Here is a 119090-nt window from a genome sequence, read left to right on the forward strand (position 1 = left end):
AGTTTGAAAGAGAATACAATGCAAGTAAAACCTGAATTGATTTTAGCCTGATGTTTTCCCATGGAACAGGGACTCATAAATCACTCCATGTGTCAAACTCTACCCTTCCACCCCGATTCAGTAATCACTCTCTTAGTAACTTGGGAGATATAAACTAGACATTTGTATCTACCAGGGGTCCTATCTGGCTTATTTATTTAATTCAGCTGAGAATTTGGGGTGTTATGTTTCATTAATTCACCAATGACCTATTTTAAATCAATGATTCTGAGCCAACTTCTTTTTGAGATATTGGACTTGATATAAATACAATGTGGAAAGAAGTAATTCTCCATTCTGGGTTAACTTTGTTATTGTGCTAAGTATTCCCATAAGAAAAAAATTATCATATGCTCTCAAGCTTCACAGACATATTTTTGTCTGTATGTTTACTAAGAAAGGAGATCAAGTCTACAGTTTCATTTTCATACTTTTACAGCAAGATTCTAACCCAATCCAAAAACCCCAGCTATTTTGCATTAAAGCTAAAATTATGAAAATTAGTTAGAATCACAAATTATGTCTGACTTTCAAGCTATCTGTAATGCACAGATGTAATGTAGCAACACGTATTTAAAAAAAAAAGAACTTAAAGGTTTTAAAGGAAGGTTGGTGTCTTCTTCCTTGCTTTTCAGACCGAATTGTTCAATTTCCATGGTGCTAAGACTTGGAGTTCAGTTAACTACTATTATTCATAATGGATTTTCAAAAATTCTAATGCAAGGAGAGGATAAACCTCTCCACCAATGTTTACTTACTGGAGAAAGAGCAAAAAAAGTGAGCAAGCAGATAGAGCTTTGTGATTTAAAGCAATAGCTTGCACTAAATGCCCCATCAAAAAGTAAATCCTCAAGAGTCACCTTTCAATCCAAACCTGGAGGATGATTTTGGATTCACCACTAATGTCATCCATGATCTCATGACTCAGAAATACTGAGCCACTTCAGGCACATTGGTTTTCCTAACTAAATATCCATGTCTCCATCTTTAAAAAGTATAAATTCCTCTCGTGCCTGTAATCCCAGCACTTTGAGAAGCCAAGGTGGGAGGATTATTTGAGCATCGGCGTTTGAGACCAGCCTGAGCAACATAGCAAGACCCCACCTCTACAAAAATTTTTAAAAATTAGCTTCGCATGATGGTGCATGCCTGTAGTCCCAGCTACTGGGGAGGCTGAGGCAGGAGGATCACTTGAGCCCAAGAGGTCAAGGCTGCAGTGAGCCATGATTGTGCCACTGAGTTTCAGCCTGGGTGATAGAATGAGACCCTGTCTCAAAAAAAAAAAAAAAAAGTGTAAGTTTCTTTTCTATTTTCACCACTCAACTTTAAATGACCTCTTTTGGTCTGAGCTATGAAGTCAACAAAAACCTATCAGAACTGAGTTTTCAGCTATATATATTTTTACATCCTTGTGACAATACTTTGACGAAAGTGTTAAAAGATAAAGTTGGCCACATTAAAATTTTATTTGAGCAGATAGCAATTCATGAATCAGGCAGCTCCAGATTGCAGGTGGTTAGTGCTCTCCGCCAATAGGGCATGAGGGGAAGATTTTCAAAGGATGAAACTTTCATAGGGTGAAACTTTCATAGGGTGACTCTCAGAAGCAAGGTAAAGAAAATACAATTGGTTAAAATGCAGCAGAAGTCTAATTTGGACGATTCCAGTGGAAAGTCGCTAATTAGAAATTAATTGGCAGTTCAGGTTGGTTAAGCTTAAGTTTCATTTTCCTAGAATATGACCATTTACACTGACTTGGGTTTCCATTTGCTTACATAGGAGCCAGTCTAATGGCCTCCTAATTAATTATTTTAACAAAAAGAAAGAATGCCTGTTCTCAGAAAACCATTACTGTAGAGGTTTCTGAGTGCTCTCCTCTCATGATGTTCCTTTCACTTCAAAGACCACCTCTCCATTATCCAAGCCCTTTTCACATTAAGGACTGTTCTGACAGACACTTCTTCCTCCCCTAATACCTAGCAGAGCCTACCCACAGGAGCACTAAAAACAATTGTGGAAGAGGGATGCTACGCTTTTCTGCTCTTGAAGGAGCTCCAAACTGTAACCTTTCAAGACTTTCATGTGCCCACAGAAATGTAGCTCAAGGTAGGGTAGAGACTACACTAGATGCAACAACTTAGGTTAATACTTGGTCCAAAACTTAACTGTAACTGTTGTCTCAGAGGAGGTATACCTATGTACACAAAATGGACTTCTGCTCACCCTTCCCCCCCTTAACCTGAGAGCTACCCACTATAGTTTAGATGTTTGTCTTCCCAAGCCTCATATTAAAATTATCCCCATTGTTGGAGGCAGAATCTAATAGGAAGTAGGAAGTGTCTGAGTCGTGGGGATGGATTTTGGTTTGTTGTTGTTGTTGTTGTTGTTGTTGTTGTTTTTAGACAGAGTCTCACTCTGTTGCCAGGCTAGAGTGAAGTGGTGTGGTCTCAGCTCACTGGAACCTCCAGCTCCCAGGTTCAAGCAATTCTCCTGCCTCAGCCTCCTGAGCAGCTGGGACTACAGGCACCTGCCACCACGTCTGGCTAATTATTTTATTTTATTTTATTTATTTTATTATTTTATTTTTTGTATTTTTTGTAGAGACGGGGTTTCACCATGTTGGCCAAGATGGTTTTGATCTCCTGACCTCATGATCCACCCACCTCAGCCTCCCAAAGTGCTGGGATTACAGGCGTGAGCCACCGTGCCCAGCCAGGATGGATTTTTATGAATGGCTTGACACTGTCTTCACGGTCATGAATAAGCTCTGGCTCTATTAGTACCTGCGAGAGCTGGTTGTTAAAAAGGGCCTGGTACCTCTCCTCTCTCTCTTGCCTCCTTTCTCACCCATGTGATTTCTGCACACGCCAGCTTCCCTTCATCTTCCACCGGGAGCAGAAGCAGCCTGAGGCTTTCAGCAGATGCCCAATCTTCCAGCCACCAGAATCACAAGCCAAATAAGCATTTTTTTCTTCATAAATTACCCAGCCTCAGGTATTTCTGTATAGAAACTCTAAATGGACTCAGACACTATCCACAAATGTTTAATCCTGGCTTGCTGAAATTGTTCGAAGAGGAAGTTACAGCTCAGTTTCTTTTCCTGAAAGTACAGTCTGTTACATCAAAGAAAGTGTTACTATCAGACAACCAAACATATATAAATAGAACCAAAAAATGTAAAATACTTGGAAATGGACCAAAGTTATTATAAGGTGTCTTCAATGGAGAACTAGGCACTGTCTAAATACATCATTTCAGGTTATGTGATTCTTTGAGGTCTCTGTGCCTTTCCTTGACTTTCACTGTTTTACAACTCTTTCAGTTGTGGGTAATTGGTAGTGACACAAACAGTTCTTTGTCCATAGACACGAAAGTCAATTTTGTTCTCTAAAAATACACCATTGGTTTTCCTCCCCCACTGTGGAATGAGACAGTTTTACATCTATTTGTAAATTTATTGCAGCATCGTTTGCTGGTTCTTTAAATTTTCCTTGGAACTAGTTGTAACATCTTACTAGTTCTCTCATTAATTAATGATTTAAATAAGATCTCTAATGTGTATTCATTTTATATCTGAGATTTGTGATTGTATTCTATTTTTAAAATTATAAAACCCAGAGAACAGTACAAAATTGATCTTTACTTTCCTTATTGAAGAATCCATGAAGTCCGCCTCAGGTGGGCCTCAAATCGCCCCTCCTGTCTTGTCTCTACCTTGTTCTCTTCCCACTTCCACTCCTAAAGTCTTCTCAGTCTTTCTAGCATTTACCCTTATGTCAGAGATGTTTGAACCAGAACAACTCCATCTTGAATAGGAGGTGGGCAAAATGAGGCTGAGACCTACTGGGCTGCATTCCCAGACAGTTAAGGCATTCTAAGTCACAGGATGAGATAGGAGGTCAGCACAACATACAGGGTAGAAAGACCTCGCTGATAAAAACAGGTTGCAGTAAAGAAGCTGGAAAAATCCACCAAAACCAAGAGGGAGACGAGAGAGACCTCTGGTTGTCCTCACTGCTACATTCCCACCAGTGCATGACAGTTTACAAATGCCATGGCAACGTCAGGAAGTTACCCTTTGTGGTCTAAAATAGGTTATGGAGAAATACCAATGGTGTATTTCCAGAGAACAAAATTTACTTGCATGTCTATGGACAAAGAACTGTTTGTATCACTGCTGGTTATCTACATGCCTATATGGCATGAATTATCCACCCTTGTTTAGCATATCATCAAGAAATAACCATAAAAATGGGCAACCAGCAGCCCTCGAGGTTGCTCTGTCTATGGAGTAGCCATTATTTTATTCCTTTAATTTCCTAATAAACTTGCTTTCACTTAACTCTATGGACTCGCTCTGAATTCTTTCTTGTGTGAGATCCAAGAACCTTCTCTTGAGGTCTGGATCGGGACCCCTTCCCTGTAACACTTACAGCAGATTCTTAGGCAGCCAGTTCTATGTGAAAGGAGGAGAGGAGAATATTCTAATTCTTCCATTCCCTCGGCATATTACAGCTGCAAGAAAAATAAATCTTCCCGGTGCTAGTATTCATGATCCATCAGTCCAAAACTTGAGTGTGTTATGCGATTTCCGGTAGTCAAAGATTCCTTCCACGAAAGGGGAGGAAGAGCAGTTAAAACTCTTCTCTTCTGCCACTCTGTTGCCTTTCTTCTTTTATTAAAATGGTAGGTTGCTAATTTGTCCTTCCATTAATGAGAATGTTTTTCGTTTGTTTGTTTGTTTGGAGACAGGGTGTTGCTCTGTTGCCCAGGCTGGAGTGCAGTGGTGCAAACTAATAAGGATGTTTTTAACTGATCCACTCTTTCATCTCATCTATTTTTTGGCTTGAAATCAGTTCAGGTCATTAATTGAGCATTTACTATAGGGTAGGCATTGTTTTATTTGCTGGGAATTCATAGGCCTTAAAGAGCTCACAGTTTGAAAGGGTAGCTTTCACATAAATGAATATTTATAATACAATGTAGCCATGCAGCACTTAATAAACCTGTACATTTTCAGAACAACTGTCCTGAAGGAGATGTCCAGCCTGTAGCTAGTTAACTCAACTAAAGGTTCAGCAAAGCACTCAAGCGTAAGGTCCTTACATTTTTTGTCATTAAGTTTTAATAAGCCCAACCATCTCCAGACCAGAACCTCTCTGAATATGAAGTAGAAGAGGTGAGATATCTCAGACAGTAGCTGTCAAGTTACTACTTACAAGCCAGAAAATGTCAGGGCTGACCTTGGCTTTCAGGTTCACAATTCATGAAATGCAGAGTTAGGAAGGCTATCTTGATGAGCATTCTTGATTGGACCTCTCTGCATTTGGACTTGACATTCGGGGAGCTGTTCTGCTTGGGGGTGCCTTTGTTAAGTGAAATGGGTGATTCATTTCCCTGACCACCAAGAGACATCCAGAATTTGTCACGCTTTATGAGTAATTTTGAAAGTGCTTACTAGACCTCCCTCCCTTTTCAACTGCTCAGGCTCAGTAAGCTTTTAAACTTTCTATTTCATTACAGTACAAACAACTCTACAAGCAGGCCTCCTGCTTCTCCCCTCAGGCTACGCAGAATTATTCATACTCCAGGTCTAAAGAGGAACATCAGCATGAAGGAAAAACAGACTAAAGAGTAAAAACAAATTAGCAATCCAAACAGCCCACTCCCCGCCTGTCACGGGAAGGCCTTTGGTGTCTCGTTCCAGAGTCAAGGGGTTTTCTGAGTTGAAGATTAAAGGATACATTTTCAGGGCTCAGAGAACAGACAGTCTGTGAAATGTATATTCACCCAAGGCAGCCAGAACAAGCTACACATATGAAGAACCCGGATGTGCCTTCGCCCCAAACCAGATGAGCCTGGTATGGATAGTTGGTATTTTGCTTCCACTGGGCTCGGGTCTTTCATATTTTTATTCATGCTTGGGTAAGGAAAAAAGAAAGAAAGATAAGCCATTAAGCTCTCTTTGGGAATGTGGTAAATCTTATCTTAAAGTAGTTATTCTCAACCAGGGTGATTTTGCCCCACAAAGAAACACGTGACAAATGTCTGAAGATATTTCTGATGGTCAAAACTGGCACTGGGAGGTGTTGCTGGCATGTAGTGGGTAAAGAATAAGAAGGAGAAGGCTGAGCACCCTGTGATGCACAGGACGACCCCCACAACTAAGAATTATCTGTTCCAAGATGTCGTTAGTGCAAAAGTGGAGAATCTCTGCCTTAAAACGTAAAGCAGTGAAAATAGAATATTAAGAAAAATCCTCCCTCTCTCATGTGTGTATTTGTGTGTGTCTCTGTTTCCATCTCTCTTTCTCTCTCTCTCTCTCTCACACACACACACACACACACACACACCACACACACACTGCTGGCTTCATAGGGGTGAAACCTATGCACATGAGCAGGGTCCATACTCAGAACCATTCCTGTGCTTGATATAATCCTCTGCTTCACCAACTTGAAATTCTCAGTAATTTTGCAAGAGAGAATGAGAGGCCCCATATTTTCCTTTTGTCCTGGGCCCTGCACATTATGTAGCTGACCCTGCATGCAAATGCCTGTGCAAGAGACACTCAGCCATTTCATGCAGCTGAAGCATATGTTCTCCACTACCCTCTTTTTTTGCTCCTAACATTCCACTTTATCATCGTGGTGCATGTTTTCCTTCTGTTTTTGAAACCCCTCTTTGGGTTATGACAGAGCTGAAGCTGGAAAGTAGACTCGTGTCGTGGATTCCGAAGCGTCTGCATATTTTCTTCTTGCCCATCAAACTGTCTAGAAAATCCATACAGGGCACCAAGTGGCAGTCAGCATATCATGCGACATAAACATTTTCTCAAAGACGCTGGAAAGAAGCTGCAGAGGCTTTTCTTTCCTGCAAGGGCAGTAGGGCTCAGCTCCGATCGTCCTTGCAGAGATGACAAAAATGATCCAGGACAAGAATCATAATCAAATAAAATCCACTTTCATGTCCATCCTCTTCTTGCCAGTCCTTTTTCATTCAATGTTCTGGATTGTTCACAAACCTATAAATAAGCTTAAAACCTATTAAAAACCTGCAGGGTAGGCACCATCACTTTGCTTCTTGTTAATCACTTTTCATCTACTACCGTAAGTCAATCAGCAACAATTTACTGAGCAATTGCGAAGGGACGGAAGACCCTATCTGCAAACAATCTTGTTCACTTTTACAAATGGATCCCTTAAAATGTCCTGTTCCTGGAAGGATGCGGACTTCTCAGGGCACCAGAAGAAAAACCTAAGTGGATTATCTATGGGGCCTACATGAAAAACCAAACAAGAGCAACAACAAGTTTGTTTTTTGAATACTGTAAGGTGTGACAAACCCTGCCTAAGAGATCCAGGTCTGCATACACGTGTCTCTACTGCCATCTTCCGACGGGCCATCCAGCACAGCCATCCATTAGCGTCTGCCACTTGGGAATCCCCCTGAGCACTTTAGAATTGAACTTACAAAGTAAATGGGCTTTGAAAAACATATTAAAGCACAAATCATAGTCGCTGCCACACTAGTAAACAGTTGAGAACATCAATAATAATTTTTAGGTTTGCAGGCAATTCAACTTCAAACGGTACACACGGAGCAGAATTTATCACCATCGTCTGCGAGCAGCAGCCTTGACTGAACGGTGAGACTCTTCAGGGACCCAGGCCAGGACTATGGGAAAGTCCAAGGGTAGAGTCAACAGGCTCTGATCCTAACAGCCTGAATTCTTTTGGGTTTTTGTTTGTCTGTTCCTATGAAGGGGAAAAAGACCGAAGTCCCGAGCCTGCTTTAAGTAGAAATACAGCCAATGTTCCTACTTAGGCATCACCTGAGACATGCCTAGTTCTCCTTTCCCTTTTGTTCCTAACAGTACAGACCAGATTGGCAATAATAACAATGATGGTGAAAATGCGGATTCCTCAAGGGCAGAGACTTCATTCTATTCACTGCTGCATTCCCATGACTAGAACAGCAATTCATAGTAGGTGTTCAAAAGATACGTTCCTTGCAGGGACATGGATGAAGCTGGAAACCATCATTCTCAGCAAACTAACACAGGAACAGAAAACCAAACACTGCAGGTTCTCACTCGTAAGTGGGAGTTGAACAATGAGAACACGTGGACATGGGGCAGGAGGCATCACACATTGGGGGCCTGTCAGGGAGGAGGGGGCTAGGGGAAGGATTGCATTAGGAGAAATACCTGATGTAGATGATAGGTTGATGGGTGCAGTAAACCACTATGGCACATGTATACTTGTGTAACAAACCTGCACATTCTGCACATGTATACCAGAACTTAAAGTTAAAAAAAAAAAAAAAGATACATTCTTAACAAAGGGACAGTCACTGCTATCATAGCTATCATTGATTGATGATATATTTTATGCCAAATCCTGTACAGTTCTTATCTCATTCAACCTCTATAATAACGTATGAAGCATGTCTTATTATCCACGTGCTGGTTTTTTTGTTTGTTTGTTTGTTTGTTTTTTCCTTCTATCACTCAGGCTGGAGTGCAGTGGCACGGTCACGGCTCACTGCAGCCTCGACCTCCCAGGCCCAGGCAATCCTCCCACCTCTGCCTCCTGAGTAGCTGGAACCACAGGCACATGCCACCACACTCAGCTATTTTTTTAATTTTGTGTAGAGATGAGGTCTCACTATGGTGCCCTGACTGGTCTTGAACTCCTGGGCTCAATTGATCCTCCTGCCTCAGCTTTCCAAAACACTGGGATTGCAGGCATGAGCCACATTGCTGACCTCCATGTGTTGTTGATGGAAGGTGAGAGAATCACCAGACTTGACAGATGGCCAGACTGACCGGAGAGGAATGAATTTATGTTGAGTTGAATAATCTATAGCCCATGAAGAGGTAGCTACATAAAAATAATAATAAACGTCCGCTATTGAGAAATTACTATATACCAGGACAGTGCTCAGCATGATCTTATTTACTCCTAGCAACAGCTTGATGAAATAAAACGTACTTGGCATTGCCGTTTTACAGATGAAGGTCAAGAAGTTTCAGCAATCTGCCCAAGTTAGGAAGTGGAGAGCTGGAGGTCCCACCCAGGACTCCCTCCTGGCTGCAGCTTCTCTTGCCCTCATAGCTTCCCTCTTGTGATACATGTTAGGCTGTTCTCCTTCCTCCAGGAAGTCACCCCACGCTCTCATGAGCCAACATCATTCTTCACACATCAACAGTGTGAGCCAACTCCCACATAAATGCTCACCAACAGACCAACTGCAGGTGTAGCAGCTGGATACAAAACAGAAAGAGACACAAGGTGGAGACGTGAGGGTTCAGGTTGGTTTGTCTACAGTGGAATGGAGTCTCCTAAACTCAATGGCAAAGGTCACAGGATGGTCAGCTGCGAGAAGACAGCACGGAACCAAGGGCAGCAGCTTGTTTTGTCCTACAAACACTGTCCTAAAAACACTGCAAAATTCTCATGTTGAAACAAAACTCCTGGATATCTACACCAAAACCTGCACACATTCCTAGCAACATTATTCATAATACCCCAAAAGTGAAAACCACCTCACTATGAATGCAATGTCTCCAAAATTCATGTGTTGAAGTCTTAATCCCCATTGTGATGATATTTGAAGGTGGGGCTTTTGGGAGGTAATTAGGTCATGAGGGACGAGACTTTGCGAATGGAATTGGTGCCGTTAGAAGAAGAGACAGGAGAGAGATCATCTCTCTCTGCCGCAGGAGGATCCAGCATAAAGATGGCGCCCTGCAAGAGCTCCCTTACTGAGAACTGAATCAGCCAGCAACTTGATCACAGACTTCCAGACTCCAGAACTGTGAGAAATAACTGCTGTTGTTTAAGTCACTCAGGCCACAGCGAGCATTATGGCAGCCAAACAGACTAAGACAAACCCAAATGCCCATTAACCGATAAATGGATCCATAAAATGTTATAATATTGTATGAAATATTATTTCATAAAAACGAAGGAAATATTATTCCACAATACAAAGGAAAACAATCATTTTATTCCTTTTCTTTTTATTCAAACACCTTCATGCAACAATATGGTTGAACCTTCAAGACTAAGTGAAAGAAATCAGGGACAAAGGGTCCCATATAACCATAGGTTCCACTTACACCAATGTCCACAACACATAAATCTAGAGACAGAAACTACGTTAGTGGCTGCCTAAGGTTTGGTGTGAGGAGGGTAGATGTGAAGAATGAAGGAGGAGTGACTGCAATAGGGTACAGTTTCTTTTAGGGTAATGAAAATATTCTAAAATTGATTGTAGTAGTAGTTGCACAACTCTGTGGATATACTGAAAACCATTGAATTATCTACTTGAAACAGGTGAATTGCATAGTATGTGAATTATACCTCAATGAAGCTGTTACAAAAAAAAAAAATCCACAATATTCTATACGTGTTTAGAAACAAAATATATTCTCCAATTATTGGGAATCCGGGGAGGAACTCGTGGGGTTTCATCAAAACTGATCCAAAATTGATTCTGTTCTGATCCAGCCTCTTCTCCCAGACATCCTTAACTCAGCAAATGGCCCCACACTCTGCCACCGCTAGAAAGCCATGAGTGATCCTTGATTTCTCCTTTTCCTGCACCATCCCCCAGATTCAAATCCATCAGCAACTCCTGTCCATTACCTCTCCAAAATACACCTCACTCTTCACCCCTTTATGCTCCTCCTCAATGCCACCAACCTAGTCCAAACCATCATCCTCTCTCAATTCTGACTCATCTTGCTCCCATTCTTGCCATCCTCTGATCCATTCGCAATGCATGGCAAATTATTGTTTCACAACGTAAGTCAGCTCCTGGCTCTCCACGGCAGACACCCTTCTCTGGTCGCACAAGGCAGAAACTGAAGATCCACCCTTCCTCATGCCTCCAGCGCTCTGCTCATGATGACCCCCTAGGCTACTCCAGGCATGTTCTGCTCCTTTTCACCCTCAGCTATGCCAAAGCCTTTATTGCCTCCAGCCCTTTGCACTTGCTGTTCCCTCTGCCTGGGCCACTCTTCCTTCACATCTTTGCATGACTGATGACTGTGACTCCTCCTTTAAGGGTCCCACCCAGACCTCTCTCAGAGAAGAGGCCCCTGACCACCCTATGCAGAGAGGCCCCACTCAGTTCCACCTTATCTCATCCAGTGTTCATATTATGGCACTGCTTGAAACTGTAATTGCCTTGTTTGTTTGTCTACTCTGTTCTCATCTGCCTTACCCACTAGAAACTGGATCCAATCTTTTCTTTTTATTCAAACGCCTTCTATAAATATTTGCTTTTTGTTTTTGTTTGAGACAGGGTCTCACTCTGTTGCCCAGGCTGGAGCGCAGTGGTGCGATCACGGCTCACTGCCGCCTTGACTTCCCAAGGCTCAAGGGATCCTCCGCCTTAGTCTCCTGAGTGGCTGGGACTACAGGTGCACGCCACCATGCTCGGCTAATTTTTGTTTTTGTTTTTGTAAAGACGGAGTTTTGCCATGTTGCCCAGGCTGACCTTGAACTCTTGAGCTCAAGCAATTCACCCGCCTCAGCCTCCTACAGTGTTTGAATTACAGGAGTAACATTAAACATCTGTGTCCCTGTCCCCCAGAAAAGAAGACCTCTTTTAGGGTAGCACCATATCCTGGTCAACTACAAATCCTGGTTGTCTTTGTATTCCTGTGACCTGATCTTTTCATAGTGCCTGGCCTACAAAAATGTTTTTTCAATCCTGACTTCATGTCAGAATGGCCAACATTTGTTTTTAACGAAAGAGTGAATGAAAGTCATAGAAACTCCTGCATTTTAAGATTGGTTAGAGAAGGTGTCAGGCCTCTGAGCCCAAGTCAAGCCATCGCATCCCCTGTGACTTGCACATATAAGCCCGGATGGCCTGAAGTAACTGAAGAATCACAAAGGAAGTGCAAATGCCCTGTCTCGCCTTAACTGATGACATTCCACCACAAAAGAAGTGAAAATGGCCGGTCCTTGCCTTAAGCGATGATATTATCTTGTGAAATTCCTTTTCCTGGCTCATCCTGGCTCAAAAAGCTCCCCTACTGAACACTTTGTGACCCCCACTCCTGCCCGCCAGAGAACAACCCTCCTTTGACTGTAATTTTCCTTTACCTACCCAAATCCTATAAAACAGCCCCACCCTTATCTCCCTTCGATGACTCTCTTTTCGGACTCAGCCTGCCTGCACCCAGGTGAAATAAACAGCCTTGTTGCTCACACAAAGCCTGTTTGGTGGTCTCTTCACACAGACGCACATGACAGAAGGATCCAGCAAAGGAGACTGCAAAGGAGCTACGCAACTGAGAATTCCCCAGGAAGAAACATTGATGATCATGGGGAAATCAGGATCACAGCATCCCAGCAAACCTGTGAAAGACCTCACAACCATTTCTGTAGTTGCTGAACTAAAGCAATAAAATAGCATACAAAACAAAGATAATACTGATAATATTTTATAGAACTTAAATTCATAATATTGGGTACAGTACAATTCATTTCACCGTTTATTATCCAACTTTGAATTCAACATTTGAGGATTTCCCTCATACATAATTCCAAAGAGATATTTATAAATTTGTTCTGCTTGGTGTGTAGATTATATTAATTAGTGAAGCATTTTTCTTCTGGGTGTGGTTCCCCAACAGAAAGCTGAATTATTTTCTAAACTTAAATGTCTCAGAGTTCTTGAGACACTTTTCCCATGTTATAACTAAAAGAAGCTGGCAAAGCTGGCAATTCATGTATATTCTTCATTCTTCCTTTCTTTTTTTTTTTTTTTTTTTTTTGAGACAGTCTTACTCTGTTGCCCACGGTGGAGTGCAACGACAGAATCTTGGCTCGCTGCAACCTCTGCCTCCCGGGTTCAACAGATTCTCGTGCCTCAGCCTCCTGAGTAGCTGGGAAAACAGGCATGTGCTACCACGCCTGGCTAATTTTTGTATTTTTAGTAGAGACGGGGTTTCACCATGTTGGCCAGGCTGGTCTCGACCTCCTGACCTCAGGTGATCTGCCCACCTCAGCCTCCCAAAGTGCTGGGATTACAGGTGTGAGCCACCGCGCCAGCCTACATGTATATTCTTCTAAAGGAGTTGGTCACATGTCCTGGAGGATTCAGATCTATAACTGCCCAAGTCTTTGGTTTTCTTTTCTCTGAACCATGCTGTCCAAGAGCCCGACTCAGGAGGTCTGGAGGGGGCCAACATATCTGTACATTTGCAACTCCAAGGGTATTCTGACATGAAGTCAGGATTGAAAAAACATTTTTGTAGGCCAGGCACTATGAAAAGATCAGGTCACAGGAATACAAAGACAACGAGGATTTGTAGTTGACCAGGATATGGTGCTACCCTAAAAGAGGTCTTCTTTTCTGGGAGACAGGGACACAGTAATGTAAACATACATTTCAATTCAATATGATAAACACTTTGAGTACTTTTGCTATTGAAGCACAGAGATAAAGCTCTCTCTAAGTCTGAGTCATATTTGTTCTGGAAGAATCAAGGAATTTTGAAGATAAAAAAATGGAGCAAGGGCTCTCCAATTGTATTTGCGACGTTCTGTGTTTCTAAATCACTTTCAGTAATCTGCCTTTTGAGAGAGGGATTCCCTTTACCACACATTAACAAATTGCTTGGAGTCTGAAACTGGGTCCTAACTGGCCTATTTTTCTTTAGTGCCTGGTTTGCTAAAATAATAACAATAAAAGGACTGACCGGCTTTATAAAACGGGATCCAGACTACATCCTATGTGAGGGGAAGCCAACTTTCCATGATCTTCTGTGGTCCAAGGTTATGGAGTTACCAAAGGAGGCATCCAGGACTTTAATAAAAGTAAGGAGTGGTAGATAGTTTTGAAGATGGAGGGTGACTAACTATAGAGAACAAGAGTTAGCACAGCTTTGCTTTTAAAATATTCAGTTGCTATGAATGCAGTGAGATGTCCAGGGAAATTCCTATAGGGGTCTTTCCAGGTTGAAAATATGAACTGTCTCTGTCATTTACAGCATCCAATTGTGTGCCAGTGTATAGCTTCTAAGAAATCCCAACTAGATTCTGGTAGTTTTGAATTCCTTTGTAGAATACAATGCCTAAATATACACACATTTACACAATATGCACAGCTATTATAAATCTAGCTATAGCTAAATGTAACAATAAACTGTTCTCTCTTTAGAAGATTCTGCAAATATATTTCAAAAGCCTTTGAAAACGTATATGCCCGATTGGTCTTCAAAAGAGGATATAGCTTTCAGAAATGCTCTCAGATCTGGTAGAAGTCAAGTTGAAACTTTTTTGGACATAAAGGTTTGAATCAGATTGTACAATTAGCTGTATCAATTTGGGTAACTACTTAATCTCTCTAATCCTTAATTTTACTGCTTATCAAAGTGAGATAGCAAAACGTGCCTAAGAGGAAAATTAATTAGATGATTATTTAAAATTTGGTACGTTTAAAAGGAATGGATATTTGCAGCACGCTTCACTAGTCTTTCTCCTTTTGTTGTAAAAATTTGCCAAAGTAAGAAGTTGTTTTAGAGGGTAGAAAACCAATAATGACACCAGCAACCCGGAATGCAGTAGAGGCAGCTATCCCGCATATCTCATATTATAATATTCAAATACATGCCGAAGACACACACAATTTGGCATGCTACAGAACTAGAGAAACAGGTAGGCCTGAGAGTAACTTGAATTTTTTCTGGAGCAGAAACTCAGAAGTCCAAAAATGATCTTATTTACAAGCCTTTAGTCTGAGTTGACCTTTCTTCTTTAAAAGACATCCATGCCCTTTCGTCGTTTCATTTTCTGCCAATTTCCAAATGTTCTCCAAGAAAAAGACAACCTCTGAAATTCACCAAAAAATAAATAAAGAAAAACCCTCTAAATCAATCACTAAATGAGAGAAAAATAGACAGAACTTCGTAAATTGACTCAGGCTTTTAAAAATTGTCTCTCCTGATGGAGACTGGGGGATGATAGCTTGACGCTCACAGACCACAAAGTGAGTCAACAGCGGCATCTAGTGTTCAATCAGAATCCTGCACAGCCGCTTGTTGGAGATGGGAGGATCTGTTTGTTACTCTAAGACGCAAATCAGTTACATTTATCCACCCATGGATATCATTGAGAAGCACTCACCGGAGTGTTTATGGTGCTGCTTCCACAGACGTTCACAGGAGAAGGCCGCAGGTTGTCCTAATTCCAGAAAGACCGAACATCACACAGCCTTGGCATGCATCTCACGCCCATCTCAGCCTCATCTCAGCTTCCCCTCAGACTCAAACTCAAAGACAGGACTATGTGCGTGAGAGTTCCTGAAGGCGAGAAGCCCTCTAAGATGGTTTAACAGCCTTCTCTGGAGTAAACGGAATAGATTGTGTTAATTGTTGGAAATAATCCTGCTTTTGCCTTAACTTTTTCTGGACACCTGAACTCTTCAGTGAATAGTGAATTCTGGGGAAACTATTTAATCGGCTACAATCTATAAATAAGGGGTGATTTTAGATCTGTGTATGCCAGTGATTTTCAACATTTTTCCCCAGCTATGAAATTCTTTAAGGGAAAAACATGAGATATTTGGAATGACAACGTTACAAAGAATAGATACATATACATAATCTATAGCTGATCTCTTTAAAGGGGGGTTGGTGTAGAAAAACCAGATCTACAGCCACTCAGCCTTCCAGAACTCCCACCCTTCTCTTGCCTCTCCTCACCTCACTCTCCTTGGCCTCCCACCCTGTTGGCCCAGCCCCGTGCCACTCCCAGCTTCTGAGGCTTATCTGCAGAGACGTAGGTACTCCTAGCATAACACAAGCCTTTTAAACTTGGATCTGTTTTCTTTAGGAGACAAGTGACAGAAAGGCACCCAACAGACCTGGGCAAAGGATACAAGGTACATTAATATAGGTTAAGATGTAACCTAGCAGACACAGAAAGCTACAAAGAGCAGGAGGCTTAGCAGCATTTTGCCACTTGGAAAGACAAGCTTCCCTTGTTTTCCATACCCACCAAGGTGCCCTGCTTTCATCCTCATCACTTTGCTGATAGCACCATGTCTTTGGCTGAGGATGCCATCAGATCCTTTGGGAAATTCTCCTTGCCATTCCGAGAGATTTTATACCCTTCTGAGCCTTCCCAGGGACTGCCAACTTGTCTGCCCATAGATGCAAGTTACTGGTGACAGTGCCAGCAAAAATCTGAAGGGTTACTGAAAGAAGAGTCAGTGGGCAGTATCCCACAGCCAATTTTCCAGGCACAACACCCTTCTCACTCTCATCCTTCAGGTCTCCCTGTGACATCTTCCTAATACCATGTGCCTTGGAGCTTCCTCTATAATTATTAATTCATTCACTTATTCATTCACTGAGAAAGCATAATTGGACATATTCCAAACTACCCCAACCAAAAGGCCAGCATTTGTTATGGCTGGAAACTACATGTGTACCCGGATTATAAAAATAATAAGCTCAGGCACAGTGGCTCACGCCTGTAATCCCAGCACTTTGGGAGGCCAAGGCAGGTGAATCACCTGAGGTCAGGAGTTGGCAACCTGGCCAACATGGTGAAACCTCATCTCTACTAAAAATACAAAAAACTAGCTGGGCGTGGTCGTGGGCACCTGTAATCCCAGCTACTCAGGGGTGGAGGCAGGAGAAACACTCTAACCCGGGGGGCGGAGGTTGCAGTGAGCCAAGATCACGCCATTGCACTCCAGCTTGGGCAACAAGAGCAAAACTCCATCTCAAAATAATAATAATAACAGCATCTTCTCAACAACAAAAAACCTGGAAACCAGCCCTTATGGCTGAAATGTCATTTGTATGGCTTATCAGAGAATAAAATGAAGATTCCTCTCCATGTCTTTCACTCAGCAAACTATGTGTCAGATGTACGTCATTCTTACTCAAAGCTTATTCATGATAGGTAACACTGAGCAATTGCCACAAGACAGGCTTTATTCTCAATCCTTCATCTCAGGATTTCTCAATCTCAGCATTACTAGTATTTTGGGATGTATAATTCTTTGTGATAGGGGCCTGTATTACGCGTTGCAGGATGTTTAGCAGCATCCCTGGCCACCCACAACATGAGAAGTGCTTCCCCCAACCCCTGCTCCAGTTGTGACAGATAAGAATATCTCCAGATATGGCCAAATATCCCCTGAGGAACAAAATTGCTCCCCTTCCCTGTTATATAAGAATCATTGCCTTGACCAGGTGCGGTGGCTCATGCTTGTAATCCCAGCACTTTGGGAGGCCAACGCAGGTGGATTGCTTGAGTACAGGAGTTCGAGACCGACATGGTGAAACCCCATCTCTACTAAAAAATACAAAACATTAGCTGGGCATGGTGGCACACGCTTGTAGTTCCAGCTGCTCAGGGGGACTGAGTTAGAAGGATTGCTTGAGCCTGGGAGGTTGAGGCTGCAGCGAGCCCTGATGGTGCCTCTGTACTCCAGCCTGGGTGGCAGAGCGAGACCCTGACTCAAGAAAAAAAAAAAAAAAAAAAGGCACTGCCTTATAAATTAATTATATAATTCATGCAAAAACCTAGACAGATTAGATGGTTTTATTTCTCTTGTTTTAAATTGACAAAACTAAAGCACAAAAGGCTGTATAACTTTCCCAACTGTAAACAAGTAAACTCATCTTAAAGTCTAGCACTCCAGCACCAGAGCCTATGCTCTTCACCACTCTGTTCCATTCTCCTCTAAATGCCAAGCCCCAGTTTATTAACCAGAATCAGCAGAACTCTCAGAAGAGCTGGTAATTTCCCTGGCACCATCACTGTCTTGGGTGGATGTGCTGCCTCTTCCAGAGGCCTGGACAGTAAAGAGAAAAACAAGAGTTAGATCAGATCTTTCCAACCTTGCCCTCATGTGTGAAACTATATTTCTCAGGACATCTCAGCTAAGAAGCTACTATAAAGTTTCAAGAGCAGTCACATAACAAAATTTCTCTAGTTTCATCTCAACTCACTGTGGCCACCCTCACCTCAGGAATTTGGAAATTCCTTCCAAAATCTTTGGGCCCCTGATTTACTCAGAAACCACAGCTGGAACCACTTCAAGTGGTATCTTAGTGGGTGCTGTCTAAATTGATCAATTCCCATGCATTAGCTCATTTAAACTTTATAACAAGCATTTCACCCATTTAACTATAGGGGAAACTAAGGATTAAAGTGGTTAAATAACTTGCCCAAGGTCACTCACATTATTAGTCAGTATTCTTCCAAGAAACATAACCAAAAGGAGAAATCTATCTATCTACCTATCTATCCATCTATCTAGGGTCCATAAGACATTTTGATACAGGCATGCAATGCATAATAGTGACATCATAGAAAATGGGGTATCCATCCCTCAAGCATTTATCTTTCATGTTACAAACAATCCAATTACACTCTTTTAGTTATGTTAAAATGTACAATTAAACTATTATTGCCTATAGTCACTCTGTTGTGCCATCAAATACTAGATCTTACTCATTCATTCTAATTTCTTTTGTACCCATTAACCATCCCTACCTTACCCTCAAACCCCTTCTCCACGACCCTTCCCAGCCTCTGATAACCATTCTTCCACTCTCTATCTCCATGAGTTCAATTGTTTTGATTTTTAGATCCCACAAATAAGTAAGAACATTCAATGTTTGTCTTTCTGTGCCTGGCTTATTTCACTTAACACAATGACCTTCAGTTCCATCCATGTTAGTGCAAATGACAGGATCTCATTCTTGTGTATATGCACCACATTTTCGTTATCCATTCATCTGTTGATGGACACTTAGCTTGCTTCCAAATCTTGGCCACTGTGAACAGTGCTGCAACAAGCATAGGAGTGCAGATTATCTCTTCGATACACTGATTTCCTTTCTTTTGAGTATACACTCAACCGTGGGATTGCCAGATCATGTGGCAGCTCTATTTTTAGTTTTTCAAAGAATGTCCAAACCGTTCTCCCTAATGGTTGTACTAATTTACATTCCTGCCAACAGTGTATGAGGCTTCCTTTTCCTTCACATCCTTGCCAGCATTTGTTATTGCCTGTCTTTTGGATATAAGCCCCTTAGACATCTTCAGACATGCCGGAATCCTTGAGTGGACGCAACATCCACTCTTTCTCCAAAGGTGCTCCAGAGATCACCTGCATCAAGCTATCCTGGAGCAGGGAGCATGAAAGCTGTGTAGTTTCTCAGGCAGGAGATCAAGGTCAACATCATCACACTAGGTCATGTTGTTAATGTGTAACCTTGATATGATGTGATGAAAATGACACTTTATCTCTGTGGCCTTCCCCCGAGTCTAATCACAAGAAAAATATCAGACAAATCCCAATTGAGGTATATTTTACAAAATATTTGGCCAGTACTCCTCAAAACCATGGACAGTGCAAGACACTATTATGCCCAAGAGGAGGAACCTAAGGAGACATGACAACTAAATGTAATGTGGCATTAGGTAAAAACCAAGGAAATAGGAAGAGAGGATAGCCTTTAATTAATAATAATGTATCAATATTGGTTCACTAGATATGACTAATGTACCATACTTATGTGAGGTGTTAATAACATGGAAAACTGGATGTGGGGTATATGAAAACTTTCTTTTTTTTTTCTTTTGACACAGAGTTTTGCTCTTGTTGCCTAGGCTGCAGTGCAATGACATGATCTCCACTCACTGCAACCTCTGACTCCCTGGGTCAAGCGATTCTCCTGCCTCAGCCTCCCTAGTAGCTGGGATTACAGGCCCCTGCCACTACACCCAGCTAATTTTTTGTATTTTTAGTAGAGATGGGGTTTCTCCATGTTGGCCAGGCTTGTCTTGAACTCCTGACCTTAGGTAATCCACCCACCTCAACCTACCAAAGTTCTGGGATTACAGGCATGAGCCTCTGCGCCCAGCCACGAAAACTTTCTGTACAATCTTTGCAAAAAAAAAAAAATGCCTATTTTCAGGCCTCATGCTAGTCCTTCAGAATTAGATTATCCTGAGTGGGATGCAGGCACCTACATATCCAACAAGACCCCCAGTTTTGAAAACTAATGTAGGCTTAGCTGGAACTCCTACTACACTTACAAGGCAAGACCCTTGCAGCCACCTGCTCACCTGCCCAAAAGAAAGGTTCAGAAGCTTCAACAGAGACGAAGTTCAGGATACTAAAGAGTAGATACTTAGCTTCTAGAACATAGCAGCCATTTCCTTTGTCTCGTGTATTTTATTGCCATCAAATGCCTCTGAATAGAAATCATCAGTTCAATTTTTGCCCCATAATTGGATTTGAGCCTCTTGCAGTAATGATGCTAATAAAATTACCTCTAATAAGATATCTAAACTGCATTTTTGCACTCTGCCATTAACAAAGTAAAATATTTGATGGTTAATTTGTCCTGCATCTTGGTTCACCACTGTATCTCTCAAAGAGTAACAAAACCAGCCAGGCGCAGTGGCTCACGCCTATAATCCCAGCACTTTGGGAGGCCGAGGTGGGCAGATCACGAGGCCAGCAGATCAAGACCATCCTGGATAACACGGTGAAACCCCGTCTCTACTAAAAAAAAAAAAAAAACTAGCCGGGCGAGGTGGCGGGCGCCTGTAGTCCCAGCTACTCGGGAGGCCGAGGCAGGAGAATGGCGTGAACCCGGGAGGCGGAGCTTGCAGTGAGCCGAGATCGCACCACTGCACTCCAGCCTGGGCGGCAGAGCGAGACTCCGTATCAAAAAACAAAGAGAAGAGTAACAAAACCAATATTTATAAAAGTTTTCCATGGTTCCAGAAATTTTTCATCAGGCTTGAAAGAGCTAAGTAACTACTCCTCTGTAACAGATTTCTGACATGAATATAACGAAAATGCCGCCATTCCTTACTTGAATTAAGATATATCAGGACCAAATTATATTGCAAAATGTAGCGGTAACATGCAAACAGAACATGATGAAGAGGAAAGACAATTAAACTCGAGATCAGAGTCACAGGTAGTAGACCATGTTGCAGTTACTTACCAGCTTTGTGGCTTCGGAGCAGTGACCTGAACCCACATTAGCAAAATGATCAGTTTGGAATAGAAGACTTGTAAGATCCATTTGAGCTCTCGAGTTTTCACTATGGAATCTCAAAGCCAAGAGTTACTCTTGCACCCAGTATCACAGTGTTAAAACTTGTAAACTCAAAATAATTTAGAACATAATTCAGAAACTAATAATAAAAGGTAAATGTAAAACTTGATTAGTCTTAGTCCTTTAGAATGATGTCCCACAACATGAACTCAGCCAGTATCAAAGGCGTTCAAAGATGCCTTTCAATCCATTTTGCCTCTATTACGAATGCTGCCATGTGAGACAGAGACCCAAGGATAAAAGCTGACAAGTAGTAGAGAACAGAAAAGCCCCATAAAACAGATGTTTTAAACATGAAGCAGGTGTTGATGTTTATTTATACCTGGCTGCCGCATAGATTGACATTGTTAAAATTTCAAAGTAGAGTTTCTTCCCCACAGACAAGGGACAATGAAAACAAATAGACAAGTCACAAAAGAAATAAAAATGGTGAACAAGCGTATGGAATAATGTTCAACCTAACTAATAAACATGCAAATTAAATCAACAAGGAGGTACCAATTTGTTTCCTTACCAATTTTTTTTACTAGTGTATATTTCAGTGATGACAAAGATATAGTGAAACTATATTCTCATACATCACTGGTAAGTGATAGCATAAATTTGTACAGGTCTTTTGGAAAATACGTGATGATAAGCATAAAGAATGATTTATATATTCATGACCTTTGATTCTGCAATTTCACTAAGAACAGAGGACAAAGCAATATGCATGAAGATGTTCACTGCAGAGAAAAATTGGGAACAGCCTCTAAAAGTCCAAAAATAGATGAAAAATTGTAAACTTTGTTGCATCTACTCAAATATTATATAGCTTTGTAAAAATGATGTTCTCAGAGGCTATTTAGTAACATAAAATGTTTATGACTTGAGAAATGTGGTAAACTATCAGATCATATATATATATCTTTGGCTTATACAATGTTTTTAAAATTTTAATTTAGTGAACATTTTCATACTGAGAAAATTTACACAAAAATATGTTTGTTTGACTCTACTCAAAAAATCAGAATAACTGGCAAAACTGAGCCCTTGTACATGACAATTATTTGCAGCTAAGTAATAACCATTCCCTTTAGGACAAAAAAACATATAACCCCCTTTGATCCACAGTCCCAATCCAATGACTCTTGGAAGCATTGGAGTTCACAATCCCTGACCTAAATTTTAAAATCAGGGTTTAAAATTATACATATAGGCCACGCACAGTGGCTCACACCTGTAAGCCCAGCACTTTGGAAGGCTGAGGTGGACGGATCACCTTAGGTCAGGAGTTTGAGACCAGCCTGGCCAACATGGTGAAACCCCGTCTCTACTGAAAATACAAAAATTAGCCAGGTGTGGTTGCAGGTGCCTGTAATCCCAGCTACTTGGGAGGCTGAGGCAGGAGAATTGCTTGAACCCGGGAGGCAGAGGTTGCAGTGAGCCGAGATTGCGCCACTGCACTCCACCCTTGGCGACAGAGGGAGACTCCATCTCAAAAAAATAATTATTATACATATAAATTTTAAATATGCACATAAAAAAGAATGAAATATTCCAAATTGCTATGAATGCTTGGTTGTCTTACAGTTCTGATACTATAGTTGATTCTTCTTTTTTTTTTTAATTTTCTGCACTAATCTTTTGTTTGGAAAATGGGTTAGAAATTAGAAATTAGAAACCTGAGCCAATGTGACCTGTCAGTAAATATCCAGTCTTTTAGTAAATACCAGTCATCTCCAGCAACAACAAAAAAAAAGAAAGTGAAGACCATATATTTCTTTCCCCATAATCTTATAACCAGGTGGCATGTTACCATGAAAGCAAGTGTTGGCCCAAATTCTTCTAAATGTACAACTCTTATTGTTCAGAAATTCTACCTTTGCTTCCTGTAATCCCAAATAAGTCCTCCTTTCTGTTCTCAGGCACAACAATTGAAATAAAAGTTTCAATGAAACGGGAGCAAAGTTTCATTCTTTGGCAGACACAACAATATTCCAATAATAAGATCCGACAACATATTGTTAGGTGTGTGAACTAGACAGATAAAAAACAAATAGAGCTCTAGGCCTTGAGTACCGCTGGGTTTGACAGATTTTTAGTATCTTCTTCCTAGAAAAGGTGACGGAAACCAGACAGAAAAGTATTCCTAGTATCCTTTACACAGCTTAAAAAACTTTTGGGCCGGGCGCGGTGGCTCACGCCTGTAATCCCAGCACTTTGGGAGGCCGAGGCGGGCGGATCACAAGGTCAGGAGATCGAGACCACGGTGAAACCCCGTCTCTACTAAAAATACAAAAAATTAGCCGGGCGCGGTTGTGGGCGCCTCTAGTCCCAGGTACTCGGGAGGCTGAGGCAGGAGAATGGCGTGAACCCGGGAGGCGGAGCTTGCAGTGAGCCGAGATCGCGCCACTGCACTCCAGCCTGGGCGACAGAGCGAGACTCCGTCTCAAAAAAAAAAAAAAAAAAAAAACTTTTGGATACAAATTTTGATGAAGATAATTGAAATGATTAAGCAACCATCTTTAGAAAGTGGATTCCTGATTAGGATACTTCAAATGCTAACTATATGTCTCTAAAATATATGATAAAGTTCAGTTACACATATGCATATTTCACACTACTTATGTCAAAAATGTTTAAAATAAATTGTTGCATAAAAACTACAGATGTTGGCCGGGTGCAGTGGCTCACGCCTGTAATCCCAACAATTTGGGAAGCTGAGGCGGGTGATTCACAAGGTCAGGAGATCGAGACCATCCTGGCTAGCACGGTGAAACCCCGTCTCTACTGGAAAAAAAAAAAAAATTAGCTGGGCGTGGTGGCAGGCGCCTGTGGTCCTAGTTACTCGGGAGGCTGAGGCAGAATGAGTAAACCCGATGTTGGTTTTTTAAAAAGTGATGATCTATAGGCTTAAGCTTCTTCTAGCTATTATGTCATAATTTTATTTTTGTATTTCTAATTCTATTCTCTCCAAATTGATTATCTTTACATACTTAGAACATAGGTGAGAAACAATATCAAATAAATCTCCTATAGCTAATAAGTGATCAAACCATGAGACTCAAGCTAAAATCTGGTTGCCTAACTTAGTTCACAACCCAGTGTTCTAAACCCATAGGTTAAGTGACTTGAAAACTGGATACCGAAATGCCCATCCATAGTGTGTCAAAACAGAAGATGGAAGAATATTCTAGAAGTTAATAACACTTGCTGAAACATTGTAAATAGCAAGTTCAAAGTGGCTAGCTATTTTCATCCTGTAGGTGGTTGTGATTTAGAAGTTATGAGAGTATACTCTCTTCACTGCAAAATATTTCTTGTGATATTAGTAATAGAAAGTGATCTGAGGAAATGAATAAATACATTAATTCAATGAAAAGGAAGCCAGGGTTGTGCCATGATCCCTCTCTGGGCATTGGAAAGTAGTCAGATAAATTGGTTTCTCTTCCAAAAGTTACTGCCATTAGTCAGATAACACCTAGGGAAACTTACATTTAATGTCTTCACTAAAGAAAGGATACTTGATGATGGTCTTGAAAAAACCATCACATTGGAAAATATGTGGTAGTGATTGTATTGGCAACTGAGATACCGTCACAGTTGGGTTCCCTGAGGGAAATTATTTTGAGATGGAGATTGGCATGAAAGAAGTCTATTAGCAAATTCCTGTGGAGGAGAGAAGGAAGACAGGCTTGGAGAAAGGGAGAGATTTAACAAAAGCCTCAGCCAACCTAATAGGGAACTCTGGAGCAATGTAAGAGAGTATGTGTGTGTGTGTGTGTGTGTCCATCATAAATATTTTCTATCTCAAGGGAATACAGTTTTTGACCTATCATTCTGATGGGTAGAGAAAGAACACATTTGACAGATCAGTGACCACAAACCATGTAGCTGACATTGTCTTAATCTATTCTAGCCAAGGTTTCACATCTGATACAGATGCTGCAGTTAGGGTTACTACTTGGCTGAGTTTTCAATAGTCCACTTTCATCCAGTGTCTAGTTTTTATAGAGGTCAGACTGGTGAATTAAATGGAATTATGATAAGGCTCAACATTCCCACACGCTTTAGGTCTTGAAGGGTAGCACTAATCTCTGCCTTCACATGGGATGGAATATTAATTTTGGTTTACTGTCTTGGCCAGGAGGTGGGGCAGTTTCAGAGGCTTCCACATGGCTTTCCGTTTAAGACAATTCTAACACACACACCAAGAAAGGAATGGCGGTTCTGTCAACTCCCAAGTATGTTCAGTCTGATTATTTATTCTGAAAGTAAGGAGATGACAGGGAGTCTAAGTAGGGAAATGATCATTTATTCTGAAAGTAGTATCGACAGGGACCCTACCATTGGGTAGAGCCATGAATTCAGTGGACCTAGTGCTAAGTAATACATGGAAAAGAACTCCTTGTATTATCTGAATCCCATATGCCCCTCGCTCCAAAAGGTGGACTCTAATGATACTCTGGTCCTGAAGTATCAATGTCAGCTTGGACCTTGTGTCTCAGCACCCTCAGATTATTCATGTACTCCCCTTCCCCAGTGTACAGTTATCCAAGTAAATAACCATAGGGGCATCATTGCTATACACACTTGCAGTGGTTTTACAAAGACCTTCTTGAAGACCTAGACTTTCCTTCAATCAGCAGTTTCTGCATTTGGAAAATAACAAAGGTCTGAAAATTTGGCAAAAGATTACGACCTTTTATTAAGGAGGCTGTGCCCTATCTCCTGATCACCCATCCTTGAGGTCTTTTGAAGGTATCGTTTGAGCAATACTCATTTTATACCTATTTTGCTCCTAAAGATGCCATGTTCCATTAATTGTCTCCAAAGCTCTGTGCAGGAATCCTTCGACCTGGCCACTCATTGTGATAATTGTATCCATTTGTCTTCTGATAGTGACTCACTGCCATTGGGCCTCTGTTCTTCCATGTCCATTGCTGTCAGTGAGCTCACGTCTGTAACAGCATCTGGCCTTCAGAACTGCCACTGAGCTTCTCAGGGATACTGCTGCCCTCTGACCAATGCATTCCTTATCCCTTTAGTACATGCGTCCTCTGTGCCTTCCTGGGTGTCCCTTTGCCCTTAAGAAAGCATAAATAATATTCTGTGCAATACATCCATGAACTGTAAAACCAGGTGTTTGATCTACTAGTTATAGGGTTTTTCCCCTGGTGCATATTAAAATAAATATTAATATAAAAACTTCAATCCATCTACCACCCAAAATCAACCTCCATACACAGATGAGCCTTTAAGAAGTACTAAAGTAAGAAAATAAAAAATGAGTACTAAAGTAGTCGACAGGGAGACAAAAAGTGGGAAACTCTCTGGCCTCCCACACATCTGTGGCTCCTGGTCCTGCTAAGCACACTGTGACATCTCCAGCGGCCACCTGAGGCACCCCTGCACCTCTCTCATGCACTGCCATGGCCAGTGGACTTTAGCACACATCTAATTCTTGACTAGCTTTCGGATGATGGGAGGTCCTTAAACCCAAGAGTGTTTCAGCCTCTCTGCCCTTTAATTTAAAGGGATGATGGGAAAGAATATCTATCCCTTCTTATGTCAGAAATATAATACACATCCAGCTGAAAAGTAAATACAGGAGTCTTTTAATTCCTTGTAAGGAAAATTTCCTGGATAATTCCATGTATTTTAATAATCACAGAGATAGTCCTATCCTTATTCATTATCAAAATACTGTGGTAACAATTTATACTCTATAGATGCAAACAATCTCATCTATTTTGACATAAAAAAGGCGGAAAGGCAAAACGCAAATTCTGAGACAGAGATTAAAACAACACAACATCCTTAGATTTGTTTATTTTATTGTTTGTTTCACTGTTTGAATGTTTATCTTGCAAGAGCCTACAGAAGTGAGAGAAAATATCTGCAGGCTAATTGTACATAACATGAGACAAAGATTAAGCACTAAATATAAAAAATAAAACTTTTAATTTACTTATTAAACTAGGAAGAATTTTCCTGAAACACAGCAGTTAAATTGGTCTGCAATGCATTAATAAATGGAGAATACGGATCTTGCCTATGAAATATTTTAAACACTGTGGATGCTACCAAAAAGCTCATTGGTATGCAAAAATTTTCAAGTCACAATCCTCTAAGCAGACTAAATACAAGTTAGTTTTTAACCTGAATTCAGAAGTGCAAAATCTGTAAAAATAAACATATTGTCATTGTTCTCAGCAATCTATGGATTAAACTTACAAATCCTTAAAGACTTTTCAGTAAAATGAACCATGATCTCTTGATAAGTTCCTTGCTTAAGTGGCAAGTAACTTTTGAAGCTGGACTTCTCACTCTGTAGAGAAAAGCAACCTGCATTTGCAGCATTGCTCCCTTTTGAAAATTATCTTCTGAACTGAAGAAGGTCCAGCAAAGATCTTCAGTGCAATACTCTCTGCATATGTGCAAAAGTCTGCATGAGAGTTCCCCCCACAGGTGTAGCTGCCAGCCAACGAACCAGAAACAGATGAAAGACAAGAGAAGAAAACAGAGGTCAAACATTTCAGTTTACAGATGCTATTCCAGATAAAATGCCAAGGGCATGGCCGAGCATGGTGACTCACGCCTATAATCCCAGCACTTTGGGAGGCTGGGGCAGGCGGCTAACAAGGTCCAGAGATCGAGACCATCCTGGCTAACATGGTGAAACCCCATCTCTACTAAAAATACAACAAATGAGCCGGGTGTGGTGGCACACGCCTGTTGTAGCCCCAGCTACTCCAGAGGCTGAGGCAGAGGAATCACTTGAACCCCGAAGGCGGAGGTTGCAGTGAGCCGAGATTGCGCCACTGCACTCCAGCCTGGGTGACAGAGCAAGACTCCGTCAAAAAAAAAAAAAAAAAAAAGGCCAAAGGCTTTTGGAATAGAAAAGGACAATATACAGAGATGAGAGAACCAGATATCAATAATGTTGGGAATTTAAAATGCATGTACCACACATGAACACAGAACTCTTTAAATGCAGCTGTAGGAAGTTCCATTTGGGTCTCCCTTCTGAGCAGTACTCCTTGTCATTTCCATTTTTTTTTTTTTTTTTAGACGGAGTCTCGCTCTGTCACCCAGGCTGGAGTGCAATGGTGCAATCTTGGCTCACTGTAACCTCACCACCCAGGTTCAAGCGATTCTCCTGCCTCAGACTCCTGGGTAGCTGGGATTAAAAGCGCGTGCCATCACACCTGGCTAATTTTTGTATTTTTAGTAGAGACAGGGTTTCATCATGTTGGTCAGTCTGGTCTCGAACTCCTGACCTCATGATCCACCCACCTTGGCCTCCCAATGTGCTGGATTACAGGCGTGAGCCACCACGCCCAGCCACTCCTTGTCATGTCTGTCATCTGATACATCTATACTTCTGAATAATCATAACTGATACTCAAAGCGATACCCTGACACCTCCAAGGTTCTACAAGGTGACCAAATCAGAGAGGTTACATCATGTCTAGTATTATTTTGGGGTTAGCATACATTTTATAATAATTATTTTAAAATTGGTAGTCTGTTTTGAGACTCAGTGACAGCTCTCTCTATTAATCATATTGTTTTATGAACTGAAATAGTCCACTCTGTCAGTAGGATTCATGATCAGAGATTATGATACAACCAAAATCAAAGCTGGGGCAATGGGGTCTTGGAATGGAACCACCCATTATGAACTATCCATCTGACCAACTCTGTAACTTTCCTCCTAAATGTGAGATCACCAAGGCGTTTCAGTGCACCCTGCACAATTCATGGGGCAGGGTCCTCAGATTAAAGACTTTACATTTATGTAGAATTCATTATCATTTTTCACTAAGCAAACTCTCTATTTGCTCACTCTCTTCTACATGTAATTGTCCAACTTTGGTTGACTGCTGAGTCCTCATGGAAGAATTCCCATTCTGTCCCTGAGCCTCTCCTTTAGGGACTTGGAAATGGAAGGTAGTGCAGTTCTTTCTGGCCATCTGCCAGGCATGGAACCCCAGGCTTCTTGGGGTAAGTTCGACGAGCAAGCTTAAAGAACTCTTCTGCAGCATCAAGTGCAATGAGACGGTCCTGCAAAAACAAACAACAAACCAAAAACCTGCTGGCAAGATAGGAACCAAGACATGTCAATAGGAAAAATCAATCTAACAACAACAAAACCCACCCTGGAAATGACAATGAGCACGTAAGACGTTTATTAATTTTTTCCTAACAAATGTAGAGACACACCTTAATCCTTTACTTACATTATCCAAGAAATATTTCCCCACTCCTTAATGTCCTTTCAGATTATTTTTTAGTCTTATAGGTTATATAAACAATACTTCTCACGTCTCTTTGACCTACAAATGGTTCAGAAAACATACTACACAGTAGAATCCACTGAAAAAATACAAACTCTTGAGCTGGAACCCAAGCCTCAGTAGGTCTATGTGTGATACGGAAATCCGAACTTTTAAAGCTCTTTAGGTGATTCTGATGCTGCGGGCCACTGGGAATCAGAGTATATAATGCCAGCATCTGCCACCTCATATGTGATAGTGATGGTGGTGCTGGAATAAGTAGGATAGTGAATAGTTTTTAAAAGGCAAACAATTGAGGCAGAATTAGGGCAGATGAAAAAAAGCATCCACTTACCACAACAAAGAGATATCTCTCTGAGAGCTCCCAACTTGTTGGGAAAATATTGGTTTCTTCAGCCAGTTTTAACAACATCTCTCGAGCTTTCCTTGTGTTTTTCGAATCACTGATGGTGCTGAGTTTAGTCACTGACAACAAAGAGTCAGCTTCCTTTTGAAAACCTAAGGTAGAAAAATGTACCACTCATGTATAGTAGTCCCAAGTTAACAAGTGTCCCGCAATACGGTCCCCACAGGAGATTACAAGCAGACCCATGTGGATTCTGTACAAGTATAAAGCATCAGAAAACTGAAGCCAAAGGCACCATTCCATGTGCTGCCTCCCAGATCTCTGTGATTGCCTGGATATTTAATTACAACTCTTTTGGTATTTTTTTTTCTCTTTGTTAACTTTTCCCTCAGAGCCTCAGATACTCATCCACCAGCTGCTTGCCACCTTGTTTCTGGTTTGAAGCCCTCTTTCCTGTCCTCCCTACTGTTTTACCTTCTCCCCTGTCCCCAGAATTCCTACCTGCCTCCCAGCCTGCAAAGTGGTTCCCTCCAGGCTGTCCTTCTCCAAACCTAGATTTCCTTCCTCAGGGTAATATGATTAGCTGGTAAAAACCACTTACCCAAAAGTATAAAGAACTCAAAGACTTAAACCCACTTGGAGTAACTTACATTGTTTAAAAAAAAAAAATGGCTATTAGCTCACAACAATACTGGATGTGCAAAGAGGGCAGAGGTCCCATCCCATCCCACTGCATGCCAACCAAAGCAACAGAGACTGGTCACATGGCACCCCATGCTTGAAAAGTGATGATGCCAAGATGTCATGCTCTCTTTCAAAGCAAAAGGATCAAGGACTTCAGAACTGATCAATTCACTTTTTAAACACTGAAGTAGGATTATTTTATAATGTGGGGGTCACATTTATTACATCACAATCCTGGGACAACTAAGAAAAATCATTATCATTAACCATTAGTGATGAGGGCACGTATCCAACCTAATGTCACAAGTATTTTTGCCAACCTTGACAAAGCTTTTCTTCCATACTTCTTCTGAAATTCTACACTGAGTTTTGCTGTCTGTCTTGCAAACAATATTTCTCCCAACCTGCTTCATCTTACAAAGCTATGACTAATTGGTCAACACCCACATCTAATTAAATTAATGTACAATGCCAAAAATAAATAAATAAATGGTAGTGCCTATATGACTGCACTGGCCTGTGTACCCTATACTAGGGACAGATGGAGTAACACATGGCAGAGTGTATCCAGAAGACATGGACTGGTGACAACAGAAACATCAGGCATTTATGCTTGAGGATATAAGAGCAAGATTGGGAAAATAATTAGTACCCAGTAGCCTTAATCAGTCAATTATTGACATTCCTTTTATAAAAACTATGGTGGAGAAATTGAAGAATAATGATCACAACTAGTTATTTTTACCATTTCACAATCTCTTTCAGACTTACCTAAATCTTCTAAGATGCGCTTCCATCTGTTTCTTACTTCCCTTCGAACCTGCCGCAGGGTATGGATATCATAGTTGAGTTTCTGCCACTCCTGTAGGAAAATAAAAGTTTAGTTTTGTTTATACCCCTTGGCTTAAACCTCTATCTCATTCCCAAACCTCATGTTGCTTAAACACATGGCTCTTCTCTTTTATTAATCTTCAAAGCATGCCTAAAAGAAGAGAAGGAGACGGATGAGATAAAGTTGATAGGAATAGTATCAGCTTCCACTGCTGGAGAATCTGCTCTGCACCAGGTGATATGGCACCTTGCATAAACTATCTTACTGAAACTCTTCACATTACATAGTCTCTCAACTTAGTGATCTCACTTGTAAAGTGGAGTTAACAATGATAAATATTCCATTTAAGAATGTTATAAAGACTGATGGCATACAGAAAGCACAATATCTGCACACAGTGAGCACCTAATAAAATCTATATATTATTAAAGCCATTTTATAGATGCAGTAACTGAGGCCCAAAGAGCTTCATTGGCTAATCCAATGTCATCAGCTAATAGGTATCAGAATAGATATTTGAACCCAAATCTGGCTCCAAAGTTCATAAGAAACTGACACACACAAAAATCTATGTCTCCTTTTGTAGTCAGAATAAAGTAGACCTGAAAATCCCAAGTTTCTTGATTCCTGGGCAATGTTTCCTTCACTATATCTCAGCAACATTCTTTTTTACTTATATTCCTTTGATAGGATGAATCTGTCACAAATTCAACTTTATCAACTGATTAAAGTTCTTTATCAGTCCTATGTATAGGATGCCATCATGTTGTTCCAATATAGAACTTGAATCTTTTAGGAGCATTAGGATCTTTATTGAGATAAGTGTGCCTTTAAAATGTCAAAGAAATTTGTTTTTAACGAGCCTTGTCACTACGGAGCAGTCATTTTATAGAGTATACCTTTTACTGTTTCTTAGCAAAGACATTAACCACACAGCTATCCTAATGCACAGACCAAAAGAACATCATTCTAAATGCTCAATTTAGGACTCAAGTTATATGATATTTTGACTCCTCTAACTGAAAATGTTTCAATGATGCCATTATTTCTCTACTAAGTTCTGTTCAAGGCTTGCCTTGTTGATTGCTAATCAACTCATGACTGGTTAAGAAAACCCAATTTAGCTGCCATTTCCAAATGTTTATAGATATCACTTTGAAAAAAAAAAAGGTAGCAAAATTTTGTTATGACTGCATTTTAGATCTTGAATCTGCGGATGGCACATCCGCAGGCCATGGGCTTTCAGCTATTTTCTAGAAGTCAGGAAGTGGCAAATTTGAACACTTTCACCCAGTCCTCTTGTATTTTACCAAAGACATGTTGAATGTGCATGTGCACGTGTGCATGGTGATTGGGGTCAGAGACAAAGTCTGTGACCTTGGAAGAGGGCAAAGTTAACTAAGTCATATAAGAAATATGCAACCCTGGCCATATCTTTAGCATCATGTTAAAGCATACCTATCTCATCCCCCACAGACTATGTAAGTTGTAGGGGAAAAAACTCAAGTACTGCTGTCTTCATTGGATGGGCCTTATTATACTTACTTGGCCACTCAGTATAGCATATTGGAAAATACTGTGGGTGCTGAGCCTGAGTGTCTGGGTTTGAATCCCAGCTCTGTTATTTACTGACAGCCTGACTTCAGAGAAGTTCTTAACCTCACTGTTCCTCAGTTGCTTCATCTGCAATATGGGGATAATAAAACTACCTACCTCATTGGCTTATTGTGAGGATCAGATGAGTTAATGCAAGCCCTTAAAATGGAGGTTGGTCCACATGCTCCTCCAAATCAGTGTAGCACAATTAAGAAACAATCCTAGGTCAGGCCCACTGGCTCACACCTTTAATCCCAGCACTTTGGGACACAGAGGTTAGCAGATCACTTGAGGTCAGGAGTTCCATACTAGCCTGGCAAACATGGCAAAACCCTGTCTTTACTAAAAATAATAATAATAATAATAATAATACAAAAATTAGCTGGAGGTGGTGGCGCACACCTGTAATCCTAGCTACTCAGGAGGCCGAGGCAGGAGAATCGCTTCAACTCAGGAGGCAGAGGTTGCAGTGAGCCGAGATCACACCACTGCACTTCAGCCTGGGCAAGAGTGAGACTTTGTCTAAAAAAAAACAAAAAAAATCAGAGGGCCAGGTGTGGTGACTCACACCTATAATTCCAGCACTTTGGGAGGCTGAGGCAGACGGATCACCTGAGGTCAGGAGTTCAAGACCAGCCTGGTCAACATGGTGAAACCCCGCCTCTACTAAAAATACAAAAAAAATTTGCTGGGCATGGTGGTGTGTGCCCGTGGTCCCAGCTACTCGGGAGGCTGAGGCAGGAGAATTGCTTGAACCTGGGAGGCAGAGCTGAGATCGTGCCACTGTACTCCAGCCTGGAAAGCAGAGCAAAACTCTGTCTCAAAAAAAAAAAAAATCCTCCAGGACTCAGAATTATTTCTACTATGAGCATGGAGGACATGATACATTACATTATGTAGTATGCAGTTTGTGAGGACCTCCAGAAGAAAAATTTATCTGCTCTAAGTATCAGATGGTTTTATCTTTCCTAAAAATTATTTCGTCTTTCTGGATGCTGTAAATTTTATAACTGATCCGTTTCCATTTGTGCCTGAAAATTTCAAGTACTTTCATGAAAAAAAAAAAAATACATATATATATATATATATATATATATATAGGGTTTCACAAGCATTTTTGAATTACTTCAATTTCTGGCTGCTTTTTATGTCTTTATTCATATTTTCCTCTTTCTTTCCTGTCTTATTCTAGTTTATCTTATCTCACTATACTTTCATGTGAGTCGCCTTAACTCCTTTTAGATAAAAAGATGGCAGTAAAATAAGAGAAATATTAGGAGGAGTTACACTGTGCTTATTCTCAATGAAAATGACCCTGCTTTCTGGAATTCATGAAAAGTGACCAGATTCTTAATCACACTTGATTAGAGACCCACTCAATCCACGGATGAGTTGCCTCATATGTTCACACAACTTTAACTTGTGAAACGAACCACTAGGCGGCTTCGCCAACTTGCAATTAGAGGTCTCCACCAATTTTCCTTGTAGCTCCATAGGCTGATGTCTTAGGCCTTGTAGGCCTTATTCTAAGTGCAGCCAAATCTCCGTTTTTCAGAGACCCATTCATCATTGGATTATCCAGGCTTTGGACTTCTAAAACATCCTTCCCTTCCTGCTGTCCACCTATTAATCATTTTGCTATTCCTAAATATCCACAATGAATGTTACATGAATTCATTCAGTTTCAGTGCCTGTTATTCTGATAAAACATTTTTTGGGGAAGTAACACACAACTAGTAATCAATACGAGATTAAAGATCTGCTAAGGATGAATCCATAGTTGATGCATCTTTGGATCCCACCTTCCCCTACCATGGTTTGGGGACAGCTTGCACATGACAGGTGCTTGTTAAAATTAGTGGAATGAAAATATGGATGTCATACTTCCATATTATTACTGTCTTCTTTTGACAGAATAGTCATGAATAATCATACATGAAAGTATCTGGAAATTTTATGCAAAATTTAAAGCTCTAAAACAACTAGAAGCATTGGTAGGGTTTTAACTAAGAATAGGCACTTGATTAAATAATTGGTAAGAGGAGAATCTGGATTCTTCTTAAACAAGTGACTCCAAAGAATTGGATCTTGATATGGTTTGGCTCTGTGTCTCCACCCAAATCTCATGTTGAATTGTAATCCCCATGTGTTGAAGGAGGGGCCTGGTGGGAAGTGACTGGACCATGGAGATGGTTTCTAATGGTTTAGCACCATCCCCTTGGTGCTGTCTGTCTCGTGATAGAGTTTTCACAAGATATGGTTGTTTGAAAGCATGTAGCGCTTCCCACTTCTCTCTCTCTCTCTCTCTCTCTCTCTCTCCTGCCACCGTGTGAAGAAGGTGCTTGCTTCCCCTTCACCCTTCTGAAATGAGTGTAAGTTTCCTGAGGCCTCCCAGCCATGCTTCCTGTATAGCCTGTGGAACTGTGAGTCAGTTAAACCTCTTTTCTTCATAAATTACCCAGTCTCAGGTGGTTCTTTATAGAAGTGTGAGAACAAGCTAATACAGATCGAAATGCAGCAAATGAAAAATAGTGATGTAAAAAATTTTATCCAGTTACGTCTCTCCACAACTAAAGAAACTAACTCCCCTACTCCCTGGCGTTAGAGCAAGTCTTCTGATTTCCCTTTCCAATTTTTAAATAGTAATGATCTATTTTTTTAAGTTTGAAACAAATATTTTGAAAATAACAGTTAAAGGTCAATTACCTATTCTTCCCAAGTGACTTCAATGCAATTCTACCAGACATCAAAAGCTAAAGTCTTATTTTCTAAAATAATATTATTTGTTTCTCCTTAATTTCTGAAATAATATATTCTGGTCAATGTGATGCCGTGGGCCTGAACTTTAACAATGGGTAAATTAGCAAAGGTGTAGCAAAAGAAAACATACTGAGCTAATTTCATAAGATACCTGAGAACAAGTCAAACTGAAAAACATAATTGAAAATCAATAACTGAAGATGTTTATAGCTGAATTCTTGGGGGTTTTTTCCTCATCAGTTGTTGGCCAAATCAGATTAGGGTTGCTAGATAAGAAGGTTGAGGCAACAAGATGAAAGGCAGAAAAAACTCAATGTCCTGCCACCATCAATGGCTAATTCTCCTCCAGCTTTCGATCCCCAGGAGCTGACCTTGACCTTGACCTTGAGTCCTGATTTAAGCTCCTCAGATCACTTCCTCATGCATAAAACTAAAACAACATTTGATTCTTTGACCAGCATCTTCCCATTTCCCCCACCCTTTATTCCCCGGCAATGACTGTTCTATGTTTCTATGGGTTTGATTTTTTAGGTTCCACATATAAGTGAGATCATGCAGTAATTGTCTTTTGACGCTTGGCTTATTTCACTTAGCACAATGACGTCTAGGTCCATCCATGTTGTCACAAGTGGTAGGATTTCCTTCTTTGTTAAGGCTGAATAGTATTCCATTGCAATATATTTAATAAATTATCTTTATCCATTCATTCATCCAGAAACACTTAAGTTGTTTCCATATCTTGGCTATTGTGAATCATGCTGCAATGAACATGGGGGTACAGATATACATCCCCATGGTGTATATATGGTGACTATAGTTAATACTACTATATTGTTTACTTGGAATTCAAGATGATTTTAAGTGTCCTTACTGCATGCACACACGCGGGCACACACACTGATGGTAGTTATGAGTGGTAATGGATGTGTTAATTAATTTGACTGTGGCAATCACCACACAATGTATATGCATATCAAAGCATCATGTTGTATATCTTGAATATATATAATTTTCACTTGTCAATTAAATATTTTAAAACACAACATTTGATTCTCATCTATATTATTGATTGTAGATAAATGGGATAGTTTAAAAGTACTTTTTATTTCTTATAAAAAGGTGACTTACACACTTAAAGAAATATACTCTAACAATAACATATACATTTTAAATCACCTTAAACTCTTAGGAACATCTTCAAAAGAGATCAATTCATTTTTAATTATAAAAATAATATAATCACATACAAATACAATAACAAAGAGAACAGAAAGATACAAAATGAAAACTAAAGGTTTTCATTTTTCATTTACTCCTCTTCTTCCAGTCTAATTCCTCAGAGATAGCTACTGTTCAACATTTCTTCTTCTTCTTTTTCTGATAGCTACTTCCATAACTCCAAGAATAGGCTTATACTTCCAATTTTCTCATGTGTTAACTTTAAACTTCCTTGTACTCCCTCTATGAACAAAGAGTAACTTAGCTTTTCCTCTGTGCACATGTGCACTCTCTCTCTTTCTCTCTCTTCCTCTCTTTCTCTCTCTGCCCTATCTCATTGCACGGGAGGCTGGAAAAGTGAGGAAGCAGATTATCAATAGCACTTTGGACAACCACAATTCATCACCTAAGGTTGGCACCTTGCTGCCCCAAACAAAAACTGGGTTCTGATGGCAAGGAAGAAATAAAGGGCATGAACACCAGGGCAGCTAATATGTTTGCCACAAGTAATATGATGTTTTCTTTGCCAACATCTGTTATCCCCTTCTCCCATCAATCTATTAAGTACACCCAGACTTTCCCTTGCAGAACAGTTATAGTCTTAGCTATCAGAGCAGACACTGATTGGCTTATGCCAATAAACTCATTTGGCTGAATCATCCAAGGAGTGTTTTAAAATAGCCATGGATGGGATTCACTTCCCAGACCAATGACATCAGAATCCCTTGAAGGGATTCCAGGTTTGCAATCCAATGACCTAAGCCAACTGGCATAACCTATTGGTTCAGGGATGGGCACATAACCCAACTCAAGCCAAAAGAGAGGCAGTGAAATCCATGAAGCTTCTGGAGCAATCAGAAATGGTGTTTTCTCTCTCCTGCATAATGTGATATGAAGCTGCAAAATCAGGAAATGCTCTCATCACTTTGATTAGCCTGAGAAGAGCCAGATTAAACAAGAAGTAACACTCAGAGAACAAAGTTGAAACAATCACAGAGATATAGAGCCTATGGATATTCTGAGCCTCTGGGTCAATTCTCGTCTGAAGTCAGACCTACTTCAGGAACTCTCTGTTATCTTAGCCAATCCATTTGGGTTTAGACAACTGGAGTTCTTTTTCTGGCCCTTGCATTGGAAAGATTCATGTTGCAAAGCCCACTCATTGAGTATATAAAGGACAATATAGATACCACACAAAATGTTAGTTTCATATTTTCCCACCCTCGCCCTCAGGAAAAATTTTCAGTGCGTGGATTTATCTAGCTGGGAATAGATAGGGCTTACAGAGGATGCAGTGTTAATGGCTCTGCCTAGATCCCCATCTTTCTGTCCCAAAAGTGTCTTAGGCAATGACACAGATATAACAGCAGCCCTTGTCTGTAGCCAGGGCTTACTTTATGGTACCTCCCCTGAATTCTGTCCAGCAGAGCAAAGCCTCTAACTCTCATGAGATGTTGCTATAACAAAGGAAAGAGGTGGCTTATATCTAATTGGCTAATTTCTTCCGAAGATTCAAGCAAGAAGGGTCTAACTATGATTGACTTAACCATTCAACTCTCGTATAAAGACAGGTTGAATCCTTCTGGCTGGATGTAATGACCAGTTCAAAGTTCACGTTTGATTAAAAACTTGGAGCTAAAATCTATTCACCATCTGAAGACCAACCATTAAGATGACTTTGTCTTTTGTCTTTCTTGGATGGTGAAAAACCATCTTCAGAGGAAGATGTTCAAACTCAGGCTAAAATGATCCTTATTGTATTTGATCCGTGCGCGAGCGCACACACACACGCACACACACACACACACACACACACACACACACACACACAGAGAGAGAGAACAACTGAAAGAGTACCACTCAAAATGTTATAGATGACACTCTGGTGAAGTTAGGTAATTTGTCCCATGCCCAACTGCAAACAGCAGCTAAGCCAGAACTCAAATCTAAATGCATCGAATCCCAAAGCCCACAGACCCTATAAAAAAGAAAAAAACAGAAAAGAATGACTATTGTTGTTTCCTCAAGTCCTGCTTCTTTTTTCTTATGCATTCAATTGTTTTATTTTATTTTTTTAGAGAAGGAGTTTCACTCTTGTTGCCCAGGCTGGGGTGCAATGGCACGATCTCAGCTCACTGTAACCTCTGCCTCCTGGGTTCAAGCAATTCTCCTGCCTCAGCCTCCCAAGTAGCTGGGATTACAGGCATGCACCACAGTGCCCAGCTAATTTTGTATTTTTAGTAGAGATAAGGTTTCACCATGTTAGTCAGGCTGGTCTCGAACTCCTGACCTCAGGTGATCCACCCACCTTGGCCTCCCCAAGTGCTGGGATTACAGGCGTGAGCCACCTCGCCTGGCCACATTCATTATTTGTTAAGGTAATACATTTATATGATTCAAAAAGTACTAAAGGCTCTGTCCCCCAGTCACTAGTATTCTCTCTAGAGGTAATTAATGTTACCAATTTTAGCAGCATTTTCCCCATAAATAGTAGCATATTATACCTTGCACTTTTCACTTTATAATATGTTTTAGCAATCAGTCTTTATGAAAATGTAAGATTTGGGCTCTTTCTTTGACTTTTTTACCATTTGGTATAGACAGAAAAATATTTTCTTACATGTGTCTTAACACTTGAACATTCCTTAAGATTTTTGGCTTCCTAGTCATTCTTTCCAGTATCACCGTTGAAAAGCATTAAGCTTTCACATGGATTCATGCACTATATACAACCCTTCGGGAATTTTCATTTCAACTCAAACCACACACTAAAAGAATATGCCACATGGCTGGGATGCTGACAACACTGCTTTACAAAAATTAAATACATCTAAATCACAGACTAAAAATTAGAGTTGTTAAATACTTTTACTTGAAAGTGGCAACTTCTTGGTAAAATGAATTCTTTGAATATGATGACTGTTGTCGCTTTCCTTCCAGTTTTCACCCATTGACATCATCTTATGCTGCTTCTACTTAAAATGAAGAGGGATCATCTAAAAGATAGAAAAACTGTATTGACTGCTTCTCCAGTTTAGTCTTCTCTCGTTTTGTAGGTAGTGGGAAATATCAGATAAGGTGGAGAAAGACATATAATACACGGTGGGGATCTGGATTGCCACCAGCATCTAAGAAATCCTCTCATGTTTGCCTTTCACAGAGAAATGTGAAACAGATGATGCAGACTAGGGTAGTTCTGCCACTACTAAGGAGTACACAGAACTGTTGATGTCAGTCTGGAGAAAGGTCTCCAGTAATGCACCGTGGGGCTCAATTTTGGAGCTGATTTTTATCAGTGACTCGATGAAGTCAAAGATCACAAAAGTAGAAAGGATTACTACTAGTACATGGAATTATAATGTCAAACGTATAACAAATAAAGCCTGTGAGGCACAATCTAAAGACCAAAATTTATTAGGAATAAATAAAAATACACTCTATTTTTAGGTTGAAAAAAATCAACACAGCCAAAGCAGCAGAACTGGCTACACAGCAGTTCATGTGAAAGAAAGGCTGAGGGCTTGGATAAACCAAACATTACAATCTATCCAAAATGTGGCATTCATGAGGATTAATGAGTTTAAGAGATTAGAGTGGTCCCTAAGAAATGGTAAATACTCTGCAAATATTACATCTATCTATCTATCTATCTACCTTCCTACCTACCTACCTATCTAATCTATCAATCACCTATCTGCCCTTTTTTGCAGATGCCTTTAAATCCTTTTTGGGTTTTGTCAGGCGATACAGGAAATAACATGTTATATTGAAATAGCCTGTAGAAATTAAATTTCTAGAAATTAAAAATTTTATAGTACATTTCATTTCTTTTGGTGTTGCTCATTGTTGTTTTTGGGATAGTGTCTCACTCTGTTGCCCAGGCTGGAGTGCAGTGGCATGATTGTGGCTTACTGCAGCCTTGACCTCCCAAGCTCAAGCAATCCTCCTGCCTCAGGCTCCCGAGTTGTTGGGACTACAGGTGTGCACCACCACACCCAGCTAATTTTGTTTATTTTTTGTAGAGATGAGGTCTCACTATGTTACCCAGGCTAGTCTCAAACTCCTGGGCTCAAGTGATCCTCCTGCCTTGGCCTCCCAAATTGTTGGGATTACAGGCATGAGTCACCATACATGGACTAAAAATCATATAGTGTGTTTCTATATAAAGTCTAAAAATTATACTTCAGTGTTCCAGTTGGGGAGCGCTATGTTGCCCTATGAGACGGATACCCTTATAATCCATCTTAAGATGAGGAAACTGAGACTGAAGTAACTTCCCCAAGCGCACACAGCAGGTAAGTGAAAAGCTGGGATATGAAACCCAAACAGTCTGGTTGTGCCACCGACACATTGAGCCACCGTCCACCCTGCCTCTTCAAACAGGACGGGAGAGGGTGGGCAAGGGAGGAAGGAAGGAAAAGAAGTAGAAAAAAGAGAGAAAAAACAACTGATTTGAGAAAAGATCAACCTGAAGCCACGCTTCCTCAGCTACGCCTGAGGAGGAACTAGGAAGACACGACTGAAATCTGGGGAGAAACAGAACTTTTCTAGAGGCAGAGATTCCCCGCATCCAGCAAAGGATGCTGCCAAACCCAGGGACGATCTTTTTCTGAAGGGTGGATTCACGGGACACAGCGCCCTGGTGCTTCCTCTGAGGACCTCAGCGCTCCTCTTCCTCCTCAGAGCCAGTGGCAGGACCCTCCAGCCCCTCCTACTTTTCCCGTCCCTCCCTCCCCCACACCCTCCTCTCCACTTTGTCTCCACTTCATCTCTCAAGGAGTTTGATGAAGGTAAATCATTCCCCTCAAGAGGAAGAAAGAGAGGAAGCGGGCAGGAGCCGCAGAGGTCTGAGATTCTAAGGACGGAGGAGAGAAGGTAAATATTTGGGACTGAGCTGTGATTGTCTGCAGCAGGGAGGGCTGTGAGACTCCCTGATACTTTTCTGAAATGAGGTTTCAGGCTTCCAGACTGAGAAACCCCCAGGAAGACTTACCTAAGGTACTTCCTCTGCTCTTCCCACTTCCTTCCCCCAGTTCTTATCTCAAAAGGAAGACTCTCCTTGGAAACCTCCCTGGACAGCATGCACCCTTCTTCCCCCAGGCCTGTGAGATTACAGCGTTTCAAGAACTCCTGATTCAGAACCCAGCCAAGTCGTCTTCAGAGTTCGTGCAGCAAACCAGTTTCACTCACTCACATGATGGGCCTCTTCCTCCCACAGTTAATCAGCTGCACATTTTAACAAACATCCAAATGCTTGACGGCATTTGCCAAACCCAAGAGAAAAAGGATTCTGCAAGAAACAAGCTCACTTTTCTTCATAGGACAGCTGGCTGCACTGATGCAAGCAGCCACAGCCCCCTGCCCTTAACGAACTCCTTGACCTCCTCAAGCTCCAGTCCATTCTCCATCCCTCCCTTCACTGCCAAATGGCTTAGACTGGGAGCCTCCGTTGCTCTTCTCACTTCCTCCTACCCGCTGATCACCAGCCCCCAGCAATCTGCCTTCTTCAGGCCTGCTCTCTATGGAAAAGGCTAAGGTATTAATACTTCTCCCCATCCCACTAGTGACCTGATTTAGGGGAGTGTTATAGTCCTTTCCAAAGACCCTCACCGCCTCTGAAGTATTTAATCCTGATGGCCATACCCTTCTTAACATGCCTTTCTAGGTTTCTATGGGAAAGGGGAAAGGAGATGAGCATTTATTAAGTGCCCACTGAGCGCCATGGGTAGTATTATTATCCCTATTTTGGGGAGGAAAGCGACAGTAGCTTGCCTAGAGTCTAAGTCAGGAGGAGCTCTGGGATTCGGGATCTGCTGCCTCTAAAGCACATCCTCCAGCTGATCCCCCTCACTCTCAGCTCTCTTCCTTCTGCTGGTTCCTCTTCCTTCATCTCTTCCTTTGCAGTCCTTTCCTAAGGCTCTGTCTTAGGTCTTCTTCTCACTTCTCTCTCCCTAGATAATTTCCCCTAATGCCTCAATTTCTGTTGTTATTACTTCTCTCTAGTGACACCTAAATCTCTTACTTTAGTCCTCACCCCAGGCCTCGGCTCCAGGTCTCAGTTTCCACCTTTCTGCTGGATGTGTCCAAGTGGATGGGCTGCTGACATGTGCGTGAGCCCAATCAGACTCCACCATCCTCCCACAAGTCACCCTTCCACCTTATGTTCCCAACTTTGTCAACTGCTGCTCCCTCCCTTAATCCCATCTTCCAAATCTAAGCCAGCCACCTCAACTTGTTGATTTTCCCTCTGCACAAGATTCGTACTCTTTTCTGCCTTAATTGGCCTGAATGCCTGCAGGAACTGGTTCCTCTGCTTCCAGAAGCTAAATTCTCCAATCTCCTCCCAACCTGCTGTCTTCCCAAAGATGAGACTGGGTCACTTCCCTCCCTGCAAACTTCAGTTGTTCCATACCGCTTACTGAATAAAGTTTCAATCCCAAGAAGGTTACCCACGATCTGGCCTTTCTGGTCTTATTCCCAATGACAGCCCTCCACACATAGTCTGCCTCTGACACTTGGGATCACCACTCTATCCTCCAGCACGCCTTGAACCTGCATGCCTCGACCATGTTCATTCATGTCCTTCCTCTGTGATCTAAATCCTACTCACCCCTCAAGGCTCAGCTCAAATGCCACCACCTCTGAGAAGTCTCTGCTGTTCTTACCAACTGAAAGTAACTGCTGCTTGCTTTGAACTTCCTCAGCTCCTTTACGAAAATTGTTGTAGAGTTACTGACTGTATAGATACTCCCTTTTTTTTTTTTTTTTTTTTTTGAGACGGAGTCTCGCTCTGTCGCCCAGGCTGGAGTGCAGGGAAGACGAGGGATGGGGGATCATGCAGAAGAAGCTCCGAGCTTCCTTTAAACACACCTGGGCCTGGATGGTGTCATCTTCTTCCGGCACTACAAAAGCTGACTTTCTGCATCTACCAGCCATGGTGTGCAAGCGAAAAAGATAGGATCGTATTTCACTGTTCCTAGACAGCTGGTGCACTCGTTAACTGTCTGCCCTCACCTCAGCCCAAATGGAAAAGGATCAAATGACACAGCAAAGAAACATAGTGACTTAGAGGATAAGCAAGAGACTGGACTAACTTTGGAGTAGCAGGTGGGAGGGGGTGGAGGCCAGGGGGAACCTGTGCCCAGCGGCCTGGCACCTTCAGGACTTAGAGGGGCCCTCAATAACTCCCATCAATGGTTGCTTTATGCTTTAGCTTGGATGTCTCATCACCCTGGAGCACTCACTTTAAGAAAGGTTTGTCTGTTGGTAACCAGAGCTGATGAAAATGAGACTTTTTGGCTGGGCAGGTCAAACTCAGATGTAGGTATCTCTCTCCATGCCTCATTAGACCTACCCATTCAGTAAGATGAGAACCAGCTTCTAGGTATAGATTCACACATAGGTCGGTTTTTTTTTGTTTGTTTGTTTGTTTGTTTTTTTTTTTTGAGACAGTGTCTTCTCTGTCACCCAGGCAGGAGTGCAGTGGCACAATGTTGGCTCACCGCAACCTCCGTCTCCTGGGTTCAAGTGACTCTCCTGCCTCAGCCTCCCTAGTAGCTAAGATTACAGGTGCCCGCCACCATGCCTGTCTAATTTTTGTATTTTTAGTAGAGATGGGGTTTCACCATATTGGCCAGGCTCGTCTTGAACTCCTGACCTCAAATGATCTGTCTGCCTCAGCCTCCCAAAGTGCTGGGATTACAGGCATGAGCCACCGCACCCAGCCTCTCCTCCTTTTTGACCCAGAGCTATCTACTTGCCCTTTCACTGAATCCCAGGAAAAACTGGGTCTTAGCGAAGTTCACGATGCCCCCAGGCCTAGGACTACCTGCTGCTCCCATCACCAGGCCCTAAGGCCCCACCCCAGATGCTCTGATACTTAAAAGATTAATAAAGTGAAATTTGGGGGGGCAGTTCATCTCTATATACCATGCAGAGCCTCAAATCCCAAATTGCACCTTGGAGTTACTGCTTAGAGCACCTTAGACAGGTACATGCATAGCCTGGTCACTAATGCAGTCCCACCACTCTTTGCAATGCTTATCTGTTTTTACTCTGAATCCGAGCTAGAGTTTTGACCTAGAACAGGTCAAATGCGAAGGCTGAGTAATGCTTTTCCAATTCTATTTATTTTTATTCCACGGCTCCACTTGAGTTCTGGAAACAGACTGCTTTGCAGCCAGAGGCCCCTGACCTAATTCTTTATCCTGGTTTTAACCAGATTAAGCCAAGGGAGAGCTCACAGCTCCTGCTGCCCAAGTGTGTCTGCAAAGCCATGGGAAGGGGCCACTAAGCATAAGATTCGAGCTAGTTTTGTCTAATTTGGGGACTCCCACCTCATGTACAGCTTTAGGGTTAAAAGAGCAAAACTCAAGATGAGATTTTGCTATTGCTGTCAGTGGGAGGGCTGGGGCTTGCCATTTTCCATGTGATATTGTTATTCCTAATCAACTAGTTGGAACCACCTCCGAGTTCTGGGGCTCTGCAAGGAGGAAAGAGAATTAGTTACAGCAAAGACAAAGGATAACATGACTAAATTCCTGCTCGTGAATAGAAAAAGAAGACTTACATTTCTAACAAGGCAGAAATAGCCAATTCGTTCAATTAGTTTAAGCATGTACCATTGGGAAAGGCCACTTCTTCAAAGTAGTGACCCAAATTTAATTTGAACTCTGAATCCAGGGTAGAGAAAACATCTCAAACATTTTGCTATGCCTCCACATCCAGACCTGTGCTGTCCAATACAGCAGCCAATAGCCACACATGGCTACTGAGCACCTCAGTGTAGCTGGTCCAAACTGAGATGGGCTGTAAGGGTAAAATATGCATCAGATTTTTGAAGACTAAAGAAGAAAGGGCCAAGCATGGTGGCTCATGCCTGTAATCCCAGCCATTTGGGAGGCCAAAGCAGATGGATTGCTTGAGCCCAGGAGTTCAAGACCAGCCTGGGCAACATGGTAAAAACCCCACCTCTACCAAAAATACTGTAGCCCCAACTACTCAGGAGGCTGAGGTGTGAGGATGGCTTGACCCTGCGAGCGGAGATCGCAGTGAGCCGAGATCGTGACCATGCCACTGTACTCCAGCCTGGGTGATAGAGTGAGACCCCATCTCAAAAAAAACAAACAAAAAATGGAACTTTTATATTGATTACATGTTGAAATGATAATTTTGTTATATAACTGATTAAATTAGACTATTAAATTTAATTTCACCTATGTTATTTTTACTTTTTTAATGTGGCTACTAGAAAATTTAAAATGACTTATATGGCTTACATTGACTTTTTATTGGGCAGTGCTGATCTATACAACATTATACTCAATCGTTTCATTTTAAAATATGGCAAAACTTGCAAAGGAATGTCTCTTTAGCCTAATACCACCAGAAAACACTCTCATGTGGATCCTTCAGGATTTCAGGCCCTCTCCAGGTGATAGTGGAGGTGAAGATTCGTTGCCCTTTTAGTTCTATAGTTGAAGCATGTCTTTCAGTTTACAAAAATGCTTTCATAACCCTAATTCGTTAACTGATAACTACACCTAGACTAACGTCATTGCTTTGAAAAGACCCCTAAGACAAGAAAAAAGATAAATAAATTTGACTAAATACAAATCTGAAACTTCTATATGTGAAGGGAAAGAAATAATAGTGTCTTTCGTTTTACAAAAATGTTTTCATACCCATAATCTCACTTAACTGACAGCTACACTTAGACACACGTCTCATTACTTTTAAAAGACTTCCAAGACAACAGAAAAGATAATCTTGACTAGTAAAATTTTGAAACTTTTATACAGTTACGGAAAAAAATCACAAGAAAATGGCAAGAAAATATCAGAAGTATTTGATATAAATATAGCAGGGGGTTAATATAGAAAGAAAGTCAGGCCAGGCATGGTGGCTCACACCTGTAATCCCAGCACTTTGGGAGGCTGAGGCGGATGGATCACTTGAGGTCAGGAGTTCAAGACCAGCCTGGTCAACATGGTGAAATCCCGCCTCTACTAAAAATACAAAAACTTTGCCCGGCGTGGTGGTGCGTGCCTGTAGTCCCAGCTACTCAGGAGGCTGAGGCACCAGAATCGCTTGAACCCAGGAAGTCGAGGTTGCAGTTGAGCCAAGATCACACCACTGTATACTAGCCTGGATGTCAGAGTGAGACTCTGTCTCAAAAAAAGAAAGAGAGAGAGAGAGAGAAAGAAAGAAAAGAGAATCACACTAATGAGCAAAAGACAGTGAGATAATTCACAAAAATATCAATTAAGATATAATATCCACCCTATAATAATCAAAGAAATTCTCAAACAATGAACACTGTTTTGCTATTGTTGTCTAGCCAAATTTTCTAATAAAAATAAAACGAAGTTGCCAGTGCTTGAGAGGGTCTAGTGAAAGGTGCTATTTTGTATTATGATTGAGTCATAAAATTTTTGTCGCTTTCTGTGAAAACTATTTGGCAGGATGTATCAAAGCATATAAAAATGGGCAAAATCTTTAACCCAAGAATTCCAGTTCTAAGAATCTAGGTAGGTAGGTAGATAGATAGATAGATAGATAGATAGATAGATAGACAGACAGACAGACAGATAGATAGACAGACAGATATTTCTTTTCAAAATACCAGAAGAAAAATGCAATAAAATAGTACAATAGTATTTATCTCGGCTAGGATTACGTATGAGTGACTCTTTTCCTCCTGTACTTTTCAAATTTTCCACAATGCTCACATACTTCTTTTATAATCAGAACAGAAACTTTAAAATCCCTAAGAATGATTATTTTTAAAGCTTCCTTTGTAAACCTAATCTAGCATCTAATTAGCTCAAAAATGGAAAAGTCTAGGTCTGAGTACTATTATAACTTACATTTATTTTAAAAGGTATTTGCTATGTTTAGGATGGCAACTCACAGGCCATAGCTCATTTGATTTCAAAGAATTTTGTTAAACTGAAAGTCCTATTGATAAATTTGCAGGTTCCTGTGCATGTCCCCGAATTCAGCCGAAAATACTGTTGCTTCTGTGGGGCATTGACCCTGTATTCCAGGATCCCTGCCAGCCTCAAAGGGGAGGAGGCAGACAGGGAGCATGGCGACAGCAAGAACAAGGTGATGACAAGGACAGGAGCCCCAGCAGAGTTGAGGTCATCTCAGGGGGTAGGGGAGAACATTCAGCAGAGACAGGCAGGGGATACAGAGGGAGGAAGGAAGAGAAGAAATTAGAAAGTTAAAATGTGCTTTTTTAGAAAAACCAACAGTCCTAGAAATCTGGGTTTCTCATTCTTTAGCCCAAAAGCTTCTTGTTGTAGTGGTGAACCCTTTCCTAATTATTCTTCAGGAAACCTATCACCATGGACCCTACTTACATTTGCTCTTCCTTTGTTTGCAAGCTGTCAAGTTGTTTATTTCTGCTTGACACTGAACAATGCCAGTCCTTTTTACCTTTACTCTCTAGGAGGAAGAAGTTTAAGCAGCAGGGCTGTGATCCATTCATTCACCTAAAGGGAGTAGGGGACTTGGTGGTGAGAAGGGATGAATGATCCTAGGAAGAAAGGAAAGAAGACAGGTGATCCTATCTAATTTCTCATCAACTGCACCTCCAGGTAATGAGAGGAATGATCCTTGCTAGGAGGAAAAACCTTGCCTACTGAATGCCCTTAGAAGGATGTCTCTGGCCAAAGGATTTCTTAGAGTTGCAATACTCAAAATTTTTGAGGCATGGCTCCCTGGAAAATGTCATGTAGCCAACAAAATAATGAGGGGTATCAAATGGAGTTCTTTTATAACTTAAAAGCTTTGCATTGTATACCTTACCTAGACCCATTTAGTATTATGAGTCAGAGGGACAGGTCTAGGGAGGGCAAGGGGGTCCCAGGGAGGCATCCTCAATGTCCCAGACCTCTCTCTGCTTTATCTGAGCCTCTCAATTGCCTGCTTCTTTAAAATTATTAGTAAAGCTTAATGATGGGTAAAATTTATGATCTGTGTGGATCCGATTTGACAATGGGTTTTGCTCATCCCCCCCCACTTCCATAGTTTGATTTCTACTTTCTAATTTTTCCATATTTTCATGACCTACCCCAGATCTTCTCAAATTACCTATATTCTTTTTTTAAGACTTAGAGCCACAAATTAAACCACTTCCCTAATCACCCCAAGCACATCTAGAGCACACTGTGTCCCTACGAACAAATCCGGTCACACTGATCCTTTAATAAAAGGGACAGTATGTTGTGCTTGTCAATGGCAATAGGATTCCTTTAACAACTAAGAATTATTAAGTTCAAGCCTTGTAAAACATTTTCCCTTTTATATTTTTATTTTTTATTTTTTTGAGACAGAGTCTCACTCTGTCACCCTGGCTGGAGTGCACTGGTGCGATCTCAGCTCACTGCAACCTCTGCCTCCCAGGTTCAAGCAATTATCCTGCCTCAGCCTCCCAAGTAGCTGGGATTACAGGCATACGCCACCACGCCTGGCGAATTTTTGTGTTTTTAGTAGAGATGAGGGTTTGCCATGTTTCTCAGCCTGGTCTCGAACTCCTGACCTCATGATCCTCCCACCTTGGACTCCCAAAGTGCTGGGATTACAGGCATGAGCCACCACACTTGGCAAACATTTTCCCTTACAATTCTAGTATCCCATTCACTGTCCATTTTTACTACCCCATAATCTTTAACTGAACCTGCAGATTCTGCCTCCCCCACTCAAGTGTTGGGGTTTACTCTTACAAACCCTGATGCCAAAAGCCTCGGGCAAAATAATCACTTAAGCTGAAGCAGTCCTGGGATTGTCTGGAAACTCACTGGTTAACACATTTGTTTATAATTACCCCAGTCTTTCCTCGCTATTATAGACATATGAATGACTCCTCACCAAGCAAGTTAGGAAGCTGCCTTGTGAATGCTGAATTCTGCAGCATTCAAGGTAAAGAGACATTTACCTTGTCAGTCATCTGCCTGCCTCCTTGTCAACATGTTAGGCTTCAAACAAAGCCATTAAAACATTTTCTGTGGATTTAAAACCCCAGATTATGAAAGGAAAATAGCAGAGTGGCACTAGTCCAAGAGAGGGTGCATTTTAATATATTTGAAAATTATAGTGCACTTTTTCACTTAGACTAATCTCACATAATAGAGCACTGTTTAGCCATTTTTCAAAAGAAAGAAATCACTGGTAAATGAAAAATGTTTTATACCCATAAATGAAAAAGCTAGAAGACTCTCTCAATTTCTAAAGAGGATCTCCTCTTCCAAAGTATCATACATCAGTGAGTATAAGAAATCTTCCTCAAAGAGGTTGCTCATGTGTCCTTTTTGTATGAAAAATTAAATCCACACAGTCATTTGGGCCAACTCTACCGAGCACCAAGTGGCCTCAAGTAGAGGCCAGCAAACTTTTTATGTGTATTTTATGTTGGGGTTCTGTGTGAAACATCATTGGTAGCACAAAAGCAGCCATAGTCAGTAGGTAACCTCATGGGCATGACTGTGTTCCAATAAAACTTTATTTATAAATAGGCAGCAAACTGGATTTGGCCCACGTGTCATAGTGTGTCCTAAGTGTGAAGGGAAATGTAGCAGGAGGAATCAAATCCACCCATTTTACTCTCAAAAATGCCCACAACTTCCACTTCAGGCCCAATGCATGCATCTTGCTCAAAGGGCATGAATGAGGTCTGGCATGAATGAGGTCTAGCAGCTTAAGATGCAAACACATAGGAATCCAATATTTAATGTTTTTTGGGGGTTAAAAGCTACACCACCTTTTCACAGTACATCAGCCTTTAAATATGGGGACTTTTTGAAATCATGTCTCCAGAAGGAGGTATCCCTTCTGTTAGATGAGAAAACAAGCCCAGAGAGGTTGAGTGGCCAGCCAAAGGTCACACAGCAAATTCACAGTAGAGTCAGAAGACAGTAGTAGAGTTGGGTCCAAACCCCAGGAACTCTTTCTGCTGAGCCACCTTCCTCTTGTGCTCTAGGGAACAAGCATCTGTTTTACTTTTCAACACTCATTACCACAGCGTCAGGTAAGACAGTAAAAAAGATGAGCTTTTTTTTTTTTTTTTTTTTTTTTTTTTTGAGACGGAGTCTTGCTCTGTCGCCCAGGCTGGAGTGCAGTGGCCGGATCTCGGCTCACTGCAAGCTCCGCCTCCCGGGTTTACACCATTCTCCTGCCTCAGCCTCCCGAGTAGCTGGGACTACAGGCGCCCGCCACCTCGCCCGGCTAGTTTTTTGTATTTTTTTAGTAGAGACGGGGTTTCACCGTGTTAGCCAGGATGGTCTCGATCTCCTGACCTCATGATCCGCCCGTCTCAGCCTCCCAAAGTGCTGGGATTACAGGCTTGAGCCACCGCGCCCGGCCTAAAAGACGAGCTTTTAATCTTGCTTCAGCAGGATAGTAATTTTTTCAAATGATGCCTCACATCAGAACCCCAACATAAAACATACATGGATGAAAGGTGCCTCTCTCCCACTGCCTGGCCCTACCCAAAGCTCACAGGACGGCTTGAAGGGATCCTAATGAGCACAGAAACCAAGTAGTTCAAAAGTGACTTTCATTACCATCTACTATACTCTTAGCACCTCTCAGTTCTAGCACTCTCCTACTCTACCTCTCAGCCCTGCCCTATGCCCAGGGCCCGCCGATGCAGTGTTCCCTCTCACAAACTTCCCCTCTGTAGCCTACAATCAAAACTTACTAGTTCTGGAGTCCAATCCTTTGAAAAATGAATTTGTGCTGACCTATGAGTAACTGGTAACTCAATTTTTTGCTAAATATAATTAATCTGTCTCATGAGACCTTTTTCTTTGAGACAAGGCCTCACTCTGTCACCCAGGCTAGAGTACAGTGGCGCAATCATGACTTACTGCAGTCTCAACCTCCAAAGTTCAAGCAATCCTCCCGCCTCAGCCTCCAGAGTAGCTGGGACTACAGGCGCACACCACCACGCCTGGCTAATTTTGTTTTTATTTTTAGTAGAGATTAGGTCTTGCTATGTTGCCCAGACTGGTCTCAAACTCCTGAGCTCAAGCAATCCTCCTGCCTTAGCCTCCCAAAGTGCTGCGGTTACAGGCGTGAGGCACTGCACCTGGCATTGTCTGATAAGAATTTAGTGTGTTATTCTTCCCAGACATCAGATTTGAGTTTTAAAGGGGTCTTTAGTAGCCCAACACAGTGTTTTTAAAATTGGGCAGCTTCTCCAAAGATGTCTCTGGAGCTATCTAAGATAGAGAAATCTAGGCTTCTAGAAATCTAGGCTTCTAGTCAATGACCCCTATGTCATTGATCCAGAGAAGCTTTAATTGTATCAGTTTCCTGGTGGATTTCATTTGAGGGAAAATAGTTCCAGAGATAACATTAAAAAGCGTAAAAAGCACAGACTTATGGCAAAGCATTGACCCATGATTAAGATCTGAGCCGCAATGCCAGTACACGAGCTATTTTAAGTGTGTCAAGAATTGTAAAGCATCTGAGATTTTACCCGCTTTACAAGCTAACAAGTTCTCCTGCCAATTTCATGGGTGCTGGCAAAAGAAATGAGATTCCTGGATCAGCATTTTTTATGCCATACCTCCGAGTCCCAGTTTCCATATTGTAAGGCAAAGAAAAACAAACGATGCATATACAGTAGGTTGCATTACAAAGGAGAAACCCTGAACTTAGGGAACCTGAATCTTTTATAATGGGCAATAATCCTGCCTGCTCTTTGTGCCAGAGGGAGACACTATGTCCGCCTCCCAAGGCCATGCATTATATAAGCATCCTTGAAAAGGTAGTCCAGAACAAAGGGCAGACGATGCCTCTGCTCACAAGATGTGCAGAGACCAGCAAACCCAGGGAGAACTGTCTCCCAGTGTGGGAGTCATGGAGGGGTGGGGGTGCAGTTAAAGCTAGGCCTACTTAGGACTCCCAATGTAAGCTTCTCAGGCTAGGAGTTAGAGGGTTCAGAGGGAAAGAAAAAATCTTGCAAAGGGACAAAGAAGTGTTTTCTACTCATTTGGTTAGAAAGTATTCATTTTCTAGAAGTATTCACTTCTAGAATTTTCTAGTATTCACTAGAAAGTATTTAACTCTTAGGACAGAGTTAAAAATTCTCACCATGGCCTACATTTTTTATTTTATCAACTGCATGCCTATCATTACGGGTTAAATCGAGTCCCCTCAAAATTGGTATGTTGAAGTGCTAAGCCCCAGTATCCCAGAAGATGACCTTATTTAGACACAATCTCTTTACAGAAGTAATCGAGTTAAAATGAGGTTATTCTGGTGGGCCCTAATCCAGTACAACTGGTTTCCCAGTAAGAAGGGGAAATTTAGACAGAGACACGTGCACAGTAAGACAACATGAAGACACAGGGAGAAGACAGCCACCTCCAAGCCAAGGAGGGGGACCTGGAGAACATCCTGCCCTCAGCAGGAACCAACCCTTCATCTCAGACTTCTAGCCCCCAGAACTGTCAGAGAACAAGTTTCTGTTGTTTAAGCCACCCAGTTAATGGTACTTTGGAATGGCAGCCCCAGCAAACAACACAGCCACTAAATGCATGGATTTTCCATTTTGAATTCACAAGATGAATCAAATAAACAGAGCCAGTCATGAAATATGAGTTTTTCTACTTTGAGGCTTCTGCATCAAAGGACTGTGACCCAAGCCTCTCTAACAAGGGTCTCTTACTCATCTGCACAGCCATACATGCACAAGGGCAGTATGGAAACGCATGGGCTCTGGGTCTGAGTCTGAGCTTTACCCCTGACTAGCAAGTCATTCAGTCTCTGTGACCTCAGTTTTACCAACTGTAGAGTGAAAGACACTTGCCTGCCAATGCCATAGGCTTGTAAAGCTCAAATATTACACGAGAAAGCACGCTTCAAAGAAAAGTGCTGCACAAATGTTAATTATTAGGACAAGATAATCACAGCTTCAGCTGCTACAGTGGGTTAAAAAAACAATAGTGACATTCACAATAGCAAAGACTTGGAACCAACACAAATGCCCATCAATGACAGACTGGATAAAGAAAATGTGGCACATATATACCATGGAATACTATGCAGCCATGAAAAAGAATGAGTTCATCCATGTCCTTTGCAGGCACATGGATGAAGCTGGAAACCATAATTCTCAGCAAACTAATACAGGAACAGAAAATCAAACACTGCACGTTCTCACTCATAAGTGGCAGCTGAACAATGAGAACACATGGACACAGGGAGGGGAACATCACACACCGGGGCCTGTCAGGGGATGGGGGCAAAGAGAGGTAGAGCATTAGGACAAACATCTAGTGCATGCAGGGCTTAAAACCTAGATGATGGGTTGATGGGTGCAGCAAACCACCATGGCACATGTATACCTATGTAACAAACCTGCACGTTCTGAACATGCATCCCAGAACTTAAAATAAAATAGTGACAACTACAACTGTTATCCATGCTTGGAGGCAGGAGTTCAATAGAAAATCATAATTCTGACACCTGTCAGCATGTGCCCTCTCTCTAGTATCTATATACCCTAAGGTGCTTTTTATTTCGCAAACATCACTTCAAAACAGGTAAGCAGTAAATATCATGTCATGGATTAAAATATTAAGGAGTCAATGAAATTTTATGTTTTTGGACACCTAGCAATCAAAAGCCTAGATATATATCGTCCGGAGCCAGTTCCTCCAGATGACCGGATCTTGCCCTGTGTCAGATGAGAAGTTTGCATAAAGACAGGCACAGACAGAATGAGGTAGAATATCCTGGGCAAGCTGAATGAAGAAAAAGATGGATCAAAGGAGCAGAGGTCCTGCCTACTTCCTTTCCTGCCTGTGTTACACGGCCCTGCTCTCAACTTACTGTAGCTGGGCAAAGAGTCCAAAACAGCAGAGACAAAAGAACAAGAAAACACCTTTTGAAACTAGGGCAGATGAACAGGTAGAGTGAGTATATGAAGGACAGTCTGTGTTTCAATGTCAGCCAAGGATCTGCCAGCGAGAAGGGAGGTCATTTCTCAAACGTGCTGCCTTACCTAACCTGTCAGATGGGAAAAACATTCCTGGCACCCACAGTTAGTTGCCCAACAGTGCAACTCAAAGATGTACCAGGGGCTGATTGCTAGCTCATGCCAGGGATCACCCCCTCTAGACCATTCAGCCCTTGGGCTCCACAAGATCGTTTTGGACAAGAAGCCACCTGGATGATCCAGTGCCATGTCCTCTACCTTCAGGACCCTGTCTCCTTCCTAGGAATCCTGGAAATCAAGCTTCTGCCAGTGTTTCTCAGATGATAAGGCTGCTCCAACTCCAACTTGGGAAAAACCAAAAACGTCAGCAGCATTATCCATGGGTTATCTGGACGTCCGGCAAGAAAGCATTGAACTGGCCTCTCTGTTCAGAAAACCTCTCCTGTCCCTCAATTTCACCAGTTACAATGAATTTCACTTTCAAAGTTCCTCTTCCAAAATTGCAGAGCAGGTTAAATTCATTGGCCATTCACACCCCTCACTGAATTCCTCTGGTTGTCTCCTAAAACCTGCTTCTTAACAATTCTCAGCTGAGCTAAGCCTAGGTAGAGTGAATGGACATGTAACTGGGTGAAAAGAAGGGAGAAAAAAAATATGAGTGTTGGGGTCCTTTTGGGGTGAGCTAAACTTGGTAAGGAGCAACCAAAGGGGCATAGGCAGAGGATGACAGGGCAAGAACCCTGGAGGCTGGATGACCCTGGAGAAGGGGCCCTCCGGGAGTTAAGAGAAGAGCCCAGGACAATAGGGGGAATGACCTCGCATGCAAGGGCAGCCCACCTTGCTGGTTACAAATACATCTTTGGGTAGCTCAGTCCTACTCCAAAGCCCGTTCCCTCCAAACTTCTGCCTGGAGAAGCAAAGAGATAATGGCTCAAGAGCATGTACTGTAGTCACGCCCTGTTGAAAGAAACGCTGAAACCTCAACATTAAACAGGTAACACCACATTCAGCGTAAGACAACAAAGAACATTTTTGAATTTATTTTTGCAGACTGCCAAGGCTGGATTTAAAGAGTGGACACCCTGTCCAGTCCACAGTCCACAGGCCTCTCCCTCCTTACAAGCTGTTGCATGCCTACTCCCAGCTATCCTCCAACTCCCCCAAATGTTAAGTGATTGCTGGGAAAGAGATTGGAGCAAATGGATAAATGCCACATCCCTGAGGCATGTCCTGGGCTTATCAACGAATTCAACTGCAGTAGATTTTTATCTCTACCACTTGGACCTGTTTTCCAAACTTTCTGGTACACACCAACGCTGGCAAAAAAGAAAAGAAAAGAAACTAGAACAGATTAAAGTACATTCGGTTGTACACTGGAACAAAAAATATTTTGGTTGTGCTGCAACAGGCTTAATCCCATCACAGCCCTCTCTGAGGACAGCCCAATACCTGGGCCTGGTTAATCGTCAAGGGCACCTGGACCTTCTACTTCTTAGTTGAAAAATGTAACTTCACAGCCAGGTCTGGCAATCTGTGACTCCAACACACTTCCTGCATGCTTGTGGCCTCCTGCTGCAAAACATGTTTTTTATGGAAGAAGAAACTAGGTTAATTTGGACTTGGGTCCATTGAAAATCACCCCACGTTAAGTGCTTTATTAACAACAAAGAAAACAGCGTATTGGTAAAAGAGCTTGGGTGTGACTTTACCTCACCTAAATTGTAATTCAACATGGCAATTATTTCAAGAGGGTGTGCCCAGCTTGTATTCATTTGCTGTGTGTGGCCTGCCTCCTAGATTGCAAAACCATAAAATGACACAGCTCACTCCTGGGCTGTAAATAGCATGACCATGTGTAAGGATTATGTAACAACAGGTATCTGGGGACCTGGCACCCAAAGGAAAGGACTGTTTCATGTCAAGAAAAATCCAGTCTCTTTCCAGAACTCTGCAGATTTAAGTCTGAGAAGCAGCAGGTCTCAGCCCCCATCAGAATTGGGCAGGTGCTCCCATTTCCCCACATATTCAATTAAAGCCAGAGAGCAAGCCCAGTGTTCTTATGGAGGGCTCCTCAGAACCTTCCTCAATGCCCCACCTGAGCCCACACACATCAGGAGGTTCCATTGCATCTGTATCTGGGGCTCTCCTGGGATCCATGCAATTAAGAGCCATTTTCATTAACTGTAAGAGGAGCAAGAACAACCAAGGGGAAGAGGCAGGGCTAGGAGTGGTGTTGAGGGCACAGTGGTGAAAAAGGCAGCACACAAAGATCTATTAATTAGCATGTGACTTCACAGGCAGGTGGAGGGGAAGACAGCTGCAAAGAAAGGGCCTGATGTAAAGGAAGAATCTTAGACCCTTGGAAAGATACATGCTAACCAATGGCTTCAACGCCTTTTTGCTTTATCTACTCTGGTGCAATTCCTCAGAGCCTGCTCCAGTTCCTAAACACACAGACACAATTCCTAAACACACACACACGCAGACACACACACACACTCTCTCTCTCTCCACCTCCCACTTTCTCCAGCACACCCACAGTAAATCAAAGCAAAATAGTTTAGAAAGACCCAGGGAAACAGCCACCACAAAATGTGTTAGGAAATAATAGGGAGAGAATTGTATTTTATATGAATTATATATATATGAAATAATACCTCTGAATTGTATTCAAACTGTACAGAAAACGATAAAGTTAAAGGAAAGTAAAAGCCTCCTTCCCTCCACCTACTTCTAATACAGGTAACTGTCCACAAATCTTATCACTGTACATTAGCATATATATGCTTTTACACAAATGGGATAACATTATACATACCCACTTAGCAATAAATCATAACCATCTTTCCAATTCACTATCTATAAATCCTATCTCATTATTTTTCAAGGTATATAGCATTCATTAGTGAAGCTACTTAAGATATACTTAACCAGTACTTTCATTAGGTAGTTTTATTTCTATAATTTTGCCTTTCATAACCATACTCCAGGAAACATATAACTTTGTTTAGCAGTGTGAGAATGGTGCCCACTGACCATAGGCTAGATTGACAGCAAAACTGCTGGATGAGCTGATTTAATTTAGATGCAATATGTAGGCTATTCTACCTTAAAAAGAGCTAGTCAGTGCAACCTAAATGACTGACACAGAAGCCAAGGAGCTGTTTTGATCACAAGGAATACCATTTGGGGGCAGCCACTTCCCATGGGCTCCGCCAAGAGAAAAATGTCAATCTTTACTAGACACTGCCACAATCCATTTGGGCAGAGATTCCCCAAAGCTTAATATCCTCATAGGTTTCTGTACCTTCAGTCAGCTTTATATATTAAATAATGAATCAAGAAAATGAATGAGCCTTCAGTTGGAAAAGTGTAACTATCAATGGGCAACAGAGATGATATCATTATTTGACGGGAAGACAGTCAAGAAGTCTCATGGGGCTCACACCTGTAATCCCAGCATTTTGGGAGGTTGAGGCGGGCAGATTGCCTGAGGTCAGGAGTTCAAGACCAGCCTGGCCAACATGGGGAAACACTGTCTCTACTAAGAATACAAAGACTAGCAGGGCGTGGTGGTGTGCACCTGTAATCCCAGCTACTCACAGGGGGCCTGGTGCGGGGGAGCCGGGCTGAGCCAGAAGAGTCACTTGAACCAGGGTGGCAGGGGTGGCAGTGAGCCAAGATCGCACCACTGCCCTCTAGCCCAAGTGATAGAGCAGGACTCTGTCTCAAAAAAAAAAAAATGGGACAGTAAGATGGCATTTCCTCACTGAGCCTTGGTAATGCATTAAGTTCTACTTGCAACAATCTGTGTGTTTCACTCAGACTACAATTTCTTGAAACTCTACCTTCCGTTCTATCCCATGCATCTTGCCTTCTATTCCAAATCTGTTGGCTCTGTCTGGGTATCTATCTGCCCAGCCTCTTCAACTGGAGCCTTTATTTGAAATACATCCCTTGCTCTTAGCCCCATATTCACACAATATTACATTATTCTAGATTTGCCTTGAGTCCACATTCTGCTATCTTCCTTCCCAAATTTCTGCATGTACCCAGTGCTTAAGGCTACTACTCATCTAGGGATGACATTCAGAATTCACCATCTACCACCATCAAAGGACAGGAGGTTCTAGCCAAATGACATGAATAACTTTATACTGGAGAGGAAAGCACCAAGTTATCATACCTGGAGGACAATGGTAGTTGGTGTGGGATATGTAACATATTTAGAGCAGCATCTGGGGTACAGGGAGTGCTCCATAAATGTCAGTTGTCAGGAAGCCCATCAGACTAACAGCAGATCTCTCAGCAGAAACTCTACAAACCAGAAGAGAGTGGGGACCAATATTCAACATTCTGAAAGAAAAGAATTTTCAACCCAGAATTTCATATCCAGCCAAAATAAGCTTCATAAGTGAAGGAGAAATAAAATCCTTTACAGACAAGCAAATGCTGAGAGATTTTGTCACCACCAGGGCTGCCTTACAAGAGCTCCTGAAGGAAGCATTAAACATGGAAAGGAAAGACCGGTACCAGTCACTGCAAAAACATGCCAAATTGTAAAGACCATCGATGCTAGGAAGAAACTGCACCAACTAACGGACAAAATAACCAGCAGGATCAAATTCACACATAGCAATATTAACCTTAAATGTAAATGGGCTAAATGCCGAATTAAAAGACACAGACTGGCAAACTGGATAAAGAGTCAACACCCATTGTGCTGTATTCAGGAGACTCATCTCTCATGCAGAGACACAAATAGGCTCAAAATAAAGGGATGGATCTACAAAGCAAATGGAAAGCAACAAAAAGCAGGGGTTGCAACCCTAGTCTCTGATAAAACAGACTTTAAACCAACAAATATCAAAAGAGACAAAGAAGGCCATTAGATAATGGTAAAGGGATCAATTCAACAAGAAGAACTAACTATCCTAAATATATATGAACCCAATACAGGAGCACCCAGATTCATAAAGCAAGTCCTTAGAGACCTACAAAGAGACTTAGACTCCCACACAACAATAATAGGAGACTTTAACACCCCACTGTCAATATTAGACAGATCAACAAGACAGAAAATTAACAAGGATATCCAGGACTTGAACTCAGCTCTGCAACAAGCAGACCTAATAGACATCTACAGAACTCTACACCCCAAATCAACAGAATATACATTCTTCTCAGCACCACATCGCACTTATTCCAAAATTGACCACATAGTTGGAAGTAAAGCACTCCTCAGCAAATGTAAAAGAACAGAAATTATAACAAACTGTCTCTCAGACCACAATGCAATCAAATTAGAACTCAGGATTAAGAAACTCAGTCAAAACTACACAACTACATGGAAACTGAACAACCTGCTCCTGAATGACTACTGGGTAAATAATGAAATGAAGGCAGAAATAAAGATATTCTTTGAAACCAATGAGGACGAAGACACAATGTTCAGCAATCTCTGGGACACGTTTAAAGCAGTGAGTAGAGGGAAATTTATAGCACTAAATGCCCACAAAAGAAAGCAGGAAAGATCTAAAATCGACACCCTAACATCACAATTAAAAGAACTAGAGAAGCAGGAGCAAACAAATTCAAAAGCCAGCAGAAGGCAAGAAATCACTAAGATCAGAGCAGAATTGAAGGAGACAGAGACACAAAAAACCCTTTCAAAAAAATCAATGAATCCAGGAGCTAGTTTTTTGAAAAGATCAACAAAATTGATAGACCACTAGCAAGACTAATAAAGAAGAAAACAGAGAAGAATCAAATAGACGCAATAAAAAATAATAAAGGGGATATCATCATCTATCCCACAGAAATACAAACTACCATCAGAGAATACTATAAACACCTCTAGGCAAATAAACTAGAAAATCTAGAAGAAATGGATAAATTCACAGACACATACACCCTCCCAAGACTAAACCAGGAAGAAACTGAATCTCTGAATAGACCACTAACAGGCTCTGAAATTGAGGCAATAATTAATAGCTTACCAACCAAAAAAAGTCCAGAACCAGACAGATTAACAGCTGAATTCTACCAGAGGTACAAAAAGGAGCTGGTACCATTCCTTCTGAAACTATTCCAATCAATAGAAAAAGAGGGAATCCTCCCTAACTCATTTTATGAGGCCAGCATCATCCTGATACCAAAGCCTGGCACAGACACAACAACTTTAAACCAATATCCCTGATGAACATCGATGTGAAAATTCTCAATAAAATACTGGCAAACCGAATCCAGCAGCACATCAAAAAGCTTATCCACCATGATCAAGTCAGCTTCATCCCTGGGATGCAAGGCTGGTTCAACATACTCAAATCAATAAACATAATCCATCACATAAACAGAACCATCAACAAAAAGCACATGATTATCTCAATAGATGCAGAAAAGTCCTTTGACAAAATTCAACAGCCCTTCATGCTAAAAACTCTGAATAAACTAGGTATTGATGGAACATATCTCAAAATGGTAAGAGCTATTTATGACAAACCCACAGCCAATATCATATTGAATGGGCAAAAACTGGAAGCATTCCCTTTGAAAACTGTCACCTCTCTCACCACTCCTATTCAACATAGTGTTGGAAGTTCTGGCCAGGGCAATCAGGCAGGAGAAAGAAATAAAGGGTATTCAATTAGGAAAAGAGGAAGTCAAATTGTCCCTGTTTACAGATGACATGATTGTATATTTAGAAAACCACATCATCTCAGTCCCAAATCTCCTTAAGCTGATAAGCAACTTCAGCAAAGTCTAGGATACAAAATCAATGTGCAAAAATCACAAGCATTCCTATACACCATTAACAAACAGAGAGCCAAATCATGAGTGAATTTCCATTCACAATTGCTACAAAGAGAATAAAATACCTAGGAATCCAACTTACAAGGGATGTGAAGGACCTCTTCAAGGAGAACTACAAACCATTGGTCAATGAAATAAAAGAGGACACAAACAAATGGAAGAACATACCATGCTCATGGATAGGAAGAACAAATGTGAAAATGGTCATGCTGCCCAAGGTAATTTATAGATTCAATGCCATCCCCATCAAACTACCAATGACTTTCTTCACAGAATTGGAAAAAACTACTTTAAAGTTCATATGTAACCAAAAAAGAGCCCGCATTGCCAAGTCAATCCTAAGCAAAAAGAACAAAGTTGGAGGCCTCACGCTACCTGACTTCAAACTATACTACAAAGCTACACAACCAAAACAGCATGGTACTGGTACCAAAACAGAGATATAGACCAATGGAACAGAACAGAGCCCTCAGAAGTAACACCACACATCTACAACCATCTGATCTTTGACAAACCTGACAAAAACAAGAAATGGGGAAAGAAGTCCCTATTTAATAAATGGTGCTGGGAAAACTGGCTAGTCATATGTAGAAAGCTGAAACTGGATCCCTTCCTTACACCTCATACAAAAATTAATTCAAGATGGATTAAAGACTCAAATGTTAGACCTAAAACCACAAAAACCATAGAGGAAAACCTAGGCAATACCATTCAGGACATACGCATGGGCAAAGATTTCATGAGTAAAACACCAAAAGCAATGGCAACAAAGCCAAAATTGACAAATGGAATCTAATTAAACTAAAGAGCTTCTGCACAGCAAAATAAACTACCATCAGAGTGAACAGGCAACCTACAGAATTGGAGAAAATGTTTGCAATCTACCCACCTGACAAAGAGCTAATATCCAGAATCTATAAAGAACTTAAACAAGTTTACAAGAAAAAACACAAACAACCCCATCAAAAAGTGGGCAAAGGATATGAACAGACATTTCTCAAAAGAAGACATTTATGCAGCAAACAGACACATGAAAAAATGTTCATCATCACTGGTAATCAGAGAAATGCAAATCAAAACCACAATGAGATACCATCTCACACCAGTTAGAATGGCAACCATTAAAAAGTCAGGAAACAACAGATGCTGGAGAGGATGTGGAGAAATAGGAACACTTTTAAATTGTTGGTGGGAGGGTAAACTAATTCAACCACTGTGGAAGACATTGTGGTGATTCCTGAAGGACCTAGAGCTAGAAATACCATTTGACCCAGCCATCCCATTACTGGGTATATACCCAAAGGATTATAAATCATGCTGCTATAAAGACACACGCACACATATATTTATTGTGGCACTGTTCACAATAGCAAAGACGTGGAACCAATCCAAATGTTCTTCAATGACAGAGTGGATTAAGAAAATGTGGCACATATATACCATGGAATACTATGCAGCCATAAAAAAGGATGAGTTCATGTCCTTTGTGGGGACATGGATGAAGGTGGAAACCATCATTCTGAGCAAACTATCACAAGGACAGAAAACCAAACACCACATGTTCTCACTGATAGGTGAACAATGAGAACATTTGGACAAAGGCCTGTTGTGGGGTGGGGGTCAGGGAGAGGGATAGCATTAGGAGAAATACCTAATGTAAATGATGAGTTAATAGGTACAGCAAACCAACATGGCACGTGTATACCTATGTAACAAACCTACATGTTGTGCATATGTACCCTAGAACTTAAAGTATAATAAAATAAATAAATAAAGGTCAGTTGTCATTTTTCTTATTATCTGATTCCTTTTTACCAAGTCACCTGCCTGTATGTTCACTGTCTTCCCTAACAGATTCTGTTAAAGGGGAGAGACCGCACTGACCAGTCAAGTTTATGTCCAACCTGATGGTTATATGCATGTGGGTTTATACAGCAGTTTTTGAGAATTTGGTTAGTGTTAGTGAAACCCTGTGTGATGGTTAATTTTATGTGTCAACTTAGCTGGGCCACAGTGCCAAGATATTTGGTCAAATATTATTGTGATGTTTCTCTGAAAGTGTTTTTGGGTGAGATTAATGTTTAAATCAGAGGACTCTGAGTAAAGCACATTTACTCCATGATGTGGGCAGGCCTCATCTAATCAGTTGAAGGCCTTAATAGACCAAAGAGTGACCTCCTTCAAGTAAGAAGGAATTCTGCCAGCAGACTACCTTTTGATTTGAACTACAACTCTTCCCTGGGTCTCCAGCCTGCTGGCTTCCTTCAGATTCTGAACTTGCCAAGCCTCCACAATCACGTGAGCCAATTCCTTAAAATAAATCTCTCTCTCTCTCTCTCTCCTCTCTCGCTCTCTCTCCCCTCTCTCTCTCTCTCTCCATCCTGTTGGTTCTGCTTCTCTAGAGGATGCTGACTAATACACCCACTAAGTTCAAACAGCCCTAGCCCTGAAAACAATCAAGTTCAGAGACCTGCACAGCTGATCATCAGAGCAGAAGTCACCACACCGATTGCACTGCAAGTCTGTGAGCTTTGCATGAACAATCGACCAGCCTCCCTCCTCAGACATCTACCATGCTGACGCTAAGAATAGATGCAAAACTGGAAGCGGGCCCATATGGTGGTGGATGGAGAAAATCTAATGTGTGGCAATATTGACCACTCAGTTCTCACATTGACTTGAGAGGTGAGGAATCTAGGAAAAACAGAAAGGAATTTCCTAGGCCAAAATTACCATCAAGACTCAAAACAAAAAGTAGCCTTTCAGGTGTATGAAGAAATGACGACACTCTAATTACTAATCAAAGCTTCCTGATTTAATGTGAGACACGTCATTTTAAATAAAATTAACTGATGAATGGACACATCAGGTAGAATTTGAGCTTTTGTTAAAGCATGCCCTGTGTATGACAATAGCCTAGATGCCTTTGAAATAACAATCACACATTGGAGTTTTCTTAAGAGTGAAATAAGCTGGACGCTATCTTACATTTTTTTTTCTGCAAAGTTCTATGCCTATAAGCTTATTCCTGTTCACATTTAAAATAAAAGATAGGCCAGGCGAGGTGGCTCACACCTGTAATCCCAGCAATTTGGAAGGTCGAGGCAGGTGGATTACCTGAGGTTGGCAGTTCGAGACCAGCCTGACCAATATGGAGAAACCCCGTCTCTACTAAAAATACAAAATTAGCCGGGCATGGTGGTGCAAGACTGTAATCCCAGCTACTCGGGAGGCTGAGGCAGGAGAATCACTTGAACCTGGGAGACGGAGGTTGCGGTGAGCCGAGATCCTGCCACTGCATTCCAGCTAGGGCAACAAGAGCGAAACTCCGTCCCAAAAAATAATAATAATAATAATAATAATAATAAATGGTAAACAAAAGTATTCAATTATCTGCCCTAAATTCACTGAACCTTGTAGCTTTCCTTCTCCACTTTATAGTAAATGCATTGACAGCAAGTAAGAAGTGCATTTCTGCTTGGGCCCTACTGAGAAAAGTCACTTAACCTCTTTGGGTTTCTCACTCACTCTCTTTTAAAATAGTTTGTTTATTTCTTTTTTTTTTTTTTTTTTTTGAGACAGAATTTCGCTCTGTCACCCAGGCTGGAGTGCAGTGGCCGGATCTCAGCTCACTGCAAGCTCCGCCTCCCGGGTTTAGGCCATTCTCCTGCCTCAGACTCCCGAGTAGCTGGGACTACAGGCGCCCGCCACCTCGCCCGGCTAGTTTTTTGTATTTTTTAGTAGAGACGGGGTTTCACCGTGTTATCCAGGATGGTCTCGATCTCCTGACCTCGTGATCCGCCCGTCTCGGCCTCCCAAAGTGCTGGGATTACAGGCTTGAGCCACCGCGCCCGGCCAATAGTTTGTTTATTTCAAAAGACTGCTATGAGAAGCCAGCAAATGCTTATAGGAGGTGCCTTGACTGTATGACAGGCAGCCATCTCTGATGATCTCAGACACTCTAAGAAAAACCAAAGTCAATACTGAGTAGGTCACTGGAGGCTTGACTTGGTATTAATCCCTGGTGTTTCAAAATGTATGTCATTGACTGTGATTTTTTAAAAATAAAACCTTTGAGGCAGCTTTATGGTTTCAGTTTCCTTTCAGGCCCAGTTATTATATGCAAGATGTGGAAAAAAAGTAATAACAAACTAATGGAAAGAGCCCATTTCTGTCAGCAAATTATCCTGCACATGCCTGCCAATTAATAGGTGGCCTTCCAGAAATTTTGACTGCCACAAGCACAATACGCAGGAAACACAGAAGTGCAGCGATGTGTTGGTGTGATAGCGAGGTTCTGGATACGGAGAAAGTTGGCCAGTGTCTTGCCCTTTTCCTCCAGGCACTACATTCTCCTGGAGGGTCCCAATTTGTTGTCCATCCTTCCTATTTCACTGACCTGTCAGGACTCACAAGTTACGTTACCCTTGGCCTTCATATATCTTTCTGGGGCTCCAGGGGAAGGAGGTCAATGAGGACAGACTAGATCTAAAGAAGAGTAAAACAAGGAGGCCTGGTCATCACATCCTAGAATATGAATGCTCAGAAAACAGAGTAGAATTCAGTTACAAAAAGCTCCCCAGTCTCCTGTCCTTTCCTTTACCTTCCATGGCCAAGCAGTTTCGAGGGAGGCTCCACCAGACATCAGCCTCTTCCAGGTTTACATCCCTCATGATGACATTGAGTGGTTGTGACTGGCCCACAGTTTCAGTGCATCTACTTTATGCAGGTGTGAAAACTGATCAGTATGAAGCTGTCAGCTATTTTTCCAATGAGCAATTTGGAGGTTAACAAAAGTGATAGAGGCCGGGCACAGTGGCTCATGCCTGTAATCCCAGCACTTGGGGAGGCCAAGGTACTCGGGAGGCTGAGGCAGGAGAATCACTTGAACCCAGGAGGTAGAGGTTGCAGCGAGCCGAGATCATGCCACTGCCCTCCAGCCTGGGAAACAAAGCAAGACTCTGGCTTAAATAAAGAAGAAAAGGGAAAGGAAGGGAAGGGGAGGGGAAAGGAGGGGAAGGGAGGGGAAGGGAGGGGAAGGGAGGGGAGGGGAGGGGAGGGGAGGGGAGGGGAGGGGAGGGGAGGGGAGGGGAAGGGAAGGGAAGGGAAGGGAAGGGAAGGGAAGGGAAGGGAAGGGAAGATTAATAACAAGTGTTGGCAAAGATGTAGAGGAACTGGAACTCTTGTACCTTGCTGGTGAAAATGTAAAATGGTACAGATACTGTGGGAAACAGTATTTCAGTTCCTCAAAAAATTTAACAAATTAAATAAATTACTTAAATTAAATAATTAATAACTCATTAAATAAATTACTCTATGTTCCAACAACTCCACTTCTAGATATATGTCCAAAAGAACCAAAAGCAGGGACTCAGGCAGATATTTGTACATCCGTGTTTGCAACAGCATTACTCGCAAGAGCCAAAACATAGAAGCAACCTGAGTGTCCATCAATGGATGAATGAATAAACCAAATGTGGCATATACATGCAATGGAATATGATTCCACCTTAAAAAGGAAGGAAATTATGACGGCTGCTATGGTATGAATGAACTTTGGAAATATTACACTAAGTGAAGCGAGCTAGCTATGAAAGGACAAATACTGCATGATTCCACTTACAGTAGGTACCTAAAGTAGCCAAATTAATAGAGAAAGGAAGTAGAAAGTTGCCAGGAGCTGAGGAGTTATTGTCTAGTGTGCATAGAGTTTTAGTTTGGGAAGATGAAAAAGTTCTGGAGATGCATGGTGGTGATTGTTGCCAAAAAATATGAATGTACTCAATGCCACCAAACTACCACTTAACTTACAAATTATTAAAATAGGAAATTTTTGTTATATACATTTTAAACTAAAAAAGAAAGGTGGGCCGGGCGCGGTGGCTCAAGCCTGTAATCCCAGCACTTTGGGAGGCCGAGATGGGTGGATCACGAGGTCAGGAGATCGAGACCATCCTGGATAACACGGTGAAACCCCGTCTCTACTAAGAAATACAAAAAACTGCCGGGCGCGGTGGCTCAAGCCTGTAATCCCAGCACTTTGGGAGGCCGAGACGGGCGGATCACTAGGTCAGGAGATCGAGACCATCCTGGCTAACACGGTGAAACCCCGTCTCTACTAAAAAATACAAAAAACTAGCCGGGCGAGGTGGCGGGCGCCTGTAGTCCCAGCTACTCAGGAGGCTGAGACAGGAGAATGGCCCGAACCCGGGAGGCGGAGCTTGCAGTGAGCTGAGATCCGGCCACTGCACTCCAGCCTGGGCGACAGAGCGAGACTCCGTCTCAAAGAAAAAAAAAAAAAGAAAGGTGATCCTTGTCTAGGGCAGTCCCAGTTTATATTTTTGGCCTGGAATACTTAATATTAGCAGCCCCTCTCCTCTTACTTAAGAACTTAGGTGAGTATGTCCCAAACTGGACAACAGATAGTATAATCACTCTAAGGTTAAACCACTATTCAGTGTCATCTCATTAGAATATGGCAGAGGTATGATTCTTATCCACAAACTGTCTGATTCCAGAGACCACATTCTTCACCACCACACATCCTGCAGAATTGCTAATGACGTTGCTCCCTGGCATACATCAGGTTTGCCACTATTTATTGTGTCAGTTCTCTGACTTACATGGAGCACTGATGTGCTACCTGCTTAGTAAGAAACACTGGCCAGGCGCGGTGGCTCAAATCTGTAATCCCAACACCTTGGGAGATCGAGGCAAGTGGATCACCTGAGGTCAGGAGTTTGAGACTAGCCTGACCAATATGGCAAAACCCTGTCTCTACTAAAAATACAAAAATTAGCCAGATGTGGTGATGCATGCCTGTAATCCCAGCTACTTGGGAGGCTGAGACAGGAGAATCACTTGAACCTGGGAGGCAGAAGTTGCAGTGAGCCAAGATCACACCATTACACTCCAGCCTGGGTGACAAGAGCAAAACTCTGTCACAGCAAAACTCTGTCACAAAAAAAAAAAAGAAAGAAAGAAAGAGAGAGAGAGAAAGAAAGAAAAGAAAAGAAAGAAAGAAAGAAACACTGATTCTCTTAATGCTAACCAAAAGAAATGCTTATATTTTCCTTAAAAAGGAGAAGGGGGATGAGCGAAGAGTAGAAACATCACAGACCGATGAACACAATGTCTTCTGGTATAATCCAGTGGATTTTAGTAACTGAATGGTGCAACACCATCAGGGCCACGTGATACACAGTGCCCAAAGCAGGTAGATACAAAACCAATACCAAAACCAGTCACTCCATGAATCAGTTGACACAGGGTGAGTAATGATCAGCAAACACAGACCAGAGTGTCTACTCGAGGTAGGAAGCCAACATCTGCTTGGTAACTTTGTCTTTGACCAAAGAAGTTCCACTGAAGCTCTTTCTAAACTCACTGGAGAGCCTGGAGTACTGTGTCTAGTCATGCAGGTTTCTGGGTCACACCGAACTGAGCTGGGATCCCAATTTTCCCAGTCATTTCCTCTAACACTTTGTACCAGTGACAAAGTCTCTAATCATCTGAGTCAAAATGCCTCTTTCATAGGGTTACCATGAGGATTCAGTATTTGTCTGGAGAACATGAAGCATGCTGCTTAGCACACAGGGTAATACTCTGTAAATATTATTCTCTAGAACATAGAGTGCAAGAAACCTTGATTCTCAGATCCTAGTAAGCTTGTTTATTCTCTCCCTCCACCCTGCCCCAAATCCTCTGAACCCAAATAGTCACTAGCAAAGTAAAAGAAAGAACAAATGCATTCAATAATCCAGATAATCTGGACCTCAAAGAAAGACGCCTTCAGAGGATCCCAAAATTATCTACAGAATCGCTTCCATTTTCCAGTTATTTTGCTCCTCCATGGCTGGGGTAAAACTTGCAGTCCTATCTCTAAATGTAGCCAATGTTCACCCACTTCTGGAGAAATCAGATGGCCCCAAAAGAGTGGGCTTTGTCCAATTCTTGGGGACATGTTGAGACACAGTTTTACAGAGCCAAACTGGAATATCTGGGTTTCTGAGTGCTTAAGCATTCTGTGGCTGGCACATGATCAATTCAACCCCCATTTCCCTGTTTCTCCCACCAAATATTCCAATCAACTCTGCTTTGTTGCCTCTTTTTGTATTAGGGACATGATAGGCTAAGTGTATGACCCAGACATTGGAGAGAGCCGCTGGGAAGGTCTGTTCCTATCTTCAACATTTTTAAGGAACTGTTTACAATGTCTGGCAACACCCTAGCAGGTAGTCTTGATGTACTGGAGGCAAATACATTATAAATGAGGATCATTTATGTGTCTGCCTCTGTAGTATTAATTTTTCACTTTTATTTTTAGTTGATACGTAATACTTGTATGTATTTAGGAAGTATTGCCTCTGTAGTTTTAAAAAAAATAAAATTTAGCTGCTCCCAGGGGGTTTGGCCAAGTGTGGTTTTCAGAGATCACTCCAGCCACACAAGCATCTGATGACCATGTGGTTCCTGCTGATGAATGACAAGCAGGCAGACACATGTCATGAGAGGGATATGCATTTGTGAGCATACAATTACTTAATAGCCTTAAAGGATAAGCATAGAATTTCTGTCACTCATTATGCCAAATAAACATCACCTATTTTTGAACCAAAACAGTACTAGAAAGGGTTTATGAGAATGATCTGATAGTCAGTGTATTAGTCCATTTTCATGCTGCTGATAAAGACATACCCCAGACTGAGAAATTTACAAAAGAAAGAGGTTTAATTGGACTTACCATTCCACACGGCTGGGGAAGCCTCACAATAATGGTAGAAGGCAAGGAGGAGCAAGTCACATCTTAGATGGATGGCAGCAGGCTAAGAAGGAAAACTTGTGCAGGAAAACTCCTCTTTTTAAAACCATCAGATCTCATGACACTCATTCACTATCAAGAGAACAGCATGGGAAAGATTTGCCCCCATGATTCAATTAGCTCCCACCATGTCCGTCCCACAACATGTGGGAACTCAAGGTGAGATTTGAGTGTGGACACAGCCAAACCGTATTAGTTAGCATATATCTCCTTAATCAAAAATGTAAAAGCAGCCAGTCACTGTGGCTCATGCCTGTAATCCCAATGCTGTGGGAGGCCAAGGCAGAAGGATTGCTGTAGGCCAGGAGGTCGAGGCTATCGTGAGCTATGATTGCCCCTCATGCTGTAGCCTGGGCAACAGAACAAGACCTTGTCACCAAAAAAATAAGATAAAATAAAAATAAAAATTAAGGCTTTTTTTTAGCAGAGTCAAAATGTTAAAGCTACGTACAAACTCCTAAAGGAACTGCCAAACCATAGAAACAGGCACTAAAACAGGTCAGAGAACACTAAACGAAGTGAAGAAGGGATGGAACGAAGTAGAATGAAATATTTTGGAGGTCATCAAACAGAAGCCCGGAAAATAAGTCTTAACCAGTGGCAATCCAATGCTTATGGAAAAGCATAAGTTGGGAAACATGTGTGTTGTGCCTGGAAGCACTTCCTGAAACATGGTCACCATCCTCAGACCAAACGTAGCTGTCATCCCACTGACATGAAAATCCCTTTCATACTCACTGGCACCAACAAGACACAGAGACAGGCTTATGAGCAGACTTGGCTTATACATTTTGAAATCTGTATTGAATCACAACAATATCTGTTCCTTTCTCTCCATTTCAATCCTGATACTCATTATATATCTCTGGAGCCACAAAGCCAGATTAAAATCCTGCATCCAAACTTAGCAGCTGTGTGCCCTTGGAAAAGTTGCTTAAAATGGAAATAATAATGGTGTCTGCTTCAGTGAGTTGTTGTTAAAGAGGACACAGTTAATATAGGCAAAGTGGTTAGAACAGTGCCTGGCACTATTTTCATTATTATTAATATCTTAGAGAATAAGTTCACTCAGTATGATTATAATTATTAGATAAATAATAAGTTGTATCCATATTTCATTAACAATTATTAAGCTCCCTAGAGCAGAGCATGTTACATAAAGTACAACTACTTTAATGAAAATGAACATAAGGATAATTTAGGGACATGACTTTGAGGCTGTTTACTACTTCTTAGGCAAACATAATGTGCTTTATGGCATCATTCAACGATAAGAGCAATAATTTTTCCACTACTTAGAGGTTTGAAAATGCATCATTTCTTCTGCTGAAAGTCTGTTTTCCATCAGCTCCAGAAGGCTTATGTAAATGAAGGTGGATTCTATGAGATTTAAATAATGTTGTTTTGTATTTTTTGACACCAACTGACTTCAAGCTCATGCCTTTGTTTCATTATTTGCTCTTCTACATGTATATTTTTTCCTGACTTTTTTTCAATTTGGAATACTGTAAATTTAGCCTTAATTATTTGTGGTCCTTCCTCTACCAGCTTCAGATTCCAAGGGGAATGCAGATAATACATATACTGTCTTGAAATTATTTTTCATCATTTAGAGAATTCCAAATATGGACATTTCTAGGTCTTTTGTGCTGTTGCTACTCAAGGAAAAATATTATGTTCCATTCTTCTTAATACCTTTCTTGAGCTTCTAAATTGTATCATGCAAAATATATCTAGGGTTCCTTGTTCCTTAGTAAGTGAAATTTGATTTTCCTCCAAAACCAAAATCCTTTTTTTAAATTAAAATCTGTAACAATTTTATCCTGTGTGGAAAAGAAAATAAGCAATAGTAATAAATATGGAACTCATTCAATGTTAAAAACAACCCCCCTCTAGCTTCCCACTTTCACCTTCTAAATCAATGGTGAATTCAGTTTTCAATTATCTTGGACAAAACAACAATAATCATAAGTAGTAGTAGTCCTTGCTATAAACATCTTTACATATCAATAGCCCATAGGCATATTTTATTTTATTTTATTTTAAGCTATCTCCTACTGGAAAGAAAACATATTTTAGTTAGCTGACATATTTTCTAATTGAGTTATTTTAAAATCTCGACATTTTATTTGAAAATTTGGATTTTCAGCTTCTTTTGAAAAATTAAAAATTTCAGTATTTGTGGGCCCACATTCTCAACATGGTGAGTGGGTTCACATTCTCAACATGGCAAGCAGCTATCTAGAGTTAACAGCTGCTCCCATTAAAAGCAGTATGAGTTTCCAATGCCATTCAATATGCGGGGTGAAGGGCAGGGGGTGCCCACTTCCCTTACTGATGTTACTGCCTAGTCCCTGGAGAGATCTGAGGTTGCAACCTCTGTTCTCCATCTTGAAGTGTTTTCCCTAGTTTCGCAAGAATGAAGTGATATGGTCTGGCTGTGTCCCCACCCAAATCTCACCTTGGATTGTAATAATCCCTATATGTCAAGGGCAGGGTCAGGTGGAGATAATTGAATCATGGGGGTAGTTTCCCCCATACTGTTCCCGTAGTAGTGAGTAAGTCTCACAAGATCTAATGGTTTATAAATAGGAGTTCCCCTGCACAAGTTGTCTTGCCTGCTGCCATGTAAGACATGACTTTGCTCCTCCTTTGCCTTCTGCCATGATTGTGAGGCCTCGTCCGCCATGAGGAACTGTGAATTAATTAAACCTCCTTCCTTTATAAATTATCCAGTCTTGGATATGTCTTTACTAGCAGCATGAGAACAGACTAATATATGAAGCATTGTCACAATTCCAACATTTCAAATGTGCATACTTTGATACAACAATTCTACTGAAAAAACTATGGAAGGTCATACAAATATATATGGATGTCCACTACAACATTGCTTTCAACAGGAAAAACATTAAATCAACCTAAATATCAATAGGAACTGGTTGAATAAATGATGGTGAATCCATGCAAGAGAATACTAGAGAGTCATCTAAAGCAAAAAAGTAAATCTAAGCATATTAAAATGCAAATATGTCCAAAATATATTAAGTGGGAAAAAAGCAAAGTACAGAACAGTACATAATATATGATCCAATCTGTAGGGAAAATAAATTTCAACAATTTAGAAGAAAACATAAGCAACTTTTTTTATTTTTTTATTTTTTGAGACAAAGTCTCGCTCTCTCTCCCAGGCTACAGTGCAGTGGTACGATCCTGGCTCACTGCAACCTCTGCCTCCCAGGTTCAAGAGATTCTCCTGCCTCAGCCTGCTGAGTAGCTGGAATTACAGGCGAGCACCATCACGCCAGGCTAATTTTTGCATTTTTAGTAGAGATAGGGTTTCACCATGTTGGTCCGGCTGGTCTCAAACTCCAGACCTCATCATCCACCCACCTCAGCCTCCCAAAGTGCTGGGATTACAGGTATGAGCCACCACATCTGGCAACATAAGCAACTTTTGAAAACTACATTACTGTTACACATGTAAAAGAAGACAGTGGATGGGCACAGTGGCTCACACCTGTAACTCCAGCACTTTGGGAGGCCTAGGCAGGTAGATCACATGAGGTCAGGAGTTCGAGACCAGCTGGACCAACATGGTGAAACCCTGTCTCCACTAAAAATACAAAAATTAGCCGATAGTTAATCAAAAATTAGCTGGGTATGCTGGCACATGCCTGTAATCCCAGTTACTCTGGAGGCTGAGGCAGGAGAATCACTTGAAACCACGAGACGGAGGTTGCAGTGAGCTGAGATCACACCATTGCACTCCAGCCTGGGCAACAAGAGTGAAACTCTGTCTCAAAATAAAAACTAAAAATAAATAAAAATAAATAAAGGAAGCACGATGAAAAGGGTTATTTCTAATCATTTCATGCATAATTATCATCACATCTTCATGGTATTTATTTGAGTGCCTGTTTTGGAAACAGAGTTCCTGTTCCTCTACAGTTGAGCCTGAATTCATTTCTTAGGCAAGAGGAAGAGGTTCTGTCAAGATTGCCGAATAGGAACATATCCAGTCTGCAGCTCACAACGAGATCAATGCAGAAGACAGGTGATTTCTGCATTTCCAACTGAGGTACCTGGCTTACCTCATTGGGACTGGTTAGACAGTTGTTGCAGCCCACAGAGGGCAAGCTGAAGCAGGGTGGGGTGTTGCCTCACCAGAGAAAAGCAAGGGATCAGGGAACTCCCTCTCTTAGCCAAGGGAAGCCGTGAGGGATTGTGCTGTGAGGAAGGGTGCTCTCCAGTCCAGATACTATGCTTTTAACACAGACTTCGCAACCCACAGACCAGGAGATTCCCTTGGGTGCCTATAACACCAGGGCCCTGGGTTTCAAGCACAAAACAAGGTGACCATTTGGGCAGACACCGAGCTAGCTGCAGGAGTTTTTTTTCATACCCCAGTGGCAGTGGAACACCAGCAAGACAGAACCATTCACTCCCCCGGAAAGGCACTGAAGCCAGGAAACCAAAGGGTCTGGCTCAGCAGATCCCACTCCCACAGAGCCCAACAAGCTAAGATCCACTGGCTTGAAATTCTCGCTGCCAGCACAGCAGTCTGAAGGCAACTTGGGATGCTTGAGCTTGGTTGGGGGAGGGACGTCTGCCATTACTGAGGCTTAGGTAGGCGGTTTTTCCCTCACAGTGTACACAAAGCTGCTGGGAAGTTTGAACTGGGTGGTGCCCACCACTGTTCGGCAAAGCCGCTGTAGCCAGACTGCCTTTCTGGATTCCTCGTCTCTGGGGAGGGCCTCTCTGAAAGAAAGGCAGCAGCCCCATTCAGGGGCTTATAGATAAAACTCTCATCTCCCTAGGACAGAGCACCTGGGGGAAGGGGTGGCTATGGGCGCAGCTTCAGAAGACTTAAACGTTCCTGCCTGCTGGCTCTGAAAAGAGCAGTGGATCTCCCAGCACGGTGCTCGAGCTCTGCTAAGGGACAGACTGCCTCCTCAAGTGGGTCCCTGACCCCTCTGCCTCCTGACTGGGAGACACCTCCCAGCAGGGGTCAATGGATACCTCATACAGGAGAGCCCCTGATGGCATCTGGCTGGTGCCCCTCTGGGACAAAACTTCCAGAGGAAGGAACAGGCAGCAATCTTTGCTGTTCTACAGCCTTCACTGGTGATACCCAGGCAAACAGGTCTGGAGTGGACCTCCAGCAAACTCCAGCAGACCTGCAGCAGAGAAGCCTGACTGTTAGAAGGAAAACTAACAAACAGAAAGGAATAGCATCAACATGAATAGCATCAACATGAACAAAAAGGGCATCCACACAGAAACCCCATCCACAGGTCACCAATATCAAAGACCAAAGGTAGATAAATCCATGAAGATGAGTAAAACCAGTGCAAAAAGGCTGGAAAGTCCAAAAACCAGAATGCCTCTTCTCCTCCAAAGGATCCCAACTCCTTGCTAGCAGGGAACAAAACTGGACAGCGAATCAGTTTGACAAATTGACAGACGAAGACCTAAGAAAGTGGGTAATAACAAACTTTTCCGACTTAAAGAAGCATGTTCTAACCCAATGCAAGGAAGCTAAGAACCTGAAAAAAGGATACAGGAATTGCTAACTAGAGTAACCAGTTTAGCAAAGAACATAAATGACCTGATGGAGCTGAAAAACACAGAACAAGAACTTCATGAAGCATACACAAGTATCAATAGCCAAATCGATCAAGCAAAATAAAGGATATCAGAGATTGAAGATCAACTAAATGAAATAAAGCATGAAGACAAGATTAGAGAAAAAAGAAGGAAAAGGAATAAAGAAAACCTCCATGAAATATGGCACTATGCGAAAAGACCAAATCTACGTTTGACTAGTGTACCTGAAAGTGACAGGGAGAATGGAACCAAGTTGGAAAACACTCTGCAGGATGTTATCCAGGAGAACTTCTCCAACCTAGCAATACAGGCCAACATTCAAATTCAGGAAATACAGAGAACACCACAAAGATATTCCACGAGAAGGGCAACCCCAAGACACATAATTGTAAGATTCACCAAGGTTGAAATGAAGAAAAAAATGTTAAGGGCAGCCAGAGAGAAAGGTCGGGTTACCCACAAAGGGAAGCCCATCAGACCAACAGCAGATCTCTCTGCAGAAACCCCACAAGCCAGAAGAGAGTGGGGGCCAATATTCAACATTCTGAAAGAAAAGAATTTTCAACCCAGAATTTCATATCCAGCCAAAATAAGCTTCATAAGTGAAGGAGAAATACAATCCTTTACAGACAAGCAAATGCTGAGATTTTGTCACCACCAGGGCTGCCTTACAAGAGCTCCTGAAGGAAGCACTAAATATGGAAAGGAAAAACCGGTACCAGTCACTGCAAAAACATGCCAAATTGTAAAGACCATCAACACTACGAAGAAACTGCATCGACTAACAGGCAAAATGCCAGCTAGTATCATAATGACAGGATCAAATTCACAGAAAGCAATATTAACCTTAAATGTAAATAGGCTAAATGCCCCAATTAAAAAACACGGACTGGCAAATTGGATAAAGAGTCAAGACCCATCAGTGTGCTATATTCAGGAGACCCATCTTCTGTACAAAGACACATATAGGCTCAAAATAAAGGGATGGAGGAAGATCTACAAAGCAAATGGAAAGCAAAAAAAGCAGGGATTGCAAACCTTGTCTCTGACAAAACAAACTTTAAAGGAAAAAAGATCAAAAAAGACAAGGAAGGGAATTACACAATGGTAAAGGGGTCAATGCAACAAGAAGAGCTAACCATCCTAAATATATGTGCACCCAATACAGGAGCACCCAGATTCATAAAGCAAGTACCTAGAGACATACAAAGAGACTTAGATTCTCACACAATAATGGGAGACTTTAACACCCCACTGTCAATATTAGACAGATCAACAAGACAGAAAATTAACAAGGATATCCAGGACTTGAACTCAGCTCTGGAGCAAGCGGACCTAATAGATATCTACAGAACTCTACACCCCAAATCAACAGAATATACATTCTTATCAGCACTACATCACACTTATTCTAAAACTGACCACATACTCGGAAGTAAAACACTCCTCAGCAAATGCAAACGAACAGAAATAATAACAGTCTCTCAGACCACAATGCAATCAAATTAGAACTCAGGATTAGTAAACTCACTCAAAACCACACAACTACATGGAAACTGAACAACCTGCTCTTTAATGACTACTGGGTAAATAACAAAATTAAGGCAGAGACAAATAAGTTCTTTGAAACCAATGAAAACAAAGACACAATGTACCGGAATCTCTGGGACTCAGCTAAAGCAGTGTTTAGAGGGAAATGTATAGCACTAAATGTGCCTAGGAGAAAGCAGGAAAGACCTAAAATTGACACCCTAACCTCACAATTAAAAAACTAGAGAAGCAAGAGCAAACAAATTCAAAAGCTAGCAGAAGACAAGAAATAACTAAGATCAGAGCAGAACTGAAGGAGGTAGAGACACGAAAAAACCTTCAAAAAAAAATCAATGAATCCAGGAGCTGGTTTTTTGAAAAGATTAACAAAATAGATAGACCGCTAGCCAGACTAATAAAGAAGAAAAAAGAGAAGAATCAAATAGACACAATAAAAAATGATAAAGCTGAGATCACCACTGATCCCACAAAAATACAAACCACCCATCAGAGAATACTATAAACACCTCTATGCAAATAAACTAGAAAATCTAGAAGAAATGGATAAATTCCGGGACACACACACCCTCCCAAGACTAAATCAGGAAGAAGTTGAATCCCTGAATAGACCAATAACAAGTTCTGAAATTGAGGCAGTAATTAATAGCCTACCAACCAAAAAAAGCCCAGGACCAGACGGATTCACAGCCAAATTCTACCAGAGGTACAAAGAGGAGCTGGTACCATTCCTTCTGAAACTATTCCAATCAATAGGAAAAGAGGGAATCCTCCCTAACTCATTTTATGAGGCCAACATCATCCTGATACCAAAACCTGGCAGAGACACAACAAAAAAAGAAAAGTTCAGGCCAATATCCCTGATGAACATCAATGTGAAAATCCTCAATAAAATACTGGCAAACCAAATCCAGCAGCACATCAAAAAGCTTATTCACCACAATCAAGTCAGTTTCATCCCTGGGATGCAAGGCTGATTCAACACATGCAAATCAATAAACGTAATCCATCACATAAACAGAACCAATGACAAAAACCACATGATTATCTCAATAGATGCAGAAAAGGCCTTTGATAACATTTAACACCATTTCATGCTAAAAACTCTCAATAAACTAGGTATTGATGGAATGTATCTCAAATGCACACGTATGTTTAATGCAGCACTGTTCACAAAAGCAAAGACTTGGAACCAACCGAAATGCCCATCAATGATAGACTGCATAAAGAAAATGTGGCACATATACACCATGGAATACTATGCAGCCATAAAAATGAATGAGTTCATGTCCTTTGCAGGGACATGGATGAATGATGGTTTCCATCATTCTCAGTTACCTCTGCTCTTGAGAATGATGGAAATCATCATTCTCAGCAAACTAACACAGGAACAGAAAACCAAACACCACATGTTCTCACTCATAAGCGGGAGCTGAACTATGAGAACACAGGGACACAGCGAGAGGAACATCACAGACCTGGGTCTGTGATTGAGCAATCACAATTGATGGGTGAGTAAACCACCATGGCACGTGTATACCTATGTAACAAACCTGCACGTTCTGCACATGTATACCAGAACTTAAAGTATAATTTTTAAAAAAAAGAGGGAGAAGAGGAAGAAGGAGAGGAAGAGGAAGAAGGAGGAGGAGGAGGAGGCGGTGGCTTCTGGAAGACCCATCACACCAGGCCCAAGGATCACACAAAAAAGACACAATGGGCCACTTTAGAAGCTGTGCTTCTCGAGCGGCTTTGTAGTTCATGTTGCCTCTGCTGTCTTTTGAAAAGTAAAGATAAGTGAGCAGAAAGGTGGGAGCTCCTCCAGGGAGAGCTGCCAAATTCAGGCCAAATACCTCTTCCAGCCCCTTGCACATTTGCATGGGGCCTGGTGAGAGAGACAGAAAGAGAGAAAGGGAGAGAGACACTATACATTATTTCCATATTGCTCTTACTGCTTTGGGCAGAGTCAGGGAAGAAGAGGAAGAAAAGAGAAGAACTGACTGTTTTCACCAGCGGAAACTTTAGCTGGTTAATGTAATACAGGAGTGTAAGAATTTGTTCTTTCCACTAAAGAGAAAACAAGGCCACACATTCCCAATTATACGCTCAGAAAGGGCAGCCAGGGAATGCAGTTCTTGGCAGCAGCAGGCTTTATGACTTGCCTTCAGCATTGCCCATCACAGAGGGGATTTTGCTGGGGACATGGGCAGCCAGAGGTAGTGGGTGCTCAGTCACTAGTGGGATGCTACACAGCAGCCACTGAAGGAGTCCCAGTCCACCCTTCCCTAGGCCTCGAGAGCAGAAGCAACTGCAGGCCCTTCCCCGGCCCTGTGATTCGCATGTCTAACCCCTCCAAAGCATCCAAGTCACATCAGAATAAAAGGACTGGGACACATGGCACTTCTAAAAGTTTATCACCTCCTGCTAAAATATGTTTTTTTTTGGGGGGGGGAGATAGCAATTAATTACCAAAAATAAAGAAACCTCGATAAGGAAAAAACGAGCTCCACAGCACCTCCACCCGCCCCCCGCTGCCAACATACATACTAAACCCAACTATAAGGTTCCCTACCCTGCTCAATTCCTCTATACAAAGAAGCATGGAGTGTATATTTAGTACAGCTTCCTCCTCAGAGCTAGCTGATGAACACAGAAGTCAGAAAACCTAACTCAAACATGACTTTTGAAAGAAAGGAGAAAAAGACTACGATCCTCTTTGCTGTTTTCTCTTAACTTACAGAGTTCTCTCCTTTTTAATATTCTAGTGTTCTTAAATCAATCACTTTGGATTTAGAGTTATTGCGAGGGTTCAAGCCTTATCACAAGAAGAATCTCGAATATATAGTGGATCCACTGCTGTCTGATCAATATGCACAATTTAAGGATCTTTAAATAAGGGGAAAAAAACTAATTCAGGCTTCACTAATTCAAAATTAGTGATAAGGCAAAGTACCCTTCAAACTTCAGTCTGAATCAAGTAACTGTGGTTTAGTACACAACTGGAAAGATTAGAGATGGACGGGGTAAGCCATTTAAGATGGCAAACTATCTTCACACACTTCAACAGCATTGCCTTAATGCCTTGTGCCATTAAGGTAGGAATTAGAAATGAGCCTTATCTCTGTATCAAGCAGGTCAATCAAGACTAGCTATAATTAGCAACCAGTGATAATATATGCTGCTGAAATACCTGCCCTTCATTTCAAACATCTCATCCTTCATTCTTTTTGTTATTTCAAGCTGATCTTCTCAGGAATTACTATTTTTTGCTATACAGCATCATCTGCACACAGCAAGACTTCAAAAGGTGCTCACCTCTGAGTCTTTGGCCTGCTGATTACGAATGACTATCAAATTGTACAGGGTTCTGTCGTCATCTGCCTCTGTGTGGGACACATCATGGGGCATACTCCATAAATTCTTCTCATCATCCCTCGCCAGAGTTGCTCCAAATGAGGAATACGGATTGCTATCACTGTTGTATAAAAAAAGGAAAGATTGGGGTTTTATAATACATATAATGTTATATATCATATGCATGCAACATACAATATCAACTAAAACTTATACAATGTAATATATAAATATATTGTCAAAAAGGTCTGAATTATCTTTAATAATTAAGCATAACACAATAGAGCAGTAAAAACAAACCAAAAATACAAATAAATCACTTTAAAAAGAACAGAGAACAGATGTACCTGAGCAGAGGTAATTACTACAGTTAAATATGAAATTCAGCACTGAGTACCCCAGAAGCTAAGACAACAAAGGAAATCCAATTCTTTTTTTTTTTTTTTTTTTTTTTTTTTTTTTTGCTTTGAAACAGAGTCTCGCTTTGTCACCCAGGCTGGAGTGCAGTGGCACAACCTCAGCTCACTACAACCTCTACCTCTCAGGTTCAAGTGATTCTCCTGCCTCAGCCTACCGAGTAGCAGGGATTACAGGCGCCTCAGCTCACTACAACCTCTACCTCTCAGGTTCAAGTGATTCTCCTGCCTCAGCCTACCGAGTAGCAGGGATTACAGGCGCCTGCCACCACGCCCGGCTAATTCTTGTATTTTTCGTAAAGACAGGGTTTCACCATGTTGGTCAGGCTGGTCTTGAACTCTTGGCCTTAAGTGATCTGTCCATCTCGGCCTCCCAAAGTGCTGTGATTATAGGGGTGAGTCACTGTGCCCAGCCAGGAATAGAATTCTTGTGTGATTAAAAGAAAACGATTAACAGGAAGGGATGAACGTTTGACTGGCTCTGAGTTCAAGGAAGCACAGTAAACTTGGAGTACAATGATATATAATAGCTATAAAATTCCTTACACCAGGAAAAGTAAGTAATAAATACGCATACCCAAAGACTTTCAATAAACAAGACAGAATGTTGAGTGAGAATTTCAGCAGTCCCGTTTTGTACATTTGTTTTATGATTTATGCCTTATAAGGTGTTACCTGGGTGTGGACTTACAGAGATTAGTGACAGAGCATCACATCTGGGGCATGCCTGCACACAGCCCCAGTTAATTCTGTAACCCCCAGTTGAATTCGGGAATTCGGTGGGAAGGACAGGTAGGGTCATACCGAAGCTATTCACTTCATCTAGTAATATGTATAAAGCACTGACTACATGCTAATCACAGGGCTCAATAAAATTGTGAGCAAAACAGACATCATCCCTGCCCTTGGACCTCACTAGTATGGGAAACACATTAATGAATGATCATCTGACTATAAAATAAAAATTGTGATAAGTGCCATTAAGGGGGAGCTCAGGAGGCCGTGAGAACATATGCAAGCTGCTAAGAGAAAACCCTCACGAAGGCAGGCGTCAGGCAGGCGTCACGAAGAAGAGGTGCTGGAGCACCTCTTCTTAAAGGTTTTTCCACCTTTAAGTGGAAAAACAGGAACAGAGTTGCAGGCAAAGGAAACAGCATCTTCAAAGGCCCGGGGTGGAAGGAAACACAAAATGTTAAGATGTCAATATGGGATGCTCAGAAGTTGGCACTAAGGAAATCTTGCAACAGGAAGCAAAGTGCTAGTCCCCAGATTGGGGTTCAGCAGCAGGAACCCACCCAGCTAGGGAGGGGCTCCAGCCCTAGAGTGATGATGTACAGGTCAGACTGCCAATCACAGTCTCAAATTTTGAAAGACAGGGCCAGGCACGGTGGCTCACACCTGTGATCCCAACATTTTGGGAGGCTGAGGCAGGTGGATCACCTGAGGTCAGGAGTTCAAGACCAGCATGGCCAACATGGCAAAACCCCATCTCTACTAAAAATACAAAAATTAGCGAGGTGTGGTGACACATGCCTGTAATCCCAGCTACTTGAGAGGCTGAGGCAGGAGAATCGATTGAACTGGGGAGGCAGAGGTTGCAGTGAGCTGAGATCGCGCCATTACACTGCAGTCTGGGTGACCAGAGCGAAACTCCAGCTCACAAAAAAAAAAATAAAATAAAATAAAATAAATTGGGACAACAACCAGGGCCCACTTACAAAAACTAGGGCAAAAGGTGGGGACAGAACCTTGGAACCAAGGCTAGCAGGAGGCCAGCTACCCGAATCAGCAGGGGGTTTAGAGACTGAATGTTGAACAGTGCTCCTGAAATCCCTGTGGCTGCAGGTCAGAAGTTTAGGGTCTGGGACTGAACAAAGTACCTGGCCCTATGGGGAAAGGTGCAGATGATGGGAAATCAGACACAGCTCAAGCGCACTATGCTCAGAACCACACTGCTTTTACTGATTGATACCATAAAAGCGAGAACACAGGCAGCCCCACAGCCTGACTCTTCCTGAGAATGAGGAACCAGTGAAAGAGGAGGAAAACGATGCCTTTGGGCGCTGCCCATGTGAACGATGCCTTTGGGCGCTGCCCATGTGAACGATGCCTTTGGGCGCTGCCCATGTGAACGATGCCTTTGGGCGCTGCCCATGTAAGCATGTTAAATTCATTCATTTCATTCGTTCCATTGTTTGTTTATTCAACAAATGTGGAATAAATGCCTGCTGTATACTGAGTCCTGCGCTGGGTGCCATGGGGACATGAAGATAAATGGGACATTGTCTCTGCCCTTAACATAACTATAATGCAATGAGATCAGTACATTAAAAAAAAAAAAAAAAGCATGCACAGATTGTTGTAGGAACAAACTGGAAGAAGTGATAAGTTATGTATGATGAGAAGGAAGTTCAAGAACTAACCAGACCTGAGGACTGAACAGGCTTCCAGCAGGAAGAGAAACAAGGGCAGAGTTATTCCTCGCAGAAAGATCAGCTCAAGTCAAAGCAGTATATGGGGGCTTTGGGAGCCCACAGGATTGGGGAATCGAAGTATTCCTGCATGACTGCAGCATGTGGTGCGTGGAGCAAGGAAAATGTAGGGACATAAAGAAGAAAAGGTAATATGGGGTCAGATTAAAAGTAGTGCTGGCGTCCAAGCTTCATTCTGTGAACTGCAACATTATCAACAGGCTTTTGAGCCATGTCAGGTCTGGATTTTAGAGAAATAACTCTGGGTGAAGGAAGAACAAGAAGATGGCTTAGGAGGGTGTCACAATCAACTGTCACAGGGGGTAGGGGTAATTTTCAAGCCATGCTCTTTGAGGTCCTGGTGTCAGGGGGCCTTGGGACCACAGTGGGGCAGGAGTAGAGAAAGAGATGGGCAGGGCTTCTCTGGCAGAGATAGAAAGAACCCACAAACCAACCACAACCAGGGCAGCTTCTCCATTCAAATAGTCTTTGTTAGAGCTAGAAGGAAGGTTGTTTGAGGCACAGGAAAAATGGGGTTCTATCGCTAAACAAATACATAATTTTGAACATTCTGAAATTATGATTGAGATAAAAGTAAGTGAGGTTGAGAGTGAGGGAAATAGCAGTGAGAGTGGAAATGAGGACTGATTCCAGCAGCATCTGAGAGGGGTGACAGCAGCCCATCATGGGAGGCACAGAGGTACCAGCAAAGGTGATGCCTTTAACTGCAACGTATGGGGCAGAAGCCAAGGTTGACCTCATGAGTCTGCAGAATGTTCACGGAGATGTCAGGGACCTGGGTTTAGGAGCGAGGACAGGGCAGAGATCTAGATGTGGGAGCAATATGCAGCATTTCATGGCATCACAGAAGCAGGTCAGAGAATCAGAAGAACAGTCTTAGGGGATTAGGGGACGGAAAAGAATAGGTGAGTCCAGAAAGCGAGATCAGGCAGGACAAAGAGGAATGCCAAAGAGCAGGTGGACACCACAGAAGTGTCAATAACATGAAGGATGCTGACTCCAATTTCTTTCTGCAGCCGATGATATGCAACCACTGCATAATATATTCAGGGCTTGAGCCAAGGGCTCCTGCATTCCACCCTTCATGTTACACAAGCATGGGTCCCGGTGTCAGGACCCATCCTTTGCAGATAGGGACAAGAATACTGCAGTTCTTGACTTCTTCTGGGCCAGGCAGCCAGCTGACAGTCCCCCCAACATGAGTTCCTGGGTGGGGATCCCAGAGAAGCCACTGTCATATAACTCAGCATCCAAATGCCGTGACAGGGATGAACTCACAGTGAAGCAGCTCAGATCCTGACTACCTATGTGGATGCTCCCTGTACAAACCAGCAGGTGCCCCTGGGGGCTTGTCTCCAGGACGCACTCTCCTTGAGTCACCCAGACCTGGCACAGAGCTCCCACCAAGAGCGGCAACCATGGCTTCCAACATCACAATAAATGCACTTCTGGGGCAATGAAACCCTGGTACTTTTCCTGACATCGGTCTTCCATCTTCTCCCAGATGTGTTTCATTTCTATGTCTTGTCTCCTCAACAGGTGGGTCAGTTCCTGTAGGGCAGGGGTTGTATCCAGTTTCTCTTCTACATTTCTACATTTCTTTCCCACATCACCTAGCAGGGTCCTAGGACACAGCAGTTGCCTTAAAAGCACTTGTTGAATGCAACAAACTGCGCTGTAACTCCGAAATCTGCTGAAGGAAATCCCAGACATAACTCATGGTACCGCCTTTTAAAAATTTCCCTAAAGCAGGAGCTTTAGAAAGGAGCCAGTACGTACCTGAAAAATCAGTAAAAATAACATTAGACCATGAATAATTTAGCCACCTTTTACTTTGCTAAGCCACAATTTCTTTTCCTATTTTAAAATGACGATCTCAGCCGCCTCCCTGGCCAGTTCCCCACCCTCTCACAACCTCTCTCTCTGTCTCTCTGTCCCTCCTCTCTCTTGCTCTCTCTCACTCTCGCTTCTTTTCCTCTTTCTCTATTTCTCCTCTCCTCTCTCTAGCTGTCTCTGCATCTCTGTCTCTCCTCTCTTTCTCTCGCCTATCACATCCATCCACACACATACACGCATGACTTCAGCCAGCATAAAACACTAGCCTCTCATCCTTCATCTACAAGCCCAAGTAAAGCTCCATAGGAAGGTCAACCCCAGCCTGTTTAGAAGTGCCCATATCTCCAGAAGGTGAGTGCCTCCTGGGATCTCACCATATCTAGCCCTGCCCTAATTAGAAGCAGTGTTCCCCTAACAAGCCTCCAACTCTGCCTCGTCACTGATACTCAGGGGATGATGTAAATCAGGAAAGAGAACCAACTGCTATGCCCCTGGACGGGCAATGCCTCCCAGCAGTGGTAATCTCTGTGAGCTCCTGGGCCCTTCCCAGCAGGATCTGACCTGCTGGTGGCCACAGAGCAGCCTCCTCCACTCTGCCCCGCTCCCTCTCCAGACCCGGACCTGGCTCCTGCTTCGTTCTTATTCAGTAATTGCAAGGTTTCTTTGGGGCATAGGAAAGGTGGGGTGCCACTGTTAAATAAAGAAAGAACTTTTTTCAAAATACTGGTAAAAATGCACAGGGGCTGTGAGCTCATTCAGCAGCATCAGAAGCATCTGTGAGAGTTGGCCTGGCTCACCGGATCCTGGGTCCCGTTCTCTGGGCCTGCCCCTTTCACTCCTTCACAGCCATCAGGTCAAGGTATCAAGCCACATTGTTTTAAAACGTTTAATCCTTTGGACAGAGAAACTAGAACAGAGAGAAGCCTACAGCAAATGGCCTAAGGAGAAGCAGCTCTGGAACCTCTATGTATCCCAGACCATGAAGGGCTCTGGGGCCTGTGCCAAGAGAATGTAGTGCAAAGGCCCAGGGGTCTGGGCCTGAAAACCCCTGGGAGGACAGATAAGGGGAAACAGACCAGAAGTCAGAAGCTTCCCTTTCTCTCCCTCCCCCATATCATGAGTTCTAAAAGGCTCTAACGAAAGTGAAAGTGGTTGTTTTCCCCTGGCCACCATCTGCTGATGATAAATATTTTATTAACGTCAGGCGTTTGAGAGGTGGCTCTGAGGTTACACACTAAGCTGCTTTTACTCTCAAAAGGTAGGGTGAGAAAAGTCTCAGATTTCACCCTTAATCCCACCCAGGGGCACAAGACCCAATCAATCCAGAGTCTTTTCTTTCAACATGATCTACAGCTAAACAAGAGACAAAGGTCTGTAGGTACTAACTTCTGCCTGGGGATACGGCTGCAAAGTGCTAGTCAGCATTGAAGCCATTTACCAAGAGTTCCTCAGGATTCCTCACTACTAACAAGGACTGCATGTAAAAGACCTTGGAAGGCTCCACCAAATACAGTGCACACAGGCTGGCTGCCCACACCAGCAGTTCCAGTGACTTTACTGCTCTCCCCACAGGTCGTGTGGCAGTGGCCACTAGCTTAAGACTGAAACAGCAAGGAAAGAAAATCTCCAGTCAACAGCAGTCAATGGTCCACGCCCTTGACACTCACAGATTTTGGTCTGATTTCCTGCTAGGAAGTCGCTGGCCTGCTACCTCCCCTGGCTTCAAGAGCTTTCCCTTTTTCCCTCTATTGAGACCTCCCTGGGATGGAGAAGGTGAACCAAAGATCTTCTCCCTCTCCACCATCGCCTTCCTTCCCTCCTCGCTCTCCTTCTTTGTCTTTCCTTCAGTCCTTCCTTTCTCCCTCTCCTCTTTTCTTTCTTTCTTTTTTTTCTTTCTTCCCCCCTCTCTCTTCCTGTCCTTTCTTGGTTTCTCTCTGTCCCTCTTCTTCTCTTTCTCCCTCTCTTCTCTCTTTCTCTCCCTCTCCTCCTCTCTCTTTTTCCTTCTCTCTCATTCTCTCTTTCCTTCTCTCTCATTCTCTCTTTCCTTCTCCTTTCTCTCTTTCTATCTCTCCTTCCTTTGTTCTTTCAGATACCGGCTTTCTCTTACCTAGTTGATCCAGTGTTTAAACATGTTTTATCCCCAAGTTTATTTCTTATTTTTTTATTTATTTTTTATTTTTTGAGACAGAGTCTTGCTCTGTTGCCCAAGCTGGGGTGCGGTGGGGCGATTGTTCCATTGGTTCCAGCACTTTCCTCAGCACTTGCCACCTACACTCATGACTTCCTTCAACCCCAGAGATGTGACCTGCCTCAGTGTGAAGGAAGAAAAGCCCTGAGCACTCCTTTCCTGGCATCCCACTCTGATGTGCTCCTACCCTTTGGGCTTTCTATTCTCACACTGAGGCAGAGCCCCGTATGATGCTGCTTCACACATCTGTGCCCTGCTCTCGAGGCTTGAAGATGGTCCTTACAGGCACCCTGTGAAGCAAGCACTGTTATGTCATCCAGCTGAGGAAATACGAGGGCTGAAGAAGATAAGACCCAGTCCTCGGTGTCTCCTCTGCTTTCATTCACACCTGGTCACTTCATCTAGTGCCACGCCTTTAAACGTCATCTACATGAGGAAGATTCCTGAATCGGAATCCCCAGCTCAGTACTCTCTCCCAAATTTCAAATTTCCCATCTCCCCTGGGATGTCTCACAGACAACACAAGCTCAGTGTGGTCCTGACCAAGCACCTGATCTTCCCACTAAACCCATCCACAGGCTCCCCACTCAGACGATGGCAACTCCGTCCTTCCCATTGCTCAGGCCAAGACCCTTGACGGCATCCCCCACTCCCTCATCCCCTACATCCTATCCATCAGAAAATCCTATTGGCTCCACAATCAAAAACCATCCACCTCTACCACTACACCCTGAGCCAAGGCCTCTTACATTTTGCATAAGAATTTCTGCAGTTGTCTTTTTTACCCACCTATTTCTCTTTATTAACAGGATGGCCAAAGTGACCATTTTAATATGTAAATCAGATCATGTCATCCCTCAGCTCAAAACCTGCCAGTGGCTAACCCATTTGGCCTACGGGATAAGCCAAAGTCCTGCAGTGGTCCACAGGCCTACAGTGACAGTCCCACCACCCTGTCCTCTTCGGTGTCCTGAACCCATCAGTCACACCCTGACCCCAGGGCCTTGCACTGGCTGATCTCCATCTGCCTAGAATGTTTTTCTCCTGACAGCCACATCCTCACTCCTCCCTCTCCTGCAAGTCTTTGTTTAAACACCACCTCCTCAACAAGCCTGCCCTGACCAACCTATTTAAAATTGCAACATGCTCCCTCCCTTGCTCTACTTTTGTTTCCTACAAACTTATTTATCTCCTAGTTTACTTATTACTGTTTATTGTGCCCCCCACCACTACCACCGCCACCACTAGAATAAAAGCCACTAGGACAGGGATCTGCATCTACTTTGCTCAGTGATATATCTCAAGTGCTTAAAACAGTGCCTGGCAGGAGAATCACTTGAACTCGGGAGGCGGAGGTTGCAGTGAGCTAGGATCGTGCCAATGCACTCCAGCCTAAACGACAGTTAGACTCTGCCTAAAAAAAAAAAAAAAAAACAGTGCCTGGCACATAGTAAATGCTCAATAAATATTTCCTGACCCAATGCATCCTTGTTTCCCAAGTTCACAGGGCTCTAAACTGTACAGATGAGTATGACTCTGTGTCTTCAGGCTCACAGACGAGCTCCTAACATTTTTTTAGCTGTTTAAATTTTTGAAAATTCGCCTTACAGTCTTGTGGAAGGAAGCAGATGATAAGCACATATGTTTATGTCCCATGATATTCAGGACTATAAAGAAATACATAGTGAGTAAGGGACACAGTGAAGAGTGGGGCACGGTTTTAAGAGAATGGTCAGGGAAGAATGTTCTGATAAAATGACTTTGAGCAGAGATCTAAATAAAGTGAAAGAGTTATCCACACAGAAAACCAGAGAAAGAGTCTTCAAGGCAGGGTAGGCAGGAAGTGCAAAGGTCCTGAGGCAGGGGTGTGGGTGGTATATTTGAGGAACCAGGGGCAGGCCAGTATGACTGAGGGATGAATAATTAATTTCACCTTATATGCTGACTTTAAACCATACTTCATAGCCCCAAACTGGAAACCACCCAAAAGTCCACCAAGAGTAGAATAGGGGAACAAAATGGAATACACTCTAACGCAATAAGAACCACGAACAAGCCTACACACAACACCACGGAGGAATCTCCCAAAGCTCCACCAACAAAGTGAGTTCTATGAGAACACACAGTTTGATCCCGTTTATGCAAAGTTTAAAGGCAGGCAATACAAAAGTACATCTTTAAGGTGCACACATAGGTGGGAAAGCTAGAAGTCTAGATATGATCGAGGAGGAGATAAGGGCTGGCAATAGCTATCTCTCGCCATGGGAGGTGGTTACAGGAGTGTTCACTTTCTAGTTATTCTTTTTATTTTTATTTTTTATTTTTTTTGAGACAGGGTCTACCTCTGTCACCCAGGCTGGAGTGCAGTGGTGCAGTCTTGGCTCACTGCAGCCTCTGCCTGCCAACTTCAAGTGACTCTTCTTTCTCAGCCTCCAGAGTGGCTGGGATTATAAGTGCCGCCACCACACCAAGCTAATTTTTTTTTGTATTTTGAGTAGACACGGAGTTTCGCCATGTTGGCCCGGCTGGTCTCGAACTCCTGACCTCAAGTGATGCACCTGCCTCGGCCTCTCAAAGTGCTGGGATTACAGGCGTGAGCCAACAGCGTCCAGCCTATAGTTATTCTTTATACTAAACATATTTGTGTATGGTTTTTTTGTCTGTAATATCACACATTCAAACACGTTTTTAAAAGATTTTTGTAAAAAAAAGTAAAAAAGCTAAGTAAAAGCCGATTCAGGACGGTGTCAAACAGTTCATTGTTTGTTGCATACTATGTCACCAAAATTACTTCCTAAAAGGGCACAAAAGAATAGAGTGCATGGTATATAACTGTCACAAAACAAAGATTTATTAACAAGACTAAAACAACTTTAGTTGCTAAAGGAATAAACTATTTTATCCAGCATTTAAGCAGAGTTTACTTTTTAAACATAGGTGGTGTACTGATAAGATCACTTCAAGATTCTAGAGAATAAAAAGTTCCAGCAAACTCACATGATGTGTAGGAGAAAGAAATTTCATCTTGGGAACTTCCAACGGCACTAAGACTGACTAATGCAAGTCACAAAAAAAGAAGAGGGATGCTGTGGCTTTCCAGGGAAGAAAACCTTTAAAAGTCATCCTTGTGAATTTTGGACAGCTGACTTCTTATAAAGAGCTTCCCTCCTACTTGTTGGGGGTAAAGCCCTGTACCCGGGACAGCATTCACGCCCCTTTGGCCCTCCCCTATCACTCCCCTGTCTTTCAAGCAGGCAAAAGTGCCGGCCTTGCAATGAGAATCTTCCATCTAGGGCACTTTCCTTCAGTACAAACCCTTTGTGCCCCTGCAGGCACTTCCTGTGAGTCACTGTCTGGCCCCGGAGCTTTGTACACTGCAGGTTTCTGCAGGAAGCCACAGATGAGGTGTGCCAATCTTCCCAATCTGCTCAGAGACCTGGCTCTGGAAAACCCAATAGTATGTGGTGGGAAAAAAGTCAGGCCATCTGGGCCCCGGTCTGAGAAATCTCACTGACATAAACATACTCGTCAACACTTTCTAAAAGCCCTTCCAACGGGGAGAAGACGATTTGATCAGCTCCAAGTCAGGAGAGTCCACACTGTAAAATGAGAAACTCTACAAATGTAAAAGATTATGATACTTCTAGAGTTGGTGGTGATTCCCTTTTACATGTTGTGAGCCCTCCCTTCCCCCACCCTTCTTTCCCACTGGCACCTGGTTTCCCTAGCCTCAATGCAGGAAAAGGCCCAGTGTTTCTGGACCCCAGGCTATAACAATTCAGGGAAAGATTCAAACTCCAAACACAATTTCTAACACACACCACGTAAGCAGCTAGTTCCATACCTCTCGGCGCGAAGGGCTCTGCTCTTTCTATGGCATTGATATCTACTAGCATATGAATCCCAGTTCAACCACGTGTGCCTCTAAGCAAGTTACTGAAGTTCTCTGTGCCTCAGTTTCCTCAGTGGCCAAGTGGGGATGGCGGACAGAATTACAGCCAATCCTCATTATTTGCAGATTCTGTATTTGCAAATTCGCCCACTCATCAAAATTTACCTGTAACCCCAAAATCAATACTAGTGATGTTTCCAAGGCCATTCGTGAACATGCCTAGAGTGGCAAAAAATTTAGAGTTGCCTGAGATGCACAACCCAGCTGAGGTCAAAAGGCAACACTCAGGCTTCTTGGTTCAGCTATCAGATTGGAAACAAGTGTCCTTTTTGTGATCACTTAGCAACATTTTATTTATTTATATATTTTGAGATGGAGTCTCGCTCTGTCACCCAGGCTGGAGTGCAGTGTCTCAAAATCTCAGCTCACTGCAACCTCCACCTCCAGGTTCGAGTGATTCTCCTGCCTCAGCCTTCAGAGTAGCTGGGATTACAGGCACGTGCCACCACGCCCAGGTAATTTTTGTATTTTTAGTAGAGACGGGGTTTTACCATGTTGGCCAGGCTGGTCTCATACTGCTGACCTCAAGTGATCCACCTGTCTTGGTCTCCCAAAGTGCTGGGATTACAGGTGTGAGCCACCGCACCCGACCCCCACTTAGCGGCTTTTTTTTTTTTTTTTTTTTGCATTTTTGTACTTTTAGCTGGCAATTTCACTGTTTAGAATATCTCCCAAAATGTAGTGCTAAAGTACTAACATACATGTTGGATAAGCTTCACTCCAACATGAGATATAGGGTGTTGGCCAAGAGTTCAATATTGATAGATCAACAATATATATTAAATAAGGTGTCTTTAGGCAGAAACCCATAAAACAACGTTATGTATTGATTGGTTGACAGGGATCTAATCCTGCCATCGGCCCACAGGAACCTAACCCTGTATTTCCCCTAGGAACAATGGTTTGGTATTCACTAATTCAGTGTTCAAGTGACTTTACAGAATCTAACGACCACAGACAACAAGAAACAGCTGTGCCTCATAGGGCTATGGTGGGGATTTTACTAACAGATACAGAAGAAATGGTTTAGTTTGAGTCACATTGCTTGGGGCAGAGACTGAGTTGAGGAGGAAAGTGTCTCTGACAGGGAAGTTCATCTTCCCTGCCCTCATGCTCCTGATCCTGCACAGATTGGGCTTAGTGCTTGTGACAGACTAGGCACTGTTGTAAATGCTTTCTATCTGTGGGTCATTCGGGAAAATTCAGTTTGTTTTGAATTTGGCCCACACCCGAAGGCCCTGATCAATTCCTTTTTAGAATGATCCTTTGTGTGGGCACAAAATAGTCATCTAGAGCAAACTGAGATTTTATTTTACTTTTCCCTCACAGGAATTCAGGCACTGTAGAAAAACAAAACAGTGACATCTGTTCTCCATTCATTGCCTGCAGAGGACATCAAGTTTGTTATCATGAATGGAAGCTGCAGGTGGGCATCGAGATGAACAAGGAGCAAAATAGATTTGGAAGCTCATTATATGGTCCTCTTGGGTGGCTTAAGAGAGAGCCACGCATAAAAACATAGCTATCATTGTTCATTCTTTCCATTTCTTCTTTTGCTTTTGAAAAATCAGACAGATGTAATGATGTTTATCAGTTATTAACAGCTAATAGAAATTAGAGAGTAACAATTGTACTTCCCTGAAAAAGTTCAAAGTAACCCTTGTGAAAGATCCCTCAGTGCATGACGTTTACACCACAGCCAGCTCTTTTGTGTCCTGACTCAGCATCTCCCAGGCCTCTGATGTCTGTATTAGTTCGTACATGGCAGTAGGCTCCATGGTGCCAGAGGACCTGAGCATCTCTCTCCTTAAAAATGACTGCAGCTGTGCCACCAGGAACACAAACATGCTCAGAAGAATCACATGTTGAAGCCATTCTCCTGCCTCAGCCTCCCAAGTAGCTGGCATTACAGATGCCCGTCACCACAACTGGCTAATTTTTTTTTTAATTTTTAATAGAGACGGGGTTCACCATGTTGGCCAGCCTGGTCTCAAACTCCTGACCTCAGGTGATCGGCCTGCCTCGGCCTCCCAAAGTGCTGGGATTACAGGTATGACCCACCGCACCTGGCCTCAGGTAGATTTTTATATGGCAAGAGCATGCTCTTATCATTGATGGAAGAAAGCCATGCTACAAAAGTGAAATAATAACCAATGCTTTGGGCTCACACATCTTTCCAAAAGCATTCTGTAATGGGTTGAATAGTTTCCCCCCAAAAGATATGTCCAAGTCCTAATCCCCAGTAGCTATAATTATGACCTTATTTGAAAACAAGGGCTTTGCAGATGTAATTAAGTCAAGGATCTTGAGATGAAATCATCCTAGGTTTTAGGGCAGATTCTAAATCCAATCACTGGTGTCCTCATAAGAGAAAAGAGAGGGAGATTTTAGACACAGAGGAGAGACACATCTAAGATGAAGGGAGGCAAACAATGAGGCTGTGTGGCCACAAGCCAAGGGACACTGGGAGCCACCAGAAGCTGGAATCAGTGAAAAATGATTCTCCCCTAGACCCTTTGGAAGGACTGTGGCCCTGCTGAAACCTTGATTTCAGACTTATGGCTTCTAGAACTGTGAAAGAATAGATTTATCTTGTTTTAAAAGCCACCACGTTTATGGGAAGTGGTGGTGGCAACCCCAGAAAACTGGTGATTACATACTCCAAGTATTTCTTTTAATTAATAACATGAAATTTTGAACCAAAAGCCACTCACTATTTTACAGACAAATGATCAATGATCTAGCCACACCAAAACAATCTATTTGCATCATTATCCTCTCCTCAATGCATACCGGTTTATTGTTGTTGTTGTTGTTGTTGTTTGATCACTATTTACCCTGTTTTAGAAATGTGGTCAGTGTAGGGGAGAGTGGCATACAGAACCTCAAACCTTATATGGACGGTTGATATTGTGACTCTTAGATGACTCAGTCCTAAAATTGGGGAAAACATGAGAAAACAGTGAGTAGATGATTCAAATATTTGGGACTGAAGCCTGGGTTAGGATCAAGGCTGTGTTAGAATCAGGCCATGTGTCCTTTCTCCAGGCCCAGACTTGTTCTTCCTTACACAAAAATTGCTTCCATAAAAATTGCTCCTTCCATAAAAATTGCTCACTCAAAATTATTCACTGCTGAGACAGCTCTGGACAGAAGAGTTAGACAAAAGGTCAGGATTCACATTTCCTGGGTCTTCAGCCTCCTTCCGGGCACTACAGCCAGCCTCACTGCTCTGTATTCCACGTCGGGTCAAACAGAACGTCAGCTAACACAAGTCCATGGGCAGAGGACAATCAAGCCTGGAACAGCCCTTCAAGATCATGATTAAAGTCTCATCTCCTTATTCTACAAAAGAAGAAACTAAGGTTCAAGGAAGTTAGGAGACTTCCCCAGGATCTCACAGCTGGTTAATAGCTGGGATGAGGACTCTGGTCTCCTAATTCCCACTAGGCTTGGTTCACAGAGCAAGTATGCATCATGTTTAAGAAAACTAAACACAGATTCAGTGTAAAGGTCACCACTGCAGGTGAGAGCAGGATGCGGCTATGGAGAAATATGTGCGTCACTCAACTCTATTTAACGTTTTCTTTCTTAAGGTGAGTGCTAGGGTAGCTAGCTATGGGTATTAGCTTTATTATTCTTCACAATATTTTGCTTTAAATACCATTTAAAATTTTTACACATAGAAAGCAATTAATAAACAAACATTCATTGTAATTATTACTAATCAAAAACTATGGGCCAGATGCGGTGGCTCAGGCCTGCAATCCCAGCACTTTGGGAGGCCGAAGCGGGAGGATCACGAGGTCAGGAGTTTGAGACCAGCCTGGCCAACATGGTGAAACCCCGTGTCTTCTACAAATACAAAAAATAGCTGGGCATGGTGGGGTGCACCTGTAATCCTAGGTACTCAGGAGGCTGAGGCAGGAGAATTACTTGAATCCAGGAGGCAGAGGTTGCAATGAGCTGAGATCATGCTATTGCACTCAGCCTGGGCAACATAGTAAGACTTCGTCTCGAGAGAGAGAAAAAAAAAGGATTCACTCAGTTCTTAGTCCATGTAGACCACTGTGCTGGGCACCACAGAGGATACTAAGGTAAGATTCAGCCTCTCCAATTTCACTGGAACTATACCACCCACCTTATAACGTAATACTAGGCAAAATGCAGTAAGTGACCTGAGGGGTAAAAAGAAAGAAACGAGATACCATAACTTCTTGGGGAGAATTTCTAAGACTTCATCAAAAAGGTGGCAACTGAAAAGGTAGTCTTTAAAATCTGAGCAGAGTTTTAAAAAGTAAAGAAAACAAAAAGGTGTCTCTGCTAACAATTATGGCATTGGCAATGGCACCAGGAAGAAAACCTGCATGATGAGGTTGATCAGGTTTACAGACAAAAAGACTAGAGAAAGCAAAATCAGAGAAGCCAGGGCAGCAGAAAATGTAAAAGAAAGGATGAATAGTCTGCACAGAGGTATTCCATGTACACTGAGAAAAGAACATCCAATTTCTTTCTCTTTGAAGAGAGCACTTTTCATGTAATTATACCAGAGGCGGAAACCAGATTTCAGTGCCTGGCAAACAGTAGAAGCCCAATAACTACTCACTTAATAAATGGATGCTACCCAAATGGATGCAATCCTTCAGTCCCATCTTGAGCATCAGCATTTAGAGCTGTGCTTCTCAAAGGGTGTTCCTAGACCACCTTCAGCAAAACTACCTGGTATATTTACCGAAATGCAGAATTCCAGGCTCCATCCCAGACCCAGTGAGTCACAATCTTTAGGGATGGGTCCCAAAAGTTTCATTTTAAACAAATTTACCAGGTGATTCTAAGTGGGGGGAAAATACAAAGGTGAAGAAGCAGGTGGGGGTACAGTTTACTATTCTTTAAAGACGTTTGTGCATTATACAGTGAACAGCAGAGAACAGGAATTGAAGGGCAGGACTACAGCAGGACAAATTTTTAGTTGAGTGAAGCCTCAGCAGATTTCTAGAGAAAGGGGAAAGAAAGAATAGAAAGAAAAGAAAAGAAAAGAAAAGAAAAGAAAAGAAAAGAAAGAAAAGAAAGAAAGAAAGAAAGAAAGAAAGAAAGAAAGAAAGAAAGAAAGAAAGAAAGAAAGAAAGAAGGAGAGGAAGGAAGGAAGGAAGGAAGGAAGGAAGGAAGGAAGGAAGGAAGGAAGGAAGGAAGGAAAGAAAGAAAGAAAAAGAAAGAAAGAAAGAAAGAAAGAAAGAAAGAAAGAAAGAAAGAAAGAAAGAAAGAAAGAAAGAAAGAAAGAAGGAAGGAAGGAAGGAAGGAAGGAAGGAAGGAAGAAAGGAAGGAAGGAAAAGAAGGAAGGAAGGAAAGAAAGAAAAGAAAGAAAGAAGGAAGGAAGGAAGGAAGGAAGGGAAGGAAGGAAGGAAGGAAGGGAAGGAAGGAAGAAAGGAAGGAAGGAAGGAAGGAAGGAAGGAAGAAAACTAGTGGGCCAGAAAGAAATACAGATGAAAATCAGAGAAAGCACAGGCATTCCCCCCGCAGGGACATGGTTCCAGAAAAAGCAAAAGGACCAATGTCATCAGTGGTATTGTCAGTCTGGCAAATGAGCTGGGACCAACCATGGTTTTTCCTGAATGAACAAGAGTCCCTGGTGCATTTTGGAAAAGGACTGGAGGTGATCATGCACACAGGTGACAAATGTCTTCCCTGACCTCACCTCTTCCATGCACTATTGCCTTAGGGAGCGAAAACATGGAAACCATTCTTTCAATCAGTAAAGGATTTGGTTTGGGAACAAAAGATGTCTGAACAAAACTTTTTTTATAGATGGAAAAAAATCGACATGAAGAATGATGTTCTTAATAAAATAATAATTCGGACCATCTGCCCACAGGATTTCACCACATCAAGATTTCAAACCAGTCATTTTTGTATATAGCACGCCAGCTTCTCAAAAAGTTAGATATACTGTATTTGCCCAAGGGAGCTGAAAACACACATCTACACAGAAATCTGTATGTATATGAATGTTCACAGCAGCACTCATAATAGCCCAAAAGTAGAAACAATCAAAATGTCTATCCACTAATGAATGGATAAACAAACTGTGATAGAGCCATACAATGAAATCTTCAGCCATAAAAAGGAATGAAGTGCTAATACATGCTAAAGCACAATGAACCTTGACACCATTCTGTGAAGTGAAATAAGCCAGATACCTAAGGCCACATATTGCATAATTCCATTTATACAAAATGTCCAGAACAGACAAATCCATAGAGTCAAAAAGTAGACTAGTGGTTGCCTCAGTGGCGGCAGGAAGAGAGGGAAGAGTGACTGCAAAAGGGTATGGTGTTTCTTTTTGGGGGTGATGAAACCTGCTGGAATTAGATAGTGCTCATGCCTGTAATCCTATGACTATGGGATGCCAAGGCGGGTGCATCACGAGGTCACGAGTTCAAGACCATCCTGGCCAGCATAGTGAAACCTCATCTCTACCAAAAATACAAATAAAAAGTAGCCAGGCATGGTGGCGGGCACCTGTAGTCCCAGCTACTCGGGAGGCTGAGGCAGGAGAATGGCGTCAACCTGGGAGGCGGAGCTTGCAGTGAGCCGAGGTCGCGCCACTGTACTCCAGCCTGGGCGACAGAGCGAGACTCCGTCTCAAAAAAAAAAAAAGATTGTGGTTATGGTTGCTCAACTTTGTGAATATACTAAAAACTACTGAATTGCATACTTTAAAAAATTTTTAAATCAACTAAAAAAAGTTTTCAGATCCAATCTTCAGATGCCTTGTGTAGGAAAGAACCTACAGGTACCCATATACACACATGCCACTGTTCCACGTATCCATTAATAAGCTGTTCTTCCCAAATATTCTTATATGGAAATGACGCCAGCATGACACTAAACCACATGAGACCAGTCCACTCCTACCCACATGCTCAGAATAACAATGATAATTAATTACTACAATTTATTGAGTGTTAACCATGTGTCACACTCTCTACTAAGCACTTTATATGTATTATCTCCTTTGGTCTCTCACAGCAACCCTTTGAAGTATGTACCATTATCATCCCCATTTTACAGATGAGGAAATTGAGGCACAAATAATTTTAATAACTTCTGCCAGGTCACCCAGTTGGGTGAGCAGACTCCTTCCAGGCAACCTGATTCACAAGCACTATGCTATTCCGCTCCAATTGACCCTGGGGCTTCTTAAAATCACATGCAAAATTCACTGACTTGTACTCACTAGACAGAAGCCAAGACAGGAGAGGGTCTAGATCTTAAAACCACCAGAACTATTAACTGAAACAGCAATCCTGGACAGAAAACTGGAAATACTCAGGCCTCTGAGGATGAAACTAAGCTCAAACCTGTATTTCATGTTACTAAGAGCCCTGACAAGTTCAGCATATAACCTAAGCATAAAGTTCTAGATTGTAGTTGCCCACTACCTATTAGATTAGAGATAGATTATTCCATTTCTCCCTACCCACAATAATCTAAAAATCTAAGTGGGAGTGCCATCGACAGAGCAATCAAAAACGCCGTGTATTGTGTGTATGACTTTATATATATAATATACACGAGTTACATGTTTATATACATGTGTGCTCACCAAACAGCAAGGAGTAGATGGTAATTTCTAAGTCCTACATCCTACAAGAGGAAGATGGATAAGGGCAAAGTAATCAAAGAAGATTGCTTGAGAAGGCCTTGAAAACAGCTTTTGGTAAGGAGGAGCAAGGATAAAGGTCACCACTTGAGGGAGGGTTGGAGCGAATGAGTGGATTATTCCCACGGCCGCAAGGAGTGTACACTGTTTAATGTACTGGAAAATCACAGTGGACAGGCAGGAAGGGGTTATGTAAGATCTCCAAAGTCAAGGGGGTGTTTGGACTTGATAGAGTAAGAAAGGTAAATTATCCCTTAGAAAAAGTTGTGCAAGCTGTATTACGTGACTTGCATACTTCAAAAGAAAGAAACCCTGGCTTCGGTATAGGCTTACTCAACCCTGGGGTTCCACCTGAAATACTGTTTCCTAATTCCATTTTAAATACTCTGTTTCTGTCATGTCTACCCCTGAGGCATGACCTAGTCCAGCCTCGATTTCAGCAAACTCGAGATAGAAAATCATTGCTTAAAATCACAGCCCTGAACAAAACTGGGCCGGTATGGTCTCTTCACAAAGCCTCTTAGCTTATTGCTAATGAGTATTACATTTCCTCACACTTCATAGCCTAACCTGTAATGAATCAACATCCTAGTGAATAGGCTGCCCCTTGATGAAACATGCGTTTTTTTCATGTGAAAAATATTTCCTCATACTCAGTCACTGGAATCGTCTTCTCTGGGTTAATAAAATTGAATGAGAAATAGACAACTTTTTTTGCTGAATGACACAGAAATCCACAGCCGCCCGTTTCACTGTAATATACCGATCAAATACCCAGTCACAGCTGTATTTTATCAGACGCCTATGGAAACTTCTGATCAACTTCTCTCCCTTACTTCCCTGCCCAGGCAGGACACCCGAATTCTTGGCACTTTGTACAGACATCCAGCTGGGTCTCAGGTGTCTCCGAAGATTTGTGCTTTTCGGCAAAAATCTTACCCAAGAATTAAACGCAAAACATCCTATAAGGAACCAAGGGGCTGAGATGGCGCCTCCGCGTGCCCTTCCAGCAAGCCCACCTCCCCAACTCACACAAGCACACAGGTGTCCACACTCCCGGCGCCCGGCCTGGGCCCAGGTAAGCCCAGATCCCGGCCCGGGCGGTGCACCCACCTGACCAGGGGCTCCTTCTCAGGCAGGGCGCGCTCCTCCAGGCACTTGCACCGGCAGCAGCAGCACACGGTCCTCAGCCAGTCCCTCAGCCCCATGGAGAGCGAAGGGCCCCACCGGCGCCGAGAGCCTGGGGGCCTGTCGCCGCAGCGAGCGATCGAGGCTGGGGCGCGGCCACGGGGCCGGCGTCCAGGTGCGGGGACAGCGGCAGCCCGAGCGTCGCGGGCTGGTCCGCGCGCATCACGCCGCGGCCGGGGACGCGGGCGAGGGCTGCAGGCCGCGCGCCCTCCTCTACTTGCGTTTTGTTTGGGGCGTGAGTTTTCTTGGGGCTTTTTTCCCTCTCTTTTAATTCCTCGAGCGCAATTTGGGGCGCATGCGTCCCCGAGACGCCCCGCTGCCGCCCTCTAAGGGGGAAGCGGGGACTCCAGCCAGTCCTCAAAATCCCAGGGCACCGAAGACTGGCAGCCAGGCTGGGGGAGGGCGGAGAGGGGAAAGCCCTAGAGCCACAGAGCACGAGGTTGGGCTGAATCTATTCATACCTTTTATTGGCTTCACTGCGCGAGGAAATTAAAGTTCCTTATCCACCCCCACACGCCTTCAAAGCAGAGTTTTGGGCATGTTTTTGATGTCAGCTCCACACAGAGTAAAAGTTACCAAAAGAGCATGGATTGATGCATCTAGACGTAGGGGTTTTTTTTGTTGTTGTCTTTTTTTTTTAAGTAATATATTTACAATGATTTGAAAAATTGTTTTCAAACCTCCTAGTCCTTAAGTAGCCCCTATTTGTGAAGCAACCACTTGTGAGTTTCCAGAGTTATTTATTTATATGCAGTTGTATTTATTTGTGCTTGTACAGACTTGTTAATATATGTACCTGTCCTCCTCCCTTTGACCCAGACAGCGGCAAACTCCACACATTTCTGCACCTGGCTTGTTTGACTCATTGTATCATGGAGGCTGTCCCATGTCAGCGCGTGGATATCCTCCTCTCATTTTAACCGTTTCATGCTAAGCAGTTTTAAGGATGCCCACATGTTACTTACTCAGACCCCTATCGATAGACATATGGGTGGATTCCAGCCTTTTGTTATTAAGATAATGCTGCAGTGAACATTCTTGAACCAACGTATTTGAACACATCTGCAAGAATATCTATTGGATAGGCCGGGCGCGGTGGCTCACCCCTGTAATCCCAGCACTTTGGGAGGCCGAGGGGGGCGGATCAAGAGGTCAGGAGATCGAGACCATCCTGGCCAACATGGTGAAACCCCATCTTTACTAAAGCTACAAAAATTAACCGGGCGTGGTGGCACGCTCCTGTAGTCCCAGCTACTCAGGAGGCTGAGGCAGGAGAATTGCTTGAACCCGGGAGGCGGAGGTTGCAGTGAGCCGAGATCACACCACTGCACTCCAGCCTGGGTGACAGAGCAAGACTCCGTCTCAAAAAAAAAAAAAAAAAAAAATTAAAAACAAAAAATATCTATTGGATAAATTTTGGCAGTTGAATTGCTGGGTCATTGGTCTGGGGCCTTTTTAATTTTGATGGATCTTGCCAAATTGCTCCCCAAAGAAATAATCCGAATTTGCACTCTGACCAGCAACATATGAAAGTATCTACTTCCCTATACCCTCGCCAAATACAAGGTTCAATCTAAAGTGTTGTCTTTTCCAGTCTGATTTATTCAACAAATATTTATGGAGCATCTCATGTGTTATGTGCCGGGCATTTTCTAAGAGCTGGGAATACAGCAGTGAATGAAACAAATACGAATCTTTACTCTCATGGAGCAAACGTTCTAGTGGGAAGTCAGACAAAGCATTATTCAGTATGTTAGGAGCCGATATGTACTATGGAGAAAAATAAGGCGAGGAAGGGAATAAGAAGTGCCAGGGAGGGCGGGGTGTGTGTATGTGTGTGTGTGTGCGCGCGCGCATGTGCGTGCGTGCGTGTGCGCGCGTGCGTGTGTGTGCGCGCATGCGTGTGTGTGTTGCGTGGAGCGGAGTGGTGCCTGCACTTTTAAATGAGGTGGTCAGGGAAGGCCTCGCGGAGACTGTGACATGTAAGAAAAACTTGAAGGAGGTGAGCAAGCTAGCCATGATACTGCCAGGAAGAGTATTTCAGGCAGAGTGAACGCTATGGGCAAAACCCTAGAGGAGGGAGAATGAACTATAGGGTACCTGCGAGAGAGTATGAACTCCAGGGGCCCTAGAGAGAAGGGGGCCATGGAAGGGGAAGAGTTATAGGAGGTAGTGGAACATGGGACGTTGTAGGACATTGATTGCAAGGACTCTGGATTTTGCTCCACATGAGCTGAGCAAATCTTCAGAGGTTTTTGAGTAGAGGGAACGATATGGTCTGACTAAGATGGTAATAGGATCCACTGGCTGCTGTCTTGAGAAAAATCTAGGTGTCAAGGGACATGTATATGGAGGCCCTTCTAATGGTCCAGGTGACAGATGACAGTGGTTTAGACCAGGGTGGTGGGTGGTAACAGTCTAGGTGATAAGGAATGGCTGGACCCTGGATGGAATTTGAAGGTAGAGCCAACAGAATATGCTGAAGGATTGTAAGTAGGGTGTGAAAAAAAAAAGAAAAAAAGAAAAAAGTGAGTCCCAAGTTTTGGATTTATAAACTTGCAGGCTGAATCTCCACTGGCTGAGATAGAGGAGTGTGGGAGGAACCGGTTTGGAGGGTGAGGAGGAGGAGCAAGAGCTTATGAAAGTGTCAGTCCTCATGGGCGGTGAATTATTTTTAAAAGTGTCTTACTACACACAGGTTCGTCCTGTTCCAGCTACAGTGTGAGGGTGAAGGGACTTATCTAGTACATATTCATTGAGAGGCTACTAAGGGATAAGTAAAAATAACAGAAGGTCCCTGCAGCCTCTGGCTTAGCTGAGGAGACAGGATATGGACCCATCATGAAACATTAACAGGATGTGACGGAGAACCAGCTGTCACCAGACAGCACAGGACTGTGTTGTCATGCCCACACCATGTCGCTTACCACTTGCACCTGGTGCCAGGATGAAGGCTGAGTGTGGTTTTAGAAAGCACACTTCCTACTGGCTGGAAAATCCCCTGGTAAAAATGACTGTATTCTGAAATTAGATTTTGGATTTTGAGATAATCCACCTAGGTTCAAGTAGAAAGTGAGTAAAGGAGGGTCCCAAAATGTGAACTCAGCTAGCAAGAAAATGAAATCTAGGGACAGACAACTACTAGTAACTATTGGAGTTGGATTTGCTGAGAATGGAGAAATTGGAGCATTCAGCTCCTGGAAAATATAGGTGCTGTGCCCCATTACTAACTTTGATTTTTAAACATGTCACTTATTTTTCTGAACCTCAGTTTTCTAATCTGTGAAATAGAGGTGACAAGTCTTACCCTATTCAACACAGTTGTCAGACTCAAATGACACAGTTTTAAAACCTTTATAAAACGCTGAAGAAATATCAGAATTCAATATTATTAAACAAATTCAAATAATATAGGCTCGTTGGGGGAAATGTCTGCTCCAGCACTACTTGGCTTGCATATGACATTTGTACCTCTGCAATATACAGACACCTTTTATGTGGTTTGTTTCAGACAGGGTATTTGTAGAAAGCCGTATTGATAGAAAGCCACAAAACTACATCTATTTAACAAACTTGATCAAGAGGTTAATGTCCTGCCTTGCTAAGGATTATGTGGAATGTTTGCCAACTCTAACAGTTACTAACATTTTTTAAATTAATTTTAAGTTCTAAAACTTCTAAATGAAATAGTGTTCTAAAAAATTGGAATATTACAGTTCAGATTTCCTCTGTTGACTGTCCACAACGCTAATCCCTTTTCTACCTCCACCCCCCACATTCCCCAGGGTAATCATTATTATCAATATGGTACAAACCTTTTTCTGGACACATAAACACATATGTGTACTTGTGATGTAGCATCATTGTGTGTGCTGTTATTATCGGTAGTGAGTTTTATTTTGTTTATCTAAAAGGCATGCATGCATCTATTTGCAAGCTTTTTCTACTTAATAATATGTCTTGGAAAGCAACGCTTGTTAGTATACATAATACTACCTCATTCTTATTAACTGATATGAGTATTCTGTTTATTAGGTTTTAAGGGATTTTTAGATCAGTATTTTTCTTAGCATTCATCTTCCCAGAATTTTAGTGCCTTCACAGTTTCCTTGTTGATAAATTACAACTTTGATAGGAATGAAAACATGACCAAACTGTCCAGTTTCACATTCAAATGTGGTAGCTGAGATCACATTCTGACAATCCCATTTCCTATTTCAGATATCATTCACAGGGGAGCAGCAAGCTTCCCCTTTTTTAGAATGGTGCTAGATGGTTCCTACTGCCTGAGTTGAAGCCAACACCGCCAACCACAGGCAGCAGCATCTGACTTTTACCAAGAGCCCCCTTGGCACCTGCTGTCCGGGGAGTAGGCAGTCCCCTGACATCAGTGACTCATAGACCCATTATCTGCTTGTTTCCAAGGCAGACCTGCTGGCTCCTATTTTCAGATTTCCCCATAGCAGGGGAAACTCTAGAGTCTGGTTTGAAAACAACTAGTAGAATTTGCAGGCCCCTCTCTTTAAGAATTTTTTGACGACTTCTGGGAGTTAGAGGAAAAGGCATAGGCAGGGAGGAAGAAGTAGAAATTCAAAACATTTAAGCTCCGCCCAGGCACGGGGGCTCATGCCTTTATAATCCCAGCAGTTTGGGAGGCCAATGTGGGTGAATCACCTGAGGTCAGGAGTTTGAGACCAGCCTGGCCAATATGGTGAGACCTCGTCTCTACTAAAAATATTTTTTTAAAAATTAGCCAGGAGTGGTGGCACATGCCTGTAATCCCAGCTGCTCGGGAGGTTGAGGCAGGAGAATCACTTGAACCCAGGAGGCAGAGGCTGCAGTGAGCTAAGATCACACCACTGCACTCCAGCCTGGTCGACAGAGTGATACTCCACCTCAAAAAAAAATTAAAAAAATTAAGCTCCTATGGCACATCATTAACACATTTCACCAAAAAGTTGTGCTTAGACAACATAGCAAGAGCTGGTATCATTCAGTTATTCGTTCTACAAAAATTTATTAAGCCAGGCACTGGGAATACAATGGTGAACTAGAATGTAGGGTCCATTCATGGAGTAAGGGACTTTCTTTTGTTCTTTGCAATATCCCCAACACCTAGAACAGTGCAGACCTTGCCATACAACAACATCTAGAACAATGCATGCACATAGTGCACACTTAACAAATGTGCTGAATAAACGCAGGAAAACAGAAAAAGATATTTAGTGTTGACATGGAAGGTTATGTTTAATTCTGAGGAGTCTATTTATGAGCTCCCCAAATCCAGCAGAAAAAAACTAACAAGTACTTTCTTCCTTAGAGAAAAAAGAGAGCTTCTGAAACAAAACAGTATTCTGAGCCAAGCATCATCACTCACCCCAAGTGATCCAAGATAGAGAAGCAACATGCCTCACCTCTCCACAGAAGTCACATTAGGGAGTGACATGACTAACATCACCAAAGTAAAATCCAGCCACGGGTCCTTAAAGAGTCTCTTGTTTCTGCCTCTGTAGTATCCCTCACTCTGCCTTTTGGTAACAGCGTTTTGTTTTCCTTTGAAGAACACGCCCCCAATTCCATAGGTTGGCTATAAGAATGAAGGTACCCTCCATCCCTCTCCCCTAACCCTCAACAAGAAATGGACATGTGACCAAGACATTGACATGTGACCAAGATGAGCCAATCACTTTTTCTATAATTTGCATCTTAAGGGCAAAGACTCAAAGTTGGAAAACAGTTGGAGTTGAGGCATGAATGATTTTAAGGGTAGCATCTTGAAGAGCCGGTCCAACTGCTATTGCTGTAGGCGTTAGATGCTTAGAGCTTTCCTGCTCTTGCATTTCCGAAACAAGGTCTGTTAGTCTAGCTGTTTAGTATTCCCATCATTCTATGGGTTACTCCATAACTTGTCAGTCAACACTAATTTTTTTTTTCTTTTTTGGCTTAAGTTAACCAGTGTTAGAGTCTGTTGCTTTCAAAACTAACCCCATACAGTCACCTGAAGTAGGTTAAGAGGCAGGAAAAGGGTAATTGTGATGAGAGAGAGCTAATCCTGAAAGAATACAACCCTCTTTTAGGCAGGGTACAACACACCAAAGTTTGGTTTAGTCAGGTGAGATTTTTATTTCTGTGTATCTGCTTTGCTTCACCTCCCTGAAGAGAAACAGACACTATCTACGGTTTCCATCTGTTCTATCACTCTGTCGTTTCCCATAATACAAATGACTTTCTACATTTTCAAATTTTTTTTTTTTTTTTTAGACAAACACTTGCTCTGTCACCCAGGCTGGACTGCAGTGGCACAATCTCGCGATCTCGGCTCACTGCAAGCTCTGCCTCACGGGTTCACGCCATTCTCCTGCCTCAGCCTCCCAAGTAGCTAGGACTACAGGCGCCCACCACCACACCCGGCTAATTGTTTTTGTATTTTTAGTAGGGACGGGGTTTCACCATGTTACCAGGATGGTCTGGATCTCCTGACCTCGTGCTCTGCCCGCCTCGGCCTCCCAAATTGCTGGGATTACAGGCGTGAGTCACCACGCCCAGCCTCAAACTATTTTTATCAGATGCAGTTTGTTGGTCAGTTTCACTTCCCCTCCTTCCCCAAAGTATATACTCTAGGAAACCTTAATAGTCATAGTCTTTTCTTATTCTTCAGTTCCAAACAACAAACCTATTATAACTTCTCCTCAAAATTCAGTAGAGATTACTCTCTAGGCAAGTTCATACTCGGGAATAATTCTGCCCTTTTAAAAAGAGAAAGTAATTTTTCCCAGGGAGAAAAAAACAACACACATAAGCTGGGCTGGAAGAGGTGTAGAGCACAGTAAGATGTTTTTCTCCAAGAAAATTTGGTTATTTCAGCTCTTCAACGAAGGGATTCTAACCCCGTTGTGTGTCTAACACTTTTTTGTGTAGAGATTTATGACCTTTATCCTCTGGATATTAATCGTCTTCTAATTATTAAGGACAAAAAACATCACTCAAACGAGTTTAAGTATAAGAAGAAATGCACTGCCTCAAGTAACTGGAAACTTCAGACGTAATGCCAGCTTTAGACATAACTGGACCAAGGCCCTCCAAAGATAAAATAAAGATTGGTCTCTTTTCATCTCTGAGCTCTGAGTTATGGCATTCTCAGGTCCCTACTAGGCCTGAATTGCACCCTCTTTTCTGTTAGTGATCTTAGCAGAAAGAGGATAGCTCCTTCCCAGACAGTTGATCAACAGGCCCAGCCTTGGCTCTCCTGGGCCCAAATAGAACCAATTGCTCTGCTCAGAGGGAGGAAATACATCTCCCCAGCAGGTTCTAGTCTCATGCACACCCTTGCAGAGCTCAAGTGAAGAGGAACTGGGGAGACAGGAAAGGGCTAAGAGTGGGAAAGGTCTCGTTTCCAAAGGAAAATCAACTGGAAACACAAAAAGGGGAATGGATCCTGGCAGGGCCAGAGAAAACATCCACAACTCTTGGTAATGGCAGCTGCCAATGCACTGTTTCAAGCAGGGTGTGTGTATCCAAGGAGGACCACCATCTAGAATGGACAGAAAGGACCCCACAGGGAATAGTCCTGTGGGGCCAAAGCCCCACAAAACACACTACAGGAGTTCTCTGCAAGAGTAACGTCAGACTCCCACTGCGTCCCTTAAAAATTCAGATAGAAAACTGGTGACCTCACCAACATCTACCCCCAAACCAAACAGACAGAAATGATTTCACTGAGTGTAAAGGGACTCTCATCTGAGACTGTCGGCAGAAGCAGAGTTTCTCACAGAGCGATGACCCTAAAGACCTGCACTAGGATCCCTAAGGATGCTTATTCAAACTCCAGATTCCTGGGCCCTATTTGACATCATCTGAATTGATGTTCTTTGGTAGGGCCCAAGAATCTGTGTTTTTTACTATTTCTCGGGCTTTTTGGGCTTTTTTGAGATGCGGTCTCACTCTTGTCACCCAGGTTGGAGTGCAGCGGTGCGATCTCGGCTCACTGCAACCTCTACCTCCTGGGCTCAAGCAATTCTCCAATCTCAGCCTCCCAAGTAGCTGGGACCACAGGCATGCACGAAAACAACCAGCTAACATTTTGGTTTTTTGTTTGTTTGTTTGTTTGTTTGTTTGTAGAGACGGAGTTTCACCATGTTGCCCGGGCTGGTCTCGAACTCCTGAGCTCAGGCGATCCACCCACCTCGGCCTCCCAAAGTGCTGGGATTACAGGTGTGAACCACTGTACCTGGCCAAATCTGCATTTTTAAAAGGCTCCCAAGCTCCAGAGGCTTGGGAATTCTGAGGCATGTCAAATTTATGAACCACTGGCAGGGTTGTTTAGAGTATGGCCTTTGGCATAACAGTGCCTCCCTGTGGCTGCTGTCAGGACTGGGTGAAATAATACACAGAAAGCCCTTAGTACAGTGTCATGGGAAATGGGAAGCACTGCGTAAACGTTAGCTGCAATTATTGTTAAGTATTCATACTTCAGTCAGATCCAACCCCATCACCTTCCATAGGCAACTGTGACCATCTGAAACGATTCGACTCAACAAGTATTTATTATGAACCGTGTAAGCATGGCACTATGCTCAACCTCTTCTGCAATGCAAAGAAGAAAAACAAACAGTACTTGGCCGGGGGTGCTGCCTCATGCCTATACTCCCAACACGTTGGAAGGCCAACGCAGGTGGATCACCTGAGGTCAGGAGTTCAAGGCCAGCCTGGCCAACATGGTGAAACCCCATCTCTGCTAAAAACACAAAAATTAGAAAAATTAGCTGAGTGTGGTGGCTGGCTGGCACCTGTAATCCCAGCTACTCAGGAGGCTGAGACAGGAGAATTACTTGCACTTGGGAGGTGGAGGTTTCAGTGAGCTGAGATCGTGCCACTGTGTTCTAGCCTGGGTGACAAGAGCAAAACTCTATCTCGAAAAAAAATAATAACAACAGTACTTATCCTTAGTGTACTACCCAGAGCCAAAAGTAGAAAATTATGAAACTCAAATGTTCTGTGTTCATCGGTGCCTTCAGTCACCCATCCTTCGGTTCCTACCATATCTTCTTCCCTACCTCACCCCCATCTTTCCTATGATTAACTATGCTGCCATCTCTAAGTAGATTCTTATAGCTAGCTATGTTGTCATCTCTAACTAGACTCCCATGGTTAATTATACTGCTACATCTAACAATATTCCCACTTTGATTATATCTCCATCTCTAACTATGCTCCTATATCGAACTCTGTTGTCACAGCTAATTCTCCTGCCATAACAAACACTTTCCAGATGCCCGGAACAGTCTCAAGTCTCAGCCCCGGAGATGAGATTTGGAATTCAACCTCTTCCTACCTCCGGAAGACAAGCCCCCTACAATTCCAAGTTTTCTGTGTTCTCCAAAGTCTCTCCATATTAAACCTAACCAAAATTAAACATAAGCCTGGACCCAGCTATCATGGGTGCGCTTCCTAATTCAATTAAACTCTAAGAAGCAGAAGTAGAGTTTCTAAGAAGCACTTATTAAGCACTTGCTATATGCAAGGTGACTCAAAGTTACAAAATAGGAGAAAATATGCATCAAAAACTGTAGTAGGAGAAAAGCTGAGCATCATTCACATTTGCTATGAAAGGCCACCGAAGGCTTGCCTCAACTTGAAGCCCAGATCCTTCCCCATCTGAGTGTTAAAGATAACCGATTTATGCCTGTGGGTTTTTAGTTCGCCATTCCTTTATATGGTTTCTTTCTCCACAACACTCAGGAGATACTTCGACAGGCCAGAACCCTGCAACTCTCCCGGCCAAGTTCTACAAAAGTAAAGACAGCAGGTAGACTTCCCCACAAAGGTTATATACAAACCTTAGACTTCCCTACAAAGGTTATTTACAAACCTTCCTATAATCCTCTGTGCTGCCACCTCCTGGCTTCCAATTGTAAATTCACTGCAGTCTCTGGAGATGGGGCTAAGGATCTCAAACAGGTTCGGAAGCTTTCTTTTACTCCACAGATGGAGAGCTGCTGTGGCCACAATGCCTGTATGAGCCTAGAGCTTACAGGGACATAGTAATATTTAGGTGGGAGATTTAAACTAGCTGTAAACTAAACTCTAAACCTGTTAGGGCACTGCTAAATTGAGCAATAGGTAAGTCCTCTCTTTTCTTGGCTACCATGTGCCAAATAGCATTGATTATTGCATTACTATTTCATTTCATCTTATTAAGCACTGGTATTTGATTTATTAGCCTGAAAACCATGGGAAAATGTATAAGCCACTAGATATATTTCTTAAATAATACAAAGGAAGCAATTTAAATGAACCATTAAAACTTTTTGTTTTTACATTTTATTTCTCTCTCTCTGTCTCAGAGTGTGTGTGTGTGTGTGTGTGTGTGTGTGTGTGTGTGTCAGTGTCAGAGTCTCTCTCTGTTGCCCAGGCTGGAGTGCAGTGGCACAATCTCATCTCACTGCAACCTCTGCCTCCGGGATTGAAGCGATTCTCCTGCACCAGCCTCCTGAGTAGCTGGGATTACAGGTGCCCACCACCATGCCCACCACCATGGCCAGCTAATTTTTATATATTTAGTAGAGACAGGATTTCACCATGTTGGCCAGGCTGGTCTCAAACTCCTGACCTGAAGTGATCTGCCCACCTTGGCCTCCCAAAGTGCTGGGATTACAAGTGTGAGCCACCACACCTGGCCAGCCTCTCCAATTGATAAATGCTTAATATTATATATTTTCCTTGACAAAAGTAGAGGGCCCTTTCAAGCATATGCATGAGTACCCTTTGAACCAGTGCGTGGAGTTGAATCTGTCCGCCTCTAAGTGCTTCTCTCCCTTCCCATGCCGAGCCTTGCAGGGTCTTCTCCCCATGAGCTGTTTTCAATTTAGAAAGGCCTTGTCACTTCAGGTAGGGAATTTAAACTGAGCCACCCCTCCCTATAGCACACATCTTTCCTACATACCCTGTAAGAAGATCAGGTGCTAGCCAGGCACGTTAGCTCAGGCTTGTAATCCTAGCACTTTGGGAGGCTGAGGCGGGCAGATCACCTGAGGTCAGGAGTTCAAGACCAGCCTGGCTAACATGGCGAAATCTAATCTCTACTAAAAATACAAAAATTAGCCGGATGTGGTGGTGGGCACCTGTAATCCCAGCTACTCAGGAGGCTGAGGCAGGAGAATTGCTTGAACCCAGTAGGCAGAGGTTGCAGTGAGGAAAGATCACACCACTGCACTCCAGCCTGGGCGACAGAGTGAGTCTCAGTCTGAAAGAAAAAAAAAACAAAAAATTACAAATAAAGGAGGCCCAGTGCCCACTCTTTTGTCCCTAGGCCAAATGACTTATCACAAGTACTTCTCAGTCCAAGGGAGAGCAGAACCTGTCCAGTTGTTGTTAAACAAATGTGGTTTCTTGCCTATAGAAAATGTATTGGCTGGGTGTGGTGGTTCATGCCTGTAATCCCAGCATTTTGGGAGGCCGAGGCGGGTGGATCACCTGAGGTTAGGAGTTCAAGACCAGGTTGGCCAACACAGCGAAACCCCATCTCTACTAAAAATACAAAAAAAAAAAAAATCACCTGGGCATGGTGGCCCATCCCTGTAATCCCAGCTACTTGGGAGTCTGAGGCAGAAGAATTGCTTGAACCCGGGAGGCAGAGATTGCAGTGAGCCGAGATCACGCAATTGCACTCCAGCCTGGGCAATGGAGCAAGACTCTGTCTCAAAAAAAAGAAAGAAAACGTATTATAAAGATGCACTGGCATAACAGTTTGACTCAAAATTTGAGTATTCCTTTCATGATTCCTGGCACTATGACATCCCTGAAAAGCAAGAGAATGCATGAAAATGCACATCTCATTTTAATGTTTATGTTTTCTCCTATGGCAACATAGGAGAATGGTTTTGTAGGAACGCAAAACTTATTAACAAAGGCAAAATCCTTAGCTGCCGCCCCACTGATACCTAGAAGAGGTTGATTCAAAGATCTCGACAGGGAAAAATCGTAAAACTAGGAGAGAAGACCTCTACTACCCACAGACAGTGCAGCAGCCAAAGAGCAAAGCTTCTCGGCTTAGAGGAGGTGCAGACCTTCCTTCCTTCTCTGTAACTGGCAGGAAATCTGGTACTGCCGATCAGCTTCCCAGGAAAGCTAACTGTGAGATGGAATTTAGCACACAGATTTATTATAAGTGCGCATGGAACCAACACCTGGGGAAAAGAAGGGCACGAAGGAACTGATTGGGCCTCAGTCAACCCTACGGGGAGTTCTAAAGACAGAATGAAAATTTAGAGCTGTTCTGAGTCGGTGAGCGAGAACTGGCCCTCTCTGTCCCCTCCATGACCATCAGTCTTTGGATGAGGGCTACTGGGGAAGGGAACATGGCCCTGGCCGAGGCAGCCCTCTTCAGCGGAAGCTGTCCCAGATGTGGGCTGACAGCTAGGGCCGTGGCTGGCAACACTTCCAGCAGCTTCTTCCTTCCGGAGGGAGGATCTAGGGCCCACCAATCTCAGCAGCCACTGCCCGGCAATCCCTGCACCAAAATCCATCCCTGTGGGCAGTCACACAAGCTCAGGATTTCCTTCCCCTCAAAATGCCAGGAATTCTTTTATCAGATTTCTTTAACATAAGAGTAAGTCCTCCAGGCATGATCACTTAAGCCTTCGGCCCTTTGGAGAGAACATTCTAGAAATAAATTTCAGGAAGTTGTTCACAAGTAGAAGCAATCTCACCCACATAAACATGATGAAAGCTCTTCCCTAGATGTACTGACATATGTGACAACGTGGATGACCCTCAAAAACATTATGATAAGTGAAAAAAGCCAGACACAAAAGGTCACACATTATATGATTCAATATACATTAAATATCCATAGAGAGAGACATAACTCCAGCTGGTGGCTGCTGGGGGCAGGGGAGGGGGATGGAATATGAAGAGCAACTGCTTAATGTGTATCGAGTTTCTTCTTGGGATGATGAAAAAGTTTTGAAACTAGACAAAGATGATAACTACACAACATTGTGAATATACTAAATGCCACTGGATCATTCGTTTTAAAATGGTTAATTTTGTTTTATTTATTTATTTATTTATTTTGAGATGGAGTCTCGTTCTGTTGCCCAGGCTGGAGTGCAGTGGCACGATCTCAACTCACTGCAACCTTCCCAGGTTCAAGCGATCCTACCGTCTCAGCCTCCTGAGTAGCTGGGACTACAGGCATGCGCCACCATGCCTGGCTAATTTTTGTATTTTTTGTAGAGATGGGGTTTCACCATGTTGCCCAGGCTGGTCTTGAACTCCTGAGCTCAAGCAGTCCACCCACCTCTGCCTCACAAAGTGCTGGGATTACAGGCTTGAGCCACCACAACTGGCTAAACTGGTTAATTTTTATATTATGTCGTTTTCACCTCAATTAAATGAAATGGGGTAAAACATACACACACACACACACACACACAATCAAACCCAAAAATCCCTGGGAACAGCCCACTTTATGAAAATTAACCCTCTACTATAAGAACCTTAATTTTTTAATAACTTGGAATTATTAAAATGTTGTTACTTTGTCTTCAGAGCAAACTTAAATCACACAAGGCAAATCAGGTAAAACTATCTGTACTTAAAATCAAGCATCCTATCCATGTAGTAGGCTCTGGAGAGCCAAATTATGTAAATCTGTACTTTAAACATGAGAGATAACTTCTGTCTACATGTAAAGAATATTTTCCATCGAAAGGAGTTTGAAGTATTATGATCATATACTCTTTTAAGTTTCTTGAAATAAAAATGATGTTTAGAGATTTCAGGGTGTCCAAAATAATTATCTGTTTGCAAAGGCACACTCCAAACAATTCAAAGATACTTGATGAAATCATTCATCTCTTATTGGTAAAATGTGAAAAGTGGGATAGGAATATTCTGCTGTAATACATTTGGTATTTGGTGAGAGAAAGACAAAACAATGGTGTGAATATACTTGCTGGAAGCTAAAAAATATGTGAATTAAAGTATCTTTAAACAAATAATGCTGTGCCACCACCACTTCACCACTATTACCCAGTAGAGTTAGAAGCTCCCTAAGAGAAACTTAACTTTGAAGTAAGAATAGTAGCCCAAAAACCACAAGGTAGCCAGACACAGTGGCTCACCCCTGTAATCCCAGCACTTTGGGAGGCCGAGGCGGGGAGATCATTTGAGACCAGCCTGGCCAACATGGTGAAACCTCCATCTCTACTAAAAATATAAAAATTAGCTGGGCGTGGTGGCACATGCCAGTAATCCTTGGGAGACTGAGGCACGAGAATCACTTGAACCTGGGAGGCGGAGGTTGCAGTGAGCCACGATCACACCACTGCACTCCAGCCTGGGTGACAGAGCAAGAATCTGTCTCAAAAAAAAAAAAACAAAAAGAAAGAAAGAAAATGGAAAAAAGAAAGAATTGGATAAAAGCATTCATTTACCCCAATTCCCCTAATGGCCATACCAGCCTACCTCCACTTCACAATCAATCCCATTAATCCCAATCCAGATTCGATGTCTCACAGCTAAATCTCCCAGCAAGTCTTACCTACCTTCTTCTGAGGACCTCATCTTCCTCCTCATCTTTCACTATAAACTCAAATGGAACCTCTCTATTTCTCTGTATTTTTGTATTTCTTAAATCATCAAGAATTTTTAAAAGACTTCAGTAAAACCAGAAATAGGCTGTTCCTCTCTTCTTGGTTCATCTGAGAACAGGAAGTCAAAGGCAACTAACAAAATAGCCTTTGGTAGACAGCTTTTCATGCAGAAGGTAAAATTACAGGGTAAGAAATTCTGACTTATATCTACTGTGAATCACTTACAGAAATGACTCTTTTTCTTCAGATGCTTGCTATTTAAGTCCATGATAATCATTTGCATTTGAAAAAGCTGACTCTGTTGAGTCATACTTAGAACTACAAACTCTGACTAAACTTGTAACTCAGTCCAGACAAATGAAAACAAAAGCCAAATAGTCCAAAATATGCAAGAGAAACAAGGAATATTGTTTTTGCTTTCCTGATTTCTTTGAGTTTTTTTCCAAATTTACCAACGGGATATAATTTTCCCACTCAAAGCATATGAACTCAGGTACAACAATGCTACAGAATAATTGGATGACATTGTCCATTTCTTGCAACCCTCCATTTACCCAACTGGCTTATGCTAGAGCTGACTCACTGGTAATGCTAACCCAGCATGGGAGGCTGACCAGGGGTACAGACAGGGTTCTTCCTAGGGCCTGCAGAGCAGAATCCAGGTCAGAAGGCAATAGCTTTGCACCATCAAACGTATATTCTATTTGGGACCTGGTCTTCCACTCTCTCTGCCACACTCATGAACCACCATAAACTATGGCAGGCTCAGTGAAAACTCCGTCCTGTTTCTCCCCAGTAACCTTTAGGTGTTGTCAGCTCACTTTCCCCCATGTTACCCCCATCCAAATAATTCAGTTTGGGCTCAATAATCGCTAGTTTGGATGTAGTATACCATTCTTGAATATGGTTTAGAATCTTCCTGCTGGTTGGTCTTATTTCAATAGATGCCTCCTTTGCTGAAATGAAATCCTTGTAAACAAGGGGTGCAGAAGAAATACCAAAGGAAGAAACTAAAGCTCAAGTTGAAGCTTTGTAGCCACCTCTTGAATCCTAAGAAGCCACTGCCCAGACAGGCTGGTGTTCCACAACTAACCACAAGGTGGCACTGCTTTGAGCCAAGCCCCAGGTCGTGTTAAAAACTGAATGAGATCAATAGTGAAGTTTTACAGTTGCAGAATAGCCAAGTGGCAGCCATGAAAAGAAATGCCGTAGACTTCCTGCTACGGGAAACAAAATCCATTGGCTGTGGGCCCCAGCTGCTGTCACTCTCCATCCACCACTGCCTTCCCCCTCGGGCTGCTCCTGGCCCATGACAAGCACAGTCCTGCTGTCCATCTAGGCTGTTCCCTTGGGACAAGGGCGGCTCCCAGGGGTGACTTTGGCTTGAGAACTTCCCATCCGCCTAGTCCTCCCTTTCTTGGACTGTACTGCAGTCTGTGATTTTTTTTTCCAACCCAATTCCCTTCCTTCTCTCCTTCACAGCTGACAGAACTTCATGATAGGACTATTCAGGAGTGGCCCCGTGATGGTGGAGATGGAAAAGCTTTCTAATGGGCTGCGTACGAGGGAGCAACTGATATCTACAAGGGAATGAAAAGTGGCCCGAGATGAGAATATATACAGTGGCCAGGAAATAAGGACTGGGGTAGAGGCCTACAGAGGAGCCCAGGGGAGTGGGTGCTCCAGGGGAGGGTCATTTCCGCCTCCCACGTTAATGCCCCTAGAATGGAATCCTCACGGAAGAGGCGAGAACAACCAAGCAGCCAAGAAGACTCGGCCGATTGATAGCTGGCCTTCATCACTGGCCAGCCCAGAACTGGTGTGACAGGCACAGGGATGGAGGGAGGCTGTAGACGGCCCATTAGCATGGACTCCCCGTTAACCGAGGTCAACAGAGCTGTTGCTGCCTCTGAACGTCCAACCTTCCTGCAACACAGACCATTGCTGAGCCCTGAAGTGGCACTGCTCCTTAAGAACACCAAGGGGCCACAGGATGGCCAGTCGACAAGCGGCTGGCTCCAGATGTACTGCTTCTCCGTTCCGTGAAAATGGATCTGGGCCCTGTAAGTTGTTTCCCTGGGCCAGTGGGCTCTGAAGCTTTGTCAGGAGAGAGTGATGGAGAGACACTGGAGGAGGAAGAGGGTTTTGCTTCCTGACCCGCGCAGTGCAGACTGCTCCGCAGGAGTGCTAAGCAGCACCAGCTTCCCAGTACCTCCCTCGGGGAGCTTTGCATCAGAGGCCTCTGCTTGGACACCTCTCTGTGCAGTTTTCCCCAGGACCCCAGAGGGCAGGTTTCTAGCAAGTTCCACCAGGAGAGCACCACAGTGACTTCTCTGCCTTCCACTGAGCCACAGCCATGCCCTCCCTACTCAATCTGGGCGTCAGCTCCAGGGGTGCTGTGGAGGGCTCTTTTGTTTTTTTTTTTTTTTTTAAAGGCAGGGTCTTACTCTGTCGCCCAGGCTGGAGTGCAGTGGCGCAATCTTGGCTCACTGCAACCTTGGATCACTGCAGGTTCAAGAGATTCTCCTGCCTCAGCTTCACTAGTAGCTGGGACTATACATGCCTGCCACCGGCCTGGCTAATTTTTTGTATTTTTAGTAGAGATGGGGTTTCGCCATGTTGGCCAGGCTGGTCTCAAACTCCTGACCTCAGGTGAGCCACCCTCCTCAGCCTCCCAAAGTGCCGGGATTCCAGGCATCAGTCACCGTGCCCAGCCAGGGCTCTTCTTTGAGCTCTCAGTCTTGGCCCTAGTAGTGCAGGCTACTCCTGATTTCCGCTATTCTCATGTTCTTTTTACTTCCTGCTAGCCAGTCCTACACTACTCCAATCTGCTGTGATAATCACTCTTCACTTTTAACTGTCCCTGTTCAAATTGCTGTGTGGTTTCTCGTCACTTCTCATACTGATAGATGCCTCTTCCGGGCAAGAGTTTGCCTTTCCTGCCTGCAGGGACTCAGACACCATGACTATCTGGGGGCTATAGAAAGCCTGGTCCATAGGCATGGAATCCCATGGGACATAGCATCCAATCAGGTGACTCACTTCCCAGTGAAGGACATGAAAGAGTGAGCCCCTGGTTGTGGAACCACTGTCCGTCCACACTCTGCACCACCCATCGGCAGCCAGCCTCACAGAGGGCTTCAACAACCAAGACCCGGCTGAAGGGCCAGGATGGAGTGCTGACTTCAAGGGTGCATGTCCCTAGTAGGTTTGGGACCATGTCTGGGATCCGGAATGCAGGAGTGGCCCTGCATTCCATCATTCCCAGTGATCTGCTGCAGGATTTAAGGAGAATAGCAGCACTGGAAATCCTGGTCCCAAAGAGGGAGGCTCTTGCCAGGGGACATAAGGTCCCAGTGAGCTACAAACTATGACTGATGCCGGAACACTCTGAACTCCCTTTGTCCAGGCACCGGCAGGAGGAGATAGAGTTACTTTTACACAGTAGGGACAGGGAGCAATACAGGTGGAATCCATGTGACCCATTGAGGGCCTTTTGGTATTCCTGTGGGCCACTGGAAATATGAATGCATACTTTCAGCAAGCCTGTCTTAAGAAAGCATCACTTAGCTGTAATCCGAGATGCCTCCTGCCCAATCCTCTCTCCCCTCTCTTTTACAGGGGTCACCCTTGCAGTATGGTCTGAAGGCCAACGCTGCCTTCTCTGGCTCCCTGTCTTTATCCTCCACAGACCTGGTGCCCAATAAGTGTCATGCAAATCTCATTATGTCTGGGCACCTGCTTTTCAGAGGACCTGAACTAACATAAGCCA

General features: G+C 42.6%; 1 protein-coding gene across 1 annotated transcript; it reads right to left on the minus strand.

The window, feature by feature from the left end:
- Positions 1–28638: 28638 nt before the first annotated feature.
- On the minus strand, positions 28639–100777 carry MREG (melanoregulin). Its single transcript, NM_001258073.2, has 5 exons — positions 100647–100777; positions 80951–81110; positions 31256–31346; positions 29789–29952; positions 28639–29221 (listed from the first exon to the last, which is right to left on the minus strand). Exons 1-5 carry the CDS (start codon positions 100739–100741, stop codon positions 29087–29089), a joined length of 645 nt encoding a protein of 214 aa, NP_001245002.1. The 5' UTR covers positions 100742–100777; the 3' UTR covers positions 28639–29086.
- Between the last annotated feature and the right edge of the window lie 18313 nt (positions 100778–119090).

Source organism: Macaca mulatta, chromosome 12 (assembly GCF_049350105.2).
Source record: "Macaca mulatta isolate MMU2019108-1 chromosome 12, T2T-MMU8v2.0, whole genome shotgun sequence".
In the NCBI taxonomy this organism is placed as follows: domain Eukaryota; kingdom Metazoa; phylum Chordata; class Mammalia; order Primates; family Cercopithecidae; genus Macaca; species Macaca mulatta.

Coding starts and splice junctions, on each gene's coding strand:
- MREG (NM_001258073.2), bottom strand. CDS start 100,741: ATGGGGCTGAGGGACTGGCTGAGGACCGTGTGCTGCTGCTGCCGGTGC. Junction 29,953..31,255: donor GCGCATCTTAGAAGATTTAG/GTAAGTCTGAAA, acceptor TTTCTACCTTAG/GTTTTCAAAAGGAAGCTGAC. Junction 29,222..29,788: donor AGAGATATCTCTTTGTTGTG/GTAAGTGGATGC, acceptor TTGTTTTTGCAG/GACCGTCTCATTGCACTTGA.